The 123,705-nt window shown below is 49.1% G+C and overlaps 2 protein-coding genes and 1 non-coding gene across 12 annotated transcripts; 1 reads left to right on the top strand and 2 right to left on the bottom strand.

Annotated features, from left to right (window-relative positions):
• Positions 1–2,172: 2,172 nt before the first annotated feature.
• LETM2 (leucine zipper and EF-hand containing transmembrane protein 2) lies at positions 2,173–19,059 on the top strand. 4 transcript variants are annotated; one of them, XM_031440092.2, is made up of 11 exons: positions 2,173–2,242; positions 3,766–3,846; positions 5,070–5,523; positions 6,772–6,915; positions 10,806–10,943; positions 11,350–11,550; positions 12,716–12,835; positions 15,122–15,235; positions 16,808–16,900; positions 17,227–17,328; positions 18,042–19,059. In XM_031440092.2, exons 2-11 carry the CDS (start codon positions 3,800–3,802, stop codon positions 18,063–18,065), a joined length of 1,437 nt encoding a protein of 478 aa, XP_031295952.1. In that variant the 5' UTR covers positions 2,173–2,242; positions 3,766–3,799; the 3' UTR covers positions 18,066–19,059. The 4 variants fall into 4 exon arrangements, with proteins under 4 accessions (XP_031295952.1, XP_031295951.1, XP_064333519.1 ...); XM_031440091.2 differs by having other exon boundaries at positions 2,197–2,714; XM_064477449.1 differs by lacking the exon at positions 2,173–2,242 and having other exon boundaries at positions 5,141–5,523.
• Positions 19,060–22,120: 3,061 nt separating this feature from the next.
• Positions 22,121–67,189, bottom strand: FGFR1 (fibroblast growth factor receptor 1). Of its 7 annotated transcripts, none has more exons than XM_031440082.2 (18): positions 67,063–67,189; positions 59,313–59,491; positions 37,245–37,511; positions 35,819–35,908; positions 35,391–35,563; positions 33,589–33,712; positions 32,245–32,435; positions 30,234–30,378; positions 28,042–28,244; positions 26,935–27,080; positions 26,591–26,712; positions 25,682–25,792; positions 24,975–25,165; positions 24,252–24,374; positions 24,003–24,073; positions 23,577–23,714; positions 23,305–23,410; positions 22,121–23,193 (listed from the first exon to the last, which is right to left on the bottom strand). In XM_031440082.2, exons 2-18 carry the CDS (start codon positions 59,401–59,403, stop codon positions 23,017–23,019), a joined length of 2,469 nt encoding a protein of 822 aa, XP_031295942.1. In that variant the 5' UTR covers positions 59,404–59,491; positions 67,063–67,189; the 3' UTR covers positions 22,121–23,016. The 7 variants fall into 7 exon arrangements, with proteins under 7 accessions (XP_031295942.1, XP_031295943.1, XP_031295944.1 ...); XM_031440083.2 differs by having other exon boundaries at positions 35,825–35,908; XM_031440084.2 differs by having other exon boundaries at positions 28,048–28,244; positions 67,063–67,164.
• A 5,143-nt stretch (positions 67,190–72,332) lies between these two features.
• On the bottom strand, positions 72,333–72,408 carry TRNAD-GUC (transfer RNA aspartic acid (anticodon GUC)). Its single transcript has one exon. It is a non-coding gene; the product is annotated as a tRNA-Asp (tRNA).
• Positions 72,409–123,705: the final 51,297 nt, after the last annotated feature.

Raw genomic sequence — 123,705 nt, 5'->3', positions numbered from 1 at the left:
TACAGTTTAACTCTATCTCCTGGTAAAAGAGGTTAAATTGATCTTTTTTTCTTTCCTTCTTTCCTATGATCTTTTATACCTCCATTCTTCTTTTCCACCTTCCTGCATCCTCCTTGCGTTGTTGATAAGCCATTTCCTTGGACTGACACCTGGATTTTCTTCTTGAGGAGGATGTGGTAAATTACTCCCAAGGACTTTATTTTAACCTGCTTCTAAAGCTATGCTAACAAGAGTTTAAAATGAAAGTTATGTGAAGTAGATACATAGTCTCTTCCTACATAACATACACATGTTATTAATAATATTTCATTTGGAGCTGTATTTAGGGGAATGGCCATTAAAAATAATAATTCACATTTTTAGCATCTAACATCTTATGGGGTTCAGAACATGCTTTCTCTTCTTCATAGAAAATGAGCAAACAGTTCATTAAGACAGCAGTCTAACACAATTTTCAGGGCCAGGGTTAGGGAGGAAAAAACTGTTTTTCTCTTTTGAAGATTATATCAAAAAACTCACGGCATGATAAATCACTTATCCTGAGCGTCAAAAAATCTCTAGGCCTGAAAACGGGAGAAAGCAGGAATTGCTTTGAACCAATGGATTCCAATAAGTAAGATTCTTAATCCTTAATTTTTAAAAATACAATTGCTGACATATGGCCATGGTAGAAAATCTAGCTCATCTTTCAAATACTGAGCTTGAAATCGTTCATCTGGTTTATGAATACTTAATGATTTTCACTGTGCCTGGTTATAAATGAATACAATGCATGAGTAAGAATATTTCTCGGTATAAAATGTCTCCCAGGGAACTGAGAGGAATATTTTTGCATCCTTTATGATCTTTTCCAGAAAAGTACATGTACATGATAGTGCAGTGATTAATTTATGAAATTAAGATGAAAATTATACCTACCTAGCCGTTTAAAGCTCAAAATTTACCATCGGGAATTTTCAGGGAAGGAAAGGTAAAGAAGGCAAAGCTTTGTAGATTTTGTTAATTCTAGTAAACATACAATGTGAAGTGAAGCCTTTATGTGGAAAGTTGGGCATCAGACATGCACAAAGGGCCCTCTAGTGGCCAAACTGAAAAGTTTTTCCTATTTAACATAGTTGATCCGTTTAGTTATTTGCTGAAAAATGCTTTGTGGATTAAAGCAGTCTACATTTTTTAAAAAATGAAACTTTATACCCGCCATCTTTCATTCTTACAAATGTGCAGCCCAGGTGAGTAAGGTCTGCGGCCAGTCACTTGTTAAGAGAAGTATTCTCCGTGTAAAGGAGATTCCTTGCGGTCTGGTGTTCGTTAAAGTAGAGCCGCCAAAATTTTTGTTTTCCTTCTAGAGCCAGATAAAGTGGATGGGTAGAGATAACTGGTAAGCGAGAACATTTCTAGATCTTTCACGGTTCCACGATGGCTCAGTTCCCCATCCTAGGAACTGAAGTGCCTCCATACCTGCACTGCCAGTGACACTGCACAGCTAATACAAAAGACATTTTAAATGTTATTTGAGATTTCTACACGAACTACTGATCATAAACAGTATCTGTTAAGAGAACATTTTTAAGGCAATGTTCTTGAGTGGAATTCAAATTTTCGTATGAAGATTTCACAGCATTCCAGTTTGGGCCCCGGAGATAGGAGGGGAATGTTTTTCTTACCATTCCCGCCCTTTCTGCCACTCCGTCCCCACAGCTTTCCCCGCCACCTCCCCGCAGCTGTGTAGTTGGGAGGGGCGGGGGATATATTAAAGTGATGTAATTCCTGACTCCGAGATGGTTACCATGGCAACTATCAGGCACATTACACTGTAGGTAGAGTAAGAGCTTCTTTAATCCAGCCTTCAAGGAAGGTTTTTTTCTGGAGGTGGGGGGCAGAGGGGGTGAGTCCACAGCCTATAGAAAGTGAATAGGCAGAAAAACGTCAGTGTTGAGCCTCCCCCACCTCCCACCCAGTGTAGACACTCCTTAAGCTAAACCCAGTAGGGAGGTCATTTTACGGATGGGAACCAGACCTCGCCGTCCCTGGACTGCCACCGCGAAGGGCACCCTGGCTCCCCAGAATCTGAGAGCTCATTGGTAGGTGGTGTCGTCACTCAGAGTGACGTAATGGGTGAGGAAAGAGGTGGAGCCATAGAGACTTGGCTTGGGGCCCTTCTAGCTGGGGAGCTGGGGGAGGAGGGGAATAGGGAAGGGACTGGAGGACTGAGGCAGCCGTTCCGGGGAGCCGGCCGGAGGAGGTAGGGGTGGGCGGGCCAAGTCCTCCGGCTGTTACTTGGTCGACCGCGCCTGCCTGTTTTCCTCCGGAGCCTGCTCCCTCCGCATCCTGCTCCTCCCATCAGCACCCAGATTTCCCGACATCTTCCAGTCCCCACCCCGCACTCTACTCAGCCCTTGACCTCGGGCCTGCGCCTGCCCCCCAACTTTGAAGCTCAGCCTCCATCGCCCCTCCTTCCGTGCTTCGCTTCCTCGTTTCTCTTCTGTACCCTGCGCCCCGCTCCTCCTCGCCTTCCTTCCATAAACCTGGATCGCCAAGACTCGAGGTCCCTGAGCCTGCATCACCCCCGCTCCAAAAAACAAAGACCTCCCCCCGCCCGCCCAGACCCCACCACAACAAACACAGTCCACCAACACACAACGCGCACAAAAGCCACGGGCTGGGGAAGCCGAGGGCGCGCTTTGCCCCCGTGTCGTCGAGAACCCGAGGCCAAGGTAACCCAAGGAGCCTGGGCCCTGGGCGAGCCGGCGAGGGGGTGCGAAAGCGCAGGCGGGGATCCCCGCCCGGCCCCGCCCCGGCCCCCCGGGGAAGTGGTTGCCCACAGGCCGGGCTGCGAGTGCCCCGGGCGGGAGAGCAGATTAACTGCCCGGTAGGGTACGGTCTCCCTCCGGCAGGAGACCATCATCCGCCCTTAGTCTGGGCTCAGACGTTCCCAAGTGTTATTTGAATTCTTGTTCAAAATGTCATCTCCGTGGCCGAGGTTTCCGTCCATGCCAGACCCTGGTACTCCTTTCCCAGCTGCAGAGTTGGCCTAAGGCTCTTGCCGCCCTCGGCTGTAGGATGAAGAAAGATTTTGGTACAGCTTATTTAAAGGTTTAAAGCTCAGTTTGGGCTCTTTGGAGAATCATTAGCACAGAAACCCGGTTTACCTCCTCTTGAATTATCAGTTGGTACCATGTATATTTTCACTGCTACATAAATGAGTGAGTACTTTCCATCTTTAAAGTTGCAGCTTGGCCAAGGATGGGAAGAAAGCTCATTGAAAACAAACCCGGGATATTTACTGCCTACCTGTGGTCTTAGGCTACAAATAAGTGGCTTGATTAGCTCATTAAATACTTGGCAACCATTCAAGTAGATGTACTATTGACCAGAAATCAAGATGTGAAGATCGCATCATCATCATGAATATCATTGTATTAGAGAGCCTTTCATTCTTTTTTTTTTTACCGTATAATGTATTTTTTTAAACATTTTTTATTGGTTTATAATCATTTTACAATGTTGTGTCAAATTCCAGTGTAGAGCACAATTTTTCAATAGAGATCCTTTTATTTGTTGAAATCTCAAAGTACCATTCTCAAATCCAGGGCTAAGAAAATATCATTCATGACTTTTGGAAATGATCTTGAGGGAGATTTCACACCATGAATAGAATATGCAGATTTTCTACCTTTGTAATAGCTAAAAACACTTCAGTCCTGATATTCGTACACTTGATGTGTTTTGAAAGTACTGAATTATTTACTTACTCCTTCTACCTAGGTCCTATGTTGACTTGTTGAGACAAATATAAATAATGGCCTTCTACAGTTATAATTCAGTGTCAGCTATTGCTCGAGCAAGGTAAGTCTTAGAATTCCCCCTCCCTCCAATAATTATATGAACTTGATTCTTCCAGATAGAAAAGATTTCTATAAAAGGATATGCTTAGTACACAATTAAAGCTTTGTTGGTTTTAACTATGTTGGTTTTTAGGCAGCTGACATCTTAATGTATTTAAACTTAACACCAGATTTTCTATACACTTTAGAACACAGGCTGAGTAAATTTGTGGAAGTGTGTTACAGGTAAGATAGAAGACGGAATGGTTTGGGAGTGACACCTCTGTAACTGATGAATGTTACATGAGGCCCTTAGATGTAAAGAGGAGAAAAATGGCTGGCAAGCAAGCCAGTCCTAGGGCATACACCTGCCGCGTCAGGTCTGGGTCACTTATTTATCCCAAAGGATATCCACTGAGAACTTACCATGTGCCAGATACATTGTACATTTTCCCTTTTGGCCATTCAAAAAGTGCTTTATCCTGGCGCGCTTCAAAAACCATCTGAAAGGATGGGAATAAAGCCATCTCTTTGCCAAATAAGTCTCTTTGCCAGAAACCTTTGCCTAGATGGGTCTAATTTTTATTTTCAAACAATCTGAAGTGCCAGTTTAGCTGAAGATTGTGAGTTGTTGCAAAATTAAGATGGAGAGATCCCTGGCTGGGGTGCCCGATTCTAATTCTTATTCCTCGCATTCTTTAGGAATCTTAGGAGAAGGGCATTTCAGCTATAAGTCCCTCTCATTGGGAGGAGTCCCGGGCACCCCAAAGACAAAGCAGTATTATGTGATTGGATATTATTATTCTTAATAGCAGTATTATTAATCCCCACGAGGACCATGAAATGTTTCATTCAAACAATATTTCTGCCATCAGGATAGTAGATGAAGTCACAGGTGTTCTACCCATTTTAGGATAATAGAGAGAAAATTTTCAAATATAACCCCTGGTGGGAAAATGTTTGCTTTTTAAACGAATAGCTGCAGAATATCTAACTTGCAGGACCGTGATTATTCTCAGGACTTAACATGCATATTTCCCAGGGAGTATGCCATTCCCCCATAAAGCATACTGCTCTTCAGCTCCGCTAAAAAGTTACATTTCATTCATTAATGAACAATATCTGCTTTTAAAACTCAGGCTTAAAAACTATTGTTGTATTTTCCCAGATAAATTATCTATTTCTTTAATTTTTAATGTTGTAAGAGTGTGTGCTCAACTCAAAGGATGTTGCTCTTTATTCCAGATTCCCTAGCCATTTTGTCCATCCCAGCAGCTCTCCTTACTCCCCATCATTTGCATTTCTCCACTTGCCAGATTCCCGTTCAAATAAAATACATGTGAAGAACTTTGGAAGCATGAAGTACGCCTGCCCTAGTCAGTCAGGCAATAAGGTACTTCACTTCCGAACTAGAATTACACAGAAGCTGCACACATCTACTCGCTGGCTACAAGAGGTCCCCGGTAAACGTCAGCTGGAGCAAACTGCAAAAAAGCCACAGGTGCCAAGCCCTCAGCCAACAAAAGACACTGGCAAGAAGATTAAGGAGGAAAAGCGATCTTACGGACAAATAATTATGGATGAACTTAAATATTATCGCAATGGATTCTATTTGCTTTGGATTGACACCAAGGTTGCTGCCCGGATGGTTTGGAGGCTGTTGCATGGACAGGTGCTGACCAGACGAGAGAGACGAAGGGTAGGCAAGAGTCATATTTGAGAAAGAAAATGTAAAGTTAAAATGAACTATTTGGGAACCAAGTTTTGAACTCAACTTAAAATTCATCTTCCAAATCCCAGAGTAGGAATAGTAAGTCATGGTGAGAACCAGAGTTTCTTATTTGTTTGCAGCTGACTTGCTGTACAACTTTGGGCAGGATTCTTTAAAATTTTTTGTACATTTGCCCATAGAATGGTTATAATTGTGTTTTCTAATCTCTCCACGGAGTTGAGAGGCTTCAATTTTGATCTGTGCATCCGTAGTAGAAACTGCTGTTAATATATTTGACAAATTATTTTTTTTATTGTTTAGTTGATTTACAGTGTTATGTTAGTTTCTGGTGTACAGCATAATGATTCAGTTATATATATTCTTTTTCATTATAGGCTATTATGAGATATTGAATGTAGTTCCCTGTCAAGTGCATTAGGACCTTGTTGTTTATCTATTTCATACATAGTAGTGTGCATCTGTTAACTCCAAACTCCTAATTTATCCCTCCCCAATTTCCCTTTGGTAACCATAAGTTTGTTTTCTGTCTGAGAGTCTCTTTCTGTTTTGTCAATAAGTTCATTTGTATCATTTTTTTTAGACTCCACATACAAGTGATATCATGTGATATTTGTCTTTCTCTGTCTGACTTTACTTAATGTGATAATCTCTAGCACGTTGCTGCAAATGGTATTATGTCATTCTTTTTTACGACTTGAGTAGTATGTAGTCCATTGTGTATGTACACCACATTTTCTTTATCCAGTCATCTGTTTATGGACACTTAGGTTGCTTCCATGTCTTGGCTATTATAAATGAACACTGGGGTGCATATCTTTCAAATTAGAGTTTTCCCCAAATATATGCCCATAAGTAGGATTGCTGGATCATATGATAACTCTATTCTTAGTTTTTTAAGGAATCACCATACTGCCTGAAAAACCAATTTTAACAGATACCGTATTATTAAACTACAGACCCCTAACATAGATGAAAGCTAAGAGATGCCAATAATATGTTTTGGTTGTCACAGATTTCCTTCAAGATATCCCAGAAATATTACTTCAGAGAGGAAAATCTGGCCTTTCCATTTTATAAACAGCTGCAGAAAATCTGTCTTGGGTTTTTAACACTTTAAGAACCAAGGCAGACTTTTTTTTTTTTTTTTTTTTTGGTCTGTTTTGTTTTGGGCATGTCCTAAAATAATGAATATTGCATATGCATTTAATTCTTTAGCTGTTGAGAACATGTGCTGATTTCTTCCGCCTGGTTCCATTTATGGTGTTCATCATTGTCCCCTTCATGGAATTCTTATTACCAGTGTTTCTGAAACTCTTCCCAGAGATGTTGCCATCAACTTTTGAAAGGGAATCCAAAAAGGTATGTAGGATTTTTTTAGCTTTTTAAAAAATGAATAGACTTAAAAATTTTTTTAACTGAAACTTAGTTGATTTACAATGTTAGTTTCAGGTATACAGCAAAATGATTCAGTTATATATATACACACACATACATATAATTTCATATTTTCTTCCATTATATTACAAAAAACTGAACATAGTTCCCTGTGCTATACAGTAGGTCCTTGTTGTTTATCTATTTTATATATAGTAGTGAGTATCTGCTAATTGGCAGGCTCGTAAATTATTCCTCCCCCATGACTTTCCTCTTTGGTAACCATGGTTTGTCTTCTATGTCTATGAGTAAAAATTAACAGACTTTATTTTTTAGAGCAGTTTCTAGATTTACAGAAAAATTGAGCAGAAAGTACAGAGGGTCCCCAGATAACTCCCTCCCCCACCATTTCCCCTATTATTAACATCTTGCATTTGGATGGTACATTTGTTACAATTAAAGAACCAATATCTGTACATTAGTATTAATTAAATCTTATACTTTACATTAGGGTTCACTCTTTGTGTTGTACAGTTCTGTGGGTTTTGAAAAATACATAATGTCATGTATCCACTGTCGCAGTATCACACAGAATAGTTTCCCTGCCCTAAAAATCCCCAAGTGCTCCACTTCCTCCCCCAAACTGTAGTGATCAGTGATCTTTCTACTCTATAGTTCTGCCTTTTCCAAAATGTCGTGGATTTGGAATCATACAGTGTGTAGGCTTTTCAGACTGGCCCCTTTCACTTAGCAAGATGCGTTGAAGGTTCTGCCATGTCTTCTCATGACTCCATTGATGGATGTACCACAGTTGTTTATCCATTCACCTATCAGAGGACATCTTGGTTGCTTCCAATTTTTGGCAATTATCCACAAAACTGCTGTAGATATTTGTGTGCAGGGTTTTGTGTGGACATACGCTTTCAGCTCATTTGGGTGGCTACCCGGGAGAGTAGTTGCTAGATTATATGGTAAGACTGGTTAGTTTTGTAAGAAATAGCTAAACTGCCTTCCAAAGTAGTGGTACCACTTTGCATTCCCACCGGCCATGAATGGGAGTTCCTGTAGCTCTTCATCTTCATCAGCATTTAGTGCTGTCAGCGCTTTGACTACTAGCTGTTCTGATTGGCACATAGTGGTACCTAATTGTTATTTTAATCTGCACTTTTCTGATGACAAAGGACATTGAGTATCTTTTCACATGCTTATTGGTCATCTGTGTGTCTTCTCTGGGCAGGTGTCTGTTCAAATCTTTTGCCCACTTTTTATTTGGGGTGTTTTCTTATTGCTGCCTGTTAAGAGTTCTACACATGTTTTGGATACAAGTTTTTTTACCAGATATTTCTTTTGCAGATCTTTTCTGCCAGTTTTTACTGTGTCTCTTTTTATGGAGCAAATGGTTTTAATTTTAATGAAGTACAACTTATCATTTTTTTTTCCCCTTGGATCGTGCTTTTGGTGTTGTATCCTGAACCCAAAATCGTCTATACTTTCTCCTACATTTTCTCCTAGGAGTTTTAGATTTTTGAGTTTAACATTTCAGTCTGTGATCTATTTTGAGTTAACTTTGGTGACAGGTATAACATTAGTGTCAAGTTTTTTTTTTTTTTTTTTTTGCCCGTGGGTATCCAATTTTCCTAACATCGTTTGTTGAAAAAACTATTTTAGCTTTTCAACCACTAAAAAATAAAACAAAAATCAGCTGTTACTACAATGACTAGTTGAATGGTAGGCATGATTTATCCAGCCAGCCAGACCCTTTATGAGTGGTCCTTGAGAAGAGGGTGTCCCCCTGTGTCAGTCACTGGAAAGGTGAAGGGCTAGACCATAGAGGCAGCCGCTTCATGCTCTCTATCTGTGCCACTCTTCTGGGCAGATGGATGAAGCCACAGATGCAACACTATGAGGCCATGAGGGCAACTTTTCAATCAGACCGGGAAATGTTTCACAGAAGAGGTGACCATGGAACCAAGACTTAAAGAGAGTAGATTTTTACCACAGTGTTTGAAAGGCATGCTGGGTAGGAAGAATGAGCACTTAAGATGGCTTAACAGTGTGGAAGAATATGACATCTCAGAGACCACTGACTGGTTCTCTGTAGTTGGAGCAGGGGGTACAAGGTGACCAATGGGAGAAGATGAGACAAACGTCATGTGCTGGGTCAGGTTGGAAAGCATCCACCCCTCTAAGGAATTTAGACTTTACCTTTGACACTGGTGAATGAGGGAAGGTGAATTTAAGCAGGGAGTGAGAAAAAAGTGGCTGATCTGTATTTTAAATTAACCTAAATAATCTAATCAATTATGATTAGAGCTGCATTTTCAAAAAATAATTTGCTAGCAGGAAGGATTAAGGAGGGCAGGGCCAAGAGAGGAAAATCAGCTAGAATGTTTCTGTAGTGACATGAGAGAGATGATGAAGCCTCAGTGATAAAAGTTGCATCAGGAATTACCTGGAAGGTAGATTTGAATTAGATTTAAGATGCAGAATCAGATGGCAATATTTTACTGTCTGGCAGCAGTTTATTTTACTTACATTTAAAGTAGTGAGGTTCTAGAATTAATACCATAGGATTCCAAGGAATGCGTTAGTGTACGTGGGAAGATGGGGGACTAGAGAGATTGATTTATCTAAATAGTCTTCTTTCCTCAATGCTGTTCATTCCCCGAACATACAAATAGGCACCTCGTGGCCACAGTCCTAGAAAACACTTTCTCCTTTCCTTTGTTCCATGAAAGAGGAAGAGCGCGTGAGAGTGAGCGTGAGTGTGCTAGCTGCCTATTTCCACCAGCACAGAACACGCCCTCTCTCTCCTGGTAATTATCTGGTATATTTTACAGTAATTTGTGGAATTACTGGATTGACATTAGTCACTAAAGTTTGTCCCTCCCATTGGACTAGAAGCTCCATGAAGGCAGGAATTCTTATCTGTCTTTGCTCATTTTATCCCGAGCACCTCACACGCGGTAGAGACTCAATAAATAAATGGATGGTTGGATATAGATGAATGAAATGGATGGCTAAATGGGTTTTAATGATGGTATTGCCATTGTGTGACTTTTCTGGCTGATTCTTCTAAGAGCTCTCTAGAAAATCAATGATTGCTATGATTGGCTGGTCATTAGAATCTCTAATGGGAAAATATATATATATATATATATATATATATATATATATATATATATATATATATATATATATATATATATATATATATACACATACATATATGTCTTCCTGTTCCTCTCCACCCACCCTGAGTCTTGATCATAGTTATTTTGAAAATGCTACAACACACACTGCATCTCTGATAACGAATGAGGATTTAGAAATACTGGTCAACACAGTGTCTTAAGAGTGTACATTTAATTCTCTTTGTGTAGTGCTTTGTTCAAATCTGTTTTAGCCTTAACTCATTGTCTTGTAATTAATTGTGCCTGTTTTCTCCTTAAACTGGAAGCTACTTTAGCTTCATTTTCTTTGTCTATGGCCCAAGCAAAATCTGGGGCCACTCAGACCAACGGTTGGCTTGGCCAGCAGCCTGCATGGTTTGTACCAGGTTAAGAGACAGTGTGTGTCTTATTCGAAATAGTGGCAAAGGCTCCTCTTGAGAGGACATTTGGGATCTATCAAATATTTATGGTCATTGTATTACTGAGAAATAAGTGGTAAGATTAAGGAGACAAGTTGCACATCGAGGCTACTTTTTATTTGCTGTGATTCTCGAAACCCATTCAGTTAGGTCTGAAAATAATATTAATACTCAAAATAGGGTTGAACAGCAAAGCCAGAGTTATTTTTCTCTCATCTCTACTGAGTTGTAATCATGTAGGGTTGATTCACTTTGATTAACCTTTTTCTCTTCTATTATTAAGGAAGAAAAACAGAAAAAGAAAATGGCTGCAAAGTTGGAAATGGCAAAATTCCTCCAAGAAACGATCACAGAAATGGCGAGGAGGAACAGGGCCAAGCTGGGGGATGCCTCTACCCAGTTCTCATCCTACGTCAAACAGGTGTCTGTCTTCTACATAAACCCAGACAACTTCATGTCACCACGGAGCTTCCAAATTGTTCAGAAGCTCTGAATTTGCAAATATCTAAGTTACAGAGATACAATATTGCAAACATTTATGGAAGTTTGCAGAAAGACCTATCTTAAATCCATCAATGTGTTGAAGATGTTGATAACTTCTTGGAAAGAAGAGAATGAGAGTTCAAACTTTTGAACGACTTCTGATGTTTCCGTTGATCTAGTCTGACTTCAGACAGATTTTTTTTTATTCCTCTTTGATCAGAGGGCCCAGTTTCAGACATAAAATAGAATCCGTAAATGCTTTGGTGTACCTTTCAAATAGTCTACAGGGAAGATTCAGTTGAGTAGGAATCAATTTTAATTAGCCTCTTTGTCCCACTGCCTAGGTCCAGACGGGCCACAGGCCCAGCACGAAGGAGATAGTCCGCTTTTCCAAACTCTTTGAGGATCAGCTGACCTTGGAGCACCTCGACCGGCCTCAGCTGGTCGCCCTTTGCAAACTGCTAGAACTACAGTCCTTTGGAACCAACAATCTGCTCCGCTTTCAACTCCTGATGAGACTGAAGTCAATAAAAGCAGATGATGAAGTAAGAACTTAACTCGAGGTGTAAGGAATCAGCAAGGCGTTGGGGGCTGTCTTAGGGTGGCTTTGTGATGGAGTGCAGTGTCTCCTGGGAGGTCTGCTCATGGACTGGTTCTGGTAAAATGAGTGGTTTAAACAACCCTGACAACCTGAACCTCGATTACTCCTTTCAGGAGCTGTCTGTTTTGCTTGGACCCACATTCTTGAGGAGGCCGTTGCAAGCAGTTAGTAATTTGGATGTCTTAGCTGGGGCTAATCGAGCAGCTAGGACCTGCTGGGAAGGAGCAGAAGAAAAGCAGACCCCTGAGAATAGTAGATTCCACTGCCAAGGATAGTGCTCTGCCCCCGCCATCTCTGCTTCCCTCCTGCAGAGCTGGGCCAGTCGGCCTGATGAGAAGGGGTGGCAAAGAATAACTCAGGGGTGAAGGCAGAGCCTCAACACCTTCTGGAACAAGGGTACCATTTGGACCATAGTTACTAATTAGAGTCCTTAAAAAGTGGAAAGGATGTTTTTTGAATCTGAATCAGCTGCTTTAAAAGCCTTCCGCCTGAGGGAGCAGGATTCCCAGAACTGAGAAGGCATGATCCCATCCACCCCATTTGGATTTCGGCTGTTGCTCTCAGAACTTTGGAACAAACAGTACTGGTCCCAGAAGTACCATTGTTTGGGGTCATACCAGGCAGCAAGCATGTTAAGTTATTTATTGAGGGAGTTTGCAAACCAGAGAGTTAGGGCGGTTCCTGGGTTGGTGGTGGGGTTGGGGGACGAACACTCCTGAAACGTGCAACAAATGGTATACTGAAAGCTTTTCAAATGGAGTATTTTTCTAACAAGTCTCAACGCTGCTATGAAAGGGAAGAGGAGTAGCGATGTCACAGCCAGGCGAAGAGCGTGTCAAGAGGGGAAGGAATGACTCTGGTGACAGACTTGAGGAGGAGTTCTGTAAATATCTCTGATGTTAGTAACACCTGTGGGCAGGACTCCATCTCAACCGCTGCACCTCCCTAAGTCACCTTGTTTTATTTAAGCTCCTTGTCTTTGCAGCAGTCAGTGCAGGGCGCAAAGCGTGAAAGCGTCATAGTCTGCGTGTCCCCTGGTTTGCTGGGATTTAGGGATTAGGTAAAACTGGAACCCAAAGACCCAGTGCCATTCCTTACGTGTCCTTCAGATAATTGCCAAGGAAGGGGTGAGTGTTCTGAGTGTGTCAGAACTGCAAGCCGCCTGCAGGGCCCGAGGAATGAGGTCGCTGGGTCTCACTGAGGAGCAACTGAGACAACAGCTCACAGAGGCAAGTAGCAGCTTCCCCGGGGCCCCTTCGCCGGCACCCTCTCCCCTCCCCTTTGCAGACCTCGCTCTGTGGTTTCTGCTTTGCCAGCGAACCGTCTTACCTAATTTGCCTTCTGGAGCTGGGCAGCGAGAAGCTGAGGAAGCTGGATGTCTGTTAGTTTCCTATTGCTGCTGGCAAACCACCGCAGTGGCTCAAAGCAACATCCATTGACCGGCTCAGGGTCCAGCAGGTCAGAAGCGCAGGGTGTTTTTCTTTCTGGAGGCCGTCAGGGAGACTCTGCTGCCAAGCTCCTCCAGTTTGTTGGCTGAATTTAGTTCCTCGCAGCTGTGGGAGGGAGGTCCCTGTTTCCTCACTGGCTCCCAGCCCCCTGCTACTCTCAGCCCTGGAGACCCCTCCATCTGCAAAGCCAGCAAGTGAGCTTTTCGCATGACCTCCAGGTCCGGATGTAAAGGTCTCACGTGATTAGGCAAGCCCTACCTGATAATCTTCCGATTTTAAGGTCAGCTGACTTGGGACTTTGATTATATCTACAGAATCCCTACATGGCAGCACTTCGACTAGTGTTCAGTGAGGAACTGGGACGAAGTGTAGATACACCAGGGACTGGAAGTCTTGGGGCCACCTTTGAATTTTGCCCCCTCCAGGTATTGTAAGGGCTTGAGCAAAAGCTTAACACAGGAGCTGGCATCTGCGTAAACCCACCTGGGGGTCTTAACCTTGCTGGGGGCTCACCTGGGGCTGCTTTCCCAATCAGTGCCCCAAACCAGTGTAGAGTGTCGTCTTTGTAACACATTTTCCCCTCAGATAACAGACTTTCCCTCAAATAACGGATTTTAATTAAGATCGTCAATGCCTTCAAAGGAAGTAGTAACTCCTATTAAAATCCTCATTCCTAGAACCATAAAAAAGAACTCCGTGAAGTGTACACAAATCATTGAGATAGGAGCCATTGCTGTGACTTTGAAACCATGTCAGGTAGCTGTTTCTTCCCATGCTAGACCCACGCTGGTTGGAAGATGAATATATTGTAGTTACTTAGACATCATTTATTTCTTGAACATAGAGTATTAAGTGACTTCATACTGTCAACCTGCTTTCTTGAAAGGATGTATCATTTCACGGTCCCACTTCAAGGGGGTGAGAATACCAATCCAACCATGTGATACTCGGCACTATGTATTATTAACAGTAAACTTACAGAACATCTTCACTTCATAAAAAGAGAAATGAAAACCATGAGATTCCACAGTCAGCTGTTAGGTTGGGAAAGGTCAGGGTTGACGACGCAGTGTTTGGGAGGATGTGAGGAAGGGGCACTCATGCACTGCTGGTAAAACCCTCCGTGGAGGTTTGGCAGGAACTTTCACAGTTTAAAAGTGCATTTACTTTGACCTAGAAATTTCACTTCTAGGAATTTATCCTATATTCCTGCATATGTGCAAAATGATGTATCTGCAATGTATCCATTGCAGCACCACAGCAAAAGACTGAAAACTGCCAAAAGTTCATTAGTAGAATCAATCAAATAAATTATGGCATTTCTATATAGTGCAATCCCTTACAGATGTTTACAAAGAAGGCAGCTCTACATCTGGTGGTATGAATCAATTTCCAGGACATTTCAGTGAAAGAAAGCAAAGGACGAAGCAGTCTGTCTCATCCTTGGTATAGAGATAAACGTATAGATGCATATTTGTCTGTGCACCTCTGGAAGGTTGTATAAGGTGGTTGCTTCTAGGGAGGTAAACAGGGTAACTAGAAAATAGGGGTAGAAGGCAGGCTTATTTTCACTGATTACATTTTATTTATGTTTTGAATTTTGTCTCTCTTGTATGTATTACTGATCTAAATATATATATATTTATATATATATATAAAACATATATATACATGTTTTAAAATGTGGCAAATTTGATACTTGAAAAACTACATCTCATTCTCATTTTAATGTTAATTTCTTTGGTTATGAATGAAGCTGATTTATTCTCCTTTCACACACATTACCTACTGTGTATCCAAGAGAAGATACTTACTTGGATCCACAATTGGTTTGAGAGTCTGACTGAACATTCCGTCTCCCTCGAGTGTGATCTGTGATCCCACTCCCACTGGGGTGAGGGGCTGCAGGGCCCACGCCCGGGAGATGAGTGTTCCTGGCCTGGTCCAGCCCGTGGTACCCGGTGGGCGCCTTGGGGGCTGTAAAGCCAGGGAGGAACCCGTGACAGTGGGTCAGGCCCAGCACTAACGTTCTGTGATTGTCATGTTTCACCCCCTCCTGTTCTCCAGTGGCAGGACCTCCACCTGAAGGAGAATGTCCCTCCTTCTCTTTTGCTCCTGTCCCGAACCTTCTACCTGATAGACATGAAGCCAAAGCCGATTGAGATACCACTCAGTGGGGAGGTGAGTCCTGGGTCGGTGGGGAATCTGGACTGGGGCCTCGGCACAAATGTCTTGTTTCTTTACAGTCGGGTTAGGCGTCTCTTTTGGCATATCTTTTGGAACTTGGCCTACCTGGCTTTAAAATCTTTTTAAAAATTCCTTAAAAAAGTGAAAATCGCTCAAATGACCTCTAGCTATTGGGCTGTTACTGTCTTTAACCCCAGCTTGATTTAGGAGTCTTCCCAATAGGAGTCCAGTTTATTCTTTCTCCTTAACTATCTAGTCTTCATTAGCAGACTTTTTTCCCCCATCACTGCTTTCTCCTTTGAGACTGAACAGTTCCCATTCTTTTATGTCTATTTCATTTGTCCAGATTCCTCTTAATGTTTAAGCAGTGAATGGCCAATCTAGAATGGAAACACATTTTTTGGTCTTCCCTAACCCTCATTTCCTTAATCATTTTGTGTTGCCTTTAACTCAGCAGTTTTTCTTCTCCCAGTGTTTTACTGAAGGACCCAGGACTGGCCCAAGCACTAGAGCATCTTGCTCTGGGTCCGTCAGAAAGGGCCTCTCACGTCCCTATTTTGTGGCTTCAAGTCTCAGGACTTGAGTGGGTGAGAGGGGAGAGACCATGAGAGAAGTTGCTGCACACATGGCTGAGTGGGGTCAGCTACGTGCTCTGGAATGAGGACAGTCATTCTGAATCTTAGCTGTGCAAGCGAGTCCTGGGGGAAGCCAGCGACAATGGTATAAAGTCCAGCGTGAAAAATGCATTGAGGAAAGGCCATCTTGCTCTCCCTTTCCACACCTCCAGAGACCACTCAGGATTTGAGCTTTGTCCAGAAAGGATTCTAGGAGACGAGGAGCAATTCTGGAGCACAGACCAGGCCCTAACGGGCGTGTGCGTTCTTACTCTCTCTGAGACAGACCGGCTATTTGTCATCCTCAGACGGCTCTCAGGAGCAAGGAAATCTTGGGAGTAGCACCATGCCTCGGAGCTAAATTTGAGTTTCGGAATTCTTCTAGAGGGGCATAAACTCTTGATCCAGATGTTGCTTTCTGGAATGGTTAAGAAAGACCGAGGAATTAAGAACAAGCTCCTAGGCACTTCATTGTTTTTGTTTTTGAAATCCATGTTTTTAAACTTCTATTCTCCATATGTACAAAATGAGAACGAGTAGTGTGCCGGGTTCTATAGAGAACTGAGATGTCAAACTGAATATACTATAACTTTTGATATATTTTCCCTCCAAAGTACATTTAGAAATTACTTCCAAAGAGCAATGATATATTTACTTTTCAAATCTAATTAACGTAATTGCTGAAGACAGGTTAGCTAGCTATTCTAAAGCACCACTCCCTGTCTTAAATATTAGAATCTAATTAGAGTACAACTTTTATTTATAGGATGCTCAAAACTCACAGGATAAATTACACTAAGTTTCTATTTCAGGGACATATACTTCATATGTTATTCATAAAGGAAGTCAGGGATTTAGTGGAAAGCAAACTTTGCTAGACAGCTTTGACTACTGCAGAAGAGCTTATGAGCTTCAGAAAGGCTTAGTTTATATAAAATATTTCTCTTTCTAGGCTACGAAGACGGAGATTCCTGTAGGATCACCCACTTCCCCTGAATCTAAAGAGAACATGGTGGGGTTAGCACCTCAACTGAAAGGAACTAAGGTTAGACAATTACTTTTCACTTGATTAATTAGGTTAAAAAGTGAAAATAACAGAAAGTTAACTTCTCTATTTTTAACCCCCTTAACGGTGCTGAATTTCCAGACAATGGTGTTCTTTCAGAAGGAATTTGTATTGTACTGTTTGATCTGTTTCTAAGAAAGTTCAACATTTGGCTATATATATTCAGCTTCCAGATTTTGCCTCTTGAGTCCTGTGCTAGGTATGAAGTAGTTGTTTCAAGTTCCTGGTAGTCATGGCAGTGACTGTAGCTCCAACACACACTGTGTTTTAAGCCAGTAACCCAACTCTCAGTTCTGATGTTTAAGGATGAAGAATTGATACAACTCCCACCAGTGACATCACCACCCACACCACCATCAAAGCCTATTTCATTACCTAAAGGATCCATCACCTCTGCTAAAGAAGCTGTAAGTTTCTAAAAAAAAGAAAACCCTTTCCCTCTAGTTATTTTTAAGGGCAGCAAGAATCCAAATTTAGAACTGTTGCAGAACAGGGCTCCAGCTCTTCCTGTTGTCCTAACAGGAAGTTGTAGGCTGAACGTTAGACATCTTATAACCACTACATTAAAAAAAAAAAAACCTCAATTATCCAAAAGCCAAAAAAAAAAATCAACAAACACAATCATGGATGCGACCTAAACATGTTAAGTCTAGAAGCTAATTACAATGTAGGCAGATTCTTAACTTTCTTTCACACCAGATGGAAATAGTTCCCATATGGTGTGTATTTCACACAGGCTTCAGATGTCAGGAAATACTAGCAGGGAAGCAATTTAAATCTTAGAAGTGCATGTAAATAAGAAATTACTTATTTACCCACTTTTCCCATTTGGGGTGAGAGCAGAAAGCACGACACAGTAAACTGTAGAGGGTCACGAGAGAGCTGATCTGGGGGGCCCTCAACTGGCTCCCAAGGACCAAAGAGAGAACCAGTAGAACACCCAGATCTTTAATCCAGGGGCCTTGTTTGCATGTCTTTATTTTTATTACCAAGGGAAATTATAAACTGACTTGATGTTGTGATCTGTCATTATTTTGGGGAAAAAGACTCCCCTCAAATTGTGTAGGTCTTGTGGTGACCAGTGCCTAAAGTCCTTATGTTTTGTGTCTTGACACCCCAGGCCAAGTCACAAAAGACAACCTAGAGCAGCAAGTCTAGTTCAAAAGGAGCCTAAGGACTAGTGGAGGATGAAGCTCCCTCTCTCCAGCTTCCTGCCCTCAGCAGTGGCCTCCAGAAAGGACCGATGTCCCAGCTAAGACTGCTGTCTCTGGTCTGAGACATAAGATCAGCTGTTTAGTCCTTGGGGCAGCCTTTCTGAGGTCTCGCAACCATTCAGATGACGTCAGCAGTGAGCCCAAGCTCAGACCACTTGGAAAACGATCATCACGAAGTCCATTTGCTCTGTAGCATCAGGTCATCCCACTGGCCCTTGGGTGAAGCCCACTCGCCATGTTCTTTTTGAACAGCTGCATGTCCTTCAAGGGAGGAAGTTTTTTGCAGAATGGAATCAGCTTGGTGACCCCAGAGAGGACTTGGAAACTTCAAAAGCCAGTGACTGTGAGAGCACCTGACCGGCCTTTTCAGTGACACATCAGCAGGGACAGTGCCCTGGAAACAAAGCAGCTTGTGAGATGGGATGGATAGAACTCCGCGGTCAGGCCTTCTTGGATATAAAGAAGAAAAAGCTTCTTGAAGAAAGTGGGGCGCCAAACAGACTGGCAGTCACAAAGACTCGGCTGCTGCTTGGCTGCTCCAAGACATCCCCTCCCGGGCCTGCAGGTTCCCAGCCTGTGGGAGCCTGGGAGCTGCCACTGCTCTAGCTCACGTGGCTTCCATCAGCCTCCATCTTGCTAGGAAACGTAATTAAGGGTTTAAGACTTAACCATTTGTCTGTGCTGGGTGTGTGTTTTTCCTTGTCTGTTTGTCTCTCACAAACAAGACTCTTTGTTAGTCATCGGGCTGGTTAGAGTCAGATGTAACCCCTCCACTACCCAGTAACAAGTATTACGTTCAGGTATTTTCTGTTGGGTGTCTTCCGTGCTATCAATACTGAAAAAAACCTAATAAATAGATCACCACGCAGCTGAGCAACAGCTCTCTTCCCTTGCGGGGTGTTTAGATGGGAAGAGGTATTTCAGCTGTGGGTGATGAAATTAGATTTCTTTACTTGCTGTGAAATTGCCATCAGTCAGACGGGAGGCCAGGGAATCGAGTCAAACGCAAACCTCCCCGTCTGTGATCATCTAAACGAGGAGTGTCGTCAGCACTTGGCAGCAAGGAAGTGCATTTTAGGGCGCTGCCTAAACCTCCCCTCCACCAGAGGACAAGCCTCACCACATCCTGCTGGGGACTCCAGTTCCTGGAGGGTGACAAGTTCTGACGGGTGGCGTTCTGTGGAGCTGGCCGTTGGCCTCGCAAGGTGATTCACAGGCAGCGTTCCTGTTTTCAAAATGATGGGTGTTTCTTTTCATTAGTTCACATTTCAAGTAAGGAAAGGATTAGCTGTTCATGGGCTGGATGATTCATAGGCGCTGCTGGGCTGTCCTCCACGTCTCTGGCTTCGCCCGTGAGCAGCGTGGGACTGGTTAGGTCCAAGGGCTCCCGGTCAACGTGCTGTCAGTTGGACTTTGCCCGTTTTTGCTTCATAAACAGGCATCTAGGATACCCGATGCACCTCTCTTCCCATTCTTCTGCGAGTGGCTCAGAGACGTCAAGGTTGCTTCTTTGGTCTCATGTAGAGCACTTAGCTGTCGGGTTCCATGATCGTCAGACCCAGCCCCGTGCTGAACCCGACTAGCAGTGTTCTGGTAAATAAATGATCAACAACCCACCCTGGCGGGGCATGGCTGCGGGGAGCCCTGATTTATAGCATCTGCAGATTCCAGGGATGTAAGTGATGCCCACATGGCTGATTTCAAGCTCCCAACGGGAGGACACTGAGCATCCCAGAGGTGGGAAGCGATGTGCACAATCAGCTCAAGACCACACTTGACCGATCCCAGCCCTCCTGGAGTAACAAGTAAATCTCTAGTTGGTGTGTGCAGCCAATGTGTCGGTTCTGAGCAACAATACAGACATGTGGGAGGCAGCACAGCATACGTGGCCCTAGATACTGCTAAGTGCTGAACACCCGGGCTCCTGCTGACCTCCCTCTCCCTGGCTCTCATCCGCGGAGGGGCTAGAGAGGTGCTCTCCCACTCTCCACCCTTCCCTGCAGATGCAGGTGCCTGTACCAGCTGCTAATAGTCTCACTGAGTACAATTTTAGGCATTTTCTACAACCCCACCTCAGTGGTGATGTCAGGCTTGGCCTGTGTTGCACACACTGAGAGGAGTTCTACTACAACAGAAAGGCGTTGGTGGCGCTGGACACATACGGACCTGCACTTGGTCTAATTCTGTATCTCAACCGTTACAAGTCACTCTGGTGATATCGAATCAATGTCCTGTGATGTTAAAACTGAGGCTAAACGTCTCCCAGTCACCACTTGTGCACACCTGGAGGTAAGATCGGACTAAGGGAACCTTAAAGCAGATTGGCATATGACCTAACCTTGACTGAGAGTCTGGCCTGCTGGCTCCTCCCAGTGGTGGCTGATAAACACAGCGACTTCATTGTCATTGAGATCGATTTCTTCATCTGAGGTTCAATCTTACTTACCTGGGGTCGATATAGTACATTAGTGGTGCCTGGGGACTGAAGACGCCCAGCCTATGGCAATTAGAAAGGGCAGGAAGGCAGTATTGATTAACTCAGCGTGATCCCAGGCCCTCGTATTTAACCCTCAGGAAACCAGACAGATTCAGTGCCCTGACAGCACGACATCTTCATTAGATGAACTGGATTCCTTTCCTCAGGAGACCCAATCTGGTCATCTAAGTAAAATGGCCATTTCATTTTCTCTCAGGTCAATTTCACTATCTTTTATTTGACAGCCAGCTCGGTCTCTTGGGAAATTTGTGGGTGATTAGAGTAGTAACAGCAAGGACATCACTGTTACGATAACAGTACCTTAGATTCCCCAGCACCTCTCCTGAAGGCACACGAAGCCCTTTTTAACAGATCCTCCATCCATTCATGCAACATGGCTTCCGGGGAGGGCCAAAGCAGAAATTACCATCACTGTTTTACAAGGAAAGACACCACTCTCAGGTCTCAAGCAAATGGTTTTAAGAGCTAAAATTCATTTCTGGCTCTGTTCACCAACTTAATGCCTTCTTTAAACATAAACATGAATCACACTATGTTGACAGTTGCATATTTACAGAGAGACATAGGAGAAGAGAGAACTTTTACAACAGTGGCCAACACGGCAGCTGCCAAGAAATAGCTAGCTCAGAAAGAAAAGTTCAAGAGCAATCCTGTTCTCCCTCTAGAAAAAAGGAAAGGATTTTTCTTTTGCACTCAGAAGGGGTTCAGCAAAGAGCAAGCTCGAGATGCAGAGGCCGCTGACTAGCAGGCTGAGCGCTAAGGTTCCGAGGAGCCAGGACCCACCTCGCGAGGGCAGTGATGGGCCAGGAGGTGGCAGGGGAAGAAAATTTCCAAGCAGCCAAAACACCAACGTTAAGAGAATTTCTACCCTTTCCTGAGGGATGGGGTCTGTACAGAAAGAACTACAGGCCCAACACATGTGGTCTGATCACTCGAATACAGGCAGAATGGGACGGGGAGGAGCATGAACACAGGAAAGTCTGGGAAATGAGAAACCTGAAGCAGGGGGCCTGGAGGTAAAGCTAGTCTCAGGTGACAAGTGCGTGCTCAACAGAACCACACCCACGCCCACACAGAGGGGCAGCTCTGGGCTGGGCTGGAGTGTCTGCAGACTCTTGTCAAACCATCCTTAGCTCTCTGCTTCATCACAGTCTCTCTACCCCTGGGCTCAACTGAGCCTGGCTCAGCCCCCACCTGGCCTCACCATTTCCCCCAGGAAATGGTCAGTCGTGGGAGACTTCGGGACCTGGCCCTGGACCTCCGCTTCCTGCCCATCCTGCACCCACCTTCTGTCCCTGCCTTTCCAAGAGCATCAGAAAGGTAGGAGGCTTGTCCGGAGGCCTGGGGGCAGGACCTAAGGGGAGGAACAGGAGGAGGGGACCCAGGCAGCAAGCTGCGCCCTCCGGACAGACAGCCCCCACCCAAGCCTGTCAGCCTGGCTCCTTCCCAGCTGACGTTCCCTTCCGCGTCACACAGCCCGCAGAGCAATGAAGCAGCAGCAGTTTTTATTGAGGGACCTAAACTGAAAATAGGTTTAGAACATAATTTAAAAAAATAAAACAGCAAAAGTAGCAAAAAATATATGACCTTTTTAAAAACATTTTCCTTTTTTTTTTTTTTTTTTTGCTTTTTTCTTTGTTTTTCATATATAGCAACGGATGTCTCCCAGCCGCCAGGAGCATCTTACCCAATGGGTAAACCTCTGGTAATGACCCTTTTAAAAAGACATGTAAATATATACTCAGATTTATACACTTTGTGTTTTCTTCATAGCTATGTACAGAGCCCCCGGGTTGGGGCTGGGCCCCAGGGCCACAACACTGCTCCCAGCCTCTGCGTCCCCATCCTCTGGTACCAGGTATTTGGTCAGCAAAGCAAATTAGTATTGGAATTAATAAGCCACTGGCACCGTCCATCTGGGGCAGAGGTCGCCTTCAACCGAGGCCTGAGCGCCGATTCCCACCCCTCCCCACACCCCACCCCCAACTACCACTGTAGCCGGAGGACCAGGCACCCGCCACCAGAACACCGGCATCGGGGCCACGGTGGAGCAGACAAAACCAACACAGGAAAGCTCGGTGGTCTCTCGCTCGTGTGCTGCTCATCTTCCACTTCCCGACCCTCCAGGCAGTGGGCAGGGGCCTTGGTCCCACATCTGGGAGGCAACGAAGTGGCCTTCAGCGAGTACCTGCTTCCCTGCTCCTCTGTGTCACCAGCAGGCTGAGAGGAGGAGGGGGCGACAGGGGAGCTCAGGGGTGAAGGCCTCAGGTGGGCAGCTGGCTCCTGCCAGCAGGAAGGGGCAGAGGGGAGGCAGTGAGTCCAGCAGGAGTGGGGGCAGGGCCGCAGCTGAGGATGGAGTCCGGACAGGGGTGCTGGGGGGCTAGTCAGCGCCGTTTGAGTCCGCCATTGGCAAGCTGGGCCGGGTGTCGGGGCAGGCAGGGCTCCTCGGGCAAGGGCTCATGAGAGAAGACGGAATCCTCTCCGGAGGAGCAGGTGGAGCTGCGGGTGTCAGGGAAGCTGGGGGAGTATTGGTCCAGGGGCATCGACAGGTCCAGATACTCCTGCGGAAGGAGACAGAAGGACGCTGGCCCCGCGCTCTCCTCTCGGCAGCAGGATTAATTCAGAGAGGACCCGGCTGGTGGTGACTGAAGACCTGGGAAGGGCAGCCTCACCTGGTTGGAGGTCAAGGCCACGATGCGGTCCAGGTCTTCCACCAGCTGCTTGAAGGTAGGTCTTTGCGAGGGGACTGCATGCCAACAGTCCCGCATCATCATGTACCTGGGACAGGACGGGGAGGTCAAGGGAGGAAGGACGAAAGCAGGCTTATGGCAGAGGGACCGTCTGGAGAGGGTGTCTGGCTTGGCACCCCTTCCTTCCTCTCCCTGCCAAGCCCATCCCTCCCCCAGGGCCCAGCCCAGGACTCCGGGCATCTCCTCACGCTTACAGCTCATTGGTGCAGTTACTGGGCTTGTCCATACGATGACCCTCTTTCAGCAGCTTGAAAAGCTCCTCCACAGGTACACCAGGATACGGGGAGCCGCCCAGAGTGAAGATTTCCCATAGGAGCACCCCAAAAGACCACCTGTGGACAGGTGCAGGGCCTCTGGGTGTCATGGGCACAGAGCTAGGCCACCCCGGAGTCCTTGCCCCTCTCCCGCACCAGCACCTGAATCCACCCTCCCCCAACACAAGTCGTTCATCCCAGGGGACGCCAGGGGACAGTGGCCTTTCACCCTCAGGGAACAAAGTGATGGAACACATCCGATTTTTTTTTTTTCCTTTTTCTTTTTCTCTCCACGATGGGATGCAGGACTCCCTGTACTGGAAACTCTCCCCGGATATCCCCGGCAATTGCTCATTTTAGACTCACACATCACTCTGGTGGGTGTAAATCCGGTCAAACAATGCCTCGGGCGCCATCCACTTCACAGGCAGCCGGCCCTGCAAGCAGCACGGGGAGATTGGGAGTGGCCCGGGACAGGGCGGTGAGAGGATGGAGGGGCACACGCAGGACAGACGCGGGGCGGGCACATTCTCAGCTCCGCCCGCCGCGCCAGTTTCTCAAGGAGGAAGCCCAGCGGGGCAGAGGACAGGCACCCGGTGCGTTGTCAGCACTTACGTTGGTCGTCTTTTTATAGTAGTCGATGTGGTGGATGTCGCGAGCGAGGCCAAAGTCTGCAATCTTCATCACGTTATCCTCTGTCACCAAGACGTTCCTGGCGGCCAGGTCTCGGTGTATGCACTGCAGAGACAGGACACGGGGAGAGATGAAAGAAAGGAGGGTGGGAGGCAGGGGAGGGTGACCCTCCGCCCCAGTGTCTGTTCTGCAGCTGCCAGGCACTTCCTGAACATTCCAGATTCCGGCTACAATGTTCCTCTCCTCCATGTCAAACCCAGTCATCCAAACGCCTCCAGCTCCAGGCCTCTTCATCACTTTAGCAGACCCTTCATATCTGCCATCCTTTCTTGCTCCTCACAGCTCTTAGCTTTGGATTTGTACCCAGAAAGCTGAATCTTTATGCTCGTGTCTGCACCAGCATCACGCCCTGTCTCCCGGGGTGCATCACGTCCATGCTGGGCTGGGCTTGAACAAAGCAGCACCTAATGAGCACCCAGACTGTGCCGAACTCTCCCACATAGGGCCTGTTCCACCCCCATAACCATTCTACAGCTGAGGTGTCATCATTCTGACTTCCCCTTTGAGGAAATTTAAGTTGGTGGCTGTCTGAGGAAGCTAATCCAGTCTGGCCACAAGGCCACGCTGGCTTTCCTGACACTGAGATGCCCTGAGAGCAGTCCACACGCCCTCCACTCCACCCAGGGGAGCCTTCAGGTGCTGCACCTTCTTGGAGGCGAGATACTCCATGCCTCGGGCCACCTGGTAGGCGCAGGATACCAGGTCCTTGGAGGAGAGCTGCTCCTCCGGGTTGTGGCTGGGGTTGTAGCAGTATTCCAGCCCGGGCGGCCTCCGGGCCTGCAGGTACTCCCGGAGGTTGCCCTTGGAGGCGTACTCCACGATGACATAGAGAGGACCTGGGGGCACGAGGAGGCGGAGGCCATCAGGGCAGGCCGGCCGGCACACAGGCTTAGTTTCACCCCCAGCAGCACACCGCGAGCGTGTTCTCCAATCCTAAGTTCCCCTTTAGGGACCCCGGAAACTCGTTCCACTGCCCAAAGAAAGTCAGGGAAATCATTCTTCCCGGGATAGTCCAGGAAGTTCACAAGCAAAGCTTGGGGCAAGAGCCCTAACCTAGACCACAGTAACTCACCTGTTCCTGTCCACACACTGTGTGTGAATCCAGGTGCTGGTATTTTCAGACAAACCCCAAAGGGCATCAGCCCAGACGCTGAGGAACACATCCCAACTATTGCTAAACTGGGCTCTCCTCCCAACCCGCTTCCCTGAGCGTGGCTGAGAGATGCCCAGCCTGTTGCTGACACCCCAGCTTGGTTATCTTCTCCCTGAGAGACAGCGGGAGGCCCCGGTCCCTGCCCGAGCCCCTCCCGCACTAGCACGCGGGCGGGAAGCCAGCGGGGCTCCGTGCCTACCGTCCTGCGTGCAGGCCCCCAGCAGGTTGATGATGTTCTTGTGTTTCCCGATCATCTTCATCATCTCCATCTCGGAGATCAGGTCTGACAAGTCTTTCTCTGTTGCATCCGCTTTACAGACAAACCAGAGAAGGGGGTGAGACTCATTTGCTTTGGAAGGGAGGAGAACAAGTGAGGGGGAGGACTAAGATGTATGCCCAGGGCGCCTACTTCTCTGGGGTGTGCTTCTCTCCTCCCCTTTTAACCTCCAAATTTACTTTCCTCTCTCCTCTCCTGAGAGCCAGTGTTGCGGTAAGAGGTAGTGAGCAGGGCAGAGGCTATGCAGGAAAGTCAGCTGGCAGTGGGATCTGGAAACATCTGGGGGAGGGTGTAGCTCAGGTGTAGAGCATGCTTAGCATGCACAAGGTCCTGGGTTCAATCCCCAGTACCTCCATTAAAAAAAAATACATAAACCTAATTATCCGCTTCCCCCACCAAAAAAATTAAAAATAGATAAACAACAGGTTTCTACTGTAAATACAGAGAACTATATGCAATATTGCAATATCTTGTAGTAACCTATAATGAGAAAGAATATGAAAAGGAACATATGTATGTACATGTATCACTGAACCATGATGTGGTACACCAGAATTTGACATGGCATTGTAAACTGACTATACTTCAGTTTAAAAAAAAGTTGACTAAACACCTGACCACAACCCAGGTGGATGCCAAGGAACAAAGTGGGATCACAGTGATTCTGGGGTGCAGAACGCCCCCCACTCCTGGACGGACAACCCTACGCAGGCCACGTAGCAGGTGCAGGCACTGGAAGGGCCCCAGGCAGGGTGTTCTCCTTGGCCCGAGGCCCACACTCTGCTTGGAAAGGGAAAAGATCGTTTCTGCTAGAACAGAAATACCACTCACACTTCAGCATCTTCACAGCCACTTTGGTCACACGGTTGGGTTTGTCCTTGTCCAGCCCAATGGCCTCGGCCAACACCACCTGCCCAAAGCAGCCCTCTCCCAGGGGTTTGCCTAAAACCAGTCTTTTGGGGGAAACAAGGGTGGTATAAGCTGGGGGTGTAAAGTTCAAACCCAAGAGGACACCCCAACCCCCCTCCACGCGTCCCCCCAGCCGAGAGCAGGAAGAGGAAGTCGTGGTTTCTGGATGCACCTGGTACACGGTCACTTCCTGGGAGGTTCAAGCCCATGCAACTTCCACCATTAGAATGACAAGTGGGGATTCCTCAGGAAGGGGAGAGGGTTACCTGTCCCGAGGGAGCTCCCAGCGAGGGTCTTCGGGAAGCTCGTATTCAGAGACCCCAGCCAGCATGGGGGTTCCACTGGAAGAGAGCCGGGAGGGCCGAACCAGCAGGACTCCTGAGTTCATGGACGCGCTGGAGTCAGCCGACACCTACAGGGAAGCGTGGGGTCACCCTTCTAGCGGAGATGGGGGAAACGGCAGCAGATTCCTCCCACCCCACTCAGGGCTTTTGGCCACTGGCAGAGGGGTGTCCCTGTCATCTGAGTCCCCTCCCCAACACAGAGAGGCAGAAAGACCACCAGAGGTCGGAAGACCTATGTTCTATTTATTATTTTATTTGGGGTAGGAGGTAATTAGATTTATTTATTTATTTTTTAATGGAGGTACTGGAGATTGAACCCAGGAACTCGTGCATGCTAAGCAGGCACTTTACCACTGAGCTATACCCTCCCCCTGAACTACATTCTAAAACTGACTTATTTTCGCCACCAATGAGCCTTTCTGGGCTTCAGTTTACTCACCTTTCTCATAAGCATTCCAGACTGACGTTTTGTAACTTATCACTGCAATAGCAACTCTACTCTTGTCCCAGTTCATTGTGAAAACCCTGCCTTAGATTCTGGATTGCTGATTCCCAAAGCTCTTTCCAGAATTAGCACGGCTCTGGGTGAAGGCTGCCTACTTTCACATGCCTGAACCTTCAGTTCCAATTCCTGGGACAAAGGGAGGTGGGTGCATGGGAGATGGAATGGCCATCTTTCTCTCCCCTACTCTGTACCTTGGTACCGCTAACCGGCCCTCAGGGGGGCAGTTCAAATGTGCGTGTTCAGCATAGCTAGGACCATCTCCCAGTCCGCGTGCCGGGTGAGCAGGGCACTGCGGGGGGGTGGGGTAAGGTGGGCACAGGGAATCCATAGGCTGGAACAGCTGACAGCCTGGCTCTGAGCACTGAGGTCAGGATGTTCCCCTGCCCCGGCCCAGAGGCCAGGAGCAAAGCCTGGGGTGGTCAGTTGAAGACAGTGCACAGGACAGGGGGTTAGAGGGTCCCGGGGAAGCCCTTGGGGCACAGGGAGCCGGTGCGGCAGGGAGTGCAAATCCCCCATCTACTTTCTGTTACCTGTCTGCGCAGAGGGATGCTCTTGGCCAGCTTGTGCACGGCCATCTGGCTGTGGAAGTCACTCTTTTTGGTGCCGCTCTTCATCTTGTAGATGATGACAGACCCCACCATGCAGGAGATGAGGAAGGCCCCCGTGCAGTAGATGATGATCTCCAGGTACAGGGGCGAGGTCATCACCGCTGGTCGCTCTTCCAGGGCTGGGTCAGTGCGAACAGGGTGTTAGCGAGCTTGCAGGGCCCAGTCCACTAGGGTCCCAGCTCCTTAAGAAACTCAACACCCATCTCCTTTCTTCTGCGAATCTTAAGGGCAGGGAAGAACCAAGCCAGGTCGTAGCTAGGACGGGGTTCTGGTGCTGAGCAGATGACACAATCTGTGATCTTTGAGGCTTCCTGATGCTGACTTGAATCCCAAGAGGGATGGACTAGAACTACTGCTACACCAGGCCCATCCTCATGATCTCAGGGCCCCCCTGTGCTCAGCCGCATTGCTGGGCTGGATGGGTACCGGGTACCCTGTGAGAGACGGCTGGGAACCCACTTCCGCTAGATGCCTTCCTCAGCGTCCCCATGGAAATGTGCCCCTTCTCTGCAGTGCGAGCACCAGGTCAAACACCTATCACTGGGGACAGCCGACCATCCACGAGTCTGTCGTTATAGACAGTCCTCCAGTACCTTGAAGGCCCGGATGGCACCTCACTTGTGTCTGGAGGCCACAGCGCCTGGCATCGGGGGGCACCCACAGAACGAGGACACGTTGGTGGGGGGAGAGAAAACCAGCCTGTGTCCTGACTGAATTCCTCCCCCTCGCCTGTGTCATCTGTGCAGGTCAGACACGTGCACGCCAGACCACAGGCAAGACTAACTTAATTTCCAAACGTGTCTGGGCGGCTAAAGAGGAAAATGTAAGCTTTACTGCACTTCTTAAGAACTCTACTCACAGGCCTAACTCCTAAAACCGAAGAAGGAAGCTGGGGAGGGGGGAACTGTCTGATTCTCTTCTCTACTAAGAGTACACCCTGCTCTCACCCCCATAGAAACCCGTGCAGTTCAAACCCCCTCTCCCTCCCATGCAGAGGCTGGGGGGGGGGTCCCATCCAGCACCGGCTTCATAGAATGCCCCCTCCCCGACATGGAGGGGTCCCTCTTTCCCCTAGAGCTCTCCTCCCACTCCTCCCCTTTTAAAGACCCCAGCCAGCCACAGGGGCCAGCACCCCGGGGACCTCCCCTGGGAGGCCCTAAGTGTGACCTCAGATGAGCCCAAAGAGAACTTCCCGAGGCCTGACAAGGGGATGGCAGAGCTGATAACACGGAGAAGTGTTTCTGTTTTTCTCTTTCCCCAGCGTCGAGAAACAGAGACAACGGACTGGGAGCATACACAGGACACTGACAACGACGATGATAAAAACAGAACGCTTCTCTGCCTCCAGTGGGGGCATTATCAGAGGAGGAGATGGGGAGAGAGAAGACAAGAGGCCCAAGTCTGCAGAAAGCAGAGCAGCAGAGCGCCCAGACCACGTGCAGCCCCGCAGCCACCAGCCCGCCACCCTGCACAGGCTGCAGGCTCCTTCCTTCCCGGCCCCGCACACACGCCTCCCCCCCGGAGGGTAAATGGACACCACCAAGCTCGCTGCGCTGCGCTGCCCAGGACAGGCCTTGCTTAAAGCAGCTCAGGTCCGCTCATCTGAGCTCCCCTCCCTCTCCGCTCCGAGGTCAGGGCAGGGCGGCAGCGTGGGAGGGTGGAGGATGTTGTTCCTTGCAAGCGGCAACCCCTCCTTCCAGCGGGGGCCTACATTCAGTTAGAAGAGGAGTGCGGCCTTTCTGAGACCTTGCGGGCTGGCCATAAAGGATCAGATGAGAGAAGGGAGGCCGCTGGACCCAAGGATGGAAGGAGCTTGCCCTGGAGGAGAGCCCGGCTGCAGGTTAAATCCAGATCCCATGCATGCATTGCACTGGACAAGGGGAGAGCCAGTCGCAGGCGTGCAGGTGGGGGAGGCCTCCGCCTTCCCGCACCACTAGGAAAAGCTCCCGTGTGAGCTGGGAGGATTCGACCCACAAGGCTGGACAAGCAGCTAGAGCCGCCTGCTGGCCCTTGAAGCCCGGCTCTGCGTCTTCCCCGGCCCCTCAATGCATGCTCCCCCCGTGCCCGTGGTGAGGGCGGGACATCGAGAGGAGAAGTCCAGTGTATACCTTCCAGAACGGTCAACCATGCAGAGTGATGGGAGAGTCCGATAGAGTTACCCGCCAAGCATGTATACTCCCCCGCGTCCTCAAAGGAGACATTCCTTAAGTGAAGCACCTCCATCTCTTTGTCGGTGGTATTAACTCCGGCAGTCTAGAAGAGACAACGGAAGCAAAATGGACAAGCCCAGGACATGAGACCTCTCAGAGATGCAGAGAGAGAGGGAAGGAGGAAGAGCAAAGAGGGGATAAAAAAAACCCAGAGGAAGAAATGCTCCCCAGCGTCTCCTTTGCAACAAGGAACAAACAAAAACCACCAGGCAGCGCGAGACCTGTTAGAGGAAGAGAGTGAGACCCTGAGGGAGGAAGGCCGGCAGACCTGAGATGACGGTGGGGTGGCTGGTTATGACCCGTCACCAGACGCTGGCAGCCCCGGCCCATCCCAGCATGCGGCGGCGAGCTGCATGGAGAAATGCGGCCCGGCGTGCGGGCGGCTGTTTGGTTTCCAGTAAAGAAAGTCTCAGAAGGCACACACAGGAGGGATGGAGGGGGCTGCAGCCACACACCCACACACACACACCCACACACACACACACACACACACACACACACACACACCCCTGTGGATGCTCTTCCTTTCTCTCCTCCATCACTGAGGAGGCAGCAGGACCATCCCCCATGCAGCCGAGGAACACACACAAGGCACAGAGGGGGCGACACCAACACAGAACCAAACCAAACCAGCCTCCCAGGCCGGGTATTTTTCCATGGCTCCGGGCACTAGGAACACAGCAGGACAACAGGGAGGGCTGGGCGCTGGCCTCCCCACCTGCCCCAGCAGCTAGGGGCCCCCTCCGTATTCCCGTTACCTTTTGCCACAGGTCTGGTGACAGTGAGCCACGCAGACTGGTTAGCTTCACCAATATAGTTGGAAACCTTACACACATACTCCCCGCTCTGGGCCTCTGTCACATTGAACAGGGTCAGCACCTCTGCATCCGAGCTATTTATCCCCGAATGCTGGAACAAACCAACGACATGCCATCAGTTGGGCCAACCCTGAGATGTGGCCAGATTTTGCTCCCAGGCAATGTCACAGGCAGGCCCAGGGAGCTGAGGGAAGGGAGGAGCAAGAGAGACTTGGCACCTTTCCCTTCTGAGCAGGACGCAAGTGGATTTCAAAAGTCCGAAGCCCTTGACTGAAAAATGAACTTCAAAAAGTCACTACCCACCCCAACCAAATGTTCTGTCTGTGTTAAACCCTCTCCTCCAGGACGAGGGCAGGGATTGTGAATGGAGACGTGGCCACGGCCCCACTTCCTACATGGCAGTTTCAGCACCAGGAGTGAGGGTGGCCGGTAAATCTTTGGGGGTAATCAGGCCAGGGAGGACGAGGTCTAACGCTGGGACCAGGAGGGAAACCACTTTCCCAGCTTCTGGTTACTTCCTGTTGTAGGATCCACTGGAGAATTAGGTAATTCTCTTCCCTGGATTAATGGGGCATTCAGGGACAAGGGCTGGGAGTGAGAGGAGAAAGGAATAAAGAGCCATTACTCCTGAAACTCTGAGGGCTGACCTGTGGCCTTTGCCTTTCCAGCCCTACCTAAGTCGTGCCCGGTCGTTCACCCCACGGGCCAGAAAGGACGTGACTCGGGAGCCAGGGCAGAGACTGGGAGACGCCTGCTGGAGAGGCTTTGGTCGCGGGCCATGGGAAGGCAGGAGTGCACACACCTTCCTGGAGCAGCTGCCCCGAAAGCCTGGGCACAGTCACTCTTGAAGCTCTTTAGAAGCCAGCAGTGCCCACCCCCCAGCCCTCTGTGCCCCTCACATCTCCACCTGTGACCTGCCCCTGGTGGTCCTGCAGGATGTGGCTAGGTCCCCATTTAAGTCGGAGCCCGTGCCTGGAGGGAAGGGATGGGTCCCCGTCTTGGGCCCTGAGCTCGACCACAGCAACCTGGACCCCGGGAGACACAGGTCTCCTCCCCAGAGCCCAGCCCACGGAGACTAGGGCCAAGATTACCTTCAAGATCTGGACATAAGGCAGGTTGTCTGGACCAATCTTACTCCCGTTCACCTCGATGTGCTTTAGCCACTGGATGTGGGGCTGTGGGTCACTGTACACCTTACACATGAACTCCACGTTGCTGCCCAGGGCCACTGTCTTGTTGGCGGGCAAGCCTGCCTGCAGGATGGGCCGGTGAGGGGACCGCTCTGCGGAGGAAAGGAGTACAGGATGGAGGCCCATGAGGCTCTGCCGTGGCAGCTCCTGGCTGGGATGCTGACAGAGGGCATCCTGAAGACCTCCGAGAAGCATGCACCCGCCTCGGCTCTCTCGGGGATGGGCAGTGCGCTTCCCAGGCCCTCGGACGGGAGCTGGGAGAAGGGATACCCTTCTCTATTAAGACCCTGTTCCCTGAGGCAATGCATCTACATTCACAGGCATAAGACGTCTCTCTTTGCTTAACGCAGAACCTCATACCTTAGTCGCTCCAAGACCTCAGCCCAGCCTACCTGCCCTCAGCTAAAATCAGTCACTTAGACTCGTGCTGTTCAAGTGTGGTCCACGAGCAGCAGCACCAGCATCTCCAGGAGCTTGTTACAAAGGCTGAACCTCAGACCCCACCCCAGACCTCCGCGGCCAGAAGCTTATTTTTACACCGTATCCTTCAAGCCGAGGCAGAACGCTGGCTGTGTAACTATTTACCTTAAGGTGCTAGAGAATGAGATGCAGAACCTCTAGAAGGAAGAGGCTGAAGCAGTAGCACCTAGAAGCATGATGTTCCTCCTAGTGTCTCATGCAACACCTGGAGCTCTGCATTAACTAGGTGTCTGACCTCTCTGAGCCTCAGTCTGCTCTTCTGTGCAATGGGAACAACAGCATCTCCCTTGCAGAGGCGCCATGAGAACTGCCTGTGGTGTATTTATAGTACCCAGCAGGGCAGGCTGCTGGCATTGCGGAGTGATAGCTACTATTATCCTAAATTTAACATCAGTACTCCAGTCACCGCCTGCAGGGGAGACTATCAACAGCACCTTTCACTCTACGAGTCTGTGGTACAGGCTGATCCTTGCAGCTCTATTCACAGATAAGAAAAGGGGGTGGGGAGGTTGCAGCTCAGTGACAGAGTGTGTGCTTAGATGCACGAGGTCCTGGGTTCAATCCCCAGTACCTCTGTTAAAAAATAAACAAATGAATAAACACACCTAATTACCTCTCCCTGTAAAAAATTAATTGTACAAAAAATAAATGTTCTAAAAAGAAAAGAAAAGGGAGGCACAAAACAGGAAGGTGATGGAGCTAATAAATGCCACAGCGTCCTGACTGCATCCCTGAGTCAGCCTGGCCCCCGGCTCGCGGTCTTACCCACAACGTCCAGCTGGTAGGTGTGGTTGATGCTACCGTATTCGTTCTCCACAATGCAGGTGTAGTTGCCTTTATCCGAAGGCACCACTGAGTCCATTATGATGCTCCAGGTGGCATAACGGACCTGAGGGGAAACGTGCCAAAGGGCCCCACTGTGGGTCTGGAGGCAAACGTGAGCAAAGCCACATGGCGGCGGTGTTGGGGCCCAGTGGCTGTTACCGTCCCATCAGAGCACAGAGCCGAGTGCGGGCTGCACCTGAGCCAGGACAAGGCGGGCACTGCCACCCAGCCCCTTTACACTCTGCAGGAGAGAAGCAGGCAGACCAGGGTGAGAACTCCGGAGGTCTGCCCACAACGGGCAAGGCCGCCCGTGATCTGGACAAACGTGCCGTCCTCACTCTCCCAAATACACTGGGAACTCTCCCAGCCCTGCACCTCTGTCCACGCTGTTCCTGTGCCGGAACGGCTCCCTGCTTAGAGTCCAGCCCTGTCCGCCCGCCCTTGACATCTCATTTCAAAAACCATCTCCTCCAGCCCCGTCTCCAGCCAGAACTGTCCTCCCGTCCCTCTGTGCCCCACAGATGCTTTCCATGGCAGTGGTCACGGATGCCTGCTGTCCTATTAGTTGGAATTCTTTATGGGCAGGATGCTGCTTTGCAACACTCAGAGCACAGAGTCTTGCATACAGCAAGTGTCTGGTGAATTAACTTTAAAGGTTTCCTTATTTTTTCTGATCACCTCTGCTTTTCTTATACAAGATGCTTGAGAAAAAAGCAGCCAGGTGAGATGGGAAAGAAACAGGGATGACATGCGTGATCAGAGACTCTAAAGGAGGGATTCTGATGTTCTGAAAAGCGTTAAACAGGCAAAGGACACGAACAAACAATTTACACACCAGGAACTGGAAACTGCTTATTAACATGTAAATTCTAACTTTGTTACTAAGCAAAACAGCCCACGAACAATGAGATATTTTCATGTGTCAAATTTGTTAATGAAGGTAGAGTGAGCTTGTCATTTTCATACTCTGCCGTGGGAGAGCGAATTCATTTTCCGTTTTAAGAAAGTAACTGTTACCACAATAAAATAAAATTAAAAAATAAAATCACACCCTCAACTCATGACATCGCCCTCCCTTAAGAGTAATTTATCACAGTAAAATTTTATGTCTTCCCATTGTACTTTGAACTCTGTTGCCTAGTACATTTTCTGGAAAGACATATGTTCAAGAAATGTTCACGTAATAAATGAACAAGTGAATGAATAAATAAAATTACCTAATTATGGGGGAAAAGTAATTGGGTGATGTGCGTCAAGGGCTTAAAAAAAATTGCTTGTACTTTGATCTAGTAACTTCTAGCAATCTGTCCTAAGGCAGAATATTTTAAAATATGGTAACAAAGACTTATGTACAAAGATATTCACTGCAACTTTACAGCAGTGAACAACTGGAAATTAACTTGTATCACAAAACAGTTCATTAAATGATGGGATATTGTAATACTGGAACATTATGCAGCCATGAAAAATTATCTTTCAAACACATGGCAAAAGACATATGTTATAATGTTAACAATTGACAAGAAATTATATACACAATGTGATCAACCATGTAAAAACCATATACAAAGAAAAAAAAAGACTGAAAAGATTGAACTTTACTGGCACTTTTTTGTATCTGAAGATTTTCTAATTTTACAGATAGAAAGCATTATTTAAAACAATCAAAGGCATATAAAAAAGGATTTTCTAAGTAGCATCTCCTGCTCCTCTTACTCTGACCTTCATATGAACACATGTACCTTGTAGCCTCCGATCCTGTGGTCAGGTTTGAATTCCTTGCCATTTTTCAGCCAGCGCAGGGTGGGGTTGGGAGTCCCACTGGAGGGGCATTTGAACTTCACTGTCTTGGCAGCTGGCACCGCGTGCAATTTCTTTTCCATCTTTTCTGGGGACGTCCAGTAGGGAGCCACGGCTGCCCGGGGAGAGCCGAGAAAGACGGGCAGGGGCTGGTCAGGCTCAGGAGCGAGGACCCCAGCCTGCTCACCTGCCCACCACCTGGGAACAATGCCTGCACTGATCTGATCCCCCGAGGGATCCCACCGCAAGCATCGTGATGCCACATGTCTTCTCCTCCCCTTCTCCAGACAATCACCAGAGCTTTCCCCCTTGCCGGTTCAAACCCGACACCCAGGCCCGGAGGGCAGTAAGGTAGGAAACAGTGTCTCACGCATACGGTTTGGTTTGGTGTTATCCGTCTCTTTCTCCTCTGAAGAGGAGTCATCATCGTCATCGTCGTCCTCTGAGGAGGGGAGGGCATCTACGGCAAGGAGAAGGGAGCACTGAGGTCCCTCCAAGGGAAAGGGGGCCGGCAAGCTTTCCATCCAACCCACAGCCACCCCATGAACAAAAAGGCCAGTCAGCTATAGATATACTGACTCCAGTCCCCTCCTCCCTTAGTGACTGTCCCTCTGTGGAATAGAAACCGTTTGTTTAAGAACTGCATGCTCTACGCCTGTGCCCCTCCACCCCCAACCCCAGCACACTGCACCCCTCTGCCCGGAGGCCTTTACCCCAGGCAGTTCCATCACGGGCAGGTGAGTCCTCTTTCATCTAACTCCACCCTGCATTCAGAGGCTCACTCAACTCATCATGCCCCAGAGGCGCTGAGTCTCAGAACTAGCAGCCAGGGAAACTGTCTCCTCCTCTGGAGACCCAGACAGATCTAGGCACTGCAGCCAGAAGCCAATTCCGAAGCCGCGGGCCAAACTACCTCCAGTCAGAATCTGTCCAGCACGTGTCTGCTGAGGTTTGGAAGCTGCCCTTCTAAACCAGAGCGGGTAGGGAGCCCACCACGCGGTCCGTCCACCAACACCTGCCCCCAGTAAGTATCCATCCCTTTTAAAAGGCTTGACACACATGTGGTCACCAATCAGGGTAATGCCAGATCTTTTCCCAGCCCTTCCTAGTACTTGTGGGGTCTGGAGGGAAATAAAGAAGGCAAGTCCTCAGGGAGGGGCAGGTACTGGATGATGCCTGGGGGAGGAAGTGCCAGACCTGCACCCTGGGATACACGAGTACAGGAACCTTCAGCTCAACTTCGTTTAATCTAGGGTTTTGTAAAAGTCACATTCGACAAGTGGCAGATCCCCAAAGTCACTGAGTCCCAGGGTTCCCTGGTGGCCCTAACATAGCTCTGGAAGCTGAGGGACAGATGTTTCCCATCGAGCTGTGGCTATGGCGATGCACCTTCGTCACCCCTGGTCACAGGAGGGACCTCACCACATATTCGGGGGCTCTAATCACTAAGCCAAGTCCTAAGTCCAAATGGCAAGGGAATGAGAGGATGGATGCTGTCTGGGCCCTCGGAGCACCCCAGAGACTTCACAGTGTCTCACTGCCCCGGGTTCGTCCGCAATCGCCTGCGGGGTAGGGCCCGGAGGCCCGCGCTCTCTGGCCCGAGGCCCGCACCATTGGTCATGCCCCAAGAGCTAAGCCACGCGGCGGGCAGGGAGCGATGTTAGTGGGCGGCAGCTTCTGAAGCAGAGTGGGGGGCAGATCACGGAATGGGAGGAGATCTGGCTCCCCCTGAAACCAGCAGAGAGGCTTGGAGGGGTGGGGGATAGGGGAGGGCGAGGGTGGACTTGGCTACCAACCTGAGACGTTGACAGAGAAGTAGGTGGTGTCGCTGCCCGAGGGGCTGCTGGTCACACAGGCGTAGAGGCCGGAGTCGGCGGGCACGGAGTCCCGCACCTCCACCTCCTCCCCTGTGATGCGGGTGCGGTTGCTTTCCACCAGCTGCACCCCGTCCCGCAGCCAGTTGATGCTCTGCACATCGTCCCGCAGCCGACAGCGGAGCTGCAGCAGGTCACCGGGGTGGACCAGGAGGGACTCCACTTCCACGGGGGCTCCCCAGGGCTGGGCTGCAGCCACCACAGGGGCCGGGAAGAGGGGGCGAGGGGCAGGGGAGGAGGAGGGGAAAGACAAAGGGCATTACGCCAGCCGCACTGAGCTGCAACATCCCAGGGGTTACAGAGCTGGGGAAGTGGGAACGGGAACACGGGTCAGTCGGGAGGCGGCTCGCTATCTGGGCACCCCCATCACTGCGTCTCTACCCAACTCCTCCAGAGGGCAAAGGGAGAAAGAGGCAAAGTTAGGAAGCAGCTGCAGCAGCATTAAGCGGTTCACGTTTCATTTCCCTCCATCCAAGGGGTGACTTGTGTGTGTCCAGAGTGCCCCCTCCCCACACACATAGCTCTTTGCCAAGAATGGTGGCTTCCCAGAGGAACACTCCGTTTGCTTCTGGCTGGGGCGGCCTCACCCCTTACCCTAGGAACCCTTGAACAAGCCTCCCCAAACCCAGGAGCCCCCACTCATGTCGAGAGAAGGCAGTTTGTCACTGGGGGGCTCTGGGTTCCAGTGATTCAGCATTGGGGGTGGGACTGAGCCCTGCAGAGTCAGTGCATAGGATGCATATGTGGGAGAGACAGCCCAAGGAGAGGTCAGCTCAGGGGAGCCTCTAGCTAACAGGTGTCGGGCCAGCGGATTCGGAGCTTTTGACTATATTAGGAACGAAGGCCTGCAGCTGCCACAAAACCCACACTTGCTCTGGCAGCAAAAGCCACTGCACACAAAGCTCCTTTCTCCTCACCCGACTGCAGGGCTCCCCCTCTGGGGCCCCCCACCTTCCTCTGCCCTGTCCTCCCCCAACGCACTGGCACTCACAGCCTCTCCCCCTCACCGCTCCTTCCCTGGAGCCCGGGGGGCCACACACCCAACCCTCTTGCCCAGCAAAACCACAGTCAGGCTAACAAGAAGGCCTGAGGCCGGACACACCGGTGAGTCCACTGTCCCGTGCTGACCGGTCCTCTGAGCACCCCTGTCTTCACTAACAAGGGGAAAGGCAGCGCCTAGTAACTCTTGGGACGTGCAAACCTGCAATCCTGCTCCTGGCATCCTCTGCTCCCTGCCCATCCCCCATCAGAAGAACACACCTGTTGAGCTCACGTCCACCACCTGACTAGTCTCTAGCACCTTCTACAGCCTTCTTTCCTTCTCGGGTACCGGTTCACCGTCAGAGGCTTGTCGGGGACAAGGTCCCCCGATGCCTGCAGGTCCCCCGATGCCTGAGGCTCTGCTGGGCTCTCTCCACACCCTCCCGCTCTCATCCCTTTCTGACCCCAGTCTGGGTCAGGTGCCCTCCCATTGCGCTGGTCACACTGAAGGACAGTCCCCTTTCTTGACTGAGTTGCGAGGGTGGGGACACGTCACATTTACCTTCAAACCCCAGCACCTGGGACGGCGCTTCCTGAATAACGTGATAACATCATCTCTTCATCACCTCCTTCCGGACTCCCTTTTCTCCTTCACCACCTCATTTTAACCGACTCTTTCTGAGATCCTCAACAGGTTTCTGCTGGAAACCTCACCAATGAAGAAATGAGTTTCCAGGCATTGGCCGGGGCTAGGGACTAAGGGCAGTTTCCCCCAGAGAGGCCGGGATGGGGCTCAGGGGCCAAGAATGCGGGCCCCAGCGCCTTTCCACCTGAGGGCTCTGTCTTAAATTTGGGGTAAATATTGAGTCATCCAAGGGGGTTGCTGCTTGAAAAGGGTTTGGAAACCACTCGGCCAGGACTCATTTATTTTTGTGAATCAGGTCAGGAGGAACACCACAAAGGTGAACAGACCGCACAACTGATTAAAAATAAGCCTTTGTGGATCCTGGGGAAAAAAAAAAGTTATTCTTTCCATTTTTAATGGTTTGTGGTTTTGCCAAAAGGAGGTAGAAGAAAAGCCATTCAGACTTGACCCTGAAGGAAAACAGAAGACGCTCCGAGGGATCAAATCTCACTTCCCCGCAGTGACCTCACTGATTAAATATTTTGCAGCTCGTGATCTGGACCAGCCGTTGGTCCAACAGTAAACTCCGGTAAACTCAAATTCTTAGCCGTTGGCATCACGGCCTATTTTGACAGGTCCCAGAAACAAAAAGGTAGCCAGGAGAACACGGGCGTTTCCCCAGGAAGAAGCAGCGAAGGGAGACGGGCCCTGCCGAGACCAGCCCTGGCGGATCCAGGCTGGAACTTCTGGCTCATCCCAACCAGGATGCGAACACAAAACCCTTCTGCGTGATCTATAAATCTCCTCAAGAGCCAGCTTTCTTCTCCCTGCCCCTGGAGGTCAGAGTCACCCTGAGGCTCCAGGATTTGGTGAGAACGCCTCATTCATTCTCCTGATCAAGGTTCTACACATTTTAAAGGATGAATTCTAACCCCGTGATCACCTCCCCATGCGACCTTCTTCCCCCCACCTTCCACTCCAAGTCTCTTCTCTGCACCAACAGCATTCTGCCCCCACACAGCAAAACCTCTTTCTGCTGGAGGCTGTCAGCCATCTCTCTAGAGCCCCCCACTCTCCTCAAAGTGCACCATCAAAGACGTCCAGGAAGAATTCCACGGGCACAAGTGTCTTTATCCGCGCTTTCTGTCAGTTACTGTCTGAACCACACACATTTGCACTAAGTTCCATACCATCTTGTACTGCTGCTTTTTCAAACATCTTGATTGAGATAGAATTCACATGCCATAAAGTTCACCCATTTAGAGTGTATAATGCAATGTTTTGTTTTGTTTTGCTTTTTAGTATATTCACAGTTATGCAATCCAACCTCAGAGATTTGGATCACCCCCCAAAAGAAACCTTGTACCCAGGAGCAGTCACTCAGTATCCCCTCCCCTTCCGCCCAGTCCAGGCAACCATTGATCTCCTCTGTCTCTAGATTTCCCTCTTCTGGCTATTTCACAATGGACTCACACAATATATGGTTTTTCATGTCCTGCTTTCATTTAGCATAATGTTTTCAAGGTTCTCCCATGCTGTACCATGTCTCAGTACTTCATCTCTTTTAATGGCCAAATAATATCCCCTTGTATGGATGTACCATGTTTTATTAATCCATTCATCGGTTGATGGACACGCGGGTGTATTGTTTCCCAATTGTCAAAAGTGTCCATATCTTGCCTCTTCTAGGAAATAGCAAGCAACTCAGGACAGAATTGCCCATTCTAATTTTCCCACAGTGCCTAGGAATGTCAGAAACACAGAAAATGCTCTGCAGGTCTTGAAGTGGATTGAGCATCTGGCAAAGGCTAATTTTTAGAAGAACCAAAAACCAGCCTACGGCTCTTGGGTTATACTGGATTTTCCCTGGTTCTTGAATGTGTGTCAAAGTCTCCATTTACAGAGCAGGGATAATGCCACTTTCTCCTAGGTGATGGAAAGGTAATCGACCATTGCTGGTTTACTGCCGAGAGCAGCGGTCCTGACCTTGGGGAGTTCCACGTAAGGCAGCTGATGTGGGACATCCCTGGATGCCTGCAACAATCAGGGTCTTTCCAGTGTCCTCCATTTATATCCTCATTGGAAAGGCCCTTGTATCTGTGGCTCCATCTCTGCTGAGCTGGTCTTTCTCTGGTCAAGACCAACGGGCCAGGGTGATACTTGTTGGGGATCACTTAGCAAGAAAGGAGCTGAGTGATTTATTATTTTTTTTTATTGGGCTGGTCATGAAAGATGAAGAAAAGAAGGCAGTTTATTGCTCAGCCACTTGAAAAGACATTCCACCTCTTTGAGCCCCTGATGAATTGGAATGGGGACACTGAGGGAGGCAGTAAACCAAAACACTTGCTTTATGTGTCTTGTTTCCTGAGAGACGAGGTGGGGAACGGAGGCTGGAGGACGTTTGGTATCTGGATTCCCTGGTGACCAAGCCTGAGGCTGAAAGCGGCTGGCGTGAGTCTCGCTTGTACGGCCTCGGAAACACGCATTCTGCTTTCACGCCCTCAACACAGTCACTGTTTTCATTACCCTCCGGGAGTGGGGAGGTTGGGGTTAGGGTTGGGTTTGATTTGAACACCCTTGGAGGATTAAGGCTGTCAATGCCTTGGTCATCTCTCCAGAAAACAGGAGAGAACAAAGGCTTCGGCTTAGTGGTCTGAATCGAGACTGAGGAGGACTCTGGACCTGGGGCAGTTCCTGGGACGGTGCAGATGGCAGGTGGACCACGGAAGGCTGTGGATCCTGTATCCCCATTAGTGGGAGTGAAAGGGATTCATACAGCCATCCCTAAACCGACCCTTCTTTCTAATGGAGTCTCTCCATCCCCCAGGGATGCAGACCAGGGACCCACACTTTTGAGTAATCCTCAGGAACACAGCTAGAAAGACAGAGAGGTAAGGGGTGGTGTTGCCAAGTCAAGGAGCATGATTAATGTCAACAGGGCCCTGCTGAGTCCCTCTCCCTTCCTACTTTCCTCCAAAATACCAGGGCTTTGCAATTCCCAACAAGCCCAAAGGTTGTGGCATTTTGCTTATGGCAGGACTGGCCAGAAATCTGCCACTGTCACTGAGGAGGGGGTTCTGCCTGGGTTCGTCAGGTCAGATCCAAGTTCTGGATTCCAGACTCTGAGTCTTCTGCCAGCCGTGGGCACTGCGTGGGGTCAGGCCCAGGCTTGAGGAGGCTCAAATCCATACACACCTTGTCATTCTTATAAGAAGATGAGACCCCAGCTCCCCCAAATCTAGGGAAAAGAGAGGGAACTTTCTTCAAAATAGCTATCACTGGAGGACTCTGCGAGCCCTTGTTACTGTGAAAAAAGAGAAGTAATGGGTAAACTAAGGAGCGGAAGACCCGTACCTTGTGCTAAACAGGGTGATACGATGTACGAAGCGCTGTATCATGAGACATGGGGACCGGGAGAAGAATGGCGAGCCCAGGACGGCTGATCCAACACAGGATCTGAGGTTACAGAACGCAAGTACTGGTGCTCAGAGCAGACAGCAGTGTTCACAGCGGAGGTGCTCACAGCGGTAGGGAAAGGGAGCAAAAGTTGGTGGCGGGGGCGGGGGGGACAAAAAAGAATGAGGTGCTTACGAGCAGGGCTGTGCCTCGGGATGAGGGGGAATGAGAGATGCGGTCAGATCGTACGGTTGAAAGCTGGGCATAGACCAGAACCACCAGAGAAGTCCCAGGGAACACATTTCTCTGCAGAGACTATGAATGCAGGCCTTTCATGCCCCAAGGATGAATATACCTGAAAACGTATTTTGAAATACCGCGTTACCGGCCCTGGTCCCATAAGAACCAATTTGGTCTGGAAGTGATTCCTCCCCAAGCCCCACGACTTAACGTGAACCCCGTGAAAAGTTAACAGCTGATATTTGCAGAGCGCTCTGCAATTTACCATGTGCCTTGCCATATATTATCTTGGGATCCTTCCACAAGTCTGAAAACAGTAATGCTAATACTGGCCAATATTGGCAGCATGCTTATGATACATCCCATACAGTGTGAGAGCTTTTTTAACACCGACCATCATTGAATCCTATGAGGTCAATACCAATGTTATCTCTACCCGATGGGCCCGGAGGCTGACAGTGTGCCGAGCACAGCTGCTTCACAATAACCCTATGAAGGAGGTATTATCCTCATTTTATGGCAGGGACACTGAGGCACAAGCAGGTTCAGGGTGTGTCCAAGATGGCCTACCTAGTCAGGAAGTGGCTGGGCAGGGATTCGAACCCAGGTGGCCTGGCTCTCCAGAAGCCACACGCACTCCAGAGCCCTGGTCTACCACTTTGAAAGGCAGCCTCTATTTTCACTGTCTTTGCAACCCATGACTTTCAAAGAGTGACAGAAACCCTTTCTGGTCAGCCCACTGGTCCTGTCCAAAGGCGTCCAGGTTTCCTACCGTCTCACATGAGATTCTGAGGTTGGCAGCTTTGGCCTCATCTTCCCCTTTCATTCCCTCAGCCCCACCACTACTACTTTGTTACTTAGTGTTTTAAAGTCAGAAATGCACTTTCCCGGCCATGCTCACCTGCCCTATAACGCTGAGCAGGTTTGACTGTGCACACTGGCAGATGAGGAAACTGGAGGGTGGCACTGTGACACTGGCGGACTCAGGACTAACCATAATGCTTTCCTTTGGTGTGGCACCTGAAACTTCACCAGGCATGTTGATTCACAATTGTGTTAATTCGTCTTCACTCCCATTTAAACGTGAGAAAATGGAGGCTGAGAGACTTCTCCCAAAGTCACAAAGCGGGGCTCAGCCCTGGCTCTCGGGGCTGGGTCTGCTGGGTCCTGGGCTCCTTACCCAGCACACGGGACAGTAGCAGGGACTTATAGCCCTGCCTTGGCCATGGGTACACGGCCCGGCCCCTCCCTCCCCCCTGGGTCCCTGGCTCAATCCCGGACCAACCAGCCACCTGACACCTTCTCTGGTCCCAAGCCCCTCATCTTGAGTACAGCTTACAGCTGAGCTGATGGCCGCAGATGACCCCTGCCTGACTCCACTGAGAAGATTAAGGACATCAGGCAAAGAGGCTCTCAAACCTTCACTTGGGCCAGCTCGCCTGATCACACATTCTCAGACTGTCCGGTTCTCAAGTGCTGACCCCTCCGCGCAGGCTCTCCACATCCATCCCTGCACACTCCCCAAGAGCCCGGTTCGGTGGTCCTCCTCCTCCTCCAGGACCTGGGCCCACTCAACTACCTCCCCTGCTCTCCCCGCCCCCCAGCTCCCCTGGTTCCATCTCTGCAGCCAAGCTAACATCTTCTCTGTCCCTTTTCTTTTGCTTTCTCCCGAAATGGCTTTCTCCTTCTGTCTCCCCATCACTTCCCCAGATGTGAAAATTCATTCTCTGGAGGAGACTTCCTCAAGTCCGTTCTCCATCTCATTCTTAACGGGACTTACAAATTTTCATGGCTTTTATCATGTACTCATTCAAGCTGCTATATATAAGTATATATATAACATATACATTATATGTACATATAGGTATATATAATAGACATGTTTTATATATACACATGTGAATATGTCTTTTCTACCCTCTGATGTCAGGGGCAGCATCATCTATCATTCCACACTCCGAAGGGGAAGGACATAGCGTTTGGATAACCAGCCCCCAACAAAATCCAGGCGTGACGCCCTGGGGTCCCCACTGAGGTCATCCCTAGGAAATCCTTTTGATTTTGCATTTCTGGGCTAAGAAAATTAGGGGAGAGTGGCCATGCTCTTCAGGAACGTGGGGGAACTGGTGGTCCAGGCTTGTTTACAGTCTTGGCACAAACTCCCCAGAGATAAATGAGGGGGCAGTTGTGGGCGGTGTGGAGGAACTCGGGGTGGCTTGGAAAGCAACTTAAAAGGAACACAGAACAGCCCAGCTGGGCTCCAGGAGCCCTCTGCAGAGGTTTTTATTACATTCTTTTGGCTTTGAAATGGAACTGAAAACTTACTTTAGTCCGGCCAGGCCAGGCCAGGCCAGGCCAGAGGGGGATCTCGCTGAAATCCTGGGGAACAGCTATCATCCGGCAAGGATGGGGGGTACCGAGAAGCCCTCCAGACACATGATTCCCTGAACGTCCCCAGGGGACAGGGAAAGCTGCAGAAATGGGGAGCAGAGGCATGTGTGGCAGGGGACACAGGAACTCCAAATCAATTAGCGGGGTCTGACACCCTGACCCAGCCGCGTCCACCAGGCCCCGACCCAGGGGGCTTGGAGTGTAGGATGGTGTTTTTTGACAGAAAAGAGGGAAAGAAGTAAGAAGGAGCATTTTGCATGCAAATGGGCCACTGCCAGAAGAGCCCATTAAAATGTAAAAGCTCCACATTCAGCCTGACAAAACGGTGCAAACTGCTGTGTTTGCCAGAGGGGCAGCGATACAGCTCCCGACAAAGGGGCCAGGGAACAATGGGACCTGAATGGCCCCAGTCAGCAGGTCCCCTCTCGCGTTGCCATGGGGACCCCACCGGGGCTTACTAAAGGTATTTCCTGAGGAGAAAGGCAGCGCACACAGGCCCAGGCGGCCCGGCTAATCCTGACAGGAAGCCATCACCATTCAGCAGCCCAGGGGCTTGGGGCCGGGACTTGTGTTTTGTTTTTATTAAAAAAAGCTTTCGGGGCTTTTGTGTGTCCCACCTCGTCACTGTAATTTAGTGCAGAGCTGCCTGCGCTGGCCAAAGCCACAGCCGGGGGCCCTGCGCCCACTCCAAGACCCCCCAAAACCAGCTTCCCCAGGAAGGAATCGGGAGGGGAGGCCAGAGTTTCGGGCACATCTTCCAACAGATGCGGCGACAGGAAACCCAGCATCAGACTGGAGTCTGGCTTCTACCTGAAGCCTCCGTGGTACCTGGATTTTCTTCCCTCCTAGGCATTGGGTCCCCCAACCCCTGCCTTCCCAATACCTCCCACCACGGGGAGCACGCTTGCAGGCTGGGGGGAAGGCCTGTAATTAAGTGATTAACAAAGGAATGTGCCCAGGAGTTGTTTTAAAAGAAATTTCCCCTCTGCCTCTCTCCCCAGGTGTTTACAGACACGCTCCGGGGCAGAGCCAAAAAGGAAACTCTTCCCGCGCCCAGTTCCCAAAAGGATTTCAAGGATTCCGGGTACCCTTGGCTGCTCTCCTGACTACCTCTACCAGGAAGAAAGAGCCGCCCTGGGCGGAGGCAAGCTCACCTTAGACGTGCAGGAATCCACTCACCGAGGCCAGCACAGGTAGGTGCCCGGCGGCTACCAGGAAGGGAGGCCCAAGCTCCCGGTTCCTAGAAGTTGGTGTCACTGGCTCACATTTGGCACCAGAGGAATCAGCCTTGGCAGATTCAGGGAAGAAAGCCAACAACACAGCTGGCGGTGAAGACAGAAACTCCTGTGTGACAACTGCCCCCCTCGGACACAGTTTAGGGTCAATGAACATTTCCTGAGTAAACCTGTAAGTGGAAGGAGCCGGCTCCAGTGTCGATGGTAAAACCAGGGAGGCTCTACTCACTCAGGTCCGTGTGTTTGCAAAGCCCACGCTCTTGCCTCTAAATGAACCGCCCACAACACACACAAATGTTTTGAGCCTGGCCATTTTGATAGAATCATAAGGAGTTAAATTGATCATCTTGGCAGCATTAAGACTATCCCGCAACGGCCCTGAACACCTGGGAAGTTTCAAGAGCCACGCATGGTGGGTCCTATTTTGGGAGAAGGAGCTGGAGAGCCTTGTTCAATGATGGAAAACTCCCCCGACTCAAGCCCAGTAGGCACACTTATGTGGATGTAAGCTGAGCAGCTCGGGATGCTCAGGTGGGGGGGTCTTCCCTGCCTTTATTGAAAATCACGTCCTAAACTCAAAGCAAAAGTTATGTTACAACTGTTGCAACTCAGAAGGAACAACACCTTCCACTGAGCTGTCAGGGAAAAGCCGGGCGATTAGCTGAAGTGGGGTGTGAGTGTGTGTGTGCGCGTGCGTGTGCGTGTGCGTGTGCGTGTATGTGCAGGGGTCCCGCTGCTAGAAGGGGAGCTCAGACCCTCCCACCACTGGCCCGCAGCCCAGGCCTCCCAGCCATGTGTCTGCAGCTGTGACCTGTCATGCACTTCCTGGTCTGGGTTCTGTAATGGAAAGATCATTAAGAGTGGGGGGAGGGAGGACAGTGAGGAGGTAGCCCCGCAGCTCCCACTCCACCAGGCTCTGACCTTAAAGTACGGTCAGGTTCCTTGAAGAAAAGAATGTATGCCCCCCCCCCCCCCAGGGCCTCTGCACAGCCTCCCCTCCCCCAGGCTCAGCGGAGCTGGTTTGGGGAAGGAAACACCAGCAGCTGGGTAGGAAAGAGCTGCCGCTCCTGAAACTTGCTGATAAATTAGTGGAGGCCACAGCTGTTTCAGAACCTGCCTTCTGGCCCCTCCAAACCTCTGTGGATACTTGAGAGCACAATACACCAGAGCTCTCGGCAGCCCAGTGGGTCTGCAATCTGCCCTCCCTGGCCGGTCCGATGTCTGTGATGGTGGGTCTGGGTCACGGGTCACTGCCCACTGCCGTGGGCAAAGGAATGGCTCTTCATAAAGTCCTATTTTCTTTTCCAATGTTAAAGAAATGCCCCTTATTTTTACATTATGAGAATAAAGGTAATAAATATCCTTTTAAAAGGAAGTGGTGTAAAAAAGGTGGTTGCCAGGAGCTGGAGGAGCAGAGACTGGGGAGCTAAGCGTTTAAATGGGTAGAGTTTCAGTTGGGAAGGTGAACCGTTCTGGAGATGGATGGTCGTGATGGTGGCGCAACAACGTGAATGTACTTAATGCCACAGAACTGTGCACTTAAAAATGGTGAATTTTACATTATGTATATTTTACCACAATAAAAATAAAAATGGTAATGGTAGTGGACATGACAGCATTGGGTTTTTAAAAAATGTTCTTAAGTGGCAAAGTAAATTGTCAACCCAAAATACCGGGGGGAAATGTGACCCATGAAACGTAAAAATCTGGAACCAATGGTCTATCCCACAGATTGGCAGAAAGCGGGGACTCCCAGGACCCAGGGACCACATAGGCATTCTCTCCCCATCACGCGCACCGTGAGACTTGGGCGTTCAGCACTGTTTTCAGAGGCTGAAAGAGCGTGGTTTAGGGATTTTGCTACCTGAGCGGGTAGGGCTGTCAGGCACAGAGCTGGTAGACCAGCCAGGACCAAGGCTGGGGGGGGGGGGGGGGCAGCATCTGCAGTGGGGACCCCTTCAGTCACACAATCGGAGGGGTCTTGAACTATGGGGCTCCTGGGGGAGATTCCCACTCTGGGCAACGTCCACATTCCGGCGCGTCCTAAGGGATGAGAGCCTTGAAATCCTTGGAAAAACCACTTAGTCCCAAACTTTGCTTGAGCCACAGGTGGTTGTAACCGCAGAGTATCTGCATAGAAATGGTGGGGGTGACTGGCCCCACTGCTCACCATGTGACCCTGGGCACGTCATCTCCTCACTCGGCCTCTGTGTCCTCAACAGAAATGGAAGGGCCGACTGGTCCAGCGCGAGGCCCCCTACAGCTGTAACCCACATCTCGGTGCCACTGGGCCTTCAGAGCTGAGTACCATCCACCGCCCCGCCTGCCCCCCAGCCCAGGGCTCTCTCTGGTGTGAGGGGCGGCCAGAGACCAAGAGACCTCGCGTTCACTTTCTTTAAAGAAGAGGGGATGCTCTTTGGTCACAGAGTTCTGGCCACCAGCACCTTCAACAAACATCTCTCGCCATCTTTTGCCTCTGGCCAGAGACATTCTCCCCAGAAGAATCCCTCCGCATCTTTTACACATTAAAACAATGGAATTTTATTTTGATGAAGAAGAACAGAGGATACAGAGTTGCTAAGAGGCTGTGACTGGCAGAAGGCTGGGAGCCCACAGACTCTGGGAGGATTTATTCACTGTCCTTTTTTGATGCCCGTGATAAGCCCCAGAATTGGCTAGGCACATCAATGTTAAAAACGGACTGGGAAACTTTACAAATCAACTACACTTAAAAAAAAAAACAGACTGGGGGTCTGAGGGTAGGAGAAAGGGGTAACGTTATAAAACAAATGCTGCTTCCAGCGTACAGGCATTAATGCAGGTTTTTTGGGGGGATGGGTAGGGATCAAATCATTTCATTGAGGGGCTTCAGGGTAGGGTTGAAGGGCTGGGAGGACAATGAGATCCAACCGGGATCTCTCTGGCTTCACAGTTGCTGAAAGCATATAAGTTTTCTTTTTCCCCCTGAAGTTAAAACACCAGATTTTATTCTAAAAGAATAAAAAACTTAAAAATTACTTTACAAGTGATATATGACTTTTTAATGACATTCCAGCCAAAAAAAGAAAAAGAAAAAAAGGAATAATGACTTCAAATCCAAGTAGCTAGAAGTTATTCTTATTAAACAAGTGATCATCAGTCCAGACGTCCCTATCTATATGTGTAAATACAGAGAAATAATGGAGATATGACTATAAAATAGCGTTTGTTCTACGCATGTTTTAAAATCATTTAATCTTTTGCACTTAACAGCAAAATAGAATTGAAATATGAAACATTCTAATTTTAGATAAACATTTACCGCTAAAGCTGATAAAAATCACAATGGAAAAGAATTGAGTGGTTGGAACTTAATATGGTCTTGAGGTTCACATAACATCAATGAAAGTTTTGGATGCCAAGGGGAGAACTTCATTCAGGAGGTTAGTGAAGGAGCCCGACACTTCTAAGGTTCAAAAGCTAATTCCTAAAACCCAAGGAAAATAAATCTTAATTCCAAAAGTAAACCCTGAAGTTCGACAATCAAGGGGCAGATTTCTGAATGCCAAAGGACCCTTCCAAGGGCAGGAGAGGTGATCAGCATTCCAAAGGCGGTGATAATTGACTTAAAGCCCCCAGCAAAGCAGGAGGAGGGCGGGCCAGGAAGAGGGTCTCCTTCCTTCCAGAAAAAGCTTTTAGACAACTTTCTAGCCCTAGTCCTTCCTCCCTCCCAATGCCTCCAGGCAAATGGACTCAGTCCACTTCTGCCAGCCTCACCTCTCCAGTCTTTCCAGAACAGAGGTTAGAGTCCTAGGCACTGATGTCAGGTAGACCTGTGTCCGAACTCTAGCGCCGCCATATATTTTTGCTGTTTAAACTTGGCAGGTGTTTGCCTGTTTGCCCTCTCTGAGTCAGTTTCATGAACCATTCAATGGAAACAACATCTCCCTCACAGACTTTTGGGGGTGAGAAGTCATTGATATCAGAGATGCTCGAAGCGTGGTCCCCGGACCGGCAGCATCCGCATCCTCTGGGAACTTGATAGAACTCCCCTGCTCGGCCTGGCTTCAGAGTCCAGAACTCTGGGGATGGACAGTGGTGACGGGTTTTAACAAGCTCACCTGGGTGATGTCCCTGCTAGGAAAATATGAGCACCACTGCACCAGGTGGTACAAAGCATTTGTTACGTGGCAGCGATAACTATTTCTCACCTATTTTCCTTATCTTTCTGTTGAAAAGGATTTTATTTCTATCTTTTTTTTAAAAACTAGAAATCGTAGGTATCTCTTTAAGGAAAGAAAAGGGACAGTTACTTCCCTGTGTGCTCATGCATGCATTCATTTATTCCAAAAGCCTTAATCAGTACCTGATTTGGAGCAGACATTCCTCTAAGGTGTGATGAAAAATCAGAACAAAACCCCTGCCTTCACAATGTCTGTATACACACACATCACAGCCCACAGACGATGGTCAAGTTGACCCTCTCCTGTGGCTTCAGATGTCCTCATAATTTGGGTTTTATGTCCTTATTTGAGGTTGTCTTTGGATGACGCTTCTTCAATGAGTCACTCATTGTTTTTACCTCTACGGAGTAAGAGTTACACTGGCCAGGTTGGGGGCCTGACCGTGACGAGGCTGGGGTAGCGGGTGGCATTTGTCCCGGGCCTCCCATCCAAGCCCGGCCTCCAAGGATTTTCGTGCTTTTTCCCCAAAGGTTACACAGATAGTTACTGACAAAACTGAGAAAATATTTACCAGACAACTCTCCATAAATCTGTGTTCCATTTCTGGGGCCCACGTCAAGACAGTATACCACAAATTAATATATATATTTTAAAATCCTATAATTATTCAGTGACTCGCCCAACTACATTGTAATGTATATTTTTGCTTAAAACATTAAGTTGTTCAATGTAAACACTAAGAAAAACAAAATTTTAGGACTCCTCCCCCACTGTTTTTTTGTATTTCTTCATGTTTTAAAATATACATATGTATTTTATATATATATATAGACACATACATACATACATACTGGTAGCCTCAAAACAATGCTAATGCTTCAGGCTTCCTGAACCTTTTATTTTTAATTTTTTTCTTACGGAGACACTGGGGATTGAACCCAGGACCTCATGCGTGCTAAGCATGCGCTCAACCACTGAGCTATGCCCTCCCCTAGGCTTGTTGAACCTTTTAACATGCTTATTTCCACCCATCAGTCATTGCTGGACCACTGTAGAAGCAATCTAGGTGGGTTTCTGCGCCCCGGCAATCTGACTATATTCTAGAATAAGTGTGACCTACAAGGAAAACTCAGGTGGGGCATCTGACACTTCAGAGACCTCTGATGCCAGACCTTCTCCCAGTGGATCTCAGCTACAGTGGAAGAGGCAGCCCCAGTGGGGTTTTTGTTCTAGTGATTATTCTAAGCCAGGGAACCTCTTTCATTAGGGCAGCTCACAGACCTATGACCGATGCACAACCTCGCAGCCAAGAGCAGAGTGTCACACAAGGAAGGACACAAGGCAGGCGTCTCCAGCTGCCCTTACCCCAGTCACACACGTACGTACCATCCCAGAAAGGGACCTGGAGCCTGATTCCTATGAGGTAAAGGCGACTGACCCAGCCATGTTTAAATTCCAGTGTTAGTCTGCCTGAATTCGGGGGAGAAACAGGGACATCGTATAATACACTGGAAAAAAAAATACTGGATTCAGACCTACCTGAGCCTGAATCCCACACCCACCTCTCACCAACTAGATGACCTGAGGCAAATTACTTAACTCCTTGAACCTCAGTTTCCTCATCTGATTATGGGAATAAAACCAATGGCCATGGTATCAGTGTAAAGACGTAAAAATGTGTAAAGCATGTGGAGTGTGCAGATGAAATAAATAATATTTATTATTATTTTAAAAGACCTTTATTGGTATTACCTTTCTAGGGCAGTATGTAATCAAAACTTCTAGAATATAAATATCCTTTGATACATGAACACCTGGACAAATTTTATTTGCAAAAGTATGTTACTTAAGTGCAAATTATTGAAAATAACTTAAATGCCCAATAGTAGAGGACTGAGTACATAAATTTTGCACACCCATACAGTGGCATACTATGCAGTTATTTAACCATGATGGAGACATCTCTGCATGACAGTAAGTACCCACTTAAGGTACAAACCAGTACATAATGTGTAAATTCCATTTTTGAAATGCAATTTTTAAATGCAAGAACAAGACTCTAAAGAAATAGTTGCTGTTAATAGTGATTATTTTGGGAAGAGGGAATGTTAAGAGCTTTCCTTTTTCTCTTTACAAGTCTATATTTTCTACAATAAACCTAGATTACGTATCAAAATATGCATGTTTTAAAAGAACAAATTAAAGCTGTCTTTTTGATTGCACAGAACTTTGCTCTAGTGGAGGAAACAGCCACATGTTAAAAACTCCATTTAATGTAAGAGAGGGGAAAGTAAAGTGCTGGACTGAAAGTTGCACAGAAAGGGGGAAAAGGAGTGATTAACTTGGAGGCAGAGAAGGGCTTCAAGAGGGAGGTGGCCCTTAAGCTACACCTTAAGCTAAACCCAAGCTAGACTTTAACCTAAGAGCAAGAATTACAAACAGTGAAAGGAGAAAAGGTTAGGGATGGAAAATCCTAGCTAAGAGACTGGAATAAACAATGGTTGTGTATGAATGTGTACGTTGTATTCAACCAGAAAAAAGGAAGTCTTGTTTGGCCGGATGGATGGATGGATGGATGGAAGAGAGGGAAGGAAAGAAGAAAAGAAAAAACTAAATCAGTAAACAAATGAAGGGACCATTAACCAGAGGCTAGTTTTCGATCCTGGAGGACACAGAGGAAAACCTAAGCTCTAAATTCAACTTTCTTGGTTGATTAAGTATTTGAAGCTTCAGTGTTGACAGTTCTGAACCCCTTTCCCCGCCCAAGCGCATCACCACTAATGTCCACTCTCTGCTGAACTCCCTGACCCTCTCACCCACTTGGGGCTCAATGCGCCTACACACCCAGGGCCTGGGAAACACGGCAGGGCCCCGCTGCCCCAGCATTCACCTCCTTTTACACAACCCGCCCCAGAAGGCTTGGCCACCACACAACATGTGAGATCAGGAAGGAGCCCTGGGTTTCCAGCCAACTTCCTCAGTGCTTGGAACAAGCTGGGCAGACCCCTGTGCCCAGCAGCCCTGTCTGCAAGGAGAAAGGCTTTAAATGAAGGCACTGGGCACTTCGTCTAGCAAGGGGATGGGGAGAGTCGATGTGAACTGAGAACAGGACAAGGTACCACCAAGAGGCACCCAGCCCACCCTGGAGGCATCAGGCAATTGTCCCCACTACTTGGCCGTCACCAGCTGTGAGTCAGAGCAAATCCCCAAGTTCAGGAGCAGCCCACACTCCAGAAGGCTTCTCCTAAGAGGAAGCAGCTTGGGATTTACTCCAGGCCTTAGGAGCCCAGGTGGAGCAGTTAACTTTCAGGGGAATCATGTGGGGAGGGGGGCTGCGGCAGGGGAGATGGTAGGCAGAGAAGGGAATGCCTGCAACAAGTCTGCAGATGAGCCGTTGCTCCAGAATGAGCAGGGAGGCCTGGGCGGCTGAATCTGGGAGACCGGCAGTGCCAGAGCAGCTGGACTCTCCCTCCCGGTCAGCAGGGAAACAGTTGTCCCGTGGCCAGGCTTCAGGGAGGGAAGAGGCAGAGGTGGTGTCTATAGACTGAGCTGGAGCCCCCAGTGGCTTCCAAGGAACAAGGCACTGTGAAAACAGGGCGCAGCTGCCGGTCAGGCTCTCTGACCCTGGACCTCGCCCTCCCGGATAATGACTCCCCAGAACTCACTTCTCCCCGGGCCATCCATCACCGCCCCAGACACAAGCCATCACTCACTGCTTCGGCCTGACCAGGAGCAAGTGTCCCAGCCGGGCCCGCAAAGACATCTCTGACCCTCTCTCTCCAGTTCCTGCTCACCCCAGACTACAGGGGGTCCCAGAAACTGGGGTGGGGGGTGGGGAGGAACGGGCGACAGCATCCCAGCCTGATTCTTTGTTTGGGCTCCCTCCCTTCCCCCACCCCGGCCAGGGCTCTGGACAGCCATTTGTTCTTCCCTGAGAAATTCCTCCTCCCTGACTTCGGGGAGCTGGCTGGCAAAGCCAGAGTGGAAAATCGGTGGAGCTAATGGTGTAGCAATGCGGGAGCCGGAGCCAAGAACACGGCCCTGGGGTGGCTCTGCTGCACTCACCCAGCGTGGTCAAGCGGACACGTGAGCCTCCGCCCTCCTCCCTCTCATGCTCTCACAGGCTGGGTCCTCCCTACCCCCGCCCTCTGCAAAGCTCAGCTCCCGGAACACTTGCAAACACACCCTTCCAGAGCCACCTCTCTCTGGGATGTGGCACAGAGCAGATCCCCTGGGAAAACCGGGCAGCCAAGCGCACTGCAGATTCCCACAGACCAGAATCCTCCACCCTGCTTCTCAAGGGGGTCACCCCACACCAGTCTCTGCGCCGTGTAATTCCACTCGCCTCCTGGCAGAGGGTGAAGAAACTTCTCTTAAATGTTCAGTGTGAATTAGAAGTAAACAGGTTCTTTGCACAAGGAGAAATTATGCTGGGGACCGGGTGTGATGGAGGAGTCTTCCTGCATGTTCCTGGGGCAGCCACGGGACACTGGTCCTCCAGACACTGGTCCCCTGGCCTCGCCAATCAGCCACAGCCAGTGGGATCACAGCCTGTGCAAGGCTCGTGGTGGGATGCCCTCTGGTACCTATCTGAGGTCCCCCCGCAGCCAGGCTGCAATGCCTACCCCTTGGGGCCAAAGACAGCTGCAGGACCACCTTGTGGGGGTGCCTTGGGCAGCCAGGGCCCTGGACTAAACTTGAAGCTGGGGCAGTTTCTCTGGCACACTTGCAGCCTCTCCCCCGTGGGCCCAGGTTTCTGCAGGATGCAGAGACAAAGGCTTGCTTTGTGGCGCCCGGCGTCCAGGGGGCTCGCAGCCAGAAATGGAAACGTGCGGCTTTTCCATTAAGTGTAACCTCTCCCCCTTCAACCGGCCACCAGACTCCTTCAAATCTGGGTAGGTGGGAGGAGCTGTAAAACCCCAGCCATTAAATCGTTTATTAGTTGCAGGTTTCTGAGCATGTAGGCAAGTATTTTGAGGCTGTAAGACTCATACGGTGCCCTCCACCATGGGGCCTGGGGGGTTTAACCCCGGTTACTGCTGAAAAGGGGGGCAGGACCCCCCACCCCCAATTATGAGAAGTGGCCTTGCAAGCAGTTTTGGATTCATCCACTTGCTTTTCTCCAACTCTCAGTCTAAAAGAGAGAAAAATACACAGAAACAAGCCTCTTCAAGCTCAAAGTGTCTTTCAAGCTGGTGCTTATCTTTTTAAAGGGGTAGTCTACCCACACCCTCTGCCCCACCCCCGCCCCAAAACCTGGTTTGAAACAAGTGGAGCCTCTTTAAGATCCCAAACTAGAGAAGGGGAAGGAGAAGGGAGGGAAGGAGGGAGGCTGGTTTTCCTGGAACCCTTATTAAATCAACTTTCCAAGGACAGCCAGGAACTCCAGGCCCTCCCCACTCCCCGAGGAGCATTTGCAGACTGGGGGAGGGGCTCCCGAGACACACACACACACACACACACACACACACACTCACATTCACACACTCACACACACAGCAAAGCCTTTCGAAAGGGGAAAAGCTCTCAGTCAGTGTGATAGAGGTTTTGGGTGGTTGGCTTCAAACTTTTGGGCAAACCTTTTACACCCAAATTGTAGCCTTTTCTGGAGGACAACAGCAGCATTGTTATTTAATAATCAGGGAATACTTTACATTTATGAGATACCTTATAGTTTACAAAGGATGGAGACAGACTTTCCCTTAGGACGGATTTCACAGCAGTTCTCTGAAGATGGTGGGGCCTGAGTTCTGCTCTCACAGAGCTCAGAAGGGATCATCAATGTGAAGAGGCCAAACCACCAGAGGGGCTGACAACCAAACAGGGACCTGGGACTCGATCTCCAAGTCCGGTGGATTTCCACCTCTGCATCATAAGACATTCTGGGTCTATCCAGGAAACAAGCTCCTGACTAGAGCATCCCCTTGTGGGCAAAGGGACCCGCAGGACTCCCACTTACGGCTCATTGACTCTGTCATTTGCATCTGATATTTGCAATGATCTTAGGAGAGATTTTCATGACCAGCACATTTGATGGAGGCGCAGAGAGAAATTTCCCACCAAGAGCCAACAGTCGGTAAGAAATGGGGCCAAAATTAAAACCACGGCAGTGCAGGGAAGACTCACACCCACAGATGTGTACTCGAATGTTCACAGGAGTTTTCGTAATAACAGCCTGAAGTGTTAACAACCCAAAGGGCCACCAACAGGTGAATGGAGACACGTTCACCATGTAATTCCATTCTGGGAAATTCTAGAATAGGCAGAACTAACCAACAGTGGTGGGAAGTAGATTGGTGATAGCCTGAGTCCAGTGCGGCAAAGGGCGCGAGGGAGGTTTTGGGGGTGATGGATGGAAATCTTCCATATTTTGATTGGGGTGGTACTTACATGGGACGTTACATTGATCAAAACACATCGAACTGTACACTGAAAACTGGTGCACTTTGTAGAATGTAAATGCTACCTCAATTAAGTTGAGCTTTTAAAAATAGTAGTCTAACTTCACTCTTCATTGCCACGGAGCCTAATAGCCCCTCCACCTCTCCTGCCCAGTCCCTCCCCTTCCTGGAACCTGTACTTTGTTCTCAGCAAGACCTCCAGCCCCCTGGCTCCACCCTCCATCACTGCCTCAGCTCCCTTCTTGAAGCGCCTGGTTGTGCATCGGGACAGAGACAAGCACAACCAGGCGCTTCAATGTCCATCTCCTCCCCCAACGCCTTACACTTGGACCCTTGGACACCCCCTTCCTGCTTACAGGTGCGCCAGTCCAATACCTACTATTCCCTTTCTCCATCCTCCATTCTCGGGCTGCAAAAGGGATTGTTAGAGAAAGTTTAAAAAAAAAAGTGCTTTAGGGTCCACCATAAATTCATATTCTCAAACGTCATCCAGGCGCTCCGTGCTTTTGGATTCATCACCGCCTTACGCTGTGGCTGACCCAAAGCTTCTGCATCCAGTCCGCACAAGCCTCCCACCCGAACTCACTCCCATCGGAGTCCCAGAGCTGCTCTCATCGGTCTCTGCTCTCATCGGTCCCCCAGAGCTGACATCCAACCTACTCAACCCCACAGATTCCACTTCTACGGCGTCTCTGCCGTTTTTCCTTCCTTTACATCCTTTACCCGAGTCCCTACCCTTTCTTTCTCAAGCTAGACATTCAAAACAACCAGTTAACTGACGCGTCAGTCTAGCAACAGTGGTAGAGGCAGTAATAACTACTAAAATTTCCCCTGTAAGTGCTTTATCTGGATTATCTCATTTAATCCGGCATCACTGTCCCTGTTTTAAAGATAAGCAAACTAAGGCTTAGTGTGTTTGAGTCATTTGTCAAAGCAAGTCCCGAGCATGATTCACCCATAGGTCCGTCTGACTTCCTCCTCCCATCCATCCAGACTCAGCTGCCTGGACATCTGAAAGCTGGATCATGTCATTATCGGCTCAGAACTTTTCAAGACTCCCAGTATCTCCCCATTTAAGCACATTTTCCAGAGCAGGGCATTAAGGTCTTGCATATGCTAACTAACTCAATCCAAGCTTTACTTCCTCCCTGCTCACCAGGGAGGTGGTTCTCTATACAGCTTATACATCCTGCCTCAGCACCTTTGCTCATGCTGTTCCACCTGGAACACCCTCCATTTCCCTTTCAGTCCCCTACCCATCCCTCTAGACCATCTCAGATGCCCTCTTCCTTGGCATTCCCACTGCACTGTGTTATAATTCTGCTGTGTGGTTTAAACACAGTCTACTTTGTATTTAGTTGCCCCGGTACTTGTCACCCTCTACCTGATGGTGAACTCCCTGAGGGCAGAGATGCTCCCTCCTACTCTGGTCTTCATCAACTTCTAGGTCAGGCCTTGCCTTCAGTTCTGTCACGGAATGCCACATTCATCTGCCTGCTCCAGCCAGTGCACCTTCTAGAAGGTCCACACACCCTTCCCTCCTCCTTCTCCACCACCATTCAAGTGGACAAAAATTCGCACTCCTCATTCGTCATTCAAACACGTCCTGGCAGTGAGGCTGATGGCCCTTTAAATGCAGCCACTACATCACCTGCACACCTGAGCCCCCTACCCACTGCCTGCCTCCCTCCTCTGTTTATGTCATCAGCCACTGAGTCACAAGTCACGCTACCCTTTGGCAGCAGAAATGCCCAAATATTAGTTCTTAAAGACCTTCGAAAGCCAGCAGGTGTGCTGTACCTGTAATCTCCATGAAGTTATTTTTCCAACTCCAGAAAATCCCATGAGTGGGGGGTGGTGGGGATGGGCAGAGTCCTTCCTGTTACTAATAATTGCTCCGAATTTCCAATAAACTGCAGGCCCCTCCCAGCTCCCACGGCCAATAAAGCTCCCCAGTTCTCCATCTCTTCCATTTCCTCCAGCAATACATACCCAAAGCAAACCTCTCATCAGGCCTCCAAACGACCTATGAGACTCCGTCAACAAAGACACAATGGGGGGCATGTGGCCACGAGATCTGCCCCTCACAGATGTGAGTCTGGAATAATCTTCTAGAAGCCAGAGGTCTTTACGGAGCTCCCACATCCCTCCACGTCCCCTGTAACCCGATTCACGTTCAAAACTCGAGTCCATAGGTCACTCACTCCCCACTGCATCACCCAACCCCGTCTCATACATCATCCAGGTTAGGGAGCTGGCCCTCGGGTCCCAATCAGACTTTCTTTTTTTCAGGAGGAGAAAAGTATAAACCACCCTGGCTGTGTCACTCCTGGCAGATGGGTGTCCTCCATGACCCAACCTCTGATGAAGCTGGTGACGTTTATGGCCAGGCCTCAAGCAGCCCAAGGAACCTGGGAGTCTCTCCTCCAGGCCAGGAGCCCTCTGCTCCACGTGGATTGGAGCCTTCCCAGTTGGCCACATCACGTCTGACCTGGACCACAGACCACCCTGTTTCCAAGGGCGTGGAGCCCAGGCTGACCCGCAGCCCGGGCCCTTACCTTGTTCAGGCAAGGTCGGGGCCGGCCTGGCCGTGCAGAGCGTGGCTGTGACCAGCACAGCCCAGAGGAGGAGGCACTTCCAGCTCCACATCCCAGTTCTGCAGTTAGAGGTCGGGGACAAGGCTCCACATCTCCATGGAGACTCCGCCGTGGGCTTGATTCTCCTGTGCAAGTTGACCCTGGGGAGAGAAAAACCCAAGAAGTGAGGAGGGTCTGCATGGGGGTGGGGAGCCCAGAGAGAAAGAGGTAAAGCGTGTCACAGAGCCACCCTAAGTTAGGATAACTTACTCCTTCAGGCAACAAAGAAGGGAACTGTGGTCCCGCCCTAGTGCTGAATTTGAGGTTATCAGCCTTAATTAGACAAAGGAGTAAGTTAATTCAGTCCTACAACTATTTACTGAGTGGGGACTGTTTCCCTTGTTGGGAAAATCGTCACAGAGATTCCCGAGGCATGAGCCCCGAGATCATTTGTGCTGCTAAAATGAACAGCCTCAGGAAAGTCCCCTAGGAGACGTGGGTGGGCAGATGACTCCCCCAGGAGAAGACTTCACCCCCTCTAGGGCACCCCAACCATTCAGTGAGGGATACAGAGAGAGATGAAGCTTATGGAATAAGCCCCAAACCAGGGAATGGGAACCGGGCGAGATGCGGACCCTCCCTGGACCCGTGTGATGAGGAAGCTGAAATAAGCCATCTCCAAGATTCTTTTCGTCTCTAAATCCGGATGCCTCCCAGGGACCTCTGGTTCTACCAAACACAAGTCTCACCAACTGCTTAAAAAGGATCTCCGAGTGTGGAACCGTGAGGCGGACCCAGTCCTCCCCGATGCTGAGAGGTGACGGCGGACTGTCCAACAGAAATGAATCCAGAAGTGGGGAAAGGTCGCACTGAGGAAGGAGGGCTCCCGCGAGCCCTGACTCAGAGGTGGCCCACGCCCGCCCGGGGCGGTGGGGGGGGGGGGGGGAGAGCACAGACTGCAGCCCTTGATCCTTCTCAGACCCTGACTAGTAACATTTAAAACAACCCTCCAGGGTCTCTGGGAACCACAGATCTTTGCTGCTCAGCATGTACCAAGTGATGAGACTTTCTGGGCGCCGTTTGGGCTCCAGTCGGGGTGACCGCCTCCATCTCCCAGGTGGCTTTTGTCCTAAATACACCAGGGAACCATCCAAGTTATTCAGAGAATCCACTTCCCCGGAACATGCCCTAATGTGGTGCTCGGCCCGGCCTCCCCCCACCCCCCCCAGCCAGACAGGGCCCCTCGTGAGTGAGTGAGTCAGTCAGTCCCGGCCAGCCGAAAAGCCCCGGGTTCCTGGCTCCGCTCACCGGCCCCTGCCAGTGGGAAGACCCTGCCGGTGGGAAGACGCAGGCACCGCCGCTAGCTCCCTCCCAAGGCTTTCCTAACATTAAAAAAAAAAAAAAAGAACTTCAAATCAAAGGAGAAGTAAACACTTCTCTCCCATTTTTCTAAATTTAGGAAAGGGACTAGACGAGACATAATCGATCAAGGATTTACTGAAGACCGACTATGTGCCGAGCATGGACTAGTCAAACTTCGTTTCTTCCTTGTTATAAACTTATTGGGGGCAGGATAGGCATTTTTCTGGCCCTTTAAGCAGTAGGGAAACTGAGACTCAAAGAGGCTGAGTGCTCTGCCCAAGGACGTGCAGCGAGGAAGCAGCAGCCCTGTGGCTCCATCACCTGGGCCTTCCGATGCTGGAGGCCAGGGTGGAAGCAATGAAGGGGTTGATCAAACCTAGCTCTGTGGGATGTGAACTCATTTCCTCCAAAGGGCGTGTCTGTGCCACAAGGAAACCACATAGATAAGGACAGATCTGAGGCAACTCTGGTGACAGGTGAGCCTTGATTCTCAATTCCTTTGCTTGAGAGAAAAACCCTTGGGAGCAGCTCACGATGTACCATGTAGGACACAGGATGGGGCAGGATCTCTGGCTGGGGACAGAAGCAATGCTTGCCAGAGGACATCCTCCTAACCCACATTCCACATCTCATCTCCTCCCAAGGATACACCAAACAGATGCAGGCAGAAAGCGACACCTGACTTAGAACCTAAGCCCAACAGGAGCAGCCAGAGTCAGGAATGAATTTTTAGTGTCCAACGAGAAAGGGTGGTATTATCATCCTTAGAGGATGAAGCTTGTTCGCCCAGGCAGACAGGCAGCTTCCACCAGCACTCGGCCACTGTGGCCCCTGAGGCCCCTGAGGCCCCTGAAAAGCCCGCCCACCTCCTCCCAGGTATGGTCTCACTGCCGGCTGACCTCTTTCAGCTCTGAGATTAATGCACTTCAAACTAATCTGGCAGCTTCCCTGCAAAAGTCTCTTCCTCTCTTTCCCCTCTGGGCCCTCAGTCCCACATCTGTAAGACAAACAATGGTCAGAAAACCCAGCAACCGGGCACCCGCTCCTGGTATGAGCAGCAAGTGGGCACACACCCCATTGCAGGAAACACAGTGACATGAACCCCTAGTCCACATACTCACTGGCTAGGACCCCTGGGACTGCCACCTCCTTCCCATTCTACTAATTAATGAATTCTTCAGATCCCTTAGGAACAGTCCCCTTCCTTCACTGCTTGACAGATGTGACCTGTAGCCTTGCAGGTGCACACAGCAGCTGGCTCCATCAGCCTCCCGGCATCAGTCACATCTCCTGGGATTGGCAGCCTGGCTTCCCCTCTGGGTGCAGAGGTCCTCACTGGGGAACGGCGGGAGATGGGGGACACATGATATCTCAGTTTTCCCACTTGTCCTCAGAAGGACCTAAAATGGTTGCCTTGCCTATATCCCCTGGGGTTATGAGCACCAAATGGGCAGCGTGGGTGACAGTACCTGCTCTCTCGTCTCGAAAGCACTAATCAAATGTAAGGAATTATATATAAATATTGTGCTTCGAGTTACTTCTTGGTAGTACTCTCAGGAGGCTTTAGTACTTGGCACAGGAAGACATGAACCTCCTTCCTTTACAGAGGCATTTCTCATTATCCCCCTTCACACCCTAGTCTCTAGACCTGGCTGTCCCACACGATGGCCACTCGAGGCTACTGAGCACTTAAAACGTGGCTAGTGCGAGCTGGGATACACTAGAAAGGAAAAATACCTGCAAGAATATAAAGTCTTCCAATAATTTTTTAGACCGATTTCATGTTCTAATGATAATATTTCGCATATATGGGGCTAAATCAAATATATGATTAAAATCAAAACAAAGTAATTAATGAAAATGAATATCACCTGTTCCCTTTTATATTTATGTTTCCCCCCCCCCCCCCAGATTCCACATATGAGCAATCTCATGTGGTATTTTTCTTTCTCTTTCTGGCTTACTTCACTTAAAATGACATTCTCCAGGAACATCCATGTTGCTGCAAATGATGTTAAGTTGTCGTTTTTATGGCTGAATAGTATTTCATTGTATAAATATACCACATCTTCTTTATCCAGTCATCTGCTGATGGACATTTAGGCTGTTTCCATGTCTTGGTTATTGTTAATAGTGCTGCTATGAACATTGGGGTGCAGGTGTCTACCTGTTCCCTTTTAATTTCAAACGCAGCTCCTAGAGAATCTGAGACTCCATGTGGCTTGTATGACATTTTACAGGATGTTGGGTCTTCTGAGGATCCTCTAAATTTCCCAAAACACCACGGGGTCACAAGCTCCTTAAGAGCAAGGACTATACTCTCTCTCTATATATATTATCTCTATATAGGATTCTGATACAGAAACGCTTTCAGAAAAGAAGTTGACAACACTGGAGAAAACCATCACGCACTCCCTGTTAGCTAGCCAAACTCTATTTGAAAGCGTACCAACCCGGACTTTTTCTAAACATCTTGATTCCTGAGCAGTGAAGAAGTAATGCCAAAACTTTAATCCCGTTAGACAGGAATAAAACTTCTTAACAGGAATGGTCGCCTTTCTCCAAAGTAAGCATTCTCTACTCTCTGTTGAGAGTAAGGGCAAGTACTTAACAAAAATCTGAAGGAAAAAAAAAAAATGTATGCAGCTCAGCTTCCAAAATTCTAGTTGGTCCAAGGGAAATGCTAATTTAAAATTTTTGAGTCCCTGTAAAAATGTGCCCAAATGTCCTCGGGAGTGAGGTATATAAAAATTGAGTGATAATAAGTGAAACAGTTAACTGCTCCACCATAATCCAGGCATCCTCGCTACTGAAAACAGGATGGGCCAGTGGACCACCACCATATTCTTGGAGGTGTTCACCCAGGCAAGGGCTCTTTACTTGGAACCCAAACATAGCTTCTTTCATTGCAAGCAGGGAGAGGTGGTGAGGAGAGAATTTCTGTTTAAGGGAGATGCGGCCTTAGGGGGAAAAGCAAATATCCTGGCCCAAGTCTGGTTTTTAATCCTCTCTGGAAACACCAGAATCTTCTCTAAATCTTCTATGTCTGGACTCCTACCAGCCCCTGGTTGGCTCAGACCTTGCACAAAACTCTTGGGAAGACAAAGGCAGGACGTATTTCCCAAGTGGAAATTAAACTCATCTCAAGTGATGCGAGGCCCTTCCAGAGCAAGATGTTTGAATCACTTCTCTCTACCTCCTCTTCCTCCAGGAGCAACAGGCACAAACTTTCCTAGCCCTGAACTAACAGCCATTTTGATGAGAGACTTAAAACATGGAGGCAAGAAGAAAACGGTCAGAGGCTGCTCCAACCCCAAGCTCTGAGGAGCACATTTCCTCTTTGAGGAGTCTTGTTTCAGGTCAACATCCAAAACAAACAAAAAGCAGACAACAAAAAGCAAACCCATGGCCTTTTTTTGGTCTACCTACTCAATGCTCAACTCAGTTTTCCTGGCCTCTGGGGTCCACCAGGAATAAAGCTGGACCAGGCTTAGGGGTGCCTGGGGATGTTCCAATCCTCTCCCCCTCAAGATGGGTAGGGCCGTAGCATCCGCCATATTCCTTCTCCATCTCATCCCGAGGTTTGCTTCCCTTGCTATTCTGAGGGTGCCTCACGGAACTTTCTCACATCCTCTATGGCGAGGAGCCAAGGAAAAGAAGCACCCAAGACTGCCTACTTTGGAGCCAAAGGAAATGTGCCCACTCTGGCCCACATCCCATTTGTGAAACTGCCTCCAATATGGGCATTTCTACGGGCATGGTCAGAGCACAGGCAATGAAAGCACACCGTCCAAGTGGCTCCCCGCCCCGGATGGCCCTCATTAAAAAGCTGACACCCAGCTATGACTAAGAGTAAATGCAACAGATATTTCAAGGAGCTCGTCACCGATGCAGTACACAGGCATCCCAGCTGGAGCCAGGCCCCCGCAGCCTCCCTGTCCCCAAACACCCAGCGCTCCTCCGGGTGTCAGTGGCAGCCTTGGAGCCTCTCCCGATCAACTGGGGGGAAATATGTAAACAAGCCATTAGGGAGACAGGCCAAGAGGACAGACAGTCAGTAAGGTCGCTAGGTCCTCCACAGTGGCTCTCCCCCGGTCACTGGAAGGAAGGGAGCTGACCCAGGCTTGGGGGTAATTAGCCAGACAGAGGCACGTCCCCCGGGGCCCTGCTACTTAGCTTTTAAACAAGCCTCAGAGAGGAAACTGGGAGCCTGGGCCAAAGTGGGAAATGGCCACTTCTGCTCAACCGTCTCAAGGCTAAGGTTCTACAATTTAGATGGGATTCCAAAAAAAGCCCTGGGCCGGAGGTGCAAAGGGCAGGGCACATCTGTGGAGGAAACAGTCACCTTAATTACCATGTCTAGAGAAAGTGCGATTTCATTACAGCCTCCAAACTACCGCCCAAAGAAGGAAACCAGAGAAGTGTTTTCAATTTGAAAGAGGCTGGGAAGGAGAGGGTGAGAGACCAACTATCCCCACCCTCCCGCAACTTTGGAAGCAGAAGGTGCTTTCCTACCTCAAAGGGTAGAACCAAAAAACCCTCAACAATCCAACCCCTTTCAAACCTGTCCCCAGTATTGACATGGTAAAATGCCCCACTTAAGTTTCCGGGAGCTGCAGCCCAAAGAACCCCTTAAAAACACCCAGGGAAGGCCAGCCCCAGGGCCCCCCTCCCTCGCCCCTGGCTGCTGCGCCCCGAGCTCGCTCCAGGGAGGGTGGAAAAGGGACGTGTGACGCCACTGCCACCGCCGGAGACCTGGCGCGGGCTCCGGACAGGGTCAGACGCTCCCGCTGCTCCAGCTGTAACTGAAGGGACGAAAAAGCAATGCTTTGGTTCCAGAAACGTCCGTCAGGGCCAGTTCCGGGTCAGACCGATGGCCAAAGAGGCCACCTCTAGCAGATGTGCTATTGCCTAAAACCTTGACCCCAATTCCTATGACGCCTCTTTTCTCCACAAGCCAGAAAGCACCACCATCATCAGATCCTTAAGAACCTGGGATCCAGGGTAACTTCTTTTCTCCCCAAATCCCCAGGTCTCATCCCTAAGTCTTGAGAAATTTTAAAGAGCGAGGTGGTAAGGACAAGTTGAAGGATCTCAGCTTTAATCTGGGGGAGGGGGAAGGGAGAAGAGCTAATGTGGCTGCGGTGTACTCTGGTGGGGTGAAGCGGAACCAGATGCGGCGGCTACATCTGGAAAATGGGGGGGAAAGTGTTGGGGGAGAAAGACACCGCAGAAACTTTTAAAAGGGCTAAAGCTTCTGGGCCCAGAAAGGAGAAGCAGGCTTCACCGCCCCCCCCCCAACCCCAAAGGCGTCTGGCTGCCTTCAAAGGATATGTGTTAAATGAACTCCATCCACAACGTCAATAAATTCCTCTGCAAATGAGGGTGCCAGCCCCTCTTCTCCCAACCACAAACATAACGGGAAAGGGGAGCGAGGGCAGAGGGTTCTGGGCCAGAGAAGCAACATGCATCGCTCCTGAGTGAACCGCACCGGACAAAACCCTCATCCCTTCCCCCACCTCCCAGAACCAGCTTGGAATTGAACATTCCCCTCCCCCCCGACCCCATAATGGGGCTTAACATCACCCGCTGGGCGCCCTCCCCTTCCCCAAACTTCCGACCCTTTCAGAGATGGACTAAGTAGAAGATAACCGCCTCTGGAAAAGGGAATTCCTTTCTCGCTCTCCACTAAAGCAGATTCAGCCATTTGGTGACGACACCTCCTTAAAACCTATTCGAAGCGAAGCTAACCTACCCCTCCACTTCCTTCCCTCTTCAGGCCCCCAGCCTCCCTCCCACCCGTAAACGCGACTCCAGATTTTCCCAGAGGTGGAAAAGGGCTTAGAAACACCCCGGGATTTTAACGTTCCACCCGAAGCTACCTGCTGGATTGGGCTGAGTCCCCACGAGTGGACTAAAAAGAGGAGTGGAATGCAACACACGCATACACACACACACAACCCCATCTCACTGCCTGCTCCCGCCTGCCTCCCCAGTCCCAGGAAACCGAGGGCCGCCACCGCCTCGGCCCCGGCCCCGGCCCTCCCAGGACTCACCGCCGAGCCGCCGCCGCCTCGCCAGCTCCCCGGCGCGAGTTGGCGGAAAAGTTGGGCGGCAGGAGGAGCGGCGGGACAAGCGCGGGGAGGGGGCGCAGAAGGCGACGCGAGCGGAGGGAAGGGAGGGGAGACAAAAGGGGGGCGCCGAGCGCTGGGGAGGGAGTCGGAGGTGGGGGGGGGCGTGTAACGAGCGGAGGGAGGCGCCGGACCCGACCGGGCTGCTGCAGGGAGAGCGCGCAGCCGGGAGGCTCGGGCGCCGGGGGCCGCTCGGGACGCCGAACCCGCCCCGGATCTGGGGCCGCCGCGGCTCTTACCTCACTCGGCGCTGCGGTTCCGCCTCTGGAGAGTCCGCCGTGGCTCGTGCGGGCGGGCGAGCGCCCGTGCCCCCGGCTCCGGCCCGCCGCCCCCGGGCTCCGCTCGGGTCCTGGCGGGGCCGCGACAGCCCCGCGGCCGGCGCTCGACTCCCGGTGGCGCTCGGGGCTCGGCGCCTCCAGCCCGGGCGGGAACAATGGAGCCGAAGCTGGTGCCCCGGAGGCGGGGCGGGTGGGAGGGCTCCTGTCCGCCGCCCGGGGTCTCCAGACCCGGTGGCCCCCCTCTCCAGCACCGGGCGGCGGCCCTCACGCTTCTGGCAGACCGGGCTCCATGGCCCCGCGGGGGCCCCGGCGCCGAGGCGTGCCCGACTGCCGCACTGGTCCCGTGCGCCCCGCGGGGCGCCCCTCGGACCGGAGAAAAGTCCTCGGGCTCCGCCGCTCTTCCAGCTGCGGCGCGCGCTCACGGCCAGGGAAGGCGAGGTCGCCGCAATGCGCTAAGCTGAGTGTCGGTCCGGTCCGGACGTCGCCGCCCAGCTCCGGGCACAGCCCGGGCTCCTTCTCGCGCTGCGGCTGGACCAGAGTTCGCACTCCCGCTCGCCGTCGCCCGCTGCCGAGGCCGCCGCACCAGTGCCCGCAGGAGCGCTCCGAGCGCTGTGCGCCGGCGAGGCGCGAGGGCTTGCTCTCTCACTCCCAGCCCGCGCTGGTCCCACCTCCTCCTCCTCCCCCTGCAGCTGCCTGCTGGGCCTTGTAGTTCCCGAGCTGCGGCCCCCGAGAAGGGGGAGCGGGCTGAGCGGCCCCGCGCTCCGCTGCTCCTTTTCTGCGGCCTGACCTCCTCTGGCGCGCATGTCTCCCATCTGAGCACCCCCAGAGGGGCGCCCGAATTTCGGGCGGGGACAGATGAGCAACTGGGGGTGAGGTGGGGAGACGCTGTGTCCTGGGGTTGCCCATGGTAGCACGGGCTTTGGAGTCTGACTCTCTGCCTCGGGGAAACGATGTTCTCTCTTTACATCTCAGTTTTCTCATCTGTAAAAGGGAGCTAATAATACTTTCCATATAGAGTTGAGAATTAAATGAGGGCCTGGTACATAGTTACTCAATAAATCCAAGCTGTTTTTATTCATGAGAAGCTGTATTTATTCTCCTCCTGAGACCCTTCTCTTCCATGTCACTTCTCCCAGCCAAACAGTCCGGGTTTTGTGGTCCTGCGGGAGCTTGGTCTTGTAAATTCTACAGCACCGTTCTTGGCCTCCAGAAGCCTTCAGCCATCAGGGAAGGTTCTGGAAGCAACAAGGGAGCAAGAGAAGTTGGGAGGTGCTGTTGGTTTGGAAATTAATCAGAGCCCACCCAGCTCACACGCCAGTACTCTCTGGAACCCAAGAAAAAGTAGCTAAAATGCCCTTTCCCCTGGTCCTCCCGCAGAGAGGTATAATTTAGTGGTTCCCTCTGGGGAACTTCTGAAAGATACAAATTTTTGGACCCGCTCAGACTTAAGGAATCAGGCTGTCCCAGGAAGGAGCAAAGAGTCTATTTTTTTTCTCCAGCACGCATGGTGCCAGGTTGGAGACCACCAGTAGGTTGAGAAGTATGCCACCCTCAGTATGAAAGATACCACCATTCTGGTCCTTTACTTATATACTGTGTGATATTAGACAAGTCATATATCTGAAGAAAATTACGACTTGTTTACACATTTCCCGCCAGTTGGTTGGGACTCCCTCACAAGGTTGTCACCAGAATCAAATAAAATAACAGACGTCAGTGCACCAAAAGTGTTACTTTTTGGTATAAATAAAGTTGCTGTGTACGTTCACAGTAGCACCTGCTCCCCGATCCTCACCCTACTTAAACCTACGAGGTCGTGGAAGCTCAAAAACCAATTTAAGAAAAGGATCTCCAAGTTATTTCTTTATCTGACTAGCAGGTAAAAGAATAGTGACACCACATAGTAGTGTCATGTACATAGTAGGAGCTCAATAAATGTTTATTGACTGAAGAGTAAATAAATACATATATGTGAATGAATGAAAAATTTGAAATGAAATAAAAAGCAGGGACTCACATATTTGTGGAATAAATGAGCTTCAGTCATTGCTTATAGGGTTAATTCCCCTATGAGCCTGTCCCTTCATCTTTCAACCCCTCAGCTCCTGATGAAACTCTATTTAACCTTTCATATAAGCTGCCCAGCCATAGGCCGCCTTCATTTTAAATAATGCTCATTCCAGGCCTGTAAGGAGGCCAAACTCGCACCTCTCCCCCTCTTGGAGGGGCCTTCCCAGCCAATCCCAGCTCTCCCAGTGCCTGGGGCCCCTACTGACCTTCTGGTCTATCCCACTGATTTGATACTTAACTTTGTTAGTTGTCATTTTCACCCTTTCTCGGTAACCAGCTCCTAAACTGTCCTAGGGCCAGGAGGCCAGGATCGCATCTGTGGATCTGACCCAGCTCAGGGGTCCACTCAGGAGGTGTTCCATCATGCTTCTTGTTGGTGGACTTGGTTTCAAACCTAAGAGAAATACAATTCGAGGGGATATGGCTGGGATGACAAGCCATGGACAGTCCAGCATTTAATGTTAACACCCAACTGTTTTCCCACTTTGTGACTGGAAGAGAATAGTTCACCATTCCTCTCTCTGATTCTTCAGAATAGGATTTTTGTGTTTGTTTGTTTTAAATCCAGCCCCTTTGCCTTTTGATTTGGAAGCATTTTAGGAGTATCTTGAACCCAAAAGACGAGGCTGAAGAACATGTCCTGGATTTAAGCAGAAAAACAATGGGATCTCAATGCCTGTCTATTTGGCGTCCAGTGGCATTGACCTGGTACCGAACAACTTTCTCTGTAGATGTAGCAAGAAACCAGAACGAGAGCCAGTGGTCAACTTGTGAGTTCTCTCTCCCCCTGGTCTCAGGGAAACAGCCAAAGACAGCGCCACAGAGAAGGTGAGAAACCCAGGGAAGGAAAGGGCCGTCCACAGACCACAGACAGGCCTTCTCCACTGAGAGCTCGCGGCTTCTCTCCTCCCACCCCAGCTCCCCTTCTGTGCTGCTCTCCGCTCCCTCCTCCTGAAATGCAGACCATCCACTTCAGGACAGGCCCCGGGCCAGTGGAGGGAGAGCCTCCCCAGGGCAACCATGAGCCGCTCCAGGCCGAGGGGGTCAGACAGCCACTCTGCTGTCTCCATCCTGCTCCGTCCTGCCTCCGTCCTGGCACCTTGCCTCTCCACCCAGAAATGTGATCTGCCCTCTGAGATAACAAAGCGCTGGGAGGGTCAGGGACGATGTGTAGGCCCCTTGCCCTGCCAGCTAGATGTCTGAGGGGGACAAAGGCCCTCACGGCTCGAGGACCTGATAACCAGCTGGGGGCCTGTCGCCTCCCGCGCGTCTGAGTGAGGAGGGGAGTGGTGCTGAATGAAACCCAGGGAAACAGAACTCTCCCCAAAGATCGGGTCTCTTTGTTTGGGAACACTGCAGAAAATCCCTTCCCTCTTCCTCCAGGTCCCTCAGCATTCTTCCACGGAGAAGGCTGCCCTCCTCTCCCAGGGCTCCCCTGCTCCATCTGAGTTAGGTTATTTTGGGGCTCAGCTGTTCCTAACAGGAATGAGCGCCCCTCACTACCCTGGGTTGGTCCTGCCGGGTTAACACCTCTTCGTTGTGGGAAAAGTGGGGGGAGGCAAGCATCTGGGGCAAGGGTGGGCCAGAAGGCTGCTCCAGCCTGCTGTGGGGGTCCCTCAGGCTGGTGGGGATCACCAGAGGCTAGGCACTGAGGACTGGCTGCAGGGGGCAGGTCGGGGAACTCAGGAGGAGGGAACTGCCTGGGTTTCTCCCTCCAGAGTGGAGGTTCCCAGGTCCCTGGGAGCAGGTGGGCCTTTTGCCCCAGGCCCCTGGAGTTAGGGAGTGGCAGTCACCATCTGGCTGCCATTTGGTGACCCCTGGCTGTTCTCAGCACAGCTTCAGCCTATCAGGGAAGGGAGGGTCTTGTTTGGCTTGGTGTTTCTGTAAATAACATTTCACTCTCTCCTACCAACTGGGGGTGGGACAGGGAGCTGGCGGGAGTGGTAGCGCACCTCCTCTGGCCCTAGTGCAACACTGACTCATCGAGCACTGGGGCGGGAGGCGGGGGACATGGCTCGTGGGGCAGACACTGTGCCGGGCAGCGTGGACCCCAAGATGAAAGAGACGAGGCTGCAGCCTCTGGGAGCTGACAGTCTTGCGGGGGGAGACCAGGGGCACCTGCAGGGTGTTTGGGGAGAAGGCATCAGGAGAGGAGACGACTCAGGGGAGTAGTGCCCAAGAATCGTGAAAACTGACAGCATGTGAAACTCCACAAACTCCTCCAGGATAATTGAGGAAGGCAAGACTGGAGAGAACGTGCGGGGGTGTTGAAGCTTCCGTATTATCTTGCACTGAAGAGATGAACCCACTGCTTGGCATGGAGTAAGTGCTCAGTAAGTGCCCTGTTCTTATATTTTAGCCCAGGAACACACCCCTTTTGGAGTCTTTTTTCTCCAGGTATCTTTGTGGTGTTGCCGTCAGTCATCACCATGCTCAGATTCTCTATCCCCTGGTATCTACAGGAAAGGATATATTTTTCCCACAAATCTCCCCCTTCCTTGTTGAACCGTTAAAGATAAGCAGCCCTCTTTCTTACAGATCTAACTGCGAAACAAGAAGAAAAATAACATGAACACGCGTGGAGAAGTAAACGTGGCTTATAAAATCTTGGCAGTCACAACAGCCATGGTCCCTGGTCTAGGTTTCAGACTCCTTTCAGGACACTGACAGCAAACTGGCTGGCCTTTCGTCCTCTGCTCTTCTTCAGAGCTCCCTAAACTCTCCCCTTTTTCTGACCCGGACTCACAAACCCTCACTTGCCCAGTAAAAGCTGCCCATCCAAAGCACGGTGCAGGGGGCTGGAGAGGTGACAGAGGAGACAGTGGCCTAACAGTGGACAATTTGCATTTCTGAGGACTCCCCAGGAGTAGAGAACCCCCCCCCCCCCCCCCGTTCCTGAGGCTTCTGCCCTGCCCAGGGACAGAGATCAAAGTTGCAGGGTTAGACTGGGAGCCTCAAGAGTTCCACTTTGAAATGGATTCCATCCAGGGATATGCAAACAAAGTTGCAGATGACCCCTCCTGGGTTGTTAAGAACTTTTGGTGATATCGGGATGGATGAGGTCAGAGAGGAAGAGAATTTAAAAATAGTGTTCTCCCAGGTAGGTTAGGAAAGATAGATATGCATTTTATTATTTAAAAAAATTTTAATTTTTCCCTTAATGGAGGCATTGGGGATTGAACCCAGGTCCTCGTGCATGACGAGCACATAGGTGCTCTACCACTAAGCTATACCCCCACCCCCTAGCTGTGCATTTTAAAAGCTGGGAAGATAAAGGTGTTGGTGAGGGTGTGGGGAAATGGGCACCCCAAACCCTTGTTGGCAGGAGTGCTGATTGGTTACCCTTGGGGGCCATGTCATATTTATCAACATTTAATAAGTATATACTTTACATACTCTTTGACCTAACAATTCTTCTTCTAGGAATTAATATACAGATGTCCTTGCATACATGTAGAAAGACTATGTATAAAATACATATATATATATATACACAATGATAATCATTGCAGCCTTGTGGCTGCAGAACACTGACAACAATGTACTAATTCACCACCTGACTCTTCCACAGGGGACTGGGTGAAATAAATCATGGTACATCTGTAAATGCAAAGTTGTTCATCTGTTAAAAGGAATAAGATGGATCCATATGGAAAGGAACGAGCACTATAAATGTAACAGATCACTTGGGTGAAAAAAAAACAGAGGGGCACACACACACTTACACATGCCGATACCTACTTTATGTGTAGATTACGTGGAAGGAATCTCACACACACACACACACACACACACGCATAATAGGTGAATTGAATGCCTAGGAGGTCAGATATGTGAAGGGGACTTTCAAGCTATCCTTTTTGGCCCTGTTTAAAAATTTCGTCATGTGCCTATGTTTTCCTCCCTAGTTGAATGTCACTATTCTGTTTAAAACGAAACAAATTTCTGTTCACCAAACAGCTAATAGTGGTTTTCTCTGCAATGTGATGACAGGAGGCTTACACTCTCTTTTTTACATACCTCTGGAGCGTTTGAAGTTTCTGCAAGGAGTGTGTTTACAGGGTCATCTGTGTGGTTGAGCAGGTTGCGTCCAGGGCGTGTGTTTCAGTGACTGAAATTCTGTGCAATGCTGCCGTTACATCTGCCCAGAGGAGGCAGCACCTTCTTCCGCCCCGACTGTGTACCACTTTTATGATCAGCAAAATGACTGTAATAATAATAAATATTACCATAATAAAATTATTATTATTGCATATGTAGGAAATGCAAACTTACAGTGAGCACTATGATTTCATCTTAAGGGAGGAAAAGCAATCAGGAAGACACGTCTTGCCAACGCATGTCCATTTGGACACCATTTAAGAGGCCGTTCACTCTCAGGCTGTCACAGACGCTCTTAATCCCTCACCCGCAGTGGCCACAATCCCAGCCACCCTGCAAAATGGCCCCTCACGAAAGCCAATTTCTGACATCACAGTTGACCAGACAATGCATTGGGTTCAGGAAGTTCTGGAGATCCCTCTGGCCCTGAGTGTTTCCTGAAACCTGCTCTCCCTGATGCCAGCCAGCGCAGGGCCCCGGGGAGGCCTGCCAGAGTCAGAAGCCAGGTGTCGCCCGCAGCGCCCTGCAGCTCATCCGAGCCTTTGGTCAGCAGCGGGGGTGGATTTCTGAAGCCGAACTAGGAAGCAATCTGGGTCGGTGTTCCATCTTTCAGGAAGTTTCTCTCTCAGGCTAGGTAGAGGCTAAAAAATTCACCACTGGGTTCCTAAAGCCACTTGTTTGATTGGTCTCCAAGCATGTCAGCTTATTTCCTAAGAGGTGTTAGAAAATGCAAATAGCAGTGTTAGGTTCCATCTCTCTGCTTAAGGCTTTAAACAAATGTTTTGTTTGGAGGCCCCAACAGCTAGGATTTAATGAATGCTTGCCATGCAGACACCTTGCTAAATGCTTTTACGTTTGCTAAATGATGTCAGTGCCTTTAAGCCCCACAACAATGAGATGAGCATTGTTAGTTCATTGTTGACTCTTAGCACTCATTTCACAGATGAGAAGACTGAGACTTGGGGAGGCCAGCTCCACCTAGGAAAGCAAGGTTACTGATCCAGACAGTCTGACTCCAGAGTCTTCACTGCCAGCCATCCCATCTTGGGAAAAGAAGCTGCTCCTGATTCAGCAGTGTCTCCAGAAGGGACTTGAAAATCGCTCTTTCTTTAAAAATTCAATTATTAAGAAAAAAAGTTTAAACCACACCAAACATAATTGTAACAGCCTGAGTATGTATTTTAACGAGAACTTGTTACTAATCTGCTTGAAGCAATACCAGGCCATTTTTTTTTCCTAAAACAGTTTTGCCTTGTGGGATCTCGTGACTGTGTGTGTGTGTCAGGGGCAGGGAGTAGGGTGGTAGGAAAAAAAAGAGCTGAAATCTGACACCTGTGGGCCCAAGTCTCAGTGTCACGTAGGGGTGTCACTAGGTTTCAGAATCGCTCTGCTTAAGTTCAGCTGGTCCTGTGGGAGGTGTTCAGGAATTATGAATTAATGCTGAAGCAGGAGCTAGGGGAGAACATGGAGGCATTTTAAAAGAGACTCAACCAGCCAGGGCAGAAACTGTATTTTAAGTAACCATATCTCTGTTATGAATAGGCCCACAGAGAATTGAGATGGAAAGAATCTTTCAAATCAAATGCACTTTCTGCTAGGTATGTTTCAAGTTTATTTTTCATTTTAATCTTTTCCCATACCCCCACCCCCAACCACTTATAATCCTGTCTCCGTCAGTCTTTCAGAGTTTTGAGAAGAGGAGCAGGGGACAGTGTTCTGATTAGAGAAATGATCTGGTCTTTTACTTTGCTGCCAGTGTCAGAAACTCTTGTTTGACCGGAGAGTTTTCTCACTTCTATAAAAGATCCCAGAAGCGTGTCCCCTGCCTCCCACCTCCCACCCTCCCAAGGGTTACTAGTTGTCCCAATGAGAGCTGTGCTTAACAGTGTGATTCCAAACCCAAGTCTTACGTGCAGTCAGCGTCATGAAAACAACCAGTAAGACGGTCTGTCATGGCAAACAGCTGAATCTGGGGGGAAGGAAGGGAACATCAGGAAGATGAGTCCCCAACTCAGACTGTGTGTCCCTGTCTGTCACCGAGCCTGTCCCCCTGCCAGGAGGGCCGCCTTCCTTGGCAGCACCCTGGCCATCCACGTTGACGCTACAAAGTCCTCTCTTAATGACTTAATGGAGACTCAGGGAGACTCGCCACTGCGGGGCTCAGCTCTGTGATTTCTTCCTTCCTGCATTTTTATTGAAGTGCCGGGAAGGGAGCCAGGACATTTGATGATGTTTGTTTCTACAGATACTCCACTCCCTTTTTTCCCTTCCAGATCAGATTATCATGTGTTGGTGGCAGCAAAAAACCTAGAGGATTGATGACAGGTAGAGAATTGCTGGGAACACACTGGGATGGGGGACCAACACCCGGCTTGATCCAGACAGCAGGTTGAGTCGCCCCTGCCCTGGATGAAGGCGCTTTGTCCTGCAACTGCTGAGCTGTCAGGCCCCCTCCCTGCCCTCCTTTTCCTGTTTCTGCTTCAGGTGGCCTTTTATTAAAACTCTTAAAGCCCGTTGGAGGATCTCAATGAGACTTTCTGTAGCCTTAATCAAAACTACAGGAGAAACAGAGCTCTCCTAGGCTTTTGCTTCGCTGACTTTCCAATATTCCCCTGGGGCGAGGGAAGCATTGGTGTATCCGGTATACAGATGTTTTGTTTTGTCACCTTGGCAAGCTTAGCAGCCTCTCTGGGCCTCTATTTTCCCAACTGTAAAATGGGTGTATAGGGTTGTGAGGATGTTAAAAAAAATTCATCTAAAATCCTGCACATGGAGCCTGACACATAGTAGGTGTTCATTAGATGTGGACAGCCTTTACCTGAGCTACTGTACAGGGTATCAGGAGTATCACTGAGCCAGGAGGGCTGAACAAGGCTCTAGCTCAAAATTCAGACAGGTGGGGGGTAGAAATCAAGCCACCCCACTGAGGGATGCTAAAGCCATCACCCAGATTTGTCCCATTTTTGGGTCTAAAGAGGCAGGGGCTTCCTGCTCCCTTTGCCTTCCTTCCTCTCGCTGACCACCATCAGGGGTCTTCATCTGCCCCAGCCCCGCTCAGCACTTCATCCTGAAATTACCCACAGCGCCCAGGTTTCATAAAGACGGATGTCAAAGAGGAAGCGATTGTAGCTGAGAATAAAAAGGTGAGCGATTAAGGAGAAGGAAACAGACTGGTGATTCTCAGATTCCTTTTTCTCAGTAAACTCCTTGGCCATCTCTCTCTCTCTCTCTCTCTCTCTCTCTCTGGCCTCACAGTCTCCATCTCTCTGTGCCTGACAGCCAGGTTTCCAATGAATGAGGTCAAGCTGAAGATTTATGGAGTGTCCACAATGTTCCCAGCCCCAGCTCCTGCCCTCTGCCTCACTTCTCTCCTCCTGGACAGGACCTGCCGACCTTCGTCTTTCAGGAGGTCCCTTTCAATCCCTCCTCAATTGTATTATCCTTCTCAAGGGAATCAGTCCACTTGCAAACTAAGGAGGACCCTCAGCATTTCCTGACCACGTCTTGCAAAACACAGAACTCAGTCCTCCCTATTCATCAAGGCTGATTTTTCCTAGGGTCTATTTCCTATGGGGAGTGGGGGAGGGTGGGGCGTGCAGGGGGAGGGTGAAAGGTGAATGAAAGCCAGCAGGGGCAGGGGCTGACCCTCCCCAGCAGTGGGGCATCTTATAGACTCATTGGAAGCCCCAAGCCCCCCAGCCAGGCTTCGGGGATGGCACCCAGGGGATGCCCTGATGGGATCTCGTGCCCAGGGCTGGGTCGGCTGTGGCTGTATGTAGCCTCTTTCAATGCAGATAGAGGAAGTGGGAGCAAGAAGACACTTTCTGGATCAGATCGTTCCGATTCTCCTTCATGGCAAAGAAAAGAAGCTGTTTGGCTCGTGCAGGGCGGAGGGGGAGGGGGACGACTTTGTTGGGGGGGGTGGCAGTGCTTACAATTCACTTACATTTCAGGTGCTTTTTCTTTTCAATCACTAAACCTTGCTGACTCCCCCACACTCCCAGCGGCAAAAGCAGGAGAAAACAGCCTCCTTAGGGTGGAGGTGCAGGGAAGTTAGTAAGGTCTGTGCCAGGAAGAGCAGCCGTCCAGCTGTGAGATCCAGGAGCGGCCACGTGGCATGGGGAAGGGTGATCTTGTGTCTAAGAGGACAGAACGGAAGACAGAACGGAAGTAGGGGGTGTGGAGGGGAAGGAAGAGGTCCGAAGGGAACAGGAGAATTAAAGTAGCTCCAAGACAAGCACAGCAAGGAAGGAAGCGAGGGGAGAGAAATGCGGGGGGTGGGGGGGGCGAGGGAGGAGGTTGCTGCTCAGCTGCTGTCACTGCCGGGAGAAGACAGAGAGCCTGGCTGCGGGGCCATTGTGGGACTCCAGAAGGGGCTCGTCAGGGGCCATCACATGGGCCACGTGGTCTCCAGACAAGGGTTCCACCAGATCGTCCGTATGGCTCAGGCTCCTGTCCTTCTGTGGGTCCAGGCTCCTGGGGCCACGTGGGGAGCTGTTCCCCAAATTCTTTCTGTTACTAGGATGACACTTCCAGGGAAGAGCACCTTCCTGCCTCCTGGCTGATCTGGTGCTCGCCTCCTCGGGGGTCGGTTTATTAACACTGCTCAAAACCAACCAGTGGAATCTCTGGACCTCGGAGTACAAACATTAAATCCAGTGTCCATTAATAGGAAGACTTTACATACAGGTACTGCAAGGGCGTCCAGGTTGAGTGAGATGCAGCTTACGCTGCCGAGTGACTTCCTCTCTGCGGTGGATGAAGGAAGGAGGCTCCTCCCACCTTTCTGCTGGCAGCACCCGCCAGGCCCTGTCACGGTGACAGAACCTCCAGAGGAGGCTTCCTTTGCTCATCAGGGGACAGGAGGAAAAGGATGGTTAAATGAGTGCAATGGTCCTCGCATCCCAGGTATCAGGGGTCACCCACCGGGAGGTAGCAGCCATCATCCGCTAGCATCACTGTTCTTCATGCTTTGGAAAGCGCCAAGCATGGGTCAAAGGGAGGCTGGGTGATTTGCCCAGCTGGGTTTCAGATCATGGGATCTTAGGAGCTCGGAAGCTAGGAAGTTCCCAGTTTCTTGAATTGGTTTCCCTCTGTGATGAAGCTTTCAAGAGTCTGCACTGAAATGAGAAAAGAAAGATCAATAGAAGATTTTTCCATCTTTCTTTAAAGGACTCTCCTTCATAGCCTAAGATGGTGTCTCTCCTCCTTTTTTAGTACTGAAATGTGCTTTTCTTTTTTTAACTGATAGTGAGAGGAGATGGTGGTGTTTTAAAAATATTCTGCTTTGGCAATGTAAAACGTTTTTGTCAACTTTTAGTAAATTGGGCTGGACCAAAATTGGGGATCAGATCCAACCTTTTCCTAGTGGAAGTTGGGAAACTGAGGCCCAAGAAGCTCAAGGGACCTGTCTGAGGTCACACGGCAGGTAGGTGTTGGTTCTCAAAACTGCTTCCTGCTACCTACATGGGCCCTGGAAGGTGTGACGAACGCTGCGAGGTCCCTGCAAGTCTGATGACCTCCCCATCTCCGGTTGTGGCATTAGAGCCTCAGCCCCTCTCTTATAACCAGTTGCCACCAACCCTGCATTTGCTCCTTTGCATGGAGTCCCTCCTCCCCGCTTATGAAGCAGACAGCAGCCCGGCCCTCCCCTTCGTATGGCTGAGACCAGCCTCCTCCATAAAGTCATCCTTAAAAGGCAGAAATCAAATGAACCCGTAGCCGTGCTGCCAGGTCCGACCCATGGACCTGTGTGAGGGGTGCGCTGAGCGGCTCACTGGCTCATAAATTCTGTATTTACCTGGCTTCCCCTTGTGCTCACCTGACCTCAATGAAACTTCCTGAGGGGAAAACGCAGTTTCTCCTCTTTGCTCTGTGACTCTCCACCCCTTTGGGTCTATTATTGATAACAATGCAACACACTCTGTTCTGAGTTCCTGGAAGGTCAGATCGCTTGAATAATGAGGCAGACTGGAACTGGGAGGTGGGGGAGGGGAGGGGAGGATCGGACGGAAGGATGCTTAAAGCCAAGCTTGAGATGAGAGAGGATACCCTAGTTCGAGGAAACCCTGGAGCTTAAAGAGGCTCCATCAGTCCCAGGACAAGGCTACCCTGGGAAGGACTTAGGTTCTGATGCTTCCAGACATGGAGGAAGGAGCTTGAAGCCCCTGGAAGTTGGAAAAAGTCTTGTATGGAATGGGAAGGCTCCTTCCTGTTCTGGAAACTTCCAGCTTCCTCTTCCTAGCAGACTCCTGAATTGGGGAGTGGGTTCCCTCCAGCTCCTAGGCAGAAACAAGAATCCATATCCCCTCGCTCGCGTTGTTAGTCTCTGGGGGGACCACGGCCAGCTTTCTGTTTATTTGTCTTGACCAAGGAGGGTGGGGCTCAGATGAACACAGAAGTTGCATTTTGCCTTGGGGTTTAAAAAAAAAAAAGTAGAAAAGAAGAGCGCTCCCTATTCCGGCTGCCTCCTTCGCCGCCAGCTTAAAGGGCTCTCAGCCCAGTTTGCAGATCAATAAGGACTGAATAGATCATTCAGCTTGAAATGGGCCCATTCAGGTCTTTGTGCGGTGGCTGTGGCCGGTGGTACAGCCTTCCCTGGGGAGAGATTCTGCCGGAAGTGGGACTTTTACCACCTCCCGAATTAAAGCGTTCAGAGAGGGAAGAAGGCGAGAACACTCACTGCAGAAGGAAAGCCTCAATAAGTCAGGCGAGAACTTCATTACAGAGGAGCACCCACTCTACCCGAGGCCGACAGTGTCCCTTGTCCAATCAGAGAATCCGAAGAAGTGCCCGCCCCCCGCCCCCTGGCATATAAGTGCTATTCAAGACAACTTGTTTTTCCTGGGTTTGGTACTCAAAGGCGATAGTCTGGAGTTACAGAAATAAAATGTCATTTTTTTGCATTCCGATACCCATTAGGTTACAAGATGTGATGGATTTTGGAATCGGGCAGGCTTTGGCTCTAATACGGACATAGGGAACTTGGTCAAGGTCATGGCTATGATTTAGCTTTGTGGATTTGGTCAGTGGCCCAGCCTCTTTGGGGACTCAGCTTCCACATCTGTAAAGTGGAGAGGAAGAATGATAATACAGCTGGAGCTGATGTCAAGATGACGTAAGGATAAAGGCACACGAAAGCACTAGTGCTTAGTTGGTTCTCAGAACTGCTTCCTGCTACCTACCGGGCCGGAATCAAGACTTCTGAAAAGGGGAACGTGAGTAAGTGAGGAATTCTGTCATTTCAGAAGCTGTAGACTCCCTGTGGCTGTGTCCTGTCCCCAGGCTGCTCCGTGAAGGCTCTCATCCTTAGAACTCATTTGTCCAGCCACTAATCTGTTTAGAGGCATCTTGGCTTGCTGGAAAGACTGGAGAATCAGAATCCAGAAGACAGGCTCTCTTTCTGGTCCATCACCTGGTCTCAGAGACATCACTGACCCTCTGGACGAGATGGACCTTCAAAGTCATGTCCTCCAACCGCACACCTGAAGCTTGATCCTCACTCCGCCCCCCTCCATCCCTCATAAAATGGTTGTCCAGCTTCTGCGGGAACAACTCACTACATTTAAAATTTCTTGCTGCATCTTTAAGACAATTCCAACTGTGATAATGTTTTTCTTTCTGTTCAAGTGCAGTTTGCTTTCCTGATATTTCTTCCTATTCATTGTATTTCTACCCCTTAGGGCCGTAAAGAAAAATGGACTTCCGCCTCCCACATGACAGTCCTTTTGTATTTAAAGAGGAGGATCTCATCTGCCTGAGTCTTCTCTGGCCCCTCACATGCTGTCTTGAGTTCCTTGGCCATTCTGGTTGTCCCCTCTGTGCTCACCCAGATTCGGTGACTTCAGTTCCCTCATTTTAAAGCCAGGGATCGTTATTCCTGACTCGAAAGATGGCAGGGAGGATTTATCAATGAAGTGTGCCCTCAGACCAAGGATGTGCTCCATCAATATTTGATGATAAATGAGTGAATGAAATAGAATGTGAAAGCACTGTGTGAATGTAGCGCGTTCACTGTGTTAGCCTGCTCGGGCTGCCAGGACCAGGTACCACAGACCGGGTGGTTAAAACAACAGAAATGAATTATTTTCTCACCATCCTGGAGGCTGGAAGCCCAGGGTCAACATGCTGGCAGGTTTGATCCTTCTGAGGCCTCTCTCCTTGGCTGGGTGCCCCAGTGGTCATCCCTTGGTCTGTGTCGTTTGTGTCTTAATCTCCTTTTCTCATAAGGACATCAGTCATATTGGACTAGGCTGCATTTTATAGACTTCGTTTTAACATAATCACCTCCTTAAAGACCTTATCTCCAAATACGGTTACATTTTAAGGTACTGGGAGTTAGGGCTTCAATATATGAATTTTGGGGGGTTTACAATTTAGCCCGTAACACTCACCATATATCGTTAACAACTTTATTTATTGTGACACTTTTCAGAGATAGTATTTGCATGCTTTGGGGGGAGAGTCATGGAGTCCTTTGCATAGGAGAGATGAGATAGTGCAGGCCCATTTTAATAAATATATCTTTTTGAATAGGTAATGTTTTCCCATGGTTCAAAATTCAGAAAGTCCAGGGATGGCATAGCTCAGTGGTAGAGTGCGTGCTTAGCCTGAGTTCAATCCCCAGTCCCTCCATTAAAATAAATAAACAAATAAAGCTAATTACCTTTCCCCCAAAAAAGAAATAAGCACACACACAAAAAAATCAGAAAGTCATGGAAGAGGAAACGTGCATGGACAGTTACCATAAGATGCTCTCAGTGTCGCCAGTAACCAGGGAGATGTAAATTAAGATCATACTATGGTGCCATTTTACATACACTAGATTGGCAAAAAAAAAATTAATTGTTAATACCAAGTGCCGGTGAGAATGCAGAGACACAAAAACCCTTTATGCTGCAGGTGACTCTGTAAATCGGTATAATTCTGTTGGAAACCATTTGGTAAATGGTCACTGAGTTGAAGGTATATCTACCTGTTGACCCAGCAGCACCACCGCCAGGATCAAAGACTAGATTACTGTTGCACGTGTGCACACGAGACAGGCGTAGAAAGTTCATAGCTGCAAACGGGAAATAATTCAACACCTAACACTAGGAAAAAGGATAAATAAAGTGGGCGTATTCACTCAGTGGAATGGTAACTAACAACGAAAACCTGTGAATCAAGCATCAGGCTGGATGAATCACAGAACTTGGTGGTGAGAGAAATTTGCTCATCACAGAAAAATACATACGGTTTGACACCATCTTTATAAAGTTCCAAACAAGTCGAGTGAAGGCAGATACCACGTAGGGGTATGTGCATTTATGATGAAACTCTGGAGGTAGACACAGTTGAGGGTAAGGGGATGGCAGTTACCTCTGTGGAATCAGGGAAGTGAAGGAGGACGTTTCAGCCTTATTGTAATGTTCCATTTTTTGCCATGGATGATATTCTACCCACCAGGCAGAATTATTTAATGTCGTACCTCAATATATACATTGATTTCACATGTTCTTTGAACATATGAAATGACTCATTACAAAAAAAGTTTGAAAAGTTCAAAAGGTAGAAAAAGGTATATAATGAAAATCTCTCTCCGATGGCAATGGATGTTTTAAGATTTTTGTGCCTCATTCAGAGATGGTGTTACCTAGAGACATTTATCCTTACATCATTCAGCGGTAAGTTATGTTTGTCTGTACTCTACTTCCCCTCCATTTATGCGCTGGTAGGAATTCTGCAGCCTCCTTTTAAACAACACTATCATTAGATAGTAAAAGGTCAAGAAAGTAGAAAGTCTGAGGGAGAAAATGATGGATTTGACTGTATGTCCAGTAGTTTGGATTTGCAAAAAAAAATCAGAGACAGATTTGCACTCATGAGTAAAGAGACTGGCTAGCAGGATTTCAGCTTTGTGGCTTAGACTGATGGGACATGGAATTCAGACCTGTTTAAAGCACGAAGTCACCTCCTGATTGAATCAAAGAGCGGAGACCAGCAATTCTTGCTCCTTGATAATGAGATCCCCTGTGTTGTCAGTGTCTCAGACCAACAACACAGATGTGAAGAAATAAGGAGAGGGCAGGCTTGTGATCAAATAAAAGCAGGAGGCGAATACATCGAGAGATAACACGGTATCAACATCAAATATATGTCAAGTGCATGCCTGGGATTAAGGCAGATTGGGGAGCGGCAGGGACCGGGAAGCGTTCTTGCATGGAAGCCAGGAGAGGAGGCGAGAGCTTGGCCCAGCGGCTGGGAGCAGAGGGCAAGGCTAAGTGCCCACTGAGATGGAAGGTGGGTGAGTGACACTCAGGGAAGTTGCTAGGTTCAGACAGGGCCAACTCACGGAAGCTGCCAGTAGCTTAGTTGATCTGGGAAGACTTCCCAGAGAGGCTTTCAGGAGCAGCTTGAATGGGGAGAGAAACAGGTTGGTGAACAGATTGAGGGTGGGAGTTTCAGGCATCCCGCCCTGGCAGAGCTCCCGAGGGACACTTGCTTATCATCTTTCTGTTGTGTCTTTCACTCTTCTGTATTTCCTTAAAGATCCCAGAATCTGGCATGGGTGTCTGCTTATAGGATAAGCTGTTGAGAGTGGGTGTGCAAATGACGGCGATCGGGATGGGTTCTTGGTGTGGAGGTGGGGTGTGGATGTTCAGCGCTGGAGGAATGGGTCCTGGCAGAGAGGCAGCGCCGTCCGATGCACTGGTCCCCGCTGGGAGTCAGGAGCCTGGGGCTGCAGGCTCAGCTCAGATACTAAATTGTTTCGGGACCTTGGAAGGTCACAGAACCATCTAGCTTTTCTCAAGGACGAGATGGGTGTCCTAAATGACCCGTAAAATCTAACCAACTCAGTGATTGCCAGCCAGAAGAAGCCAAGTCTACCATTTCAGTGGAGCTGAGTATCTCCATAGCCTTGAAGCTTCCGATAGAAACATCACTCGTGATTGTCGCGCTTGCCAAGCACTTTACACAAGTCTTTCCCCATCTGTCATTTCACCTGCACCTCAGAATGACCCCCAAAGCGGGTAGAGCAGGTGGATGACTAGCGCCGTTTTACAAACGGGGAATCTGAGAGAAGGGCTAAGTCATGCAAGGTCGTGGTGCTGGACCCTGGCTGGCTCTCTGCTCCCCGCACTCTCCCCGCTTGGATGTCAGGGGGTGTTCAGTGCATACCCACTACTGGCTCTGGGATGAGAGCCTGAAGCCCTGGTGCCGGGTCCACTCTCCCCACCCCAGCCTCAAGGTCAGGGTGGACAGCTTTCACCTGAGCATCCCTGACTGTACATCCGCTCCACCTGGCACACCCCTGCTGCCCTTGTGCTGGGACAAGGCACGCCGTTCACTTCCACAGGGTTGTGTGGGGAGCTGGCTCTCGGGCCCCCGGGGACCTGTCCTCTGAGCTCCCGCCCGGCCGCCTCCAGGCTCTAGCCTGAGGGGCGTGGCCTTGCTTTTCTCCCAGCCTGGCTTCCTGTCTAGACATCTCGAATGGTCCACTGGATTTAGCACGCTGTGTCTGCCTGCCAGCTCTGTCAAACCCACACATTTCAGTGCCCAGTGGTGGCCTCCTTTTCACCGGAGCTGAGTCCTAGGAGTGGCTGGAACCGAGGCTTGAGGCTAAGAAGCGGCATAATGAAGGGGCCCGAGGGAGGATAAAGATGACAACACCCTTAGAGGCAGCTCAGCTAGAATCCTGTCCTTTTTGGAACTCGCACAGGCACTCACCCTCTCTCCCCCACACCTGGAAGGATGGGTTGTCAAGGCAACTTCTCATAAGCCCCAGGATCCTCAGTCCCATTGGTTCCCATGGACCCACTGTAGCTGGCTTGGAGCAGATGCCTGTCCCTCAGACTGGCTCCGGGGGAATGAGAGCAGAGCTAGTCCTCTGGAGTATCCAATCCCAAGCTAAGATTCTCTCCTTCTTGGACCCATCCTTGCTGGAGGCTGAACCTCCTACAAGAGGCAAAGCTGAGAGAAACATCAGGCCAGCACTTCCAGAGCGAGGATGCCAGGGCTGGTTTCTGAACAGCCCATGTGATCCCCCAACGTACGGCTTAACCCACCTGCCCCGGCTCCTCACTTGCCCTGGACACAGACTCCCTCTCTTACCTGCCCAGGTGGTTCTAAAGGGCTTGAAATCAAGTTGAGAGACAAAAACATCCTGATCGAGGGACATTCTACAGAACGCCTGACCAGTCCTCCTCAAAATCACCAAAGTCATCAAAAGCAAGGACAGTCTGAGAAACTGTCACAACCAAGAGGAAATTAAAGAGCCATTAATATGTCCAACAACTGTGTGGTGGGGAGGGTAAGCCCTGGACTGAGTCTGTTATTAATACTAATAGACACCAATATAGGCAGTGCGTTTTTACAATTTCAAAGCAAAAATTTATTACTATTATTATTATTATTATTAATTATTATTATTATTATTATTTTAGTTGAAGTACAGTTACAATGTGTCAATTTCTGGTGTACAGTGCAATGTCCCAGGGATTCTATTCTTTACATCAGGGACTCATCATGAAAACTCACTGTGTACCGAACTGGTATAAATCTGGGACCACAAGAAATTACATGTGTGCTGGACTCTGAGGAGAGAGAGATTTTGGGTGGCTTCCTGGAGGAGGTGAGCCTGGAAGCATGGCTGAATGATAAGCAGAGGCCTTTCTCCTTCCTCAGATGAGGCAGGGGTGGGTTTAAAACCAGGCTCCTAACCTTAGTGCAACCCAGGGACCAGACCCTTCACATCCAACTCTTCAGGACTGGCTCCTTGCTCCCTTGCCTCCTCCCGTGCTGTCCACAGTCCTGCCTTTAGGTCTTAGTCCACCCCAGTCCCCCCACCTGCCATGTTCTCCCTTCTCCTTCTTCCTGGATCACTCCAGCCCATGTTGACTTTGCCGCTCTGTCCAGACTGGCACTTTTGGTTCGAAAGCCCTTGTTTGGCATAGCACAGACTGCCCTGGATGGTGGGTTATCTTTTGTGGACTGGCTTGATGTCCCCTGACAAGCCGACTCTGGGTCTCACAGATCCCCAGCTCAGCCCTGGCACGTAGCAGACGGTCGGTCAGCAGTGGCTGATGAGCTTACTGGTTTCACGTTCTTCGGGGGCCGGAAACCTACCCCCCCGCCCCAGTACTTGATCGTACCTCTGACGCCCAGTTGATTCTTCCTGTTGAGTTTCCTGTGCCTCGTTGCCCACCTGCCTTTCCGTGGGTGGGAAGACAGGGTGGAAGAGAACATGGCTCCCACTTCCCCGATCACTGCTCCCTGGGAGCCTGGGAACTCGTGGACCAGTGCTCCAATAACACCCACAGAGTCTGTATCCTAGCGACTCTGCAAAGTTGCATCCGTGCCTTTTGTGAGTGAAGAAAAGCTCGCCTCTGTCTCCTACTGCCTCAGAGGTAACACTGGATGTGAGTGAGTGTGGGGGTGTGTGTGTGTGTGTTTTGTGGGTGGGGGTGGGATATGTGTTGTATGGATGTGATTGTGTGTGTGTATGTAGGTGTGTATGGATGTCCGCACATGTGTGCTGTGTGAGTGGGGTGTGTGAGGGTATGTGTGTGTGTGTTGCGTGTGTTTGTGTGGGTATGAGAATGTGGGGGCACATGGGTATGTGTGAGCTTATGCTTGTGTGAGCCTGGAGTGCTGTGTGTGTCCATGTGTTCACTGTACGTATGTGAGCGAGTGGGAGTGTGTGTGTGTTGTATGTGTGAACGGTGGGGTATGGATGGGCTGTATGTGTGCGTGTGTGCATGTAAGGGAGGAAGGGTCTTCGTAATCCTGTTAGAAAACTCAGGACTGTGCGCCCCGCTCCATGGGTAGAAGCCTGTGTGGTCCTGACCCGCCCTGACTGAGGTCTGGGCCCTTCACTCCCTCTTCCTTCCCAGTCCAAGCCACTCCCTCAAGTCACCCGCATCCCGTGGATGCAGTGTCCTTGGACATGTTCCTCCAGCCCCCACTGCAGAGGGTCCTGACTGCCGGCCAGGCCCCTCCTTCCCACCTTGGCCCCGTCCCCTTCTAGTAAGGACTGGACAACCTCGGAGGATGCTGGGAAGTGGTTTGGCGATCCACCATGTTCCACATTCCATGTTCCAAACCTTTGGTGTCCCCCGGCACCCCCCTCTGTGGGGGAGATGAATTTGGCATCAGATACCAGATGACAAGAGACTGCTGACACAGGCCTGAGGATGTGTGGGCCCTGCCGGGGTGATGGATGATGAGTTTCCAAGTGAAATTGAATAGAATGACCATGCATAATACATCTTTATGGGAGCAAATTCCAATTTGCATCCCATTAGGCCGCTGAAGTCTCAGAGGCCCAGCGGTGCTGCTCGAATCTTCTGTCGGAAGGAACCCAGAGCCTGTGCCAGCAGAGGTGGGACCCGATGGGAACTGACGTCACCGGAGGGGCCATGCTCTGTTCTCCCACGAGCTGTCTTTTGGTGCTTTGCCCCCCGGGCCTGGCTCTGGGCAGCTCCTCTCATGTCCTGGGCCCCCACGTGCTCTTTCCAAGCAGGATTCAAGGAGAGCCCGGCTCCCCAAGGCTGCTGTAACTTACATTCACCCTCCTGCTGTAGGTCATGACTCTGGAGGAAAAGAATGTGTGTGCCAGTTTGCAAAGAGGTAAACGGCAGCGAGAGGAGGAACGTGGTTAAAGTCTGTTAGGTCGCAGAGAGCTCTGAGCTGGGGACCTGGGAATGGGGCTCAGTCCCTGCTCCATGAATCACTGCTCCAGCTACCATTCCAGCCCCAGCACTGAACTCCACTAGGAAACCCCTGGTTTCCTTATCTGCGGAAGACATAGCATCCCCTGCCCCACCGGGCTTTTGTGAGTGTGAGCATTTGAGACTTTACAGTGATGCTCAACTAGGGGTGATCTCTGGACCCCAAATGCGGTGAGGGTGGGAGGCGGAGGGGGTGTGAGACTTCGTGTTAGGGGTGCAGAGGGGAAGGGGAAGATGGAGTATAGTTCCCTGTCCTGGAGCCCAGAAACTTCGGTCTGCTGATTCCTCCTTCCATCAGCCCTGCCTTCCTCTGACAGCTGGGCCCAGGTTAGGTGCAGGCAGTAGGGATCTAAGGGCTGGGGACTTAGTCTGAGAAGGTAGAGCTTTAGGTTTCCTCCCAGGGACAGAGGAGGAGCATGGGAGGGGGTGGCAGTGCAGTTTTACTGGAGCTCTTGATATTTTAAGAGCAGAAAAGAATTCTGGAGAAACTGGGAGAGGAGCCAGGCTCGGAGGTGGGTGGGGTGAAGTCTGGTCCAGTAGAGGGAGGCCCAAGCTCTGTGGCTGTGGGTGATTCCTCCTGACAGTAACTGGGGACTCCCCAGACCCCTCTAAAACCCATCAGAGGCTTAGGAAACAGGCCACACCCATCATTCTGCCAAGAGGTCTCCCCCTGGTTCTCAACTGAGCCAGGGATGTGCCTGAGTGAGGGGTGGAGGAGCTCTGGGTCATAGGACGGAACCCTCTGTGAGCCCCGCCCAATTCCTGTCTGGCCCCCTGCCCGGCTGGCCGCTGGCCTTTCCTCCTCTGCTCTGCAGCTACTGCTGTCCTGATCCAAGGCCTCAGTGCTTCTGCAGGGCCGTCCCTCCCTGTGGCCAGATTGATTGGCACTTGACAGGCCCAAACTCCTAAATTACTCCCTGGAGTTCACGGAGGGGTGCAAGGCTGTGATTAGGTGAGTCAGTGCCCAGGGCCAAGTCCTCCTGGAGGGATATGCATGCTGCTGGTGATGGGGGGGGGGCTGTAGGGCGGGAGGGGGGCCTGTCCTCCCAGCTCTCAGAGCCACTCAGAGCTCTCAGCTTACATGGCACTAAGTGAGGGAGAGATTTGACAATTGCCTTAGGACCCCTAACATTTCTGTTTTCCCCTCTCGGTTATTGGGGTAACACAGGGGGAGCATGTAAAGTGTCAGAGGGTATCATTTGGAGGCTGCGCCCTGACCTGTAGGGACGTGTCTGCAAGGGCATGAACGTCCCACTATAGCTACAGTGATGGACCAGACAGCAAAGACCGGCCCGGGCTTTAGTTTTTTTACCCCTGCAAAATGCTACTTCAACTAGTCCCCTGGTTTTCTTGGGGTAGTAAAATGAAAGAGAAATAACAAAAGTACAAATTTGATCAAAGGTCTATTTGTGCCTTGGAAGTACCCTATGTACTGCAAAATGTTAAGGGGTAACATTATGGGGTTTATAGAGCTGACTGTAACAGTCCTTGCTATATTAGCCAAGAACGTGAAAATAATCTGTTGTGGGGACAGGAATGTCACACGGATATGTAATCGTTTGATGTCCTGCCTTTTGAACAGGTGCCAAAGCAGGTTAGAACCTGATGCCCATAGGATGGGTAGCGAGTGTCCAAATACCTTACCTCTCCGGTTTCCAAAGAGGCAGCAGGTTTGACTCTACGAATTTCTCAGGTTCCGTGGTCCCCCTAGAGCCATTCTGCCCGGGACACACCTTGTTTTATTTTTCTAAACAGGTTTTGTGATGTTTCTACCCAGACTTTTATGCTTCAGTCAATCACTTCCCCAGTAATTATTCACTTTCTCCACCAGACAGACTGCTCAGTTGGACAAGATTTGTGGTTGTGCCATTGCAGCTGAATCCCATTTTGTGGGGCATCTTTTCCAAAGCAGCCTCAGGTATGAGCTGTCGTGGCGCACGAGCCTTCAAGCAGCCCACACCGGCGGGCTGACTGCTGCCGCGAAATTGTTCTAGACCTGTTGCGTGATCTGCCGTGGACAGGACGCACACCCTCCAATTACGCCTTCCATCACTTCCTCCCTCGGTTATTCCTGGGTAAGTTTTCACTTCTCATGTACCTTTCATAATGGTTAGCGGTGAACGGGTGATCCTGGATCCACTAAACAGATTTTCAGTCCAGACCCAACACACTCCCTTGATTTCAGTCACAAGTCAGACATCACTTCATCTGGCTGGTTTTGGCTAAGCTGTCAACAGGGACCTGAAGTTTCTTCAAGTCGTCCTGTTTACATTTGCTCCTGGTCTTTCTCTTCCCCATTTTTTTTTTTTTGGTTTTTTTTTTTTTTTGCAGTAAAATACACATAACGTAAAATTTCCCATCCTAATCATTTTTAAGCATACAGTCCCGTGGTATCAAAGATATTTGTCATGTTGTACAACCATCACCACTGTCCATCTCTAGAACTCATTTCTTTGTATAAAACTGAAGCTCTCTATACCCATTCAGCAATAACTTCCCCGTTCCTCTCTGCCTCCAGCCCCTGGCAACCACCGTTCTCCTTTCTGTCTTTATGAATTTGACCACTCCAGGTGCCCCATATAAGTGACATCCTACAGTATTTGTCTTCCGGTAGCTGGCTTATTTCACTGTGGGTAATGTCTTCAAATTTCATCTGTGTTGTAGCACGCGTCAGAACTCCCTCTTTGAAGAAGAGTTTTTCTAACAGATTTGGCAGTTCGGTTTTCGGGTTTGAATGCAGAACAGCCATGATTTTCACAGATCAACAAGGTTGCTATGATACTCACGGAAGACGTGCCTCTTTTTGCAATCATGGAGCAGTATCTGTTGTCAGTGTGAATTACTTCCTCTGCACTTGAGAACCTGGGGGATTTCCAGCAGGAGCATTTCCATGGAGAGTTACTCATTAACACCTTAATGTTCTGTCTGCATCAGACCACTTTATAACACCACGGATAGGTTTGCACGGACAAAACAGGTGACCAGAGTTGCCTAAATCTCATGGCTGGCATTGAGGCAAGGTCTTAATATTTTTGTTTTCATGGGAGGGAGATCAGCTTTTCTGCATTCTCTTGTTCATCTAGATGGTATGCACTGTGTGCAGGGCACTGAACCAAGGGCCAGGGACAGAAGGTACACAGAGGTCCAGCTTCTCTCTACACATGTGCTGGGACAGGTGGACAAGTCAGTTGCCCTATGCATCTGTAAGTGCTCCACTTTGGAGGCCCACCTGTCCTCACAGGGGAACCCAAAGCTCGCAAATCCTTCTGGGCAGGAGCTAAATCTTCACCTCTTCCTCCAGTAAAACCTTTCAGCTTTCTGTGACCGGCATTTAAACATTTCTCCTTGTACTGAATTTCTAGTCGTCTCAATGAGGGATTCTTTTTGGAGTGGGGGCTGTCAAACTGGGAGAGTGCTGTGTAATTTGAAAAAGTGTTTTCCCTGTTACACTCTCATTTCATATTTATAACATTAAACACAGAACTTACTACTTCTAGAGTACAGATTGGAGAAAGCACAGCTTCTTTCTGGGAGGGGCGAGAGTGGTGCATTCAGTATCAGTTATTCTCAGCGGGAAGGAGGGACACAGGGTCTTGATCAAGAGTTGTGCTTTCACGGCTCGGTTCAGCTTCCATTTCTTCTCGGCAGGGTGCGTCTGCGCCAGGGAGCATGTGGACCTGGCCGGACCTGTCAGGTGTACTGGATTTGGAACCATCTCCCAGTGGAGCGGGTCTGTGTTGCTTTGCCTGACTTTGCAAAATACAGCCTTTCTCAGTATCCTGCTTTTAAAGATGGGAGAAGCCACACGGAGGATGGGTGCCTAGCCCTTGCTCTTGAAGGCTGAGGCAGCTTGATTTAGGGAGTAGGAAATAGCCAGGAATGCCCCCCCCACCCCCAACCACACAGACACACACACACACACACACACACACACACACACACACATCACTTGAATACAGAAAGGATTCCTTAGGAGGGGAGGGGCAGGCGGGGAATTGCAACCTTATCCCCTGGGACTTGGGCTCAGGAGCCGAGCCTCCAGGTTCAGTGAACCTGGTAGTAACATGAACTTGGTTGCCGTATTTCTCAGCCTGAGCTCATGCATTATTTACCTGCTGTAAGTAAACCTGCTTCTCCCAGTGTTGCTGGGGAAACCACTTTGATTTAGCGAGTTGGGTCTTACTCTCCAACGACAACACTGCTGTGTGGGAGGAGGGAGAGGGCGGATGCTGGGTCCCAGAGGCTCTGGGTGTGAATCAACGAAGGGGAGGGAGACACCGCTTTTCCCGCCCACCGCCTACGGAAGAAGGGCACTTCCCATGTCCCACTTCTCTGAGTGCCCCTTTCTGCTGGACGCCCTCCAGGGTTGACTAAGCAAATCCCTCTTCTGAGCCCCCGGTAAAGGCCAATTGCTGCTGTCACCCTGACCGCTTTCAGAGACAGACACAGCAGCCTGAGCTGCACAGGGAGACGGGGGTGCGGGGGGGTGCGTGGGGAGTATGGGGGGGGTCAAGTTTCCCCAGAGGCTGTTTCCTGGGTGAATCAGCCTTGGGGAGCCAACTCCCATAAACACAGGTAAAGTGGTCCTCCCTCCTTCCAGACTCGTGTCAGCGCCTGTTCCGTGAGTGCCACCAGGGACCTGACAGCTGCGGGAGGCTGAGGAAGAGCTCTGGGTCTGACGGGTGGAGGCCCTGCATTCAAGTCTGAATGCTTTCATTTATAATGTGAATTGGAGCAAGTTGTGTGGTCCTTCTGCCTCTCCGAGCCCCATGGGTGGAAGGACACTAGGGGTTTGGTGCCTGTTGCCCAGGAAGTGATCTGGGAACACTGTCCTCCCCGACGAGGGGCCTGTGATGTGGGGTGAGGGGCCACCGGCCAGCACCTCTACCTCCTTTCCAGCCAGGCCCTGGCAGCACTCTCTCTACGGCCGGCCGTATTGATTTTTCCTTTCCTTCCTTTGTTCTATTTGTGGCTTCTCTGGCCCCTTGCAATTGCATTACTTCTGCAGAAGAGCACCAGGCGAGGGGGCCTGCTGTGCACGTGAGTGGCTGGGCCCTCCTCCTCGCCCACAGGCCTGTGCTGCGCCCCGTCTGGGATGCTGAGGCCTTTCGGTGCAAAAATGGCACCTTCTGGCTCCTTCCAGATTCTCTCTCTGCTTCGACTGGAAGGAAGCTGCTATTTGTCAGGTGAGCGTGGGGGCGCCTGCCTGGGTAATGCAGACCCATGGTACGTCAAGGACGTAGTCATCCTTGCATTTACAAATATTTAGACAACAGCTATAACTCGGGGAACTTTGATTTTTTTTTTTTTTTTTTGCTAAACTACCGTCAGACACTAGGTTAAAGGGAAAAAGAAACCCGTTTCCTAGGTTATCGCTAACTTACCTGTTTTTAGCAACATCTCTCTAGATTTTCTTTTGTCCTCCTGGGGCTCTTTTGTTATATTCAAGCTTATATTTAAGTCCTGAGCAGCCAGTACAGAGATTGGAATATAGGTGTTAATTACCTCCTTAACATTTCTGCTTTTACATTAGGTGCTAAATATCCCCAAGTGACTTCATTTCTCTCCATTTAAGCCGGTTCACCTGCTCCAGGCCTCTGTGCCTCCTGTTTTCTCTTTCTGAAACGGCCCTGTGGCTGGGACATCTATGTGTGTCACTGTGCCTGCCCCCAGCTCTGCTGACCTCATCTGTCCAGAGCTGGTCCCATGGATTCCAAACCAGATTCTTGAAGAGACTTTGAATTTCATTCAAACTGAACGACAGATCAGCAAGGAAGATGTGGACCCCCTCTTTTGGCTGCAGGGGCTCTTCTGGGAGGATGAGGAGGGATCCCTGCCTGAGGAAGGGGCCAGCCAAGGCGGGGAAGCCAAGTAGAGGGAGGAGGGTAATGCCAGGCGTCCTTAGCGGCACAGAGAGCAGAGTAAATACAGGATAAACTTTATTATTTGCGAGACACTCAGCTATTCACAAGTATATCCTTTAATCCTCCTAATGACCCTGTGAAGGAGGAATAACTATAATCCCATTTCACAGATGAGGAACACTGAGGCATCAGAGGGTCCAATAACTAGGCAATGACAGACCGAATGTGAACCCAGGCAGTGTAACAGTAAGGAACCGAGCCCTTGCCTCCACCCTACGCTGCCTTTTCTACTCTGTGTTGCCGTCCTTGAAGGCGAATGAACAGCTTTGAGAGACACAATGATCATTGCTGTTTTAAAGAGGAGGAAATGGAGGCTCAGGCAATCGGTCACAGCTTGAAGAAGAGTATCACCACGGATCCCCTGATTCCAGATCTCAAGGTCTTGTCGCAAAACCAGCTGCTAATCAACCACAAGGCCTGAGTGAGAGTCTCCCACGTGCCCAGCTCTGAACTCAGTGGACAAAGAAGTTTACCAAGAAAGAGGAGGCCCCGCCTGGCAGGTGTGAGGGCGAGGCTGGTACCCTGCAAAGATGGGGCTGATAGCTTTGTTCTCATGCTGGGCATCCTGTCATCCCTCCCTCCCGCCCTGGGCTGGGCTAAGGCAGCAGCTGGGATCCTGGGCCTGGAGGTGCCAACAGGGCCCGTCATTCAAAAAGCTACAGTTGGGTTTTGCAGCCATAGAGAAAGATACAGTCTTTTTCTCCAGGGAGTGGAAGCTGATACTGTAAACACTTTGGGCTTTATCTCTGATCTGGTGGGTCATCAGAGCTGCTTTTCTCCCCAGGTAGAGTTACCAGGAGAGCGCTGACCCAGGGCTTTGGAAAGCTGTGCCCTGCTGAACAGATGGTACAGATAGGGGCGGGGAAGGCCGGAGACACACATGTAGGCAGATTGAGAAGGGAGCCCCACGATTACCCCCAAATCTGGAACCCAGACACCGAATTCCAGGCCTCAGGGAAATTCCGAAGTTTAAAATAAATTCCTGCGGGTTTCAGCTTTTAGTCTTCAGCTTTCAAAGCAGTTCCTTTCTAGATAATGGGGAAAAATAACATGCATAATTTAAAAAGCTCCGAGCATCCTGAAACTAAAAGTATGTAAAGGCTTGTGCCAGGCCCTGAAGAGCCCTAACTGTGAGGTGATGGGTGGAGGGCACAGCTCTGAAGCACTTTTCTTTCTTCCAATCTACAGCCTTTGATCTCGGGGCCTTTCCCTGGCAGTTGCAATAAATCATAGTTCTGTTCAACAAGGTGGTTATTTTCCAGCTAACTTTTAGCATTGGAAGTGGCTTCTTGTCTTCTGTTTCCCCTGCTTGTAACACTCTTGCTGCTCTTTGGCTCTGTGAACTCCTATTCATCCTTCAAGACCCTATTCAAACATCACCTTCCAAACTGGCGTTGCCTGCTCTCCTTCTAGCCCCAGAAAAATCATTAAAACCATCAAGCTATTCTTCCACTGTCCTCCATCCATGAGCACCTTGTTTACAAGTCCACACAACTCATGAGAGATTACAGTCAGAGGTATTTTTCTGGCCAGATGGACCACAGAACTTGAGAAGAGATGATTTCTTATATAACATTGTATCTCTGGCACCCAGCACAATGTTTAGTACTTAACAAATGGCTTCAGATTAATGTCATTGAATGAATGCTCTTGTTCTTTCTGCATCAGAAGGGGAGTGAGAGGAAAGCAATATGGATGAGCGTCTTCACAGACCAAGTACTAGCTAGGTGTCATTTGTAAGTTATTTAATTTCATCTCTGTTAGAAGTGATTTCATTTGTGAAACTCTTAACATGGTGACCAAGGGAAAACAGGTGACTGTGGGAGATGCAAAGAACAATACTCATTCTCTAGGAGTTTCAAATCTTACTGAGGATGGACACATACACCCCGCCTCCCCCCATAGATCACATCCACTCAAAGAAAGATCATTAATATTGTAAAACACAGTAATTTCTAAATACCGGATACAGTCCTAAATGTAACAGAAATGGGAAAATGAGAGGTAGCTGTGGGTGTGGTGGGAAATACAGACATTAGTCTGTCCCAGCGGCCCGTGCTCTCCTATGTGTAGAGACCCGGTGTAGATTACGTAACCTCCAGCACTCCGCTGGCTGGAGCACTGGACAATGATTTAGAATGATGACCGATGTTCATGACTGTTCAAAAAGTGCTGTAACATCCATGGTTGTATTTTATCCCCAGAGCCATGCAGCTGATGATGGAGTGGAGCCTGGGATAGCTTTCTGTCTCTGCTACTTATGAGCAAGGCTTCTGCTTGCCCACATGGCATCTCTGGGCCGATTAGGGAAAGGTGGCCCTGCCTCAGGTAAAATTTGGTTGAATTTAGCAGACTGTGGTGTAGCCTGAACAAGTGTAGGAGGCAGCCCGGTCCTGGCCACGCCCAGCAGAAAGCTTTCCTGAACCTCAACACGCAGCAGCCTGACCGAGAACACACAAGTGCCCACACCCTCACTTGCTCACACTCCCTGCCTGCCCCTTTCGCCCCGATGCCAGGACACACGTGCCCCTGGCAGCCCACACCTCTGTATCCACCCACATTCTCCCAAGAGTGTTATACCAGATTCAAAGGGGGGAGTAGGGATTGGTTCTCAGAATGGAAGGCAAGCAACAGAGTTAACCTTGGGGGACACCTGGGCTGTAGCTGGGACAAGCACAACAGTGCACAGGAGAGTGAGCCAGAAATGTGTGTGCAAGCTCTTCTGAGTGTGTGCGTGTTCCAGTGTATGGGTGTGCATTCTAAGTAGAAGAGAACTCCCCTCTTGCAGCTTCAGGACTTGAGGGCTGGTATCTCATCCCTTCCCTTCACTCCCCCATGTCTACTGTGTGAATAGCTCCCCTCTACCAGATCTTTGTGCAGTGCTCAACCTGAACAACTGTACACAGTGCTCCTTGAACTTGTGGAAGTTCCTTAATTCTTTTTTTATTTAGAAAGTTATAAAAGTTAGGCACTCTTTGATAGCAAGTTAAACTAAGTAAAGGAGTATGAAAACAAACTGAACAATCACCTTCTCTATCCTTTGCTTCTCTTACTTCTACTCCTGAGTAACCAGTGTTAATATTTCCACTACGTTGTGAATGCTAAGGGAAATACAAACATGCAGTATATAGACATATATGGGTTTTGTTTCTTTTAAACAAACGTTTTAACAAAATAGAATCATACTATAGATGTGTTTTTGAAAAAAGAGTGTATCAGGGGAATCCTGAATGTAAGCTAATATATAGGGATCTATTTATTAATATTTTTGATAACTGCATAATATTCCACAGTATAGTTGTACCATCATTTATTCCATCTTTCTTCAGTTAATGAACATTGAGATCTTTTCCTTTTCCCATTTTTTTTTTCTTTTGGCTACTTCAATCACTGTTATAATAAATAAATTTCTACGTATTTCATTATATACTGGTACTCTTATTTCTGTAACTTAAATTCCTCAAGGTGAGGTTTTGGGATCAATGTATATCTTTAATTTTAATGGGTTTTTCCAGATAATATTTCAAGAATGTTTTAGCGATTTGCATTTCTATCCGCCTTATATGTAAATGCATATTTCCCCACATCCTTACTAGCGCTGGAAAGTGTCCATTTGTTTGCTGTGTTGCTAATCTAATGTGTTAAATAATTACACCTCATCATCATTTCATACTGCATTTCCCTTACAGTAGTCAACAAGAAAGGCTGACTATTTTTTTTTTTTTTTTTTGGAGGAGGTAATTAGGTTTACTTATTTCTTTTTAGAGGAGGTACTGGGGAACTGGGAATTGAACCCAGGACCCTGTGTATGCTAAGCGTGCACCTTACCACTTGAGCTATATACCCTCCCACATTAACTGTGCTTTTGTACAATGATTGTATTTCTGCTCTGCTGAACTGCCTTTATATTTTTCTCCTTTTTCCTATTATCTCTTTCTGATCAATTTGTAGGCAGTCTTTGTATATTAGGGCTATTAACTCTTCTGTTAAATGTGTGGTATTATATTTTCTGTCAGTGTTTTATCTTTTATTTTATTGAATGTAACTTTTACCATCTTTTACATTTTATATAATCAACCTGTCTTCTCTTTATAGACTCTAGCCTCTGCAGGTCTCCAATATCCTGAGGTTATATGAATATTCTGCATTTCTCCATTTAAAAAAATACACCTAAATTGCTAATCCACTTGGATTTTATTTTTAGATGTGATGTTAGGTATGGAGATGTTTTTAAATCTCTCTGAGCCTTGGCTTCCTCAGTTGTCACATGAACGTCCCTAGGATAAAGGAAAATGTATGTAAAACTTACGGTTTTATCAACATGCGGTTGATACCAGGTTAACCGTTACGTTTAGAGTTAGAGCAGAACCATGACTGGCACTTTTGCTGAAACTCTGGGGAAACATGCTTGCTTTCCATTGGAATATGTAGTTCCAAGGAACTACATATTCCAATGGAATATGTAGTTCTGGGGCCATCTTTACTGCCACATCAAAAGAGCTTGCCTGAAAAATAAAGCCAACACAGAGGAAGACAGAGCTGAGAACTAGAGACAGAATGAATCCTGACTGACGTGAGCTGAATCCTGATCCACTGAGCCATCTACTCTTGGACGATTTTTAGTTCTGGCAGCCTGGTTTGAGTTAGGTTTCAGTCCTGACTACAAGTCTCCTCTCAGGTGTGGGCCCCCTCCCTAAGTTCAGCCCCTCAGTGGGGATAAAGTAGATCCAGGTAGAGTCAACTAGCCAGCCAGTCTCCTGGCCAAGGTGTCCAAGGGACCCCAGGATCACTACTCTCCCGACTGGTGAGCAGCCTGCCTGGGGCCCACTGGTGCCCACTGGTACCCTGGGTGGATTGCCTCCCTGAGTCTTAGGTGCTCCCTCTGTTGGTTTCCTCCTTTTGCCGGTTGCACGCTCAGATGTGTGTGTGTGTGTGTGTGTGTGTGTGTGTGTGTGTGTGTGTGTGTATACTTTCCTCCTACCCTGCTGGATTATCACAAGGATCAAATGGGATGGAGCGGGCATAATGCCTGGCACTTCCAGCGAACCCTCTCTTCCTTCCCCTTCCCTCCTCCTGACTCAGGAATGGGATTTAAGAATCTGTGATGTAGTTGGATTTTCAATGCCCTGGATAAAGCAGGGGGCAAGTGGTGTACAGTTGCCAGAAACAGGCGCTAGTTTGAATTAATTTTATCTGTTTGGAGTGAGATCTCTCAAAGTCACTGAATAAGTTGAGGTCACATATGTTTATGCAAATAAGTATTTTTCTTTGGAGCTGACAGCCCAAGTCCTTGTTTGTTCCATGACGCTGCAGCCGAGGCCAAATGTGCCATGTTTTCTCAAGCGATGGTTGCCAGCTCGGCAAATGTCATAACAGACGAGGCATCTCAGGGGCGGGGGTTGGGGGGTGGGCAAGTGCCAGGGTTCACTGTGGCTGGGAAGCATCGAAAAGCAGCTATTTTCCCCCCTTTTTTTCTTTTCCTTTTTTTTAAACTGAAGTATTGTCGATTTACAATGTTGTGTTAGTTTCTGGTGGACAGCATAGTGAGACAGTAATCCATATATACATATATTCCTTTTCATTATTCTTTTTCATTATAGGCTATTACAAGATATTGACTACAGTTCCCTGTGCTGTACAGTAGGGCCTTGTTGTTTATCAATTTTACATATAGTAGTGTGTATCTGCAAATCCCAAACTCCCAATTTTTATTCTCTTTACTTTAATAATACGTTTTATTCTTCTCTATTGAACTTATGCAAGTAATTCATACCTGAACAAGTCAAATAGTACAGAGTATATAAAAACTGATTTTCTTACCCATTCCAACCCCACCCTTTGAAGTAAACATTGTAACCAGATTCATATGTATCCTCCCACATTTTTTTCCATATGGACTTTTTTCACATCTTTCCGTGTATACACATTTCCTCCACATTTTTTAATGTATGCAAACATATACAAACATATATATCTATTTATAAGCTACCCTTTCAAATTTTTAAACACAAATCAGATCATATTCTGTAACCTGCTTTTTTAAAAAACATAATAAACTAGATCTCTTTTCAAGTGAATGTATGTCGATACAAGCCATTCTTTTTCAGAGTTGCATTGTCTTTCATTGTCTGGAGGTGCCATGGTTTATTTTTTACTAACTTCCCATTAATGCATTTTTCAGCTTCTTTACAGCTGTTTGTTATTACATATGCTGCTGAATTAAATACCTTTGTAAATACATTTATTTGTATTCAAGGAAATGTTTAGTTATTCTTCTTTGGCCCATGCGCTGTGTATGAGGGACACTTACTCTCTCCATATTTACTAGGTCCATCAGTCTGTCTATCACGCGAGAGGGCATCCTAATGCCCTTTCCCACTGCATGCGTTTAGCGGAGCCCTGTTTGGAAAACACGATTCTGTGAATGCAGAACCTGGACTTCAGATATGAGAGTAGGCTCACTCCACCCCTGAGCCGGAGCAGTGATTTCTCTGCTCCTTCCATTTGCTCTGCCCTATTGTGCCCTCCTCGTCCCAGCCGCCTCCACAGCCAGTGACAAGATGCTATTGGAGGTAAAGGGCTTTGAAGTCCAGATGGATGAGATAATCAATCTCTGCTCTCCGGGGATGCAGGGCAGAGGCTGTGCCCACTGAATGGCCTCAGTCGTGCTGGGTTTAGAGCAAGTACTTAATTAATATGAAATAAGAACAATAAATCCAGGAGCTGAAGTGCTCCCTTTGAAGTTCGGGTCAACTCTGAGCCATCGGAGAATGAATGGAATGGATGCTTGAAACTCATAGATAATCCCAAACCTCATCTTAATAGTTAATAGGTGCCGGCTCTTTACCTAGTAAACCCTCAGAACTGCTAAAATAAATCCTCTACTGTATTTACTTTTTCATTTTTCTGGAGCCTGTGAAATTGAGCAGTGAAACAGTCCCCAGTAAGGTGAAAGAAGGAAGAACCAGGAGTCCTGAGTGAGACATTCATAGATGTTTCATAAGCAACTTTTGAATCACAGTGTTGTCTGCCAAAGGGCCCGGCCAATTATGGACCCAGACCCAAGACCCGTCATCCTGTGGGCTCCTCCTGACCTGGGTGGGGAGAGAGTGAGGCTTTGGGAGAAGATGTGAAATGACTCTCAGTCTGAGCCTTCTGGCCAGAGACGCCCCAGTTTTGCCCTTGAGCTTACTCACGGACTCCAGCCTTTAAGTTGCTACATCAGTGTTTTACTCCATTGGAGGGTCCGGTCCTTTTTAGTAAAAAGGAGTGAGCTCATCACATCCCTGAGCGAAAAGGGAAAAGGACCCACTCTGTGCAGGTGGACTGAGGATGGGGCGGTGGGGTGGGGGTGGCCAGGACACCCGGGTCTGCACCTGGTTTTGCTGCAACCTCACGCTGTGACTCTGGGACCTCCGGGTCGGCTTTTCCTGCCGCGGTGCCTCTGTCTTTAAAACAGAGGGGTTGAAATTTGGGATCCTAAGATTCTGGCCATCTCAGACTCTGAAAACAACTCCACAGGCCTGAAGAATTTAACACTGTTGCTCCAAAGGGGGTTTCAGCAGGAAGGGCGGACAGATGGCTTCGTCTGGATCGGGTTCAGAAACATGGTGTGTGATGCACGGTGTGAAGGAAGCGTGGTGCCCTTTAAACACAGCTCACCCTGGGAGGGCCGCTCCCCCCTCAACCCCGCCCCGCGTCACATTGGCATCTCGGCCTTGTACTCGGAAACACACTCGCGCTCACACACCTCCCCCAGCACACACTGACACACACTCGATGATTCATGAACGAACGGGACCTTTACACACGCATGGGATGACTCATCAGGGAGCTCACACACACGCAGGCTCACAATCCCCGTGACGTGTAGACACGCCTGAGCCCACGGCGACAGACACCCCCACGGGGGGCTTGGTTGAGTATCTCTCTGGCGTCTGCAAACGATTTAGCCCTTGGCTCTGCAGAACTGCCTGTTCTTTGTCTTTTCTGTTCACAGTTCAACCCTCTCCTTCCCGTCCATCCCCTGCTTGGCTGGTTTCAGTCTCTTGCTCAGTGGTCCTCAGCCACTAGACCCCGAGATCTCAAAGGCTCTTTCCAAGTCTGAAGCTCTTTGTTTCTGATAATCTCCTGGCTGTGAGAAGTTCTTTCCCCACGGGCTCACCCCCTTTGTGGCTGGGCATCTCTTCCTGGCTTCCCCTCTGGGTCTTGTCAGGAGGGTCTCCATACCTGTGCTCCCTTCACAGAGTGAGGGGGACCCAGCTGTCACACGATGGAAGGGCTGGCACCTGTGGAGTGTGGTCTCCAGCATCTCTGAGAGCCCCCCTCCTCCCAGCATCCCAGGCAGAGGGAAGTGGAGGGCTGTCTGCAGAGCCCATCTCTGGGCATTGAGCAGGACCAGCTGCTTCTGAAGGTGCTGAGGAAGGAGGGTCTCACTGATCACCAAGGTCTGTGCCACCCTTGCTGATCTGCCTTCACTCGACGTGGCCACCAGCCATGGTTTTACTGGGGAAACAGGGAGCGAGTCCTGGTGCTCGAATGAGTAGTGGAGCACTTGCTTTTCCTCTTTCCCTTGGGAATCCCTCAAGTGAGAGGCGGTGTCCCCAGTCTGGTGAAGGGTGCAGGCCAGGACCAGGGTGCTCAGGCATCTGTCTGTAGCTAGGGGGCCCTGGGTGTGCCATCAGCCATTGTGAGCGTCTGCTTCCTCCATTGCCAAGTGCCCTAATGGCACCTCTCTGACTACCCCAAACATGTGTTTGTGGGGAGCCAGGGAGACCAAGGGACTGTGCTTTGATGAATTCCTCTCTCCAGGAGAGAGGATGGGCAGGGACTGTGCTCCAGGGAGTTCACACCCAAGGAGGCGCTGGTTCAGGGATGCTGAGAACCAAGGGGCTTTCTGTGCCTAGAAATGTGTAAACTCTGAGCTCTCCGCTAGCTACCAATAGCTATGCACTGAAACACCTCTTTTCAACTCCACAATTTTTATGAGCCGAGTAAGCCTGGAGAACTTTTTATTTTCCCTGGCTGCTTGTGTGAGAACCTTATCCCTGACCACATTCAATCCATCTGAAGGTCTGGATTCTGGAGAGAACTACCTTGCCTTAGCTCACCAAGTCCCTGCCTCAAGCCTGTGCCCTCCGAAGAGCCTCTTCTCCCCTCCCCACTTCAACACTGGAAAAGGCTTCCTCAGCAAACATTCCTAGAGAGATTTCCAGTTAACTCCTTCCTTACAACTGGTCTGACTTTGGATTTAAGCTTACTTTGCATAGAATAGCGAAGATTATCTTGGAGATACCGTAGCAGGCTCGGCTGGCCCCAGCCAGCTTCAGCCAGGACCTTAACCCCTAATGGGGAGGAGTTTAAGATGAAGACATGACAGGGTTGACCTGAACAGGCTTCGTGTAGAAGTTTCCCCGCAAATTCCTATCCTCTCTGTGTCATCTTCCAGAAAATGCATGGCAGAGGCAAGAAAGACTGTATTTTATTTTTAAATTATTTATGATAATTTTTATCGATGTATATAGTCAGTTTACAATGTTGTGTTAATTTCTGATGTACAGCATAGAGATTCAGTTATACATATAAATTTTTTTTCATTGTAGGCTATTACAAGGTATTGATAGAGTTCTCTGTGCTAACAGCGGGACCGTGCTGTGTATAAGAATGTCTATATTTAATTATGCATGGAGGGGAGGGTATAGCTCAGTGGTAGAGTGCATGCCTAATATGCATGAGGTCCTGGGTCCAATCCTTGGTACCGCCACCAAAAGTAATAAATAAATAGACGGACCTAATTATCCCCCCACAAAAATTAAAAATGAAAAAAAATGCATTAATGGGAGGGAGGATCAATCAAATATGTATGGCACTCAGCAGCCATGTGTCAAATGATCCCACAGGATCCACGCGTGAGGGTTACTTGCACCTCTGTTCCAGATAAATTTGATACCTGGAAACCTAACCCAACGTTTATTTAACTCTCAGTTAAATCTTTAATTTATATAGCACTCACTGTGTGACAGGCACGGTTCTAAGCCTGCTCCTACAATTTATTTAATTTTCTTAAAACCCTTATGAGGTAGGGAACCCTCATCCCCACTGTGCCCGCGAGGACTCTGGCAAGAGCTGAAACAGTGCGCCCGGCTGGTGAGGGGTGGGCGTGGGCCTCCCGCCCAGACCGCCTGCCCTAGGATAGGAGCCCGGGGTCCCGCTCTCTGCCTGCTGGATGGTTGGTTATTCATAGAGTGTCCTAATTCGTACAAGCACTGCTTTTCTTGGGGCAGCAGAAATTCTTGACCTGTGGGCGGTGAGGAAAAAGTAAACTCAGGCTAGAGTTGAGGCCTAGGTGCACGATGTGACGATGGCCTTCTGTGTCCCCCCTGGGCCGGCAGGAGCCGCATCCACACAGAGCAGCGCTGGGGCTGCCACTTGGTTCCAACTGCCCCCCAGCCTCTCCAGGGGAGTCCCGCCGAGCCATTGTCCTCCTGGCCCCAGCGATCCTGCCTCTTTTGGCAGAGACTGTGCGGCTCCTCTTATTTACCCATTAACAATTAAGCTCTAGGCATTTAACATATAAACACAGAAAACATCAGCATAATTATAGCAAAGATTTCAAAAGCTCCTTGGCAAGGAAGGGCCTGAATATTTACTTAACAAAAGAATTCCTTCCTTCAGTCTCTAATAAAGAATTCACAATAAGACTTAACTAGCCGGCTTCGCCAGTAAATTAAAAACATTTTTTTATTCACAAAGAATATGATTTGCATTTTTTAAAAATGTGACGCACCACAACTTTTCAAGAGAACATTCACAGTTTTTTTTCTAAGAGATCGGTTCCCACGTTTTCTTAGAATAGTTCTCACTTACTGAGATAGTTTCTCCCTGAGCAGAGATAGATGGTGTGTGCATGTGTGTGGTGTGCGTGTGCGTGCGTGCGTGTGTGTGTGTGTGTGTGTGTGTGTGTGTAAGCGTCTTGGGATCTGAAATTTCATTCTTAGAGACGCTTCCTTTGTATTAAGCTTGTCTTCTAGACATTTTTTTGGGGGGTTGATGTTGTTGTTTTGTTTTGTTTTTAGGACCCAAGAAGAGTGTGTGTTCAGACTGATGACTCTTTATTAAGTATTTCTTACTTAGAGGGATTTAAGCCGATCTATAAAGGTCTAGGGCCCCTGGGAAGAGGAGAGGGAAGAGGGGAGAAAACACTAGTGAGTTTATTTGGAAACAGGAGGGGTATTCCCTTGTTCAACTGTTGTTCTTTTTGTCAGCCATAATGATTCTCAAATTCCAACCATTGGCAGACATCTGGGATACAAAGATAATCAAGAAAATAGTACAGTGAGGAAGACAGACAAACAGTTGAGCTACACAGTTGAAAAAGATGCACAGTCTGGAAGGAGTGCCCAACGCTCCTTGGTCCAGGGTTGACAGATGGATTCCACATGGGGACAGTGCGGGGGAAGTTTTCACAGAGAGGAGAGTTGAGTTTCAAAGGTTGAGGAATAATAATAATAATAATAATAATAATAATAATAATAATACTTATGTTATACCTGCTGTGTATCCAGCATTATACAAAGCATCTTACCCTTCATCTCATGGAACCCTCACAAAAGTACTGCACGGAAAGTCCTATTATTAGCCTCATTTTACAGATGAGGAGACAGGCTCAGAGAAGATAAGTAATTTTCCTAAGTCCCATAACTAGAGAGCAGTATGGGATCAGAGCCTGGGGATCAGAAGTTGGGGGGCGGAGCAGCTGTGCTCATGGCAGAGGGTTCTAACCACTAGGGTGTAGCACCATGTACAGCGGTAATTTTGGTTTCCATCATGAAATATTTCAAATATCAAGAAAAATACAAAGAATAATGTAATGAAGTCCCATGAATCCACCATCCCACTCCATTGAATTCCAGTATTTTGCCTTGCTTAGTTTTTCTTAAAAAAAGAAAAAAAAAAAAAAAAAACGAAATTATAGGTGCAGTTGGAGTCCTCTTGTATATTCTACCCAGAACACGTTCCCCTCTGTTCCCCGAGGTAAGTACGTAGCCTGAATTTGTGTATATGTTTCCAGGCATATTTTTATATTATTAAAACATTTGTATAGATCCATCAGCAATATATAACACTGTTTTGCTTGTTTTCAAACTTTGTGTACATAGTGTCATTTTACAACTTGCTTTTGCATTTGATGGTTTATCTTTGAGATTTTGTCTATGTCGGTACCACATTGTTATAAGCTTGTTTATTTAAAATAGCATATTATCAAATAGCGTTTGAAATATTGTATAGTATTACACTGTATGAATAATACACTGTATAAATCTCTGGCTTAAAATATTTTGCATAAAATGTTATTACAATGCGGCAGTGAACATTCTTGGCATGTCCTTTTTTGTGCTCCTTTGAGAATTTTAGAAGGGGCATTGCTGGGGAGAAGGGCAGGGCCATTTTTAGCTTCATTTTGTGAAATTCCTCTCCAAAGGGATTGGCCAGCTGTATTCCTACCACCAGTGTTAATCTACATCATACTTGCTATGATCAGACTCTGGGTACCACAGGACTTCTTACCGTCATTTTAACTGCATTCTCTGATTACTAGGGAAATTGAACATCTTTGCAGTTTTTGTTTGTTTCTTCCGAGAATTTCCCATTTACTCATGTCCAGTTTGATATTCATTCGTTTGCTTTTTTCTTAATTGATTTAAAAAATCAGAGTAAAATGGACTTTTCTTGGGGGGAGGGGAGTTTGCATTTCTGAGTTTTAACACAGACATAGATCCCTGTAACTACACAGCAATTGGGATACAGAACAATTTCATTACCGCCAAGGAACTATTAGAATACTTTGAACATGAATTCATTGTCTTTAATAGATTTGAGACTCTTTGGGTCATCTGTCTCTTCTTAGGTAAGCTTTGTTAACATGTGGCTTTCAAGGAATTGATTCATTTACCTAAGTTGTCAAATTTATTTGCGTAGCATTGTTTCTAGTATTCTTTTATTATTCTTTTAGTGTCTGTAGTCTGTGGTCTATAGTGAGATGTTCTCATTCCAGAAGTTGGTACTGTCTGCCCCCTGTATCCACAGATAAGGAAACTGTGGATTCGAGAGCTTACTGCACTTCACTATTTTATATAAGAGACTGGACCATCCGCAGATTCGGGTTTCCAAGGGGGGTGTGTGTGTGTGTGTGTGTGCAGAGGAGCTTAGAACCAATCCCCCTTGGATACTGGAGAAAGGAGTGTAATTTGTGTCCTCTCTTTTGCCATCCTCTCCCCTTTTGTGTTACTCTAGCCAGAGATGTAGCAATTTTATTGAAATTTTCAAAGAATCTAGTTTCATCATTGATGTTCTCTGTTGTTTTTGCTTTTTATTTCATGGATTTCTTTTTGTCTTTATTCTTTCCTGCCCTCTCATTGTTTTGGGTTTACTTTGCTTTTCTTTTTCTACTTTTTTTTAAAGCGGGAGCTTAGAATATTTCCTTGAGATCTTTTTTTGATTTTAAATATAAGCACTTAGTAGTATACATTTCCCTCTAAGCACTACTTTAGCTGCATCCCATGATTCTGACACGTTGCATTCTCAATCAGGTCAAAGTGTTTTTTAATTTCTCTCAAAACTTTCTCTTTGGCCCATGGATTAATATATTGTTTAATTTCCAAGTGTTTGGAGGTTTTCGAGTTATCTTTCCAGTATTGATTGCTAGTTTAATTCCATTATGGTCAGAGAACATACTTTATATGATTTCAAGTCTATTTATTAAGGTTTGTTTTGTGACTATGGATATGATCTGTTATGGTGAATGTTCTATCTGCATTTTGAAAAGACTGCATATTCTGTTCTTGCTGGGTGGAGTGTTCTGTAAATATCTATTGGATCAGTTGGTAGATGGAATAGTTCAGTTCTTTCTATGTATTTGCTGATTTTCTGTTGGCTTGTTTATCAACTACTGAGAGAGGAGTGTTGCGGTCTCCCACTATAATTGTGGATTTGTTTAATTCTTTCAATTCTATCAGCATTTGCCGCATGTATTTTGAAGATCTTTTGTTAGGTTCATACACATTTAAAATTGTATCTTCTTGGTGAATTGACACTTTTATTGTCATAAATTGCTCCTCTTTATTCCTAGAAATTATCCTTGCCATGCAGTCTCTTTTGTCTAACATTAATATAGCCACTCCAGCTTTCTTCTTTTTTTAGTTTTTTTTTTTTTTTTTTTTTTGGCAGGGGAGGGAGGTAATTAGGCTTATTTATTTATTTACTTTTTTTGGAGGAGGTACTGGGGACTGAACCCAAGAACTTGTGCATGCTAAGCTTGCGCTCTACCACTTTGAGCTATACCCTCTCCCTACTCCAGCTTTCTTTAGATCAGTGTTTGCAAGGTACATCTTTTCCTATTCTTTTATTTTTAACCTACCTATATTATAAAATTATGCATAGCAAATTGTTGTATCTTGTTTTTTTTTAAAAAATCTAATCTGACAATCCCTGTCTTTAGATTACTTTTACTTCATGTCAGTATTGATATGTTTAAAATTAGCTCTACATTTTTAGTATTTTGTATTCCATTTTAACTTATCTGTTGAGTTTTTAACTATATCTCTTTGGATGATTTTAAAGAAATGTTTTCAGTGGTTGCTCCAGGGATTATTATATATATACATAATATTTATATATATATATTTCACAGCCTACTTAGAATTAATATTTTGCTACTTCACGTAGCAGGTGGAAACCTTCCCACCCTATAGGTCCCTGCCCCCCTCCCTTCATCTTACAGTTGTCATGTGAATTACATCTGTGTACACCAGAATTTCACTGAACAGTGTTACCATTTTTGCTGTCAATTGTCATACATACTTTGAAGACAATCTAAGGAGAAGAATAGTCTATTCTATATAACCAGATGGTTACTGTTTTTTCTTTCTCTTTCTTCATTCCTGATGCCCTAAGTTTCTTTTAGGTATCATTTTCCTTCTAGCTGAAGAATTTTCTTTAGCATTTATTTTAGAACAAGTCTATGATGACAAATTCTCTTCGTTTTCTTTTTTTTTGAGAATATCTTTATTTCACTCTCACTCTTTTTTTTAAAACTTTTTTTATTGAGTTATAGTCATTTTACAATATTGTGTCAAATTCCAGTGTAGAGTACAATTTTTCAGTTATACATGAACATACATAATATTCATTGTCACATTTTTTTTTCACTGTGAGCTCCCACAAGATCTTGTATATATTTCCCTGTGCTATACAGTATAATCTTGTTTATCTATTCTACATTTTGAAATCCCAATCTGTCCCTTCCCACCCTCCGCCCTCTTGGCAACCACAAATGTGTATTCTATGTCTATGAGTCTGTATCTGTTTTGTATTTATGGTTTTTTTTTTTTTAGATTCCACATATGAGCGATCTCATACGGTATTCTTCTTTCTCTTTCTGGCTTACTTCACTTAGACATTCTCCAGGAACACCCATGTTGCTGCAAATGGCGTTATGTTGTTGGTTTTTGTGGCTGAATAGTATTCCATTGTATAAATATACCACATCTTCTTTATCCAGTCATCTGTTGATGGACATTTAGGCTGTTTCCACGTCTTGGCTGTTGTAAATAGCACTCTCACTCTTGAAGAATATTTTCACTGAATAGAGACTTCTTTCTTTTAATCAAGGTAAAATTCACATAATATACAATCCACCACTGTAATTATTTTAAACTGCACAATTCAGTGGCATTTAGTACATTCTTAATGTTTTGCAACCATCACCACTAACTCAAGAACATCTTCATTACCTGAAAAAGAAACTCTATCCATTAAGCAGTTACTGCCATTTCCCCCTCCCCCCATCCCTTGGCAACCACTCATATTTCTGTCTCTGTGGATTTGTTTATTTTGGACATTTCATAGAATCACACAACATGTGACTTTAATGGTTGGCTTCTTTCACTTGGCTTAATATTTTCAAGGCTCATCCACGTTGTAGTATATATCAATATTTCATTCTTTTCTATGATTAAATAATGTTCCATTGTATGGATATATCACACTTTGTTTATCTGTTCATCAGTTGACAGACATTTGGGTGGTTTTCACTTTTTAGCTATAATGAAAAATGCTGCTGTGAACATTTGTGTACAAGTTTTTGCGTGAACACCTGTTTTCAATTCTCTTGGATATATATCTAGGATTGGAATTGCTAGGTCATGTAATTCTGTGTTTAACTTTTTAGGATCTGCCAGACTGTTTTCTACAGTGGCTGCACCATTATGTATTTCCACTAATAATGTATGAGAACTCTAATTTTTCCACATCCTTACTAACACTGGTTATTTTCTGTTTATTTTACTTTATTTTATGATAGCCGTCCTAATGGATGTAAAGCGGTATCTCATTCTGGTTTTTAACTTTGCATTTTCCTAATAACTAATGATGCTGAGCATCTTTTCACGTGCTTATCGGCCATTTGTAGATCTTCTTTGCAGAAACATCAGTTCAGGTCTTTTGCACCTTTTTGAACTGGTTCCTTTGTCTTTTTATTTGAGTTGTAGAGTTTTTTTTTTTATCTATCCTAGATACTAGATACGTGATCTGTAAGTATCTTCCCCCATTCTGTAGGCTGTCTTTTCATTTTTCTTGATAGTGTCTTTTGATTTGCAAAAATTTTTAATTTTGATTAAGTCTCATTTTCTCTGTGTTTTTTGTTTCTGCTTTCTGTGACATGCCTAACACTTCATTGCCAAAGTTAAGATCACAGAGGTTTACGTCTGTGTTTTCTTCTAAGAGATTTATTGTTTTTGCTTTCACTGTCGGGTCTTTGATCCATTTTGAGAGAGCTTCTGCGCACGGCATGGGATGGGAGCCCACTCGCAGTCTTTTGCATCCGGTTGTCCTGTTGGCCCAGCACCACCTGTGGAAGACTCTTCCTTCCTCCATTGACTAGTCTTGAAACCTCTGTGAAAAATCAGTTGACTATAGATAGATAGGTTTATTTCTGGACCCTCAGTTCTGTTCCTTTGATCTCTATGTTTACGTTTATGCCGATACTACACTGTTTTGATTACCGTTGCTTCATTGTAAGTTTTGAAATTGGAGTAAACACAGTACTGTATTAGTCACCTGGTGGTCGATAACAATGTACACTCTTCCAGGACAGGGTCTGGTGTGCTGTTTCATGGACTCTGCTCCTGTGTTAGCATAACCCCAATGCAGATGTGGAGCAGTGGTACTTTGGCTTGGTTCCTCGTGGCCATGGTGCACTCTGTTCCCACCCCCCACCTTGCTTCACTCTGACCCAGGGCATCTGAAGCAGGAGTCTGCAGGAGCTGACTGCAGCTCCTCTTTTCAGCCTCTTTTCATACGTAGAGAAGCCAAAATCTAGCCCCTGGTTTCAAGCCATGATCTGGTTCTGGTCCTGTGTCTCCCAGGAAAACATTTTTTTAGAGTAAACCTTTTTATTGAAGTATAACATATATACAGAAAAGCACACAAATCACAAGTGAACACCTCGAGGAGTTTTCACAAGTGAACGTGCTGTACACTAACCATCAGGCCAAGAAAGAGAACAGTGTGAGCCTTCAGAAGCCCTTGGTGCTCCTGCCGGTCACGACCCTCGACCTCTGTAACAACACGAGCATCCCATGGGAGCCCAGCTCGCACGGAAACCACTGGGACCCAGAGCCCGGCGGCACCTCCATCACAACCCCATGCAATGATTTCTGTCTCTGTTCTGCTTCTGGTTCACAGAGATCATCATCTTGTTTTTGAGCCTGGCTCTGGGGGTTGGATTATCTCTTAAAATATTTTATTTATCACAGCTTTGTGGTTGGAACAGAGAGCTCAACACTCTATTTTTACTGAGACATAATAGACACAAAACATTGTATATAATAATTGGATTTATGTATATATTGCAAAATGATCACCATCAGTTTAGTTAACATCCATCATCATGTAATTAAAGTTTTTTTTTTCTTGTGATGAGAACTTTTAAGATCTACTCAATATCCTGTACAGTGTTGTTAACTATACTTACCATGCTGTACATTACATCCTCAGGACATATTTATCTTATAACTGGAAGTTTATACCTACCGACCCCCCTTTGCCCACTTTGTTCAACCCCCCACCCCCTGCCTCTGGCAACCACCAATCTGTTCTCTGTATCTATGAGTTCGAGTTTTTTAGATCCCGCATGTGAGTGAGATCATACAGTATTTGTTTTTCTCTATCTGACTTATTTCACTTATTTTGGGTCCATCCATGTTGTTGCAAATGTCAGGATTTCCTTCTTTTTTAGGGCTGAAATATATATTAAATATATGTCTATACAGAAATCGATATTACAGTTTCTTTATCCGTTCATCCACCAGCGGACACTGAGGTGGTTTCTGCTATGATAAATATTGCTGCAATGAACATCGGGGTGCAGCAGTCTTTTCAAGACAATGATTTTGCTTCATTCAGATAAAAAGTGGAATTGCTGGATCATATGGTGGCTCTATTTTTAATTTTTTGAGGAACTGCCATACTGTTTTCCAGAGTGGCTGCACCAATTTCACTGCTCCATCTCGACCGGAAATCCAGCAGGACCTGTTTAGGGAACTGTCACTCGTTCTGGCTGGAGACCAGGAAATGACAGTAGACAGGCTGGTTCAGCGGATGGAAAGTTTTGCACGCTCACTGACAAACTCACCTTATCCTCTGGGTAGTAGATGGACGATGAAATATTATACGCCAGCAAGTGAAATGACTTGACATGCCTGCATTTTAGAAATATTTCTCTGGCTAAACTAGACAGGATGGGATAAGGAAGAGACGTGCAAAGCCAGAGTTCCCAGCTGGGAGGGAATTTCAGTAATCTGGGTGAGACGTTCCAAGGGCCCATGAGAGCAGGGGGGCTAGGGGTGGTGAGACTGTAGAAATACATTTGGGAGATAAATAGGAGGCGATGGATTGGATGGACATCAGGGATGATTCTGAGTTTCTGGAAAACTGGTGGAAGGTAGTGGAATTTGCTGAGCTTTAGGAATGCAAGGAAATGAGCAGGTTTGTGGGAATTCACTTTATTTCAAAATTTTGTCAGCGGGTGTCTCTGCACGTTGTCTCCCGAGGTTCTGGTCCTGACTCACCTGACAGATGCCTGTTTCTGAGCCCCTGCGATGAGGGCTGGACCCTGGGGAGACGAGGGTGGGTCGGGGATGAGCTAACAGATAGGTGTGTCCTCAGGCTGGGGCTCTTTGGAGCGAGAATTCATCAGTGAACAGGAAACGCTAGTCCTCAGGTTGGTGGTTCCTGCCCACAGGCAGTGTGGGTGCCCAGAATCTACCAGAAGTTTGGGCCCCTTTGAGAAAACTAGGGTGTGGGAGGCAGAGAGAGTCAAGCGTTTGAGAAATAAATAGAGACACAGAGAGACAGACAGACCTAGGAGCAAGGTCTTTCCCTTCTAATTGGTCAGAATTCAGTCATTTACACCCTGGCTAGAAACGTCTGCTTTTGAAAGTCCTTTAGTCCCTGGGATCCAGTCTCCTAGCACAGGAGAGATGCACAGGAGGGGAAGATACTAAACAATTCAGTGGCTGGACATGAATGAGCTTGGAGTTAGGGGGATAAACTGCCTTCTCCGTGATCCCACAGAAGATGCTGGAGGCGGGTTGGGAGTGGGGGTGGGGGAGGGGAGAAGTCTGTGATGACTCCTCCCTCTCTCCCTTCTCTCTCTCCACCTGCTCTTAACCTCTTCCCAAACATCCAGTCCTCCCCCCACCCAGACTGAATCTGACTTGGCTGCAGTCTGATCAGGGTTCCAGAAGCACATCACTGGAGCCCATGGTTTCCAGCAGAATGAGCTCAGACCCTCCAAGTCCCCTTCGCGGAGGACCAATTAGAGAGCTGGGTGCGGAACAGGCACTTTATGTCTGGGTCTCACCCCAAGCTCTTGTGGAAGAAGATGGGTACCACCGTCATGGTCTTGTTCAAACTCTGACTCTTATTACTTATTTTAGGCAGAAATAGAATAATAGGATGTTAGGACCTTTGAAATCATACTCCAACCCTGCATTCCATACGGGAGGCTCAGGGGAGTTTAAATCACTCCTTCGGTGTCAAACCAGGAACATTTTACTCTGCTTTCCCCCTCCCCACCCCACCCCTGGCAACCAAAGGGCTTTGGGGTCAGGCAGTGAGCTCAGGGTACCACCGCCGGGGGAGATACTGACCACCTTTGTGGATGGGCCTGGGAGCTCTTGGTCCCATGGGGACAGGCAGTATAGGATCTGAATTTGGGGTCTCATCAAAGTCTGGGGTCCACACGTTTCTCTGTAACCACGAATATAAGACAGGCTGCTTAAATCCCGTGGGTCTCACCCCTGCAGGCCCCTGCACCTGGGATTGGAAGGATGAATAGGGACCTTGTTTGGTAGGAATTTCTTTCCTCTGCTGTTTGCTTTGGGTTTTTTCCCTCTCCATTCCTGGCCGCTAACCCAATATTTGGCTCTCTGTGAACACTAAATATAATTCTTCATTTAACCCCCAGAATCATGGTTTCCTACCTGCTTCCCACGACCGGATCCACGGCCTGGAATGAAAACAGAACCCAGAGGGCATCGGCTGCTCACGGCTGAGGGTGGGGGCGGGTTCCGGGCGGCAGGGGAGCAGAGGCAGGGAGGGAGGGCAGGAGGGAGCATTCACCCACGCTGGGTATCTCTCAGACATCCTGAGACTGGGAGGGGCAGAGGGAGGGAGGCGACTCATTGGCTCCTGTCCCGCCTCCCTGAAACCCGGGCTCTGATCTTCTAGTCCCTATCCTAGAGGAGGCCTGGTTCCCACCCACAGCACCTCCACACACCCCAGCCTTCCAGGCCCAGGGAACTATGAGGTAGGCCCGGGGCACAGTCACAACAAACAGCACCTACCCCAGAAGCGCACCGGCCGCCCCCGCGGATGTCTCTGGGATGGAAGGTCTCCTCAGGAGACCAGTGCAGGCAGGTGACAGCTACATGGAACTGGGCAGTGGAAAGTGCCCCCGCCCCCAGCCTCCCGGGGAGGAGCCCGAGCAGCTGCCGTTGAAGACCAGGGCTTGTCAGGCATCTGCCTCTCAGGTCGCCCACTGGCTAAGCCCCAGCTGGGGAGGAGGAGGCTGGGCGGGTAGGGAAGCCCGGAGCCCAGTTAATGCCGGTTACAGCTCTCCTCTGAAATCAGACGTGGGTTTGCAGATTGGGGACCCCGTGGTGGTACATACTGTCTCTTTCTGGTCGAGCAGGAAGACAGGAGACAGAGCTTCCTACCCCGTGATTTACAGCCTTGGCGTGTTTTTGATACACAAATCACTCCAGAGAGCGAGGCTCAGTTATGGCGGTGCAGATGCGATGTGGAGGGAGCGCTTCCTGCCGTGGCGGGGAGGCGGCGCTCAGACCCATCACCTGCCTAGGAGAGGCGGGTCCTGGGCACTCGGGGACCTGGGGAGCAGAAGCAGGCCTCCACTCCACCTGAAGTGCACCTGGCATCCTGGTGGGCCACGCTGGGGCCTGGGATTGGGCAGCAGGGCAGGAGGCGATTGGCCAGCTAGGCCACTCTGCCCGTCCTCTGACCTTGCCGCATCCTCACCCGAACCCACCTTCGTCTTCGCGTGTGGGGCACACTTGCCAGGCGCTGGGCACCGCGTTGGTGTGCAGGGGACACAGGAGGCACCAGCACCCCGCCCTCAGTTCCACAAGGAAGCAGCAGGGCCGCAGGGCCTGCAGCAAAAGGCAGCATGCGGTTAGTGCCTAAAACAGTCCAGAGAAGTGTCCTGGGGAATCAGAGCCTCTCCCCGGAAGCGGAGGAGCCTTCCCCAGAGGTGGGAGGTGATGTGATGCTGGCGCCTGGGGCGGGGCTCCCTGCCCCCTACAAGGCTGATTGGGTCTGTGGGGATCCCCCTGCCCCCCAACTAAAATCTGCCCAGAGCACCTGCTTTTTTGCTCTTAGATTAGCCACGTGGCAGGGGCTGCCCTTCCTTCATGGGCTGCAGGGTTTCTTGGGGGTGACACCAGGCAGGCATCACCCGGCTCTCTGCCCCACTGTCCTGTTGGAGTGAGAGGGCTTGCTTTGGACATCAGTTCAACTTTTACCTCTTGTAACAGGGTCACATGGCTCTTCCTGCAAGACCAGTGGATTTGGCGGATCTAACTGACCTGCCTTGGTGGGGAGAGGGTCCCCCCTCCCCCTCCCCTGCCCCCCAGCACCACGGGGAGGTCTCCCCTCAATTCTCCTTAGCACATGCTTTTCCTTCCACTCTGACACCCCTAGACGGTGATCTGGGTGCCAGGGACACAAAGATGGAGCAGAAGATGCCGCCACCCTTGAGGAAGCCGCAGCCCGTGAACATTGCACCGTGGACGGTGCTTTCCGGGCACAGAGCACTTAGACTCACAGAACCCGTGGCTCCCCTTTCCACAGGGTGCGGCGGTGGGGTGGGGAGGTACCATTACGTCCCACAGGGTGGAGGCAGGTGACACAAAGCTCAGACTCTCAATGGTCTCCTCACATTCTTACCATCAGCTGGTGGGACTTGCTTTCAAGTCCTACTCTTGCCACTGTGATTTTGGGCAATTTTCTCCTCCATGCAAAACCAGCCTCGTCAGATTGTTGTAAAGATCAAACACTGTCCACAGAGGACACACTGGGAGGTTAGATTTCCTTTCTTGGGCAGGGGAGCACGTCCATCATGTTTATGTGATGCTCCCCCAACACTGATTGAGATGGAAACTTCTGTTTCTGCCCCTCTCCCCTTGCCTGGGTTCTTTATGAGGGTGAGGACGCTGGGACAAGGTTGGAGGTCAGAGGAGGGCGCTGGGCTTTATTAACTAACCTTGTCTCATCCCGGTGGGCGGAGGCCGGCCAGGTTGGTACCCTGCCCGCCCCGCCCGCTGGCAGAGGCAGCTTATGGATTTGGTGACAGATTCCACTGAGGAGATGAATGAAGCAATTGTGCAGTCAGTGCAGAAAAGATCCCAGATAGAGGAGATGTTTTCAATGGCAATAACCCTGAGATGTAGTATTTCACTGAGTCAACAAACAGAGTTATCGGGCCCCGGCTTCCCTTTGATGGGCCTGCGCGCACTTGAACGGCTCCGAAGCTGTTCTTGGCACGGTCAGACCATGTCTAAAAGCTTTTATTCTCTTCTTCGTTTTAATCACCCCTCCCACCTCCTGGAGGGATTCCTGATTCACATTCTTAGACAACAAAGGCAGCTAACGGAATCCCGGTGGGTGAGGTCCCAAACCAGAAAAATAGTTTTCACATTGCCCCTCAGATGCCTCTCCGGGTTTAGCCTTGGTTTTACAGAAACATCCGATGGTCAGATTTAGAGGCGTCTCTTAGGAGTTTTTAGGGGGTTTTGTGGGGAGAAGGGCCCTCCTCATCTGCTTATCAGAGTTTGAGAGGGTAACTTCGGGCTGGCTGAGGGCAGAGATGGACTTGCAAAATGTTTGCTGGGTGAATGTTGGATTTTAAAAAAATTTCCGCTGTCAGCTGGAGTCAGAGGGGTGGATGGGTCAGAGTGATGGAGGAGCCAGAGAGTTTGGGAGCCTCGGGCTTGTCGACAATGAGGGGCAGGCCTGACAGTGAGGCCCCAGTGGATGCTGCTGAGAACTGCCTGAACTTCAAGCACGTAGCATGAATCGGTCCTGGGAGACAGACAGCCACAGAGACACAAGGATGTGGTGGGGGGTGGGGGAGGGGGAGGAGGGGCTGGGGGGTAAGGGGTGAGATTTGGAAATTGGAGAAGACAATGCTGGCCTGGAGCTATCCATAGGAAAACTACCTTCTCTTCCAAAGACTTAGACTCCCCTTCCATCTTGCCTTTAGGAGTCTGAAGAAAGCACTCCAAGACCGAATGTTCTGGAATTACCAGAGATTGCTCAGGGATTGCTCAGGGATTGCTGTGAGAATGAGCGAGCCTGGCCTTGCAGAGAGATGACCCTCCAGCTCCCAGGCTCTTTCTGGGTGGCATCTTGGCCTCTGGTGGTTTCAGCCAGGCCTGTGCCCTTTCATTGACACCACAGCCAGGCAGGGCAACATGGCGGCTCCTGGGGTGGGGGAGCGAGGTCAGAAACAGAAGCTGTAATTAAATCTTTTTTTAACCACCTCACCCCCAGCAGGAAGTTATTCTTGGTGCTCAGTGAGGAGGAAGAAGGGGCGGAGTATGAGCCAAAAGGCCGCTTTTGAACTTGTGGCCTTCCTGGTGATCAGCGGAGGAGTTTTTAGATGAAGAAGAGATTTCCTTGAGCACCTTCTGAAAATAGTGACTGGGACCTCTAGTTTGACTCTTTCCAGGTTCTACTGCTGCGTTGGGGGCAGAGAAGGCCTAAGCATTGAGCACTGGCATCCTCCAGCCAACTGCAGCTCCCGGTCCGCCTTCTGTGGATGGCGGGTTTGGATATGGGCCACATCCTGGAGACACAAATGGAGTCGCCTCACTTGTGTGGGCGGAGGCAGGTGTGGCTGTGGTGAGCCAGGGGCTTGTGTTTTCCAGATTGGTGGCCTGTTTTGGTGGAGCGGGTCTTGGAAACGTGCTCCATCGACAGCTCCTTCACCTCCTCCTCCCCTGCAGTCAGATGAGGGCGGGACGTCCAGGCCTGAGGATGCTAAGCAAGAAAGCAGAGACAGAGGATTAGCTGTTTTGCCAGGACGCTCCTTCCTGTCCTTCCTTCCAGGGGCTGTTGGGAAGAGCAGTCCATCTCTCCTTCCTCGTCCTCCTGTGTGTTCTCCACTCCATCAGTCCCCCAGCCCTCTCCTCTTCCCCCCAAAACTGGAGCCAGGGCCAAGGAAGTGTGGCCAAAACTGCAACTTGGTCCTGTCTCCTGCGGAAAGGCTTCCAGCATCTCCCATTTGACAAAAGCCAAATCTGCAAAAAATATAGGACATGGGGTCCAAATTCTTGGAACAGGGACTACAAACACTTCACCTCCAAGAAGAAAAATTACCGGCCACTCCAAAATGAAGACTTAGGATCCTGTTCTGCTCCAGCTGCTCCTTGGGGCAAAATTCTCTTCCACTTGCATTTTTATAAAAAAAAAAAAAAAAAAGTGGGGGAGCATCTCTCTCCTTTAGTTCCTTCCTTTTGGAGCTCACCCTCCTCCTCACTGCCACCCCCCCCCACCTGTGGGGCCAGCTGGAGCCTGAAGCATTTCCCACACGTGTATATGCAACTTCCTTTCCACGGTTAATAGTTTGTCATCCTGACCGCGGCAGCCCGTGTGACGTCACTGGCATTTCAGCAGTGGATGAACGGGCTGCGGAGGGGAGGAGAGCTCTGGCAGGGCCATCATCCTTGATGGTGGCCGCAGGGGCTGTCCAGTTCTGCCCTCTTATCCAGGGAACCTCCGCCTGCCCCTTCACTTCCATCCACTCTCCAGTCCTGCTGTCTTCTCCTCTTCAATTTCACTCACTCCATCTTCTTCCCCATCGCCTGCCACTACCAGCTGGCAGAAGCCTCCCAGGTACCTGTGATAGCCTCCCCCCCTGCTCCTGCAGCCTGCTCCCTGCTCCTTGACTACATCCCCACGCTGAGGCCAGAGTGATTTTTCTAAACTTCAATAGGGCCCTTCCATGCCCTGCTTGGATCCCTGCAGTGGTACCCACAGTTTTCACGAGGGGGCCCAAGGGGCTCAGTGTGGCTCTTCTGAAAACTGCCGCATTTGACCTCAGCTCGCAGCTTCTCGTTTCTTCCACTTCTGTTTTGTACACTGGGTTCCTGCTTTTCCCTGTCAGACTGGGCTCTCAGCTCTGCCTTCAGCAATCTGTGCAGGACCCTCCCTCTGCTGGGGAGACCCCTTCTCCCCAGTGTATGCAGTGTGTGTGTTTGCACATCAGGACACAGCCACATCCACACACAGGCGCTCATGCTCACACATACTACCCAATGCCTGGGCCTGGTTTGACTCCTTTTAGGGAGTACAATTTCCAGAAAGAGTTTCTAGATGGACCCGCAACTTCCCGGCTATTACCAACCCACGTCGTAGACAAAGATGTCCCTTGATCTCTCTGTTTTTGTCACTGTTGACTACTGCCTCCTCCTTGAAAACTGTCAACTGTGGTACTTTCCCCTGACATCCATTCCTTCTATTTTGGGGTAATTTTTTTTTTTAATTTAAGAAATCTACTCCTCTGTCTATGCGGTTTGTGGAATATCAAGCCCATCTCGTGCTCTAACTCTGGCGAAAACGGTTGGGCATAAGCTAATCAGAGCCACAGAAATTGCTTCAGGAGTCGGGCTATGACCAAATTCAAGCCAATGATCTTGGGGAAAAAATCTGATAGTTTTCTGGGTAAGAAAATTTCTTGCTCCTCTGGGAGATCTCTGGGTATGTGGGTCTTTCCCCCTAAACTCAGAGGCGGTGATATGAAACCTAGGAGTTTTGGTAATTGGCATTAGAAGAAAGATAATCCTACATAAGGCAGAGCCAAGAGATAGAAAGAAACTGGATCCTTGATGTCATTGTTGAGCAGCTGGATCAACCTGAACCTGAAGCTGGTATTGGCCCTGGATTTCCAATTACATGCACCTTTAAATCACATTTATTATTCAAGCCAGTTTGAATTGGCTTTTGGGTTACATGTAGAGAAGTCCTAGGACACTCACTCTCTTTCTCACCTGCTTTTTCTTCTATCATTTCTTTCAGCTTTTCCTGGGTTCTTCTTCCTTTTCCTTTCTACTATTTGATGGTGTTCCTTGGGGTTTAATCTTGCTATTTACAGACTGAAGGACCTCAGGTACTTGTATGACTTCAGTTTGCCATTGTCTTCCAAATCCATAACACTAGCTAACAACTTTCCAGCATCTCTTATTTGTCCCACAAACACCTCAAAGTCAACAAGTTCAAAATTGAACTCTTTATCATCCCCACCATGCTGCCCTTGGTCCATATTCCCTGCCTTTGTTAACAGCGCAGCTGTCCTCCTGGCCAATCAAGCCAGAAGCTGGTGTCATCTCTCTTCTTACACACAACCCGCATCCTGCAGTCACTACATCCTCTCCATTCTTCCTCCTTAAATCCACCTGATCTGCCCCTTCCGTCCTGCCTCACCTCCACTGCTTCGATTCGGTTATCTGTCATCGTTCACTAGTCAAAGGCAGGCTCCTCTAGGACAGCGTCACTTCCTAAAACATAGCTCTGACTGTGCGTGGGCTGTCCCTAGAAAAGAGGGTTCTCCTTCTCGGCCTGAGCTCCTGCTCCCAGATCCGTTGCTGTCCTAGGCCTTCTCAGCCTTGACCTCTGCCCCCTGCCCCTTCCCCCATCTTCAGCACTGCTTAGGTGCCCCCCTCTCCTGCCCCCTTAGTTGCTTACCTCTGTGCCCTGCTGACCCCTATCCCAGACTTATCACACTGTCAGTTTCCAGACTCTAAGCTCCTTGAGGGCAAAGGCCATGGAACTCCCAGCCCCTCCCCCATGCCTCCCACACAATGGATGCCCTACGCCCCAGGCTGCTCCTTATCTCCCCTGCAGGCTGGGAGCTCAGTGAGGATGAATGGGTCTGGTGTCCTCAGTCCTCAGCAAGCAGTTGCCTGTAGTAAGTGCTCAGCAGATGTCCAGCCGAGCCAATGAATGAGCAGCCCCATCAGGTGATGAGACCAGCTTCTCCTGTCAGAGAGAGCACTGTGAATTAGCTAAGGGGTCCCTGGGGCCAAACTGCCCCCACGCGAGGGTCACCCCAGGGGCCTGTTCCAGGTGGGAGCAGGAGCGAGAGGGTGGAGGACCCTGGACGTCAGCCCTCTGATTGGTCCCAGCAGCAGGCCTGGAGAGGGGGCGATGCATTACCCTCACCCCCAGGTCTTGGGGGGGTTTGGGGGGAAGCAGGGAGGACTACATTGAGACCTAGAATCCCAGGAAAATGCTTTTGGGAGCAGACACAGGGAAACTTCCAGGCTATCAGGGTCCAGACAGGGGCGCAGAGGCACATGCTTAAGGTAGGAAGAGAGCTCTGGCTGCCTCTGCCACCCCCCACCGCCAATTCAGGTGCCCCCGACCCCCTTCTCCTAGACCAGCTCTGGCCCACCCCTCATGAGGCTGTCTGGGACCACCAGCATGTGATTCCTCCCTTCTGGGGAGGGGAGGCCCCCTTCACTTTCAGGCAGGTCTAGAGTCCTGAGCACGCACGTGCCTGTGGGTTCAAAGCGGGTATGTGGGTGCGGGGGGCGGGGGCTGATGCTGCTCAGCTGATCCCGGGGTACCTGCCGCGGGCGAGAGGGCACTGGCTCCGAGTTACTTCTGAGCCCTGAATTATGATGAAAACTCCTGATAATAACAACCACATGATGGGAACTCACTGAGGTGTCTAATCCTCTTTCCAGCAGGCTGTTAATGAGGTCACATTCTGCAAAGCAGGCTGGGACTGCCAGCGAGTATCTGAGCGCAGGCCCTGCACGCCCTCCCCTCCCCGCTGCCCCTTCTGCGGTGGGTAGGATGGTGGGTGGGATGCAGTGGGAGGCAGAGCCTTGGCTGAGGGCTCGGTGGGCTGGGCTGGCTGACATCCACATGAGTAGGGTGTTGGGACGAGGGGCTGGAAGGCCAGGCTCATGATTGCGGGCCCCCCATCAATGCTTCCACCAACGGTGCGGCTTTGGTTCATCCCCTCCATGAAGGGAAGCCCTGCTTTTCAATTGCTGGGGATGTGAGGGGGTTTCAGGGGCCAGGGTAGCAGGGAGCTGGAGCAGGAGGGAGCTTAGGACAGACAGAACCCAGCAAGCAGCAGCTTAGAAGCCACTTGGAGCCACATTCAACTGCTCTGTAGCCACAAGTGACCACCCAGGGCCTCTTCCCACTGTGGCTACTGGTGTGTTCCCACCAGGACAGTTGTGCTTGTCATCGCCGCCTTCTCCCCGCTCCCTGCCTTCCTCCTCCCTGCTTTCTTTCTGCCTTCCCTAGATTCCAAGCACCACCCTTTATCTCCCTGGAAGAAAGCTCACAGAATTATTTCCAGGAATATTTGAATTTTATTAGGGCTTCTCAAGGCCAAAGGGCCTTAAGAACTGCAGTAATGTGGGTGGAATCTGACAGCCTCTTTTGGAGGAAATGAGAAGATAGGACGGTCTCCCAGGCTCTATTTTGAATAGCCCTGCCTGGGTAACCCCTCCCTCCCTTCCGCTTCCCTCCCTCCCCGCCTCCTTCCTTCCAGCGCTCACTTCAGGCTGGGCCCTTAGCTTGACACTGGGATGCAGAGGAGTCCAAGACCCGGCTTTTGCCTTCACTAAGCACTCACACTCACTCCACACCCGCAACTCTCTGCTTTTAAAAAAGTGCTGGTTTTTCCAGAGGAGGGAGCAGGGCTTCTGCTGGCAATGAGGTTGGGAGGGAATTCTCTGCTCCCTGGTTGGGCTCTGGATCACAGAGAGCCTTAAATGGGCTCCTTCTGGGGGTGGGCTCAGCTTTCATGAACCAGGGGCTCCCAGTCCCAGTTTGCTTTGGCTGAAGGCACCCGGCAAATGGCAGCAGATTCCTTGGAGTTGACCTTGTTATGGCTCTGGTGACTGCAGACAGATTTGCAGCTGAAGGCTAAGCCCAGGGCCTGGTGGATGAACATGGGTTTGAGCCACCATCACAGTCCCTGCGCACACCCAGAGCTGGGAGGCAGGGAGTGTTTTGTTAATTTGCAGTATAGTTGCTTTGCACTATCATGTTATTTTCCAGTATACAGCAAAGTGGTTCAGTTATAAACATACATATTTTTCAGATTTCTTTCCATTATAGGTTATTACAAGATACTGAACATAATTCCCTGTAAAACCTTGTTGTTTATCTCTTTTATGTACAGTGGTTTGTATCTG

This window comes from Camelus dromedarius, chromosome 22 (genome assembly GCF_036321535.1).
Source record: "Camelus dromedarius isolate mCamDro1 chromosome 22, mCamDro1.pat, whole genome shotgun sequence".
Classification (NCBI taxonomy): domain Eukaryota; kingdom Metazoa; phylum Chordata; class Mammalia; order Artiodactyla; family Camelidae; genus Camelus; species Camelus dromedarius.
This window is presented reverse-complemented; position numbering and strand designations above follow the sequence as displayed.

What these genes read in the sequence shown, in the direction of transcription:
- LETM2 (XM_031440092.2), top strand. Translation starts at nt 3,800, where the DNA reads ATGGCCTTCTACAGTTATAATTCAGTGTCAGCTATTGCTCGAGCAAG. An exon ending in CAATAAAAGCAGATGATGAA is followed by an intron (nt 11,551 to 12,715) that starts GTAAGAACTTAA and finishes CGTGTCCTTCAG; the next exon opens with ATAATTGCCAAGGAAGGGGT. An exon ending in CTCAACTGAAAGGAACTAAG is followed by an intron (nt 16,901 to 17,226) that starts GTTAGACAATTA and finishes CTGATGTTTAAG; the next exon opens with GATGAAGAATTGATACAACT.
- FGFR1 (XM_031440082.2), bottom strand. Translation starts at nt 59,403, where the DNA reads ATGTGGAGCTGGAAGTGCCTCCTCCTCTGGGCTGTGCTGGTCACAGCC. An exon ending in ACAGGATCGGAGGCTACAAG is followed by an intron (nt 33,713 to 35,390) that starts GTACATGTGTTC and finishes GTTTCCCCTCAG; the next exon opens with GTCCGTTATGCCACCTGGAG. An exon ending in TGGGAGCTCCCTCGGGACAG is followed by an intron (nt 26,713 to 26,934) that starts GTAACCCTCTCC and finishes TTCCCCCAAAAG; the next exon opens with ACTGGTTTTAGGCAAACCCC.